General features: G+C 40.4%; 8 protein-coding genes, 1 long non-coding RNA gene, 2 other non-coding genes and 1 pseudogene across 20 annotated transcripts; 5 read left to right on the top strand and 7 right to left on the bottom strand.

Moving 5' to 3' along the window:
• Positions 1-1,113: 1,113 nt before the first annotated feature.
• LOC134864068 (protein jagged-1a-like) lies at positions 1,114-25,897 on the bottom strand. Of its 7 annotated transcripts, none has more exons than XM_063882816.1 (26): positions 25,581-25,897; positions 22,859-23,161; positions 16,187-16,244; positions 12,785-13,042; positions 12,151-12,211; positions 11,880-12,010; positions 11,565-11,684; positions 11,263-11,376; positions 11,057-11,170; positions 10,677-10,790; positions 9,603-9,649; positions 8,867-9,040; positions 8,395-8,545; positions 8,121-8,285; positions 7,668-7,781; positions 7,465-7,578; positions 6,909-7,022; positions 6,707-6,823; positions 6,258-6,285; positions 5,899-5,984; positions 5,648-5,761; positions 5,279-5,406; positions 4,875-5,105; positions 4,110-4,256; positions 3,571-3,763; positions 1,114-2,646 (listed from the first exon to the last, which is right to left on the bottom strand). In XM_063882816.1, the coding sequence occupies exons 1-26, from the start codon at positions 25,641-25,643 to the stop codon at positions 2,105-2,107; spliced, it is 3,801 nt and encodes a 1,266-aa protein (XP_063738886.1). In that variant the 5' UTR covers positions 25,644-25,897; the 3' UTR covers positions 1,114-2,104. The 7 variants fall into 7 exon arrangements, with proteins under 7 accessions (XP_063738886.1, XP_063738887.1, XP_063738889.1 ...); XM_063882817.1 differs by having other exon boundaries at positions 1,114-2,643; XM_063882819.1 differs by having other exon boundaries at positions 3,613-3,763.
• Positions 25,898-46,617: 20,720 nt separating this feature from the next.
• trnap-ugg (transfer RNA proline (anticodon UGG)) lies at positions 46,618-46,689 on the top strand. Its single transcript has one exon. It is a non-coding gene; the product is annotated as a tRNA-Pro (tRNA).
• Positions 46,690-47,064: 375 nt separating this feature from the next.
• trnap-agg (transfer RNA proline (anticodon AGG)) lies at positions 47,065-47,136 on the top strand. The gene has a single exon. It is a non-coding gene; the product is annotated as a tRNA-Pro (tRNA).
• A 6,732-nt stretch (positions 47,137-53,868) lies between these two features.
• On the bottom strand, positions 53,869-58,510 carry rrp36 (ribosomal RNA processing 36). The gene is made up of 8 exons (XM_063882920.1): positions 58,357-58,510; positions 56,978-57,380; positions 56,241-56,373; positions 56,084-56,150; positions 55,892-55,996; positions 55,708-55,788; positions 55,400-55,517; positions 53,869-54,693 (listed from the first exon to the last, which is right to left on the bottom strand). The coding sequence occupies exons 2-8, from the start codon at positions 57,363-57,365 to the stop codon at positions 54,542-54,544; spliced, it is 1,044 nt and encodes a 347-aa protein (XP_063738990.1). The 5' UTR covers positions 57,366-57,380; positions 58,357-58,510; the 3' UTR covers positions 53,869-54,541.
• Positions 58,511-59,964: 1,454 nt separating this feature from the next.
• Positions 59,965-84,759, top strand: LOC134864071 (apoptosis-stimulating of p53 protein 2-like). Its single transcript, XM_063882830.1, has 18 exons — positions 59,965-60,340; positions 71,378-71,525; positions 71,650-71,763; positions 74,061-74,137; positions 74,537-74,638; positions 75,183-75,369; positions 75,489-75,685; positions 76,296-76,460; positions 77,439-77,652; positions 77,809-77,931; positions 78,312-78,418; positions 78,849-79,236; positions 80,086-80,789; positions 81,055-81,192; positions 81,330-81,463; positions 81,574-81,740; positions 82,875-83,074; positions 83,676-84,759. The coding sequence occupies exons 1-18, from the start codon at positions 60,332-60,334 to the stop codon at positions 83,715-83,717; spliced, it is 3,216 nt and encodes a 1,071-aa protein (XP_063738900.1). The 5' UTR covers positions 59,965-60,331; the 3' UTR covers positions 83,718-84,759.
• Positions 84,760-85,519: 760 nt separating this feature from the next.
• Positions 85,520-98,499, bottom strand: gtpbp2b (GTP binding protein 2b). Its single transcript, XM_063882871.1, has 12 exons — positions 97,939-98,499; positions 97,074-97,100; positions 94,611-94,795; positions 94,138-94,249; positions 93,234-93,431; positions 92,302-92,476; positions 91,091-91,310; positions 90,561-90,696; positions 90,280-90,338; positions 89,708-89,879; positions 88,787-88,951; positions 85,520-87,694 (listed from the first exon to the last, which is right to left on the bottom strand). Exons 1-12 carry the CDS (start codon positions 98,122-98,124, stop codon positions 87,497-87,499), a joined length of 1,833 nt encoding a protein of 610 aa, XP_063738941.1. The 5' UTR covers positions 98,125-98,499; the 3' UTR covers positions 85,520-87,496.
• Positions 92,810-96,773, top strand: LOC134864140 (uncharacterized). Of its 2 annotated transcripts, none has more exons than XR_010165788.1 (4): positions 92,810-93,106; positions 93,225-93,526; positions 94,632-94,826; positions 95,018-96,773. It is a non-coding gene; the product is annotated as an uncharacterized LOC134864140 (long non-coding RNA). The 2 variants fall into 2 exon arrangements; XR_010165789.1 differs by having other exon boundaries at positions 94,632-94,835.
• A 528-nt stretch (positions 98,500-99,027) lies between the features above and the next one.
• On the bottom strand, positions 99,028-100,904 carry LOC134864102 (E3 ubiquitin-protein ligase TRIM21-like). The gene is given in 2 exon segments (XM_063882876.1): positions 99,028-100,747; positions 100,750-100,904. Coding segments are annotated over 2 exon segments (1,671 nt in total). The 5' UTR covers position 100,904; the 3' UTR covers positions 99,028-99,230.
• A 2,246-nt stretch (positions 100,905-103,150) lies between these two features.
• LOC134864105 (E3 ubiquitin-protein ligase TRIM39-like) lies at positions 103,151-107,012 on the bottom strand. 2 transcript variants are annotated; one of them, XM_063882879.1, is made up of 3 exons: positions 106,922-107,012; positions 106,567-106,753; positions 103,151-105,968 (listed from the first exon to the last, which is right to left on the bottom strand). In XM_063882879.1, exon 3 carries the CDS (start codon positions 105,957-105,959, stop codon positions 104,313-104,315), a length of 1,647 nt encoding a protein of 548 aa, XP_063738949.1. In that variant the 5' UTR covers positions 105,960-105,968; positions 106,567-106,753; positions 106,922-107,012; the 3' UTR covers positions 103,151-104,312. The 2 variants fall into 2 exon arrangements, with proteins under 2 accessions (XP_063738949.1, XP_063738950.1); XM_063882880.1 differs by lacking the exon at positions 106,922-107,012 and having other exon boundaries at positions 106,567-106,864.
• Positions 107,013-107,143: 131 nt separating this feature from the next.
• LOC134864109 (E3 ubiquitin-protein ligase TRIM39-like) lies at positions 107,144-110,409 on the bottom strand (annotated as a pseudogene).
• Positions 110,410-111,015: 606 nt separating this feature from the next.
• ero1b (endoplasmic reticulum oxidoreductase 1 beta) lies at positions 111,016-131,003 on the top strand. 2 transcript variants are annotated; one of them, XM_063882893.1, is made up of 16 exons: positions 111,016-111,497; positions 115,139-115,258; positions 116,915-116,998; positions 117,247-117,288; positions 118,469-118,551; positions 119,789-119,862; positions 120,270-120,390; positions 120,647-120,693; positions 121,756-121,767; positions 121,865-121,891; positions 122,713-122,805; positions 123,403-123,649; positions 125,080-125,149; positions 125,673-125,759; positions 126,522-126,655; positions 127,889-131,003. In XM_063882893.1, exons 1-16 carry the CDS (start codon positions 111,324-111,326, stop codon positions 127,947-127,949), a joined length of 1,476 nt encoding a protein of 491 aa, XP_063738963.1. In that variant the 5' UTR covers positions 111,016-111,323; the 3' UTR covers positions 127,950-131,003. The 2 variants fall into 2 exon arrangements, with proteins under 2 accessions (XP_063738963.1, XP_063738964.1); XM_063882894.1 differs by lacking the exon at positions 111,016-111,497 and adding an exon at positions 112,713-112,936.
• A 3,105-nt stretch (positions 131,004-134,108) lies between these two features.
• gpr137bb (G protein-coupled receptor 137Bb) lies at positions 134,109-139,515 on the bottom strand. Its single transcript, XM_063882907.1, has 7 exons — positions 138,992-139,515; positions 136,813-136,862; positions 136,138-136,360; positions 135,786-135,935; positions 135,561-135,689; positions 135,281-135,402; positions 134,109-134,764 (listed from the first exon to the last, which is right to left on the bottom strand). Exons 1-7 carry the CDS (start codon positions 139,391-139,393, stop codon positions 134,626-134,628), a joined length of 1,215 nt encoding a protein of 404 aa, XP_063738977.1. The 5' UTR covers positions 139,394-139,515; the 3' UTR covers positions 134,109-134,625.
• Between the last annotated feature and the right edge of the window lie 3,318 nt (positions 139,516-142,833).

Below are 142,833 nucleotides of genomic sequence, written 5' to 3'. Positions count from 1 at the left end.
TCAGGATGAAAGTTTGGGGATCGGGGCAGAAATTACGGCAGGAAAAAAGCATTATTCAAAATGTTCAAATGTTGTTTATCTGTGAGGAACAGTGGGTTCAAAGGTCTTTTATAAACGCTCTCACATGTGTGCAGAGGACAGGGTGGGATGGAGATATAGACCAGAGGGAAGAACAATAGCAATTCTGTTTTCCACCTCCGTTAAACGCCTTCATGAAACAAGATGTCCGTGTGGGTTAAGACAGCAACAAACATCAAACACATGCATGAGATAAAGGAAACCCTTTTCTTTTGTTTAGGAGTAACGATGTGGTAGATAACCTATGAAATCTTAACCCACTATCAAATATTCTATCTGAATCAGAACCTGTTTCAGAACGGATTCTAGTTTCAAAACCTTTCTTTGTGTATTAAAATCAGGGCATTCAGTATTTAATGCTGGCGTAAGATTTGATAAAAGAAAAATGCGGCTGTGGTAAAAAACTGTCTATCGAATCTTTATCCCAGAATCAATCATTTTGAAAAATAAGTATTATTCCAGCACTGCGCATCACTTTTAAATGTCCCCTGGAATCATCTTCTGTCGTTTTGTGTGACGATAACAGTTTTCTGTCCAATTTCTAAAGGGCTTGTTATGCTTTTTGGGATTTTTCCTTTCCTTTAGTCTTTGTTTACTTCCTGAACATAGTGACATACATTTGTAATACTTATTGGCTAGCTCTCCAACACATTATGCATTGAGGGACTTCTCAAAGCTTTTGACCAATCACATCAGAGCCGACCAGCCAACCAATTAGAGCAGACTGGGCTCTGGTTTCAGACAGAGGGTGAAAAGAGGTGCTGCAGCACAGGCAGTATGAGAAAAATAAAGAGCTTTTTGAACATTAGAGCATGGAGACATGTCACAGGAGAGGAACAGAATACAAATATGAACCTGAATGTAATGTAATGTAATTAAGAGTGAACATTAGCTTTAGGAAATAAATAATAGAGTGTTTCAATTGAAGTAGCAGAAGTTCTTTAAGAAGATAAGAGAAAAGTAATGATTCACTGTCACGAGTAACAAACGCAGAGACTTTATTTCTCAAGGTCCAAAAAACACTGAAGCAAAATGTACGAGAAAAACATGTTTTATTTTTTCCTCCATCGTGAACCAAAAGGGGCCGACGACTGCAAACAAACTCTTATTCACAGCCTTACTTTATCCTCCAATCAACAACAGGCAACATGTCTCAAACTTGAACTCTCTCCTTCAGTACTTCCTAAACAGGTTTACAAACATGGAAACAGAATCCAAATCCTGTGCTCAACTCTTTTTTCAACTCCGTAGAAATTGTTTAAAAAAAAAAGTTGCGTCCCTTAAAGAATTTATCTTCAGTAGCAAAAGCAGTTTATGAGCCACCATGTTGGTTAGTATAAAAAGATCCTGGAGCAGCAAAATCTGTCTCTAACCATCAATCATCTAGCCCCCTTCCTCTCCATGCACTTGTAAGATAACACTCGGGCAAACATACCAACAAAACGGCATCTCACAGACAATGTACAAAACATTTAGTTGAGGCACAAAAATGCCCAAATCCAAAAGGCTAAAAATAAACTATTTTTTCCAAGAACACTTTTGGCGTTAAAATTATATAAAAAAAATATTTCCATCAAGAAATCGTGAGCTTACAAAGCTTCAACTCATAAATTAAAAAAAAGGCTCTTGATGATTAAGTTAATAAATCAAAAATATACACATTGATTAATTAAGGAAAATATATTTACACATCTATACAGAAACATTCTACTCGGACGATTCTTCATAATGACTCAAATCTTGCCACTCAAGAACTAAATAAATATTTTCCAAATTTGTCGCAGCACATTCAAAGTACAAAACTCATTCTTGAATCAGAAAAAAGAAGGCTTTTGGGAACGCTCCCGCACGTCCAAATTCACGAAAGCGTCCAAAATATCGGAGATCCAGCAGCGGAGCGTCCAGATCCGCGTCATAAATTAAATCCATCAGTCCTGCACAAACAACTACATAAAAAAATAGACCAAAAAGAATGTTTTTCACCGTTTGGTGGGGTGTGATTATCCAGTCATTTCTGCCCCGTTGGTTATACAATATACTCCGTCCTGTTCACACTCTGTGACTGCAGTTGCCTGTTGTCCTGTTTGCTACTCCAGTGTTTGCCCGTTAAATGATGGTGGGGTCGTTCCTCCCAGTCTACCAGCGAGTACGCCGGCGGTGCTCGGGGAAACCTCGCCTTCTGCACCCTCTTGTCCATCTCCTCCTCGTCTGATTGGCTCCCGCCGTCCGACTTCCTGATCTTGGCGTTGACTGAGTTCTTGTCCTCGCAGATGTGCTGGTGGTGGAGGAGGTGTTGGTGGAGGTTGGGTGTGTTTTTCTCGATGGGGTTCTTGATGTGGTTGAGCTGCTCGCGGGCGGTGCTGACGCTGTTGTGCAGGGCGTTGTTGTCCTCGGTTGTCGGGGCTAAAGGTGATGATGTGGACGCCGCCGCCGCTGCCGCCTGTGTGTTGACCCCGGTGTGAGCGCTCTGCTTCCTCCGCCTCCTCACGCACCACAGCAACATGGAGGTGATGGCCAACGCCCAGATGAAGACCAACGCGGAAATCAGAATAGTCACGATGTGGTCTGCTGGATAGAAGAACAGATGTCAGACAACTCAAAACACGATTAAATTACCTCTTTAAATGTTTTTGGAAATGTTTTGCTTTTAAGGGTCTCCCAATCTCCAAAAAAGGTCAGGACAACACAAGGCACTTTTGAATTTCAACTAAAACTGAACACATTATTTGAAATCGGTATGTCGCTGGACTAAATGTAAAGCAGGTGTACTGTAGGAGCCAAAATGCTTGTTTTGAAATTTCTTATTATTTCTATTATTTAGCTTCATTTCCATTTAATTCTTATTGCTCATCACTTCCGACAATTATCAAATGGGTGTGGTTTATTGGTATTTAGGTCACCTGTTGGATGCTGGCATTGTGCATGACAAAGAGGAGAGGGTGGATTGCTACGACACTTTCTGTTGGGGTCCAGAGTTGGATACTGTTTGTTTATGTAACATTGTGAACTCTATCAACGTTACGGACTCTTGTGTGTTTCAGCCTCTCAGTGGTGCAACTCATATGGAGTGTTGGTGCTAGATTAGGGCTGGGCGACTTGGAGGCAACAACATATCCTTTGCCCTGTAGTCAGCTGGGTTACAGTAGCTGACAGTAGAGAAGTGACAGAACTTGGCAGTATGCAGTACGGTTATCCTTTTAATTTAAGAAAAAACAGGACCTTAAATCCTCCATTCACTCAAAGAACAAAAACATGCAGATGGAGTTTAACAACATTTTTTATCCCTGGTTAAAATATAGGAATCGGACCTTGAGTTATAACCTTGTTCTTAGCAGATTGAGATTGAGAAGTAAATAATGGTCCCCTCTATGGTCCTCAAAGGGCCTACGTGCGGACAAAACTGCTCAAGAACTGTCTTCGGTGTCAAAAAAGAAGGCTTATTCTGCTCCTTATTTTGTTAGAGAACTATTCCCATAATGAAGATGAAGTTACCCGCTAAGAAAGGGTCGATGTTGTTCCCTTCGGGTGTCTCACCGTTGGGGTTATGGATCTGCCGTCTCTGGATCTGGACCTCTTCGATGGCGCTGATGATGCTGCTGTTGGCGCTCCTCTTGCTGACCAGATCCATGATCCTGTCTGTGATTTCCTTGACGAAGGTTAGACCTCTCCTCTGGTCCTCCGTCGACTGGAATAAATCAACAGAAAAGCTCCATTATGGTCTGCTTATCTGTGACACGTGAGTCTAAGTAAATGCTCATGTGGGTTTCCTCTAATCACTGATTCCTGCTGCACGATAGGTCATGAAAGCTTTTCCATCTCTCAGAGAACATTTGCTGCTCTTATCTTTAAATTCCTGCCCCTTTTCCACTTCATAATTCTAGACTTTTGGAAAATCTTAATGTGATATACAGGAAATAAGGGAAAATCTCAACCACAGCTTCTCATCTCCTGACAGCTTGATATTGTTTTTGAGAGGGTCTTTTCTGCACTTTCAACAACTTAAAATGACTTTAAGGCCACATGTTACTCACGATGGCAACGTGGATCTCGTTGTTGGTGATGAGCGACGCCTCGCAGGTCATGGAGAAGGAGGAGAAGGAGGAAGAGGATGAGGAGGATAGGTTCTTCTCGACGTAGAGGCTCCTGAGCTCACGACAAACCTGCTCCACCGTCACACCCTGTACGATATATAAATATACTTTAACGATCACATGTTTGGAAAGTTCAGCACCAGCAGATTATCACTGAATTGCATAGGGGAAGAAAACCATGTAAATATTTACAGAAACACGAGAAAGATATGGAAATGGAGGAATTTAATCGACTTCTCCAACTGAAATATTACCATACAATAAACCATACGGTAAAGCGCAGTAAGAGAAGTAAAAGTACCTCAATTACGTACAAAAGAACACCTAAACAAAGTAGTTGTAAAGCCTCAAATGTCTTTTTAAGTAGAGTAAGTAAAGTACAAGTACCTCAAATGTGTTCTTACGTGGAATAAGAAAAGTTAAAATACTCCATAAGTGTACTTGGGTATGTACAAGTAAATCAAATGTATACTTAAGCAAAGTAGTTAAAGTAGAAGTACCGTAATAAAGAGTACAGTAAACTATTCAGTATCATTCCGCCACTGTTCATCAAATAAAAATACAAGGTAATCAAATTTTAAACAGCCAGATTATAGCCCTTTTGTTCGGTCAGTAAGTAAAAGTTTGAGAGGATTGTGGAGAAGGTGGAAGCAGGAAGCAGGAAGCAGGAAACAGGAAACAGGAAGAAGGAAGCAGGAAACTGACCGTTGCCATGATGTCCTTGTTGAATGTGAAGGAGACGTTGGCGCAGCCGCTCTCTGAGTGACAGCTGGTGGTGGGCGGGGCCTGTTGGGCGGGGCTCCAGCACTCCCCCTGACCCAGGCACGGCTTCACGAAGCAGCGCTCGTCCTGCACCGCCACACAGGTCTGACCCGCCGGACACTCAGAGCCTCGAGGCTTACCGTGCAGACTGCAGGGCTGAGGACCGCACCACAACTGTGGAGGAGAAGGAAGGAGGTTCATCTCACTAAAAATATTATCAGTCGTTTGATAGATAGCCTACTTACTCTCATTTCATTGAAGTTAATTCAAATATAAACGTCTTCAATTCCAAAAGTGGAAAAACAAATACAGGAATTGCATACGTACAAAATAACAAACATGCCCACATCAGGTGTCGGGGGTACCTTGGTGCAGGTGATCCTCCCGTTGTGGCAGCGGCAGGTGTTGCAGTCGTCGTCCCATCGGCTGCCGTCCAGAGCCAGCTGCCCCCCCACCACACAGGGCCGCCCTGACGCTGCAGCACAAAGCAGCAAACACACCATTAGTATGTACTCAGAGTGATCAACAACAACAATGCACAGACATCCTGACACCTCGACCATTAAAGTCCGGTGCATTGGGTGAACAGATGAGAGGTAGATTTTCAGAAATGGACAGTGATTTATAGCTCTTGGTAAATATTGGCTGCTGTAAACTATCAAAGACCCGTTGTAACCGGACACAAACAGTATCTGTTCACTGTCTGCAGGTTTTACCTTCTTGGCAGCGGGGGCCACTTCTTCCTGGAGGACAGATGCAGCGGAAAGCGTTGATTTCATCCACACAGGTGGAGCCGAAGGAGCAGGGCGACGACTGGCACTCATTGATGTCTGAAAGAGACGAGAGACAGTTAGTATCTTTGTCCACAAAACTAGAGCATGAGAGAAATCAGCAACAGAATATGTGTTCAATTATAATATTTTATTTTTGACTAAGCTGAATGGAGAGACGAACGGTCAACACTCACTGATTCTGCAGTCTGGGCCGGCGAAACCCGGAGCACATTCACAGCGATACCAGTTGTCTCCATCCACACAGGTGCCACTGTTGTAACTGCAGGACAGAGAGGAGCGATTAGATAAAGTGTGCGCAGTTTTTATCCTGAATAAAAGTGTGTGTACTGTGTGAAATCCTCATAGTTTTCAGCAAAAAGCAGACACACCTATAAGTCAATAATCCTGACTTGACTGTATTAGGACTGTATTTATTTGGTGTGTGTGTGTGTGTGTGTGTGTGTGTGTGTGTGTGTGTGTGTGTGTGTGTGTGTGTGTGTGTGTGTGTGTGTGTGTGTGTGTGTGTGTGTGTGTGTGTGTGTGTTGAACTCACCAGGGATGAGGACTGCAGTCGTTGGCATCTGGAGAATAAAGACAGAAAACGTTGCGTTAGAGATCTATCATACTGTCACTGAAATATTAGCTCATTATGCGTTGACATACTCATACTCAAAGTTATTTACAGCCTGGCACCAAATATGCATTTAACCAAATATGTTTCTTAGAGTATCTTTGTACACATATTAAATGTTTAAAATAAGCATGTTACCATAGCTACATGCAAAATGTGGCTAGGACGTGCTAAACGTTAGCGCATTAGCTTTGTTTTATTGAAGCCAGGTGTAAGATTTCAATAAAAGATGCTTCACATTTTCACAACTTATGAATGCATGTCTTGGGACAGAACGTGTACCTGCAAAATGTTACATGAATAATGCAAACTTGTTGTAGATGAGGCGATACGTGTGAGCGTGTGGGGTGGAGGAGAGCGCAGTGACTCACTGTGGCTGCAGGTGGCGCCCTCCCAGCCCTCCTTGCAGACGCAGCTGAACGAGTCTCCGTCCACCACGCAGGTTCCTCCGTTCTCACAGGGACTCGGCACACAGCTGCTGTTCTTCGCTGCAGACACACACACCACTGTTAGCCGGTTTTCAGTGAAAGACATTTAAAAACAACACACTGGAGATGTTAGCGTCACGCTCACCGATGCTACAGGTAGCTCCCTCCCAGCCGGCAGCACACTGACACTTGAAGGCGTCTCCTTCGTCGTAGCAGGTCCCGCCGTTGTTACAGGTCTTATCGTCACACTGACTCTCTCCTGGAAATGAAAAAGGACATCACTGAGTCACAGTAAGGGAATTCAACATGATACAATCAAAAAAGTAGCCAAAGCTGTCAGACAAATGTAGTAGTTTGTTTATTTGAGTTGTAGAGGAGTGGAAGTATAAAAGGTGCTTGAAATAAAAAAGAACACTTCTCCAACAATGGCTTAAAACGACTTTGAACGTGAATCACTTGAACTGTAGTACGATGTATTCTGTCTGTTTGACTTGTGTGTTATATATTTGTACTATTTCTTAACTTTTTCCCCCAATGGAACTTGAACCCATAATTGCGCTGGATGATAAGGTCAGCAACTTGTTTGAATTGGAATGAAATTGTAAAGCAGTTTGGATAAATGTGCTATGTAAATGCAGCCTATTACAATTTTGTGGCATAAAAGTCAAACCAGAAGCCAGAGAGTGTAAAATAATACTCACGTGAGTGGCAAGTCTTCCCCTTCCAGCCGTTGTTACACTGGCAGTAGAAATCGTTGACCAGATCTCGACAGACGCCGCGGTTCTGACAGGGAGCCGAGCTGCAGTCGTCGATGTCTGCAGGACAAAAAAACAAAAAGCATGAGAGCAGGTCCACCATGAGGAAGAGGAGGAAGAAGAGGAGGAAGAGGAGGAGGAGGACTCACTGTTCTGGCAGGTGGGTCCGTCCCAGCCGTCTGCACAGATGCATTGATACTGACTGACTTTATCGATGCAGGTTCCTCCGTTCAGACAGGGAGCGTGCTCACAGTCATTTATATCTGACACACAGAGGAGGAAACAACATTACATTTTCACATTTCATTTTTAAAGAGCCCTGAAGTTGTCTTGAATTATTAAAGAGTTTATTATAGGGAAACAAATTAGATTAGATTTAATTAGATACACTTTATTGATCCCAAATTGAGAAATTGTAGTGCAAATGAGTAAAAATGTAAATATATATAAAATAATAAATAAAAAGTTTAAAAAAATACAAATCGTTTCATTTCTATAAATATGAAAATATTAAATAAAAAGGAATAATAATATTAATATATTAAAACAAATAAAAACTACAAAATTACAAAACAATACATCATAAATATTAATGTACTCACTCTCGTGGCAGTATGTCCCGGTGAACCCTTCATCACAGACGCAGCTGAACTGTCCGCCGGCGTGACTCCGACACCGGCCGTGGGGCCCGCACACGTTGGATGAAATCAAACGCACCCCGCCCGGCGTGCTATTGGACGCCACCGCCACAGTGCAGCTGTCAATCACTGAGGGAGAGGAGGAGGGGGAGATATTTGTTATGAAGTGCTGACTTAACCCAAAATAATATCATCATTTATTAGATCATGATAAGGGAACATGGAGTGAAATGGTCACCTTTGCAGGGCGTGGTGCGGCAGTGGTCCTTTAGGCGCGAGCAGTTCTTCCCCTCGAAGTCTTCGGGACATTTACAGACGTACTCGCTCCCCAGGTTGAAACACTCGCCGCTGTTTTGACACGGACTGTGGAGGCAGTAATCGATATCCAACTGTGGAGAGAGAGGACAATTCAGAAAGGGGAAAACGACACTCAGCGTTTTACCGTTTCCAGGACACATGAACAACACACAACATCATAGAGACCTCATTAAATTACATTTATCCATTTATTTTTCAGAGTTATCCCAAACTTTTTAAGATCTTAAAATTCATTTCTTTCCCACTTTAAATTCCCAAACTAAGCAGGTGGATTTTTTTGTGTTCATTAAATGGTTTATGATATGGACGCTAGTGAAAAATCAGAACAACCTTTTGTCTGACAAATATTTATCTGATTGATCTTCTGCTCCCGTATCTTAGCAACAGCTCACCTGACAGCGACTCCCCGAGGAACCGGGTGGACAGAGGCAGTGGAAGCCGTTAACCTCGTCATGGCAACGGCCGCCATTGAGGCACGGCCCGCTGGCGCACTCGTCTACGTCTGTGTCACAGCGTTCACCGCCGAACCCCGGCGCGCACACACACTGATACCCGTTCACCAAGTCCTGACAGAGAGAGGAAATATTCTGTTCATATTTGAAACCTTTTTTTAGCTTTTAGCTATACCCTCTTTTATTCAATTCATCTTTAAAGTCTTTAATCCAGCATACAGACTTTGATGCTGGTTTGTACTTTTGATTTGCCTTCAGCATCTAAAAAATAAACGCTTTCCCTTTGATGTTTGTGCCACTGAACCATAAATCAGAGTGTGTTCGTGCTGTGTGTGTTGAACATGAACACTGACGGATAAAGCCGGCAATGAAATGTAATCTGGCTCCTATCAGTAAACAATAAACCATTGTGAGAAGAAGAATGGCAGGGGAAAAAAAGAGCAATCAGCGTTTCAAAAGAACGAGGACGCCGTGTTTATCTTCCGCTGGGAAATGAGAAAGTTTGGAAAAATCGGATCCGCTGTTGTCATGGACACACACACACACACACACACACCTCTGTCGTACATGCATGAATCAGCATTTAATGTCTACGGCACTGGTGAAGACTGTGTGTGTGTGTGTGTGTGTGTGTGTGTGTGTGTGTGTGTGTGTGTGTGTGTGTGTGTGTGCTCACCTTGCATGTGGCTCCGTTCTGACACTGACCCCGGCAGTCGTTGATATCTGCAGACACAAGTTTTAAGAGCTTTTCTAATAAAAACATAAAGAAAACGAACAAAAAAAGTCTGGGTTTTCCGTCAGATAAGGTGTTTGTTTTGAGGTCTGGTGTTGTTGCGCTTCTACCTGGAGACAAAACTGCCTGCTGTTCACTTCCCCTGTCAAATATTTGTATACATTTTAGAGCTCATCTAGCTTAAGTGGAACAACAACACTTGATGGTCCGAAAAGAGTGAAATCACTAAGAAGCAGGGAAGTTTTGTCTTCTAAAACAGCTCCAGAACTATTTTATTTTCTTGTGTAAAAAAGCTCAGAGTTACTAAACCTCGTCTGTCTCTAGCTAAACTTCAAATGTTGTTTTTATAATCTTTAGTTGAAGTTAAATTGTTGTTTAGCTTGTTAAAGGAACAGTTATTATAGGCTTTAAGCATGTTCACACAGTAAGAAAAGTCAGAAGTAAAGCTGAGGTTGTGTTGAATTTTACTCCTGATCACATCAACCTTATGTGACAGCTGAGCATTGGATAAAGAAAGTGATTCACCGTACGATCAAACTATTAAACATGATCTGACAGATGCACTAGATTACGCAAATCAAACAACGCCAGAACTTGTTTGGAAAGACTAAGACTTAAATACTTAAGTCTTACCTAAAAAGCTCAGATAAAAAAAAAAAAAAAAGGCTGTTAAAAAAATTGATATTATAATAATTGTTTTTGATTTATCTTTTGGGTTTGGAAGTTATTGTTAAAAAGCACAAAAAAATGTAGAAAAGTTAAAAAAAGTTATCCACAAAATCAGTGATAACCCGACAGATGGACCCGATTTAGATCAAACGACTTGAGAGCTGGGAAAAACCAAGAGTTGCATCTGAGAATTTCTTTTTAGAGCAAAAGAACAAACATCTTAAGTTTCAAAACAAAAGCTTTTTTGTTCCCATACAAACAAATTGTTATTGCTTCTGTGGCAGGACGGCTTTGTTCCCATCTCCTCATTACACAGATTATTATTGTGTCGATGCAGCTTGTACTCACTGGTGTCACAGTTCTTTCCCGTCCAACCTGGGAGGCATTCGCAGAAATATCCTCCAATCAGGTTTCTGCAGGAGAGGGCGTTGGCGCAGGGGCTGTCGTCACACTCATTTGCATCTAAAACAATAAAAACCCATAACAGAATAAACAGATTATAGAGCGTAAGGAGAGGTTTATAAAAACCTTAAAGACCGCCTGAACCGAAAGAAAGTCATTTCTCAATTTATTACGAGTGTTCACTTATAATAAAATGTAGGTGTAAATCACATGCACTCCTCAAATTGATCCATCGATGGATATTTATGACATCATATAGATCAAACAGTTACTATTAATGGAGAAAGTGGTCTGCAGATCAATTGATAATGTTAAAAAAGTCTTACCGATGAGGCAGGTCTTCCCGCTCCACTGAGGAGGACAGGTGCACTTGAACCCGTTGACCAGATCCTGACAGGTTCCTCCATGACTGCAGGGGTTCCCCACACACTCGTCCACATCTGAGATGGAAAGAAGAAGAAAGAGTTCATACAGCTTCACTGGAGGGTTGAACAGGATCTGGTAAAAGCTAAAAGGTGTCAGCAGGTCTTACTGATGGAGCAGGAGGGTCCGGTCCAGCCGGGGGAGCAGCGACACTCGAAGCCCTGACTCGTCTCCACACAGCTTCCTCCCCCCAGACAGGGGTTAGACAGACAGGCGTGGTCCGCTGAGACAGAAGAAGAAGAAGTGTAAGTTTTCTAGGATTTTTATCCGGATTCATGGACATTTTCCAACAATGACATCAGGTATCCTTTGAGGGGGGGGCGTGTGATCAGAATATGGAAAGCAAACCGATTTTTAAACTGTTTAAATAAGAAATTAAGCTCTTGAAGGCCTTAGACTGGCTCCTCTCACCTCTCTCACAGCTGACCCCGGAGAAGCCGTCGGGGCAGGAGCAGTGGTATTTGTCCGGTCCCGTGTTGCTGCAGGTTCCCCCGTTTGAACACGGCTGCAGCGTTGCACACGTGTTCAGATCTGCAGCACAAACATATTTATTCCTCTGAATAATGAGCAATAATAATCCGTGTTTGTGTGTGTGTGTGTGTGTGTGTGTGTGTGTGTGTGTGTGTGTGTGTGTGTGTGTGTGTGTGTGTGTGTGTGTGTGTGTGTGTGTGTGTGTGTGTGTGTGTGTGTGTGTGTGTGTGTGTGTGTGTGTGTGTGTGTGTGTACCTTTGTCACACAGCTGTCCTCCATAGTTCGTATCGCAGAGACACTGCCAGGGCTCCATACAGCTGCCATACACACAGCCGGGGTGAGGGATACACTGATCGCAGTAATCCCCCTGCCAGCCGTACAGACACCTGAGAGAGACACGTAACCTCATGATGAATATACCTAATGATAATACCTCTCTGTATCTCATGTTTCCTTTCTTTATTTCCACGGTCACTTCCAAAGAAAAGGTGTGTTGCTTGCGTTGTGTGTGTGTGTTTGTTCTTACTTGCACTCTCCAGGAACTTTGCAGGATCCGTGCTCTGTGCTGCAGCCCTGTCTGCAGATCGCTGCGAAGAGAAAGAGAAGCAAAAGGAAAGTGTAAGCAAACATGAACGCAGTACAAGCATGACATTCTTCGGCCCAGGGTAAACAATTTTTGAAGGAATGAATTGGGATACCACCGTTATTTTTATAAAACCCCCATGACTTCATCAATGCGTTAGAAATCAATTTGAGTTAGAAAAAAAGTTCCCATGCTGTTGCTGATTAAACCTTCATTTGAGTGTAAGATGGGACAACTCCAGTCTTGTTCAAATCAGATGCCTTATTCAAAGAAGAGTTATTTTTGGCAGAGGAACAGAAATATCAAATATCTCAAAGCAAAACTCCCTTTCAAGAGCTCGTTGCTATCTCCTGTTGTCAAAACATCACATTATTCTGTTTTCTTTCTCAACGTGCTGAGGGCTCAAATAGCTTTGAAATCATCTTATTTTGAATTAAATGCAGGAAACAAAGCCTGTCTGACAGGAAAAGTTCAATAATGTATGATATTATTCAGAAAATGTTGTATTTAATGGTCTGAAACAGGCCGAATCCCCTCTCTGGTTCCCATAGATTAATAAAACCCTCTGATATCTCACCAGTGTTGCAGTCGGGTCCGGACCAGCCCTCCAGACACGTCTTGTTCCCGTTGTGGTCGCACTCGTAGTGTCCGAAAAAGTCGTCCCGCGGACGGCAGAACTTGTTGCAGCCGAAGCCGTAGTAGTGCTCGTCGCAGTTGAGGCGGACCTGGAAGTGGAACTGAGCCACGGGGCCGTTGTGCTTCAGATTCTGCCACTGCCGGCTCGGGTTGATCATCCCCGAGTGGACGGCCTTCTCAATCATCGCCCCACCGACACCTGAGGACCACGAAATGTTGAAATGAGACAGATGGAAACAATGAGGGGAAGTGTTGATTGTATTTAGTTGTGTTTATAAGAAAACTGAGTGTAAACACACACAAAAAGAAGATAAATCACTGGGGGGTTTTATTTTGATGGAACCAGAAGCATCACAATGCTATTTCTTGTGAGTTGGATAGACTTCGGATATAAATCGTTCTTAGATCGTAATAACTCGAGCTGCAGATTGTCTTCAGCCTGACAGTCTTGGAGCAGCTGCATAAACACAAACAGTCCTCTGCTGGTTTGTAGGGACGGTGGTAGTTGCAGCTGCAGGAGGATTCGTTCTGCTGTAATAAATGTCCAGAGAGTTTGAAAATGCTGAGCTGCTCTGTGGTATTTCACCAGCGGGCTGGAAAGTGTGGTCGGGCCGAGGTGACGGCGTCTGTTTAACCGACGAGCAGCAGGACTAGAAACGGCCGAAAACAGACGGTAGAAACCTCTGTAAGCAAACTGTGACACTTCACATCACGATGGGGAGTAAAAAATGTGCTAAAATGGCACACAGGTAGCACATTTGAAAAATAGTCAACCTCAAAAAAAGACTGGATCCGTTCCGTTGGGAATATTTGAGCAAATATTCAAACCTGGCACTTTATCGAGGAATACCGGCTGAGCTGTCAAACCAACACCTGCCTGAGATCTGCAGCTCAGTAACAACTGGACCGAAGAAAAAATGTCCTGCAGTCGTTTCTGAAGGGACAATCTGAGGCCTGGAGTTTGGGTTTGCTTCCATGTTTGTTCCTGGAAAAATAAACTGATCTTAACTACGGCTGCTGCACAATTTTATCCAAATCACAATGTGGACAATATTTGTTAAAGGCAAAATATGTGAAAAATCCTTGTTTGCACCAGAAAAAAACCCTTTTAATATATTTTTCAATGATAATATAAGTTATGGTCATTCCCTATAATATCACAGATCATATACAGTTGTAATATCAGTTAAAATAATGGAAATTAGTCATTTTTTCCAAATAGTGAAGCCCTTTTTTCAACCTTTATGACAGAAAGTAGAAGGAGATGACCCTGGAGAATATTCTAAGTTTCACAAATATATTGAGTGCATTGAAAAATAAAATATATATCATCTGCCTCCTTCAATATTAAGGTATCATTCATGTATTTATTGGCCTCTCAATGGCAGCAGAACAAGATGTAAACACAACACTGACCTTATAAGTAGTTGTGGGTAAGTTGTTAGCAAACAGCTGCGTACTTTCACATCCACAAGTTACAGAACATCATGATCATTCATTAGGAGTCTTTGTTTTTGTGAATGTAAATGCAATATTCACTCCCTCTTTGCTTTGTTGAGGGAAATGTCTGTCTCTTTAGTTGCTAAATGCTCCACTATGTTCGCCAGTCTGTCTGCTGTTTGTTTCTGAGCAGGAAACGTTCGGAGGGTTCTTGCTGCTGCTGCTCGTTTACAGAGTGATGCAGGTGTTTGTTTCAGGCCTTGTGTCGAGGCCACTTAGCTTGTTGATGCTAAACTGAGAGGGTCAATATTTGTTTCGTCCTCTTTTGGCACTAAAGCAGTTTCGGTTTCAAATGTTTAGCTCAGTTTGACTGCTGAAGGTTTCTGGATATACTACATCCAATCAAATCAAAGAATCAGCATGTTCAACTTAATAAAAGACAGCTACGAATGGGATGATGTAAAAAAGATCATGTCACGATCGCCGTTGTTGAAATGATTGCGATACATCACATCATTGATCAAAATGCTTTAAAGTATTGACCTAACAAATGACCTGAAGACCTACCGAAATACATATTGATTTGATATATTTGGGACAGTCAACCTATGTTTTACTTTGTGCTTCACAATAAAATCCCATATAAACTAAAACTTGAGTGAACTGGACTCGCCACACACCCCTCCATAACTGCCGGCACTGAAGCCCACCTTTTGCCGAGGTCAGCCGACTTCACACCGGGCCTATAATGGTTCCCTGAGGGACGCCAAATACAGCACTGAGCCAACACTCAATGCTCCAACTGCCTCGCTGCCCGCAGGGCGATAAACACACGCTCCAACTGAAGATGCCAACTTCACCCCCTCCTTACACACTCTTTACAAACAGTTTTCTGAATGGGACTCATGCTAACACCTCTAAAAAGGCAGTTGTTAAAATGTAAGGAGGTTATGCTCTCTGATAAACAACAAAACGCTCCAGGAGTCTGCAAAGTGTTAATCAAATGAGGTGATTATGTTTCTGGATCATTTTCAGACCCAGGTAGCACATTCATATTTATTCAAGGTATTCTGTGCGGTTTAATTACAGACTCTTGTTTAATCAAACATGTTCCGACAAGTTTGATGTGCAGGTTTATAAAAAAATAACATACATCCTTCTGTACCGATATATCATCCGATGTTTTTCTGTCAGTAACTCGGGCGGCAATTCTTGTGAAACACAGCCTTGTTTGTTGGCCTGTTATTGTCACAAATCACCAGAAAAACACCAGAAAAGTTCCTTTTGACTCGTTGATACAGAGAATTAATTCATGTAAGACTCATTCTTTTAATCCCTTTTGGTTTGTTTGGTTGTTTTTTTTAAACTATTATATTTAATCTAATTGACCTACACTGGATTTTGGAACATCTGACTACAAAAACAAAAAGAATTGGAATAAATAAAGTCCCAAAAAGGTGATATAATCAGGTGCACAAAAACATTATTTAACCATTCATTTAGGGGCTTGCAAAAATAAATTCTATGCTTAAATGCCTCATAACATTTTTCTCAATGTACTTCCTGTTTTTTCATAAATGTTTCTGTTATCGCCTGTTCTCAATATTTAATATATTTGCTAAAGTGACGCCCAGAAATATATAATCCTCAACCACTACTGGTCCAAACCACATAAATCAAAGCCCTTTGCCTAGGATTTCATAGGTGATATTATTTTCAACCCTGTATGTGAAATCTTTTCCTTTCAACTTTTCAACAAACACACTGAAGCCGATTTGGAGTCCGTTAGTTTTCACACAGACGTGGCATCTTTATGGATTCGAGCTCTCAGGTTAAAGGTCGTGTTTGTGTAAGAAGCTGAGCAGAGATGGATGATGAAGAGGATAAGGATAAAGATACTCACTGCCGGAGGACGAGTCGTTCTTGTAGTCCAATGCTTCCACGATCAACGTGTAGGATCTCTGCACAAAAAGACAGAAAGAGGGAAAATTCATACATTATGATCGATTTTTTTGAAGATATAAGAACGTATCAATCTCAAACTTCTATTAAGATGTGAAGATGTTGTGTTTTTCTATGTTTATAGAAATGTTGGTTCCTTATTGGAGATAACTAAACATACAGCAAACTGTAAGGCTCAATATTGGAATTGGTCTCACGATTACATTTCATTTAATACAAATGAATTTGATGGAATTTGATGCGATACCTAAAAGACTATTCCTCATGAATACAAATATTTGATAGACATTAAACACACCTTCGAATTTATGGTGGTAAACCTCTTTCTTATAACATATAAAATGCTTTAAGTGCACATGAATTGTTAAAAACATGTCCATTTTATGAAATTGTCGAATCGGAATAGCTGGAAGCATTCACATACTATTTAATTCAGATACAGCGCCAGGGAAAAAATCAAGAGACCACTTCAGCATTATCAGTTTCTCTTGTTTTATTTTTTATAGGTACGTCTTTTGAGTTCAATGTTTTTTGTTTTTTTTATATTATTCTATAAACTCCCGGCAATTTTTCTCTGTTTTGAAATTCAACAGACACTCGAATGGTTGCCAGACATGTAGAGATAAAGATTTAAGAAAAATTGGAGTGTTCTCTTAACTTTCCCCCGGCTGTATGAACATAGTTATCAAGAAAAAGCAGAGATAGGATCAGTCTCTGAATATCTGTAGAGAGTGTGTGTGTGTGTGTGTGTGTGTGTGTGTGTGTGTGTGTGTGTGTGTGTGTGTGTGTGTGTGTGTGTGTGTGTGTGTGTGTGTGTGTGTATGTATGTGTATGTGTGTGTGTGTTTTGGGGTTTTTACATCCCATTATTTCGGCTCCACTTTGAAACTCTTTGTCTCTCTTAAAGCCACTGTCGCTCTCACCACTATCGAATGTCAGACAGAGCTGAGCCAGAGTGTGTGTGAGTGTGAGTGTGAGTGAGTGTGAGTGTGAGTGTGTGTGTGTGTGTGTGTGTGTGTGTGTGTTTTATTGTGGTTTGAGGCTTGCAGGGTTTTCTCTCTCTCGTGCTCTCTCTAGTGACACTTTCCCTTCCCAACATTCACACCATCCAAATTCAGGGCTCAAGACTCCAGAAATACGAGCAAGGAATCACAAAGACGGAAGTGTGTGTTTTGTGGGCTCTTTGAGAAGACTCATTTCAGTTTTAGGGTCTGAGAAGGTTTTAGTCTGGCCATTGCTTCTTCAGTGGGTTGTTTTGGAGGTTACGACTTGGTTTTAAGATGGTTAAGGCAGTGTATTTCCCAGTCAGAGTCCTCACAAGTATTGAAGTACATTCCTTTTTGTGACTGGCAGGTTGCAGACTCCCCATTTATTACATTAAAATTGGATCTGGCTCATAAAACATCAGGATTTTACTAAGCATTGCTGATATTAATGGCTAATAAAGTAGAGATATAGATGATAGATCAGTGAGATGTCATTGAAAGACATTACAGTGCAGAAATGCTAATGCTATGTTTAAAAGTTGGACAAAATATTTCAAACTTGTCAATTACCTTAGTTAAAAATCAATAAAAATAACAGAAAATATATCTTTTACAATTTTGAGAAATTAGATTATGACATCAGCCCTTAAACTCCAATACTGGTGTGGCTCTACTATAGAATTAAAAGTATTAAAAGTGAAAGTATTTATAGAACTCTTGACAACTCACTCCTAAACTGTTGTTCCAGGGTGTTTCATCGCTTCATGAAAAGCTTGAACCAGTCCCAGTCATTTCAAATCAGTGTATCTCCCCTGCTAACATCAGTCCTGTGTGAAGAGAGCTCAGCACTAACACCCAACCACCATCCACAACCGCTGCGGGAAAACAGCCAGGGCAAGAGTGGAAACACCAGGAACCCCGGTGACATGATGAGTGTCTGGTTTGTTGCAGCGTTTATGCTAAACCACCGCTGTTTGATTACATTTAAAAAACGTGCTTTAAATCTGCCTGAACGTCATCCTTGGTGGTCTCGCATCATCCTGTCCACATTTATTAAACCCCGCTGGTGTTGGCGTAGATCCACAGCAGCTAGATAAACTCCGTCGCCCCAACACTCAGCTCTACAGGAAACCACAGTGGTCCATGTAGCCTTCAGATTAGCGGTTAGTTCGGGCTGTGATGTCGGGCTATCGAGCGCTCAGGGCCGCCGACGGGATTATGGGACCATAATGAGCCATCACAAACATCACAAGGGGCATTCACTCGTGTCTGATATGTTTCCTGAGTTTTTCCTCTGAAGATGGAAATATACGGTGCATTTACACACTCACACATACGAGGGAAAGCATTATGGTTGGCTTGTTATCTTTGACGTGTTTGCAGCCATGCGGACTCAACAACATGTTCATATTACGCCCCAAAAAACTGTGTTTTCCATCATGAAATCATCAGTTCCACAAGTTTCACTGTGAGGCTGATATTTTTGCTTGTGTTGAGTTTGCATTTCTTACATTCACTTCAGGTGACTCCAGTTTTTCACAACTTGGGTCTTATTTTGGTAGTGTTTGGTCCATTATTTCTATTATTACTAACAACATTTTACATCTCTGCTTAATATCTGAGATCTGGCCACGAGGTAACATCACTCAAAAGATAAAACGATCAGACAGGTTGGGCTCAAACCAAAAGTTTATCCCGAAAATGATATTGTTTTAAATAGAAATTGAAAGTAAAATCTTACTAATTATCTGTGCATACGACTTCAGTGATTACAGGAAGTCAAAGTTAAAGCAGGAAATGAGATTGTAAATTGTGATTTATTTTTTACAACAGATCATTTGGCTCATAAATGAACAGTTCCCACACTTAAAAAAAAACCAAACAAAGCCTGCCTTTTTTTGTTTCCACCTGTCTCATCATCTGATTGCTTGTGTTTCTTGACCCGTATAACCTCTTTCCAGTGATTCCAGTTAGAGCATAATGTTCCCGCTTACACAACTTTCACTTAGGCCTACATATGGAAATTTTTCTCTTTCAATTCAGCTGAGGCGTTACAGTAAACACTAAGCGGTGAAGTTTGGACCTGTTATCTTTGATGGTTATGAATGCAAGCCGGGCTAGCATCCAAAATGTAATGAGTAATGCATATTAACTGGGAGAAAGGGGGTTTTCTGCAAGTAAGAGAATGCACTGCAGTATAGTATATATATTGATAATCAATGTTCAGAATCATAGATGCAACTTTGTGAAACTCATCCGAAGATATGCATTTTATCCTAAAACTCTCATCCTTTTGATAAGATACTGTTTCCAGCAGCTGAAAAAAAAGCTTGTCAACATATTTGCTTTTCATATCAACAAGATTTTGAACCAGAATCGAATAAAGACATCAGTCGTACAAAACTGTTAAAACCTTCCTGATTGGTTCTAAGCGGCTCCACACAGAGCGTCATGCCTCCAGTGTACCAGCGAGCTGTTTACCTCGACGCCACATAACTGTCACCAAAGCAGAACCGACCTAACGTGCCGGAGCTGTGACTGAAAACCCTCAACAACTTTGCCACATCCTTGCGTCACCACACTGGCTGACACAGGATCTGGGCGTCGGTCTGATGCCTCCTGACCCCGCAGGAAAAATAAATGCGCTGCCCACCAAACATAGTGGGTGGCACCTCAAAAACACTCAGGAAGATAATTTGATTTTAAGATGAAAACAGGAACGGTGATGGGAACCTGACAGCTGCCAACAGGTTCCACTCACTTCTGCCAAAACATCTACCAGCATTCGACTGCAGGCCGTTGGTGATTTCCCATCCCTCCCCGTCCCTTTGATTGTTTGATGGAGGAGGTGGAACTGCTTTCTCTGGCTGCAGGCTTAGTGTGGGAAAATACTTTGAGCATGCAGAGCCAGGCGACATGTGGAGGCAGGTCCAGGCAGGGAGGAGGGAGGAGGAGCGCTCCAGACTCAAAAAACTTCCTCTATTTATGTTGTGTTTGGGGCTTTATCTGATGCCCCGACCAGGCCAGATGACAACATGATGAGAAGAGCATGCATTTTAGACACAGGTTATTATTAAAGCTAGAACATTTAAGACTTTTTGAGGGAGGTGACGTCACTTTATCCGACCAACAATCCCAAAACAAATATTCAGTTTTTGTATACAAGGAAAAAATAAAACAAGACAACCTTCACATTGGAGAAGCAGAAAGACTGTTTTTTTATTATTATGTACCTAAAAGGATGTATGGATTACATTCTTCAGCTTTCTCTGTTACTGAACTAAAGAATATATCAGTTTGGTTGGATTAAATAAGCCTGTTTCTATCACAAATCAGTATAATTTAAATATTTAGCCTCATTCTTTTATCAAATATCAATATATCTCCACACAAACTGGTCAGATTATCCTATTCATTTATCCAAGAGTACGAAACCGGGTCAAATTGGTGAAGTCCTGACCTTTCCTCTTGCACTAACTGGAGGCAAAAGTTCCCCTTGTACAGGAAGGGACTCATATCGATGTCTGGATCTCTTTTCCGCCCCTTAAGAGTACACATTTTGTACATTTTAGGACCTTTTGAAGTCATATAATTAGTCAGTCTTTTCCCATGCTTTGTCTAGGTTTGAAACAAAGAATTGAAGGTGTGTTTGTAGTGAAGTTGCTACGACTCCCGGCAGTGGTGGAGATTTCAGTTTGCTGCATCACTAACTTTGCTCTGGTTGCCGTTTTACTTTTACTAAACCCACCTCCGCTACAGTCTCACTTGCGGTGGATGCATTGTTCCACCGCCCACCCCAAATCCCATCCCTCCGCCCCCAGCATTGTCCCATAAGCCCCGGCTGCAGCCCAGCAATGGTCCTGCCCATTGTTCCCATAGTACTCTGCTGATATAAACCAAAGAAAAAGAGCACAGAAAGAAACAAAAAGGATGAGACTGAAATCAGCATCAGAAAGGATGAGACAAAGAAAAAAGTTTTAAAAAATGCAAAATGACAAGACAGCGGTAGGAAAGGAATTTGAAAACACAAGCGCTTAAAAACATATAAAAACAACTTGGAAGAAAGAGAAAGGAGGATGATTGAGGGAACCGTGGAGTCTCGGATAAAATGCCGCAGATTTGGCACGACTTTGCACATGCTAAGCTGCCTTAAGAGCTTCAATAAACACGACTGACGCAGGCAGAGAGGTGGTTTTGTTTGGTTCTGCCAGGTTAGACAAAACATAAAAGGGAACAACAAAAACAGAAACCTCATTCTGGCCGACGACGGCTTCATTTAACATGTCAGTTGCCAGGGTCAACAGCAGGAATGTCCTACAGCCGGCCGAACAGTGCAGCAAAAAGCGACCCTTTATCCCCGCCACGCTGAGAGGTCAGGGGATAACTACCACAACAACGCAGGGAAGAAAGGAGTAGATGCCCTAGGCTCGCCGGTGTATTACCCTGACGGCAGCGCCTCAACCGGAGCAGTTTGACCTCATTTGTAGTTCCAGGCAGGAAACCACAGAGCCACTGATGAGCACAAGAAACCCCAGCCAGTGTCTGCTGAAGAAGCACCACAGGGATCTGGTCTTAAACCAGAACAACTCTGAAGAGGATCAGAGCGAGAAACACAGTCAGCTACATATTTTGCTTCTAGTTCCCACCGGGAAAATAAACAGGAGAAATAAAACCTCTCTAAAAGAGCTCATAACCACCAGTCAACCCGGCAGATTTATGACAAATTAAACTACAAATGGGATCAAAACGTATAATAATGAAATTCTGTTTTAGTTGTAAAGGTTTATGCATCTAGATGGTATCACTAGAACTTCTTAAGGTCTTCAGCTAACAGTTGGAAGTAAAAGGGAAAAGCAGATGATTCTGAGAAATGTTTAGCCTGCAGACTTGTTGATATTTCAACACGAAAAGTCTTTAAGGCAGAACAAAAACACTTCTTTGCACTATATACCTTTTTCTATTTTGTCTGCTGACCGTTAAAGCCCCAAAAAGGTTTTTTGTCTGAGCGTCTGTTATCACAACTAACCCCAGCTGTGGGACTAGTGAAGGATTATCCTATCTTATCTTGTGAAGGTGAACTATCAGCGAGATCCTGAGGCTTTCCCTGACTCACAGTCTGTCTATGCTGCAGACCAGATAAAAAAATTTGGAAAAAATCTAAAAAGACAAGAAGAACTTGATTGAAAACCCAAGGTAACTTCCTGATTCCTGTTTACCTGGTCTGTCAATAGTTTCCTCAGCTGAAGGTAAACTATCTACGCCATCATTTGTTCCAATACAAACCTCAGTACTAACCTGTATTCAACAACGATTCATCGGACTACTAGGGAATATAAATTGCCTCTATTCAAATGACTTCCCTCAGCTGAAGGCAAAATATCTAAAACCTTCCAAAATGTCCTTTCTGTTTTACTGATGAGCGGAAACGTAATCAGTCAAACAGCAAGAGACTGAATGAACACCGGACACACTACATCTGTCTGAGAACTGACTGTCACATCCTGATGTTGAGTCAGTTCTGATCCAAGTCTCAACATCTGGATGAAGAAGCAACAAAAATGTCCACAGCCTAACCTTTCCAAACACAAAAACAAGAGACATCCGAGCAAAGACCTTCTCTTTACTCACCGGCCATGCGAAGCTAAACGGCAGCACGATCCTGGCTTTGTCGCTCTTGGCGTTGCGTAAAGAAAAGGTATTTCCACCGAGGACTGGCGTGGAGGCGGTGCCGAAGCTGCAGGGCCCGGCCGAGGAAATCTTCAGCTGGTACTCCTTCAGGCACACCCGGAAGTAGGTGTCACATTCGTCCACCGTGCACCGCCGATCCGCCGCGTCCCGGAGTCCGTCGCAGCAGGCGCCGGTCTGCAGCTGACCGTTAACGTTCTGCATCGACAAAATCTGGAGCTCAAAGTGTCCTGAAGCTGAGGAAACCTGCAGAGAGGACGGACAGGTGAGTTCAGAGGTTGGAACAAATGAAGGCAACAAGTCTTTATTGGTCCAATTAGTTGTAAGAAACCATGACCCATCCCAAGATCAACATGGGTCTCATTAAACTCATGAAGGGCCCAGTTCTATAGCTGCTGATCTCAGGTCTATGCGTTAAATAACCTAATACTTCTGTTTGTCTCTTGATCAGATTTGTGGGTCAGATCCAGATTCCCTCGAACTGGATCTGACTGTCCTTGGATTCCTTTTGGATCTGGTCTCTTTTGTTGATAACATTTATCCTCATCAGTTTTTAGGTAGACACCTGGTTCAGTTTAAAATGTTGGACCAGTGAAGCCATCTACTCCTCCCATGTGTTCAACTTTACTCTTATCTTGCAAAGAAAAGCACGGATATCTTGATGCTGATCTTTGATATCAGATGATTTTGACTGAAATAGATGGATAGGGTTTTGGTGACAATGGGCCAACTTGGTATTGGAAAGAGATAACAATTCCTGACATATATATATTGGTTTGGTTGTCATTTTACAAAGCTAGGAGAGCGATATTTGAGTCAAGCCTGCACACAGTGAGTCATACAGGTAACCTAACGCCACTATCTGACACGTATTCAAAACAAAAGTCAGAGCAGTGCATCCATCATTTTGAAATAACAAAAAACAACTTCAACTACCATGCATGAAGGTACATAGCAACACTGTAAGATGGGAACTCTTAAGTTCCTTTTAATGTTCAAACTCAGATTTGTCTCCTCAATCCCCCTGAAGATCCAACCTGATTGGAGGAAATCATACAGGCTGAGCAGTACTCTGCATGACAGGTTAACGTGTAACAATAGCTGATTGGCCCTAAAAGTTTCAAGAAATCCATGAGTCTCATATTTTAAAATCGTTGCAGCTCTTCAATTTAGCTAAATTGGGCCTTATTTTACACCCAATACGCCAAAATACATCCTGAGATATTCAATATCTTTGGAAACTTTGGGGTTTTCCACTGGAAGGACAAAGCAAAACTATCTACTAACTCATTGTTGATCGCAAAAGCATTCATTTCTCAGTTTTGTATTGTTGTTGTTTCAGAGGAGGCCTTGCAGTGGTGGTGAAGTCCTTGGCTTGGGAACAGGAAGGTCACTGGTTCAAGTCCCCAAAAGATCAAGTGCTACGGAGATGTCCCTGAGCAAGGCACCGTTCCCTACACTGCTCCCCGGGCGCCGTACATAATGGCAGCCCACTGCTCCTAACACTAGGATGGGTCAAATGCAGAATGTAAATGTCCCCTCTGTGGGACCAGCAAGGTTTTATTCTTCTTCTTCTTGAAGACGAGAGAATTCAACTCAGACTTTTTTTTCTTGACAAGCTCTAAACAACAGCTACATGTTCTGTACTGGAAGTGTTTCTGTTTAAAAATACCCAATGAGTTTGAATGAGCTTAACTTTGAAAAAAAACAGGTGAAAAGTGAGAGCACATAAAGCCGCTGAATGAGTTGTGGTGTCACAGAGTTCAACTGCTGCAGGAAACACTGCGCTCTGGATACTTTTACTTCACGACTCCCGGGTTCCCTGCTGGATCTCTTTCACTCACAGCAGCCCACATTGAAAACTGATTACCATAAAGAAAAGATTATAAAGAAGGATTATGATTAAGAATAACAGAGTAAATGTTAGTGTTATGATTGATTTTAACAACAGTTTGTGGCCAGTGCAAAGCATGAGCCCAAAAACAGAGTCCATGTGATCCAGAGCTGACCAAAAACAAATGGAATTTATATCCTTGTGGAGCAAGAGTCCCATAAAACATGATTTATCTGTGCACACAACCGTAAATATGAACTAATGGTCCTTTAAATGCTGTAATTACAGCCTAAACGTAAAGTTAAACCCCTGAATCACTGATATAAGAGAAGATTGAAGAAATGCTGTTGTTTTCGTACCCCTTAAAGTCACTTTCTCAGACAATTTAGTTAGTAGAGTAGATCATTTTTATATTAAAGGATTAACTGTTTTGTGATGACTTAAAGAGCTACACCTCAAATGGGAAAAATGTTGATGATTTATCACGATCCTTCTTTTGATTTCATGTAACAGCAAACTTAACAGCATTAAGGATATTTATTTTAAATTAAATTCAGCTCTTTGACTCTTTAAAGGTTAGTTTCTCCAGGCACGTGTCATCAGAATATCAATTTGATAAAGCATTAAAAGTTTGAAAGGTTTCAGCTAATTTTTACTTGACACAACTTTTCTCTAAGGTGGAAAGTAACTGCTGATTTATGAGATGTCAGGAAGATACATCGACATAATTTCCTCCAAAACATGAAGATGTTGTCCATGCATTGGTTGCATTGCCAAAAACCTAGCAGGCTCCTGTTAAAAAGGAAGTTATATAACATAAATATGGTTTACCTGTGTGCAGGCAGAGAGCAGGAGGACCTGCAGGAGGAGGACCGAGCTCCGCGTCACAGTCATGCCGGTGGTGGGTTGCTGCCTGGCGGCTGTCTGTGCTAGTGATAGTCGGTGCGTCCCTCCGCTCCGGGTTTATTCCCCTCCGGATGGGACATGCACAGCTTTACTTCCCAGAAAAAACCTCCACAAATTCCTGACAGAAAATATCCGTCCCTCGTCCTTCTTGCAAGATAACCTTTTGTCTGCTATTGTCCTGTTTTTAATTTTTTTTTTATTACCACTTAACGCAGAGGGAGACGGAGTCTGTGCAGCTGAAGCGCGGACAGCACTTTGATCGGTTCAGAGGAAGGCTGGGTAATATCCACCAACAGGGGGCGGGGCTTACTGTAGACCACGCCCCCTGGTGGAAATGTCTGAGCAGCGGTTTGTTTACAGTCAGTTCACATGGAGGTGCAGAAGTGCCTTCACACATGGAGTCCAAAAACCCCCAAAACTGACATGAGAGGAGTTTAACGTCCGAATGATAATTATAGAAACTGAAGAAGAAGAAAAGAAGAAAGTAAAGATGACTGTTTAAGTTATTTTTCAAATACTGGCCTTACTCTTCACATTTCTGTAACTTTCTAATCATTCTGTTGTCGTGCTGCTACCTGTACGGTGGCTCTGAAATGTCAAAACAACAAGATTTGAACTGAAACCAAGTAAAACACACAACACCCATTACATAAATTACTATTTTAAACTTTAAGATCCTGGAAGATTTGGTTACGACAGCGTGGACAATAAAGAAAACATGTTTTATATAGGCCTATGTCCTATGTTGTGTTGCCAGCAGGTTAGTTTGATGCATTTTTGTTTTGATGATATATGAAGTGTGTGTTTTGTAGGTGGATATAGTTTAAGATTAAACTCCTTTAGACTTTAGGGGCTCCTTCATAATGTCTAAACCAACTCATAATAATAAACTGCACAAAAGCATATTATCTGAAGTGCACACAATAAAACTATAGCTTTGTTTGGGAACTCTAAATATTAGAACAATATGTTTATGAAACAAAGGAATGACAGTCCTTGTTTGAATGCTCTCTCTAAAGTAAATCACTTTTCAAATAAAAGCCCTTAGTGGTGTCACAAGTCATTTACAGATTCCTGCAGTTCCTGTCAAAAATAACCACCTGATGATTTCATTTCACATCTGCCACCTTCATCATCACCACCACCATGACCATCATCATCATCATCATTATTATTATTAATGTAATTTCAATGAACACACTGAAGGTCCAAAAATTATGAAAAATACATGTCCTCTTGGACAAAAATGCACACTGTATACCCTAAAACATGAGATAATGACAAAAGAAGTTATACATCTATCACTTAATGTCTAATGTGGGGAGTGGAGGAATGAAAGGAGGCAGTGGAGGAGGGGGAGGAAGGGTAAGGGGCGGATGGGAGGAGGGGGAGGCGGTAGAGGTGGTTGATGTTTCTTCATGAAATAGAGCCTGAGCGACAGAACAAAGGTGGCCTCCTCTTTATTCTCAAATTAGAGCAGCTGGGCTCTTTTCCCTGGAGGAGCCCCATGAATAGATTATTGGACTGTTGTCACTGAAAGAGAGACAAAACACTCCCCCCCACTCCCCCTCCTCCCTCACCCTAAACACCAGCCCCGCCCCCAATCCTCTCTCACTGCCTCCCCCGATCCCCCATAGCAAATCATAGAAAAAGCTGATCTGGACCAGGTTTGAGGTCGAGACGTTTCCCTGTCTGCCTCTTCTTCTGCAAATCCCTCTGACACGTTGATGTTTTCCATGAAATTATAATTAAAAATGATGTTCAATCTTGTGTCGAATCCTGCAGATGGGTGCATAATGAATTCATTGCGTTAATTCATAAATATCATGAAGCTAAATCCCATAAAATGCATGTTTTGTCTCTGAATAAAAATCGAAATTCTACCTCTTGACACACAAACATGAATGAATCCACAAATTAACCCGTCCCACTTTTTTACTAATAAATCCACCTACTAGAAATGCATTAGGGGATTTAAAGACTATTAATAAACCATGTATATCCTGAAAAACAGCATCTATTTGTTAAATATATCTCAATGTCTCTGTAAGACAAACTCGTGAATCCCCAAAAGAAAATGGTTTACGTGGCACCATTGAATCTTTTCTCAAAGTAGGTGTGATACGCAGAAAAATCAATAAAGGAGAGGTTTGAAAGTTACCTCAAATCGAGTGTGGGTATGTATTAAATTGGAACTATTTATTAAGAACACAAGTTGTATTTGCATAAGATTTGATGACCATTATTGGGCGTTTTAGGGTTTGTAATAACTGGCGCTGAGAATCAGGTGGATGAGTCTTTCATACGAACCATATTTGGGGAGAGGTTTCCTATAATGACTGACTAAGAAGTCTTTGAATGTTTTATCCACCCGTTGGACTACAGGTTACTCCCACTCCAAATTCCTTATATCCACCTACAGTGACATGTGAATCACGCCTTTACTTTATTTGATTCCCATGAGAACTTTTACCTGCCATGTTGATCCTGTGGTGAGTCACAGATGTAGAGCTGGCAATATTTTGTTATTTTAAAAAAAAAGGCTTTACTTTTTTTAATTTGGTTTGTCCATTATGCACAAGCGTCAGAAATATGCCGTGTCTTATGCCTTTCATCCAAGGATTTATTATGATTTCTTTTGTGAATGAAACACTGAAAGGAGAAAAAAGAAACTGCAAAAAATTAAATAAAATAAAAAATAGCAAATTATTTAAACATAAATAAATAATAATAATTATAAAAATGAGCTCCAATAATAATTTGTCTATTAAATTAAAGAAATATATGGATCGTTTTTTGTTATTTTCACTCAGCTGTGCATTTTTTGGACAACGCTGGAGCTTTATGGCACAAAGGAGGAATATGTATCAGGCTTTCATACACACACACTTTTGTTTGTAGATAGAATAGTATGTAATTTGAAATATCTCCGTTAGTTTTGACCCGACAAACTGAAAAGGGAATCTTTCTGTGGTGAAAACGACGAGTCATCCTGGTGAAGCAGCAGAGCAGAGCCGCTGGCTGCTGATGAATCTTTGTGGTTGTTCCGAAGAGTTTGTTTCGAAACACTGGCTTCCTCCCCACGCCGTTGACCCGTAGGTCAGAGACAGAAAAGAGAGTGGGAAGATTTCACACAGAAGGAGGAGCAGAGCTTATTCATTCCTCATAATGTGGGTTTATACTACAACTACTGTCCTACCCAGAAAAACATACAGGGAGGAAAAAGCTCGATGGCATTTACCTCCCAAATTACAATTGGAAAAAGGTCCAAGGTCAAAGGCAGAGTATATCTCATACTTATATCTTATACTCAAGTCAAGTATTAGTATCTTAAAATTGTACTTCAGTAGAGTAATTGAGTATATGTACACCACTGGCCAAAGGTCACAACACATGCTCAGTATGGAATAAAACATACTCTTCCACATAGATAAAATTAGAGTTGATAGACAAAAATAATACAAAAAATGAGCACTTATAAATCAAAGTGTATCTAAATAAAGGGAAATAAGACAATGTAAAACATGTAAAAAATAAAGTATGCTCACAAATTAATGCCCACATGAACTTGATATAATTACCACCAGTGACGTTTCAAGCGTCTTAAGATAAGCTCCAATGTCATGGTGGCAAATTAATATACATTTTTAGGAGAATAACCTAGTGTGCAGTTTATTTTGACACCCTTTCAACATCATTACAACCAAAAACAAGACCCGGGAAAACGAGTTAATGTCCTCTATGTGCAGAAACCATGATGCATCTTAATTATTGCCTCTAATTTATTAATGCTGTGTGTGTGTGTGTGTGTGTGTGTGTGTGTGTGTGTGTGTGTGTGTGTGTGTGTGTGTGTGTGTGTGTGTGTGTGTGTGTGTGTGTGTGTGTGTGTGTGCACAGCATTGCAGATATGTGTTAAAAGGATATCAGGAACTCTGGTGTAAGTAGAGTCTGTGTATGTCTTTGTTGAATAAAAAGGTGTTCATTTTCCTCATTCTGAGACATTATAAAAGGCATCCTTTTGGTTTCAGCACTATTCCTGATATATTCATTGAGAGATGACCCGTCCTGAGCTCTAATCCTGATGTGACAGCAGTAAAAACTAATGCAGACTGCAGTACCTCTTCCCTCTGTTTGCTGATAGATCCCTCTCGGTCCTCCGTTTGTTTGAAGGAAACTTAATTAGAAGAAGCTGCTCTTTGCTTTGTGAAATTAAGCAGCTCCGTAAACAGCAGCAGCCCTCATTTGATTTACTGGGACGTGAGTTTAAACCCAGTATGAGCTTTAAATAAAAGAGTTAATAAGCTGGCTTCAGGGCAATAGATTTTATTGAGAGCAGAGGGAAGATTCCTGTGAATAGAGGCTGTAAATATCTGAATAAAGAGCCTATTATTCTACGGGTCTGATAAATAAACACTGATGTGTCTTTGAGAGACTGCTGGGGAGAAATTCACTTTTAACACAGATTGTTTGTAACATATCATTTGTTCTGGATTGATCTGTTTATAAAATGTATTTCTGTGCTTTGGCAAATGCTACTTTTTCATAACTAAGGGGTGAAATCTCTCAAAGTAAACTTTTTGGAAGTGAACAAAAGGCTTAAAAACTGTTCAAATATTTGGGATTGTTCATTAGACGCGTGACTTAGAGCGTCCGCCAAGGCAAGGCAATTTATTTATATAGCAGCTTTCAACACAAGGCAATTCAAAGTGCTTTAAGAGCGTTAATGTAAGTCCTCATTTATGTGGGAGAATCAAAAGAAGAAATACACAGAATTATGTCTAAAGTTAAAACTCTGTAGATGAATCCACGGGCTAAATTGTGTCTCTAATCCTACCTCAAGTATTTTTGGTGGCCTACTAATTGAACACACTCACACTGACACAGAACTAATACATGTTTTTACAATATCTTTGACGAATGAAGGACAATCTCTTAACACAAGTCGTCTGAACTCCACAGGATGGATGTGAAAGTTAATAAAACCTTTTTGGAATGAATTAACAGACTTCAAATTCATGAATTTCATCCGCCATGATCAAATTAAACGGATTATTTAATACAATCTGAAATACACACTCACATAGAGAAAGTGTAATACTTCTTTGTAGTCGGAGTCTGGTTTCACGTGAAGCATGAAGACGAGCATTTTGAGTAAAAGTGATTTCATTTGTACTCTGTGGTCGTAAAACAGGCTCCGTTTTAGATTTATGATTCTTTTATTCAGGTTTTATGATGTTTTGAGTTGCTCTAGGATAATGAAATTCAAGAGTAATTCTTATAGCATGACAAATCACACTAACATCACCACATTCGTGTGTTTGCAAGTTTCTGTCTTCAGTGGAAACTCGCTGCAGGTCTGAAGACGCACAGGGACGACTAATGGTGGTTTGGGGTTTCGTGCAGTATGGTATGCTTTGGAAGCTGTTCCCTTCATATTGCTAACCTCTTGCATATCTAATCTCATTGATCATTGTATGGTGGCCTGTGAGGGACAGTTTGCTTATTTAGTTTTGTATAGGTCAGCCTGTAAACGTTTTCAAGAACAGACATTTGAGAGTAGCTTAACTTCAGAGCAACTTCTTATGTTTATTATTATTGTTGTTTTTATTTTAATGTATATTTTCTAGACATTTAACATTCATTTCCTATGCTTTAATATCCTATTTTATTTCATCTTTTTATTGCAAATTCTTACTTTTTATGTTTATATAATATTTAATATTTTATTTGTGTTTATTTAATTCTCAAATGGAACAACAAAACACAATTACCCCTCAGGATAATTCAAATATATCCCATTCAGATTTAGATTTAAAATGCTGGGAGAATGTAATCTATTATAGATCTTGATATGATTCAAACACAGAGATGTATTATGTAAACAGCTCAGAGTGTGTGAATGTAAAAAGCTGTTCTCTGCGCACCACCAGCTTCAGGTCAGCTGATGTTGACTCTCGCGGTTTGATGCAGTCGTTTCAGGAATTTACTCAGCGTGAGACGTGGAAAAACTTGGCAAAACTCGCTCACCAGTTTCTTCTGCAGCGTCTTTTTTCTGAGATAAAGAAAACACTGAGACGGCTGCACACATTCAGGCCGACAGCATCTGTGTCAGCACCCAGCAGGAGGCCACGAGTCGGAGCAACTCAAATTATTCTCCTTCTTCTTCTTCTCCTTCTCCTTCTCCTTCTCCTTCTCCTTCTCCTTCTTCTTCTTCTTCTTCTTCTTCTTCTTCTTCTTCTTCTTCTTCTTCTTCTTCTTCTTCTTCTTCTTCTTCTTCTTCTTCTTCTTCTTCTTCTTCTTCTTCTTCTTCTTCTTCTTCTTCTTCTTCTTCTTCTTCTTCTTCTCCTCCTCCTCCTCCTCCTCCTTCTTCTTCTTCTTAATGGTGTAAAAGGATACACCATTAACGCATTTTTTTGGTTTTATCATTATTATCATTTATCTTTTTTTTTTTTGGTCAACTCCGAGTCCCCTAACCCCTCACCACCTAGCTTAGCCCTTTTTTACTTTTGTCGTTATTTTTTTTTACCTTACTAGTAAAGCACTTTGAGCACCAGGAAAAGCGCTATATAAATAACATGTATTATTATTATTATTATTATTATTATTATTATTATTATTATTATTATTATTATTAAACACCTTAAGCATACATATTCACCAATTTCTTAGCAAAAATGTTTGTTAAATTTAGATTTAAATGTTTTAGTGTGTATCATTTTTACACAGATTTTGGGTTAAATCCTAAATATCAGTCTGTCTTGATCTTCATTGCTAGTGAACTGTCAGTGATGACGGGTGGAAAACCAGTGAGTGATCGTGTCCTCTCTTTACATCAATGATCTGACTATTAGGTTCATTCAGGGATAACATTTTTTACCACTAAGTGCATCTGCATGTTTACCGTAACAATATCAAACGCTATGACCTGACTGACTGATTACTATCTCACACAATAAACCAACATGATGGCCAATCTGTACACAATGCACCCAACGATAACACAGGCTCTTTCTTTACGTGGTTCTGCCATTTCCCTGGAAAGACAAGCCCATATTCCTGAAAGAACCTGTGGTTACATTGCATGTGTAACAGCTGCCAAGAGAGAGACAAGCGGGTCTGTCAGCACGATGCACATGAATACACTTCAAACTAAATGGGCTAACCTTGTTTCAGCATGTAGCATCGAATGAGTATTGACTTTCGGAAGATGTATTAATAATATTAAATGCAGGGTTCACACAAGAAGGTGACATGGGAGGAATATTCTCCTACTCTGTCCCTTCAACCTGTGGCTTTTCTTAGTGGGTATATATAACTTTTAACAAGCAAAACCAACTGTCTGGTTATTTGCTTTCAATAACCTAAGCCCTTTTATTTGCTGAATGCAGAAATAAGAGGGATTTTCTTTTGATTTATATTTAAGTGACCAAAGTGAGGTTGAAATGCTGGTTTTCAATTTACGGCTCTATTATGCTTTTTGGGGTTTTCCCTTTCCTGTAGTGTGTTATACAGGTTTTAGTGCATGTCAATGGTCTGCAAAGGCTAAAATCCCTGTGTTCCTCCAGAGGGAGTTTCTCTCTCCCACACACTCTGCCTGAAACGCCTCCATTGGACTCCATAGTGACATCTCTGTGTAACACTCTCACTGTTATTGGCTAGCGCTCCAACACATTGTACATCATAGGCTAAGGGGCAGGACATCTATAAGCAGTTGACCAACCCTTTCAGAGCAGACTGGGCTCTGGTTTCAGACAGAGGGTGAAAAGAGGTGCTGCAGCACAGGCAGCATGAGAAAAATAAAGAGCTCTTTGAACATTAAAGCAAGAGACATGTCCCAGGAGAAACACTACATACAAATATGAATCTGAAGGGACCCTTTAAGTTAAGGGATTTAGATGGTGTGTTGTCTAAAGTGTCCTTATAACAATATTATATATTATAATAAGTCATATTCAAGTGCTGCCCTAGTCTTTCTTCTCTTATGATGAGGAATTCTTAAATGTTGACACATTTCCAACTCGATACTGACTATAGATTATCATCCTAACTGTCTTAGACAGGCGTGAATGAAATGAGCTACATGTCCTGACAGAGTTTCAGGTGTTAACATGAATGACTGGAGAGGATCTTAAACATCAGATAACCACAATTATCCGCCTTCAAACCCGAGGAGAAGACGACAAAATGGGCGAAATGACTGACATGATGAATGAGAGTCATTTGGTTTCATGAATCTGAGTCTTTAAGGCAACACACACACCTCCCTGACTCCTCCAGTATGTTGAGATAAGTGGAGGGATAAAAATGTTAACCTAATAAAAAGGGGAGAATCAACCTTCTGTCCTTCCTAAGGATGCGTATCTTTCCCAGAATGCACTGAGGCCGCAGACACAAGCTCTCTCTGTGTCTCGGCGTTCCCATCGTTAGGAATCACATGATGGATGACTGCGTGGGAACCGAGAGCCGCAGACAGTCTAACACAAGAATAACCTGAACACAACACAGACGGGCTCAGTGTTTAACGTCTGCTGCTGCCGAGGTGCCCTGCAGCAAGGCATCTTACTTAACCACAGGGATGATATATTCTATAATGTGTTTTTTTAGGGATTAAAAAACATTTATTATCTTGTAAATAAACCTTCCTTCACCCTGTCTTGTCTACCTTTACTCCGCTTTCGTACATTTCCCAGAATGCCCTTTGAAAAGACCTTGTTGCAGACTATCATCCATCACGTGTGTGGTTTTCTATAGACATCTGGCAACCGCCTGATTCTCTCCGGTACATCAGGACATGATTTATCCTCTCAAGAGACAGAAAGCAATAACAGAAAGACATAAAAGCTGAGAATACCTGCTTCATAACAACAACAAAAACACAACAGTAATAGAGATTCATCCAAAGAGTTATTGACTCAAAGGTCGAACGGTCAGTTTAGCGTAGGAAGGTTCCTAACGGAGTGAAATGACCCGGAAGTACCCGAGTGTGGCCACCATAATAAGAGCTGTTCAAATTCTCAATGAAAAGGGGCTTTGAAACTTCCTTTATAACCTCCTTTAGCTTAGGAAACATCGGACCTTCCTTTACGAAAGGAAAGGAAAAAATCTATGCATGGTGCAAAGTCTCTAGGTGCGCTTACAGCAGTCCTGTACAGAGAACTGTAGTTCCCCCACAGCAGATGCACATTTATTACGACCGCTGGCGCATCATAATTACGTGGGATAGTGTAAGTGCAGTCGGATTCTCAAAGCACCGCAGTCTCTTTTCTTAAGTACTTTTGGATTCTCCTCTCCACTATTCCTTAACCCTGTGAGTTCAAGGAATAGTGCATAAGAATAGATGAGGAGCTGATTTTTGGACAATTCAACCGTACCCAAAGATTTCAAATATGCAAAATGGCTAGCGAAGGTTTTGGCAATAAAACCAAAAGTCAAAGCAAAAGCTGCTGAACTACACTACATGTTTTTTATTCATTATATCAAAATCTTGTTCTGACTTAAGATATTAAACCATATATTCTGTGTTCTTTTAGTATTTCCTTGCCCTTCAAGTTAGGTTAGTTCACTCCCCTATTGGCAATCTTAAAGCTCCTGATTGTGATTCTGTCCCAGCAAAACAAGGCACAAAACCAAAACACAATCTCTCGCTCTCTCTGAAAATAAACGTCCAACATCAAGACTCTGACACAATCTGAAAGAAAAAACAGAACTTAAATGCACACAAGACTAATCACCAGAACAACACACAGGTGGGGAGGGAGGAGAAACACTGGTGAACACAAACAGGTGATCAAACAGGAGGGAAAAAAACAGAGACAGGAAGTGAACACTGGGGGGCGAACACTTTTCAAAATAAAACAGGAAAACAAAGTCAGATCTTGATATGAGAAAATAAAACTAGGAAAACTAAAACGGATCATAACAGATAAATGTCAAAAAGACAGCTTGATTAAAACGAGTTGAATTAGAATAAAGAGTCTTATTTTCAAAGTCTATTTTAGTTTTTATGGGGTTTATTTTAATTCAACTTTTATCTGGAGTAAATAAGGCATTTAATGTCTGCCTTTCAGAGTTTACAACCTATTTAAACTTCCAGATTCCTTCACACTGCATCACTGCTGATGCTAGGAGAAACATCACCAACTACTTTCACCAGGAAAAAAGAGAGACTCAGAGCCGAGTGAACAGGGTCGTCTGCAGCGAGCTCTGCTAATTAGCTCCAGATGTTTGGCTACTTCATAGCTCACACACACACACACACACACACACACACACACACACACACACACACACACACACACACACACACACACACACACACACACACACACACACACACACACATACACACACACACACACACACACTTCATAATGTGTGTCACAGACAATCACTTAAGAGGCGAGTGTGTTGACATCCAGGGGAAAATAAAACTCAGAGGGGGACATTGGGTTTGAAAATGTCAGAGCTACATAGGAGAGAGAAAGAGGACTGCTCTCTTGTTTGACTGACTTTCTAATTTATGTGGGTCGAGGACTTGGACTAAATATCTACTCTGGATGGAATATTCTGTACACTAGCAGATCCTTGGTTCCAAAGTGGTTTGCATTGTGATCGTTAAAGCGTGTCTCTAATATGTTCAGTATTTGTGTCCCCTCGTCACAGGTTGTGGTCTCAGAAATAAGAGTGATTTTATTTTCCCAGATCCTATTTACAGGATTTGGTCTGAAGAGATGAACCTATCTAGTATTCCATGAGAAAGGAGCACACATCTACATTTTGTAGACCAACATTTGGAGTAGAAGTAGCTGTGCATGCAGCCTGTTGTAACTTTTTTGTTGCTACTATTTAAAACTTTTGCACAAAGTTTTTGTTAAGTTTCCTGTACGTTTATATCCTTATTTTATTATATATATATATATATATATATTTTAATGGAGCACGAACATCAATTCCCCCTTAGATCAACAAAGTATTCTCAATTTAGCATGAAATGAAAATGAGTAAAATATTTCGAGTGTTTTGTAGAAATCTACATTTTTATTATGTGTGCCCTTTTATTTTTGGTTTGCATTTTGCTATGAGTTCCTCATTGATCCGGTTCAAGTTTAACTTTAGTATGAAGTGTCTACAAACGTATTCATTACACTTTTGAATTGATTTTCAAACCAGTTCTTGCATGAACCGGTAGAGACATCGGTAAAGTTGCTATACGTTATAACTTCTTCGATTGTGCAGCTGCATTCTGGATCTTTTTTAAAACTGACTAATATTCGTTCCCATCATTTGTTGACTCGCTTTGTAGCATGTCTACAGAGAGACAAGACAATGCTTAGCGTGCAATCCTTTGTTTTAGTTTATGAGCACATTACATATAAAACAAATATGCTGATTAAATCACTCCCTTTATGAAATGAGATATGCTTAAACACGAAGAATGAGTGTAAATCTTAGTTTTGAGACAACACCCTAAAAGCTGGAGAAACACACACAGCTGTTTCCTGGTTGGCCTGATTCAGACACATTTCTAAAACATTACACACGACACTGTGTGTACATTTACATTTAAACCTCAGACAATGTTTGAGAGCCTTAAACTGAGGAGGGAAAGAAAAGCAGAGGAGAAAAACGATCGCCCGTCTCTTGTCCTGAAACATCCTCAGTCACAAGACCAACGATTAAGAACTCAAGTATTTTGTGGGTATATTTTTCCAATTTTGGAACAAATACTCCAGAGAAAAGTTCATGTGCGATGATTCAGTCGTTTTATGAAAATAATCTTCTCTGGCAGTTTTTTTAAACGCGTGATTAAGTAAAGAGTGGAACAATAAGGGAAAGAAAAACAACAATCTGTGAATCGATAGCGTAACCACACTCTTCAGACATTCCCAAGCTCATAAACTATGTTTCATACAGACTGTGGTGGAAAAAAGCGCCACATAAATCATGTTTTGCATTTTAGAGCTCAGATTTTGAAGCCCACAACTAAACAACATGTCTTCAGAAAGCATTTTCACCTTTAACTGATGAGTCTTCATCACATTTTTCCTTTCTGAGAAGTGACATGGGGCATCCCTCAGTTGTCCCGCAGCCAATCTCTTACTATAATGTGAGGAGATTGTTTGGGGGGGTCCCGTAGCAGCAGCATTCCTGCATGATAGAAATGTATTTCAGGGCTGAGACAAGGCCTGGGAATGGAGCCAATGATATTGGGTGGGGTAAGGGGGGTGCTGGCAACGATCCCAACAAAACAACTCTCGATCATTTTAAATTGTTCAATCTCCTCACATAACTTCATTCAGCTGCATGAGTACAGTCCACAAACAATGACGGAAATCATACTTATTTTCTCATTGACTTTAATGCATTTTTCAAACCGTCATGGCAGTGGGATTTTCGAGACGTTCCAAGGGCCCAATAAGTGTCGTGCAACTCAGTCAGCACATCAGCGATCATGTCAGCTTTTATTCTGAAGGAGGGAAAAAGTGAAACCACAATATTGCAGTTAGGTGGTTTTTTCCACGACAACAGCAAACAGTGTAATGACAGGGGGGTTGGTCCTGGCATCACTACACCGGTCCCCCGAGAGGAGAATAGAGCCGTTATTGTCTGAAGAGACTTTAAATTATTCAGCAGGCCGATCCATGCGGCTGCAAAGACCCCCGCCCCATTCCTCATTGTCTCAATGTTTGTTGCTTTTTTGTTGACTTGGATGCTGCTAAGTTAGACGCTTTGGTCCAGAACAAGATCCTACATTTGGACTTGAACTACTAACTCAAATTCCATCACTTTTAATGAATGGTTCCCAGAGGATGAACCACTTAATTATAAGGATAACAATTTGGGAACTAGATTTGTAATATTTCATATCCTTTCTTGGCAATCCCTGAAGACCACACTGCTGCATTACCAAGAATAAACCTCTATACCAACAAGATTTCCCAAGATTCAATGTGTTCATTTGGTGCTACTAGGTGGATTTTGTTACCTTTAAGCAAACCAATACTGGCAATTTAAAGGCTTGAACTCTGCAGCTTCAGTTTTGATCATTAGTTTATAATCTGTCTCTCATGTTCCCCAGCTTTATAAAAGTGCACTTCATGTCTGCAACAAGTCTCTCACTCTTCATTAGTTGGAAAAATTCAATCATCCTTGATACTTTCATTTTTTCCACCTGTATGAATAGAGAGCGGCAGCCTGTTCTGTTCTGTGGTTTCCTAAACATTTTCTCACAAATCCAAGAGGGAGATAAATGTGTCATAATCAAATTGTGGAATACTTCCTTCGTTCTTTGGATTTGTTTATTTCTTGGAATAATGCAATTATTATATTCCAATTCTATTCAAACCATCCCGTCGAGAGTCTTTGCAGCGGCATAAAGTTGCATTCTGAAAAGGTCAATCATTCTCAAAGGATTTCATATCAACAGACAGGAAGATGACTCACTTTGACCCGTTTAGACCAGAGTTTACCCAAGGGAATTCTGGGATTGGCCATGACACTTGCTCATAAACACACTATTGTAGTCAGTATCTTAGTGCAAAATATACACACAGTCTTGGCAATTGCTTTACGGGTGTGATTATTGCTTCAGGTGCAACTCTCCTTCACACCCCATGAGCAATCCAAGTTTATTTTGCATGATCCAGTACAAAGCTGGGAATTATGAGCTCCAGTTATGGGAGGCTTTGGAGTAAAATCCAGGAAAATCCCTTGAAATAACAACACCTATAAGGATTAATAATGTTGATGAATCCACAGTTTAATCCTTACCTGACACAAAAGAAAAGAAAAACAGCTTACATGATAGATGATAGAAATCAGTCTTCAGTGATGACAGAGAAGCGGCACGAAGGTGATCTTCAAAAGGCCGGATTTTCTGTTTCGTCAATACTCAATAACGATCATCAGGTACCGGTATTATTTTAATACCGTGTGTATCGTCTCTACTCCTGCCCGGATCACTGTGCATTTCAGAGGAAAAGCCCATAAAGCTGTGAAGTTTACAGTCCTCCCATAATGCCCTTGGGGGGGGGCACAACGGACCGTGGGCTTCAAAGAGCTGACAGTGCAAACTGCAACGTAATTACAAAGCTACCCTGTTTTTAAAAGCCGTTTGATCACTGCAGATACCTGGCGGCAAAGTGAATGGAAAGCTCTCCTCCTCCTCGACATGATGCAACGACTGTGCACCGGCAGCTTTGAGCTAAATGCTAATTTAACATTTCAATTAAAAAGGTGTTTAAGTCCTTATAGAGAACGTGTGTCATTTGACTTTTTCTATTAAAGTGATTTTAAGTTTATTTAGATTGTCTTGATCTAATTAACAAACTGATTGTTGGCTAAACTAACAACATGAACTTGTTACTGATTCTAGCCTAGTCTTTCTCACAGGCTGCAGTGACTGTCAATGTCTTAATAACTAGGCTTTTGACTAACTCCAAAATATACTCATCTGCAGTATTATTTGACGCGTAGAGCAACAGACATGGTATTAAAAGCATACAAATCCACAAGAAGTGGGAGGGATTGGTGGTGGATGGGTTGAACAAACACCCTTAACACAGAGGATAGGCGTTTGTGCCTGAGAGAAACCAAAACTATAATTATCTTACGTTATGTTACCCAACGCTACATCACTGAGTCATTTGGCTTTTGTCCACAGCTTTAAATACATAACAAACTACTTTTCTGTAACCCTAAGCCCTGAACTTATTTCTCTCTGGACACTGGGCTCAGGTATTGAAATATCCTCTCGCCTAGCTAATAGCTAGCTGGCTAGTTAGCAAGCTAATAGTAGTTGTTGATGCATGTCAAAATAAACTCAGAAATTGAACACATTTTTCAAACATTTATCTGGTCTTTTGTTGCTTTAATCTAGTGGTTTTAGCTTTTACTGCTAACTCAAGCAGTGTGGCTCCACTTCACCTGAGTCAGATGCTATCATTAAAGGGTGTTTCATCTCTCAACAGCAGCCATGCGGAGCCCTTTGGTTTTTATCTGTCCAGGTTTTCCGATACATCTAAAGCAGGCAGCTGGCATCACTTGATCGTAATGAAAAGCCGTGCTGCTGAACACAGAGCGGCATTCCCAGCGGGGCGGCAATGAAAGGCAGCAGAGGAGCTGGTTATTGATTTCTGAAGGTTAGCATAGAGGTGGCAGCTGTAATGTGATGGAAGTCCATCAGAGGATGCTGTCAATTGTTAATAACCCCCAGGCCCATAACTTGATCACTCCATTCAATTTGTTAAATGAATGGAAATGCGTTTCAACCAAGCTCATAATTTCCTTTAATCTGTCATATATTTTACTCCATTATGTGGGGTAACTGCAGAAGATCCTGTCATGTACACTGCATTGCTTTTGTTGTTGTTTGTTGAGCTGATGCTTTAGTTCCAAGCAACGTCAATTAGTGCATTCAAACATGTGGATACAAAAACTGAAAAAAAACATGCATTGCCTTGGGTCTTTTTTTTGTTAGTGCTGCTGACAGATGTGTTTATGGTTCCCTCAGAGCTTCGACAGGACAGGACACATTGCATTTGTTTCCATACTTCACAACAAAGAGAGCTATATAATAAGTTGTATCAGATATTCATACAGTATAATCAAGAAGACCCATCTGCTTGTTTATATCTAGTTAGCAACATACTCACCAATAGCAGCCTCGCTTACGTTACGATCTGAAGCGAGAAACAACCCGAAGAATCGTCATTTTATCTCAGTGAAAAGGCAGAATAAAGCAGTAATATTATAGATCAGAAGCAGATGTTAATACTTACTGATGTAGTTTAGTACAGAGAAACTTTTATATAACGGCCTCCGCCTTATTTGCCTTTCACGTCAACATGGCTATTTTGTTGAGTTGTCTCTTAGCAAAATGCTCTCTGGTTGGCAGCGATTCTGTGTAAAGGTCAAGGGCTTTTATTTTGAAAAGGAGAAAGTGTCAGACAAGTTTGCATTTTAAAGTAAAGCTTATTGGGAACATCTCACACAGGTTTAAACGGCGGGGTTACCTTTACACAAGTCAATTACACACATTCCCTCTCTCTCTCTCACACACACACACACACACACACACACACACACACACACACACACACACACACACACACACACACACACAGTGTAGTGTAGTGGTGTGGCGCCTGGTGTGTTGTGGTTATCACAGTTCAGATACAGGGGTGTGAATGACTGACAAGTGGAAGTAAGAGGCAGCAGGAAGACAAACTCCTGTGTCAGCTGTCAACATGGTTTCCGCACCAACACACACATTTATACTTTCACTGTTTAATCATGTAGTGCAAAACATGTTTTAATTCTCCACTGCTGAGGAAGTAACTTCAGAGTCTTTCATTTTAATGAAACTGAAATCATTTTCAGGAAGGTTTTGGTCCTTTTTTGCTCCAGGCAAACCTAATCATTTTCAATGATCAATCAAGAGGAAATGACCACAATGTCGTTGTTAATTACTGTCTGAGGTTCACATGTCAATGAATTTCACTGAATAAGAAATGCCATTTGTGCAATTTTTAAAAGCCTCCTCAGTCGCTTCATCCTAGCTCCTGGCCTTTGGATCTTTTTGGTATGTTTCTATGCATAATGAGCTTCACTTAGACTGTTTTTTCACAAGTGACCCCAGCTTGTTCGCAGCCCTTTACACAAACAGTTGTTAAATCTAGTTATCTGAAAAGACATTATATTTTCAGCCAAATTTAGCCAACTTCTAATCTTGTGCAGTGGCTCCCAAACTGAGGCAGGACTATTTGGGAGTTGGGCGAGGCTTTGCAGAGTTATGCACAAGTGGGGAACTGTGAAGTGGAACAAACATTTAATTAATCAGATTAATTTGGGGAAAAAACTGCCATTAATGTGAAGAATGTGTGAAGGGATTGTGTGCAGGCTGCTGATTGTAAACACACATTGCAACATGGAATCCTGAGAGGAAAGCTGCACACTGTATCTCAAACAGTAACGGCGGTGTTAGACGATCCCTGCTGCTCTGACTCAATCTCACCTCGCCTTAGACGGCTGCAGATAAGAAGAAGAAGAGGGTTTTTTTATTTAAAGCATGACATGGGAACGCAGCAGTAGACGCCTGAGTCAGGAGCATGAAAAGCTTCTCCTGGACTCGTAAAGACCCTTAATGAGTCTGCAGACCACAGCCTCCCACCGCTGTCTTATCAGGGCGTTCTGCGGGGCCTTTTACGTCACATTACGTCTGGAATCGTTCTTTTGTTTTCTCCTAGACTGACGAGGATTGCATGCTTTGTGCCGGTCACCCTAAAACTCCTCATCCAGAGACATAAAAAGAAGACTTCTGGGTCCCATGCGTTGTTTCTCAAGTGTTTTTGAAGTAATTGAAAACACTCAGCGCAGGAATCTTCTTTTCATTTGTTCGTATACCAGAGAGTCTTTCTTATTGTTACCCTCAACACCCTCACACCTCTCTTCTTACATTTATTAAGAACCTATATTTGGAACAAACATGTATTTCTAAGTATAGAAAACTCTTCTTACGTGGGTTGGTTGGTTGGTTGGTTGGTTGGTTGGTTGGTTGGTTGGTAGGTAGGTAGGTAGGTAGGTAGGTAGGTAGGTAGGTAGGTAGGTAGGTAGGTAGGTAGGTAGGTAGGTAGGTAGGTAGGTAGGTAGGTAGGTAGGTAGGTAGGTAGGTAGGTAGGTAGGTAGGTAGGTAGGTAGGTAGGTAGGTAGGTAGGTAGGTAGGTAGGTAGGTAGGTAGGTAGGTAGGTAGGTAGGTAGGTAGGTAGGTAGGTAGGTAGGTAGGTAGGTAGGTAGGTAGGTAGGTAGGTAGGTAGGTAGGTAGGTAGGTAGGTAGGTAGGTAGGTAGGTAGGTAGGTAGGTAGGTAGGTAGGTAGGTAGGTAGGTAGGTAGGTAGGTAGGTAGGTAGGTAGGTAGGTAGGTAGGTAGGTAGGTAGGTAGGTAGGTAGGTAGGTAGGTAGGTAGGTAGGTAGGTAGGTAGGTAGGTAGGTAGGTAGGTAGGTAGGTAGGTAGGTAGGTAGGTAGGTAGGTAGGTAGGTAGGTAGGTAGGTAGGTAGGTAGTAGGTAGGTAGGTAGGTAGGTAGGTAGGTAGGTCGGTCGGTCGGTCGGTCGGTCGGTCGGTCGGTCGGTCGGTCGGTCGGTCGGTCGGTCGGTCGGTCGGTCGGTCGGTCGGTCGGTCGGTCGGTCGGTCGGTCGGTCGGTCGGTCGGTCGGTCCGTCGGTTCGTCGGTCCGTCGGTCGGTCGGTCCGTCGGTCGGTCGGTAGGTAGGTAGGTAGGTAGGTAGGTAGGTAGGTAGGTAGGTAGGTAGGTAGGTAGGTAGGTAGGTAGGTAGGTAAGTTCGATGGTTGGTTAGTTGGTTAGTTAGCAGGTAGGGTTAGGGTTGCCAACTGAACCATATTCATACCTTATTTGAAATAGAAACACTAGTCACATTATTTCAATCGATGCAAAGTGAGAGTTTTTAAACTTCTTTAGAAAACATTTTTAGAATATTGACCGAAAATGTAGTGTGTGATCATGAAGGTGACAAACATGACTGGGTTTATAGTTAATTAAATGGACAAAAACACAAATGCAACCTCAAATATTTCACAGGAGATACATTTACAGTTCGAGGTGTGTCTTCAGTCCACTTCACTTTAAAGAAAAAAAAGAAGCTGAGCTCACTGAGACTCTGAGATGGAAAATATTTAGTAAGACTCAAGAGTTTGTGTGACCTTCAACACTGACTGGCTGCTGCATCACAGTTCATCACTTACATCTGTGAGTCACTCTGTAAATGTCAACCGGAAACCTGAGACGGATTAGGAAATAAATTCTTTAAAGTGGGTTTGGAGATTTTGTAAAGAAAAGAAAAGAGCAGGAAAACACTTTGCACAATTACTTGTGACAAGTGTGTAGAAAATGAGTTCCCACATATCAATGACGGGAGATAATTGCAAAGAATAGAAAGGTTGAAGAAGAGGTGGAAAACGTACCAGGATTCTTTATTTAAGTAGACGTAAAATACTGTGATCTTGCAATCCTCCATCAGTAAAAGTCCCGAATTGAAAACAGTACAGAAATACAATAATCAAAAAGCACTCCAAGTGTCTAAAGTTTTCAGAATGAGTCTTTTCACAGTATGACAATATTATAGAATATTTGTTAAATACTAATAATAATAATACATTTGATTTATATAGAGCTTTTTTAAAAACTCTAAGACACTTCACAGAGATAAGGTAGATTAGTAAGTTGATCATGTGTTTATAAAAAGTAGGTAGTATTAATGAGTGTTAAATAAATGTTATGGACCAGAAGGTGCAATACTTGCCCCCGAGTTGTAGTGGAGTATGGTGGTGGCGAAGTCCATAGGGGCTTGGCCTAGGAACTGGAAGGTCACCAGTTCAAGTCCCCGAAAGACCAAGTGCCACCGTGGTGTCCCTGAGCAAGACACTTGTTACCTACACTGCTCCCCGGGCGCCGTACATAATGGCAGCCCACTGCTCCTAACACTAGGATGGGTCAAATGCAGAGACCGCATTTCGTTGTCCTAGTACTTGTACTCTGTGCAATGACAATAAAGTTGAATCTTTTTTTTATATTTAGCAAGGACAATTATGTCAAAATAGTGCTTGTCAAGTGTCAAGAATCATTTCTTCTAATATGGCGATTCGATTGTTTTGATATAGCCTTTGAGACACAGTGGTACCTTTTATTTATGATTTAAGCTTGCAGGCATTGCAGTAAAAAGCCCTCAAACCTGCAGACAGATATCAAAAAGAAACACGTTTGACATGTGCACTGAGCAGCTAATAAACGTTGTGTCAGTCCGCCCTCAGGACGTTTCTCCAGAAATGTTTTTGCTGTCTCAACCGTTTTACCAGCTGAATACCTCAGAGCATGGAAGTCTTCACATTTAGTGGGTAATGTGTCAAAATAAATCATGTCTATTTTGTCAGTGGAGGGAAATAAGCTACAGGACTAAACTTTCTGTTCAGTATCCCTACATTCTTACATGCGTTGAGTCACTTCCTGATTTGTTTCGGATTGTACTGAACTTTCCGCCCTTAAGTCAATCTGCATAGACCTATTATTATGTTGTGCTAGAAAGTGGTGGGCTTTTTTAAGTGTCATTATTTCTGTGGATGTCAGCTATTCTTCTAAGCTACAGGCAGATAAAAATGAGGTCGACTGTCAGGGAGAGAATCAGCTGCCGAGATTTACTCAGAGCTTTCTCCAGATGCATATAAAGAACTCAATTTATGACGACTGCAGGAAGACAAGGGGTTTCCCATGACTCTGTTAAGGTCCAGTAATATCCTTTACACTCAATGCTGCCAAAAACAGAACGATCACTCACATGTAATAGTGACACACCCAGTTTACACTCAGCATACATGGCTGCAGAGCTCTGTTAAAGTTAAGATATGTGTTTTGTTCTGGAGAGGAAATTGTAAAGGCTGATAGGAAGGCAAAAGAGACAAACTGTGTGGATGTCCTGCTGTGGTTACAATCCCACAATAACATGACTGTGGTCTCTAAGTGGTGAGAGCGAGGCACCAACACAGACAGAGTTCAGTTGGTTCATTCCCAGAGTGCTGCAAGACACTTTGGAGGAAACCGTTTGTCTAAATGGCCGACATTAGGGACAGTTTTTCTAGCTGGAAAGCAACTCAAAGTCACTAAAGCCTCCTCTGATGCTGCTACCCGCTGGACTGGACGCATCTGCATCTGAAGGGTTTAGAGTCTGTTTTATGAAGTGGGAAAGGAGTCCAGTCCGTCCAAAAACTTTAAGTTTTCCTTGTTACATTTACCACCATCGTAAACTTTTGTGTCTCTCTTTGGAGTCCAGAGAGGGAGAGTTTATGCAGACCAGATGCAAAACACTTGTAGAAGAAGAAAAAAAGAAACGTTTGACCTGGAGGTGCAATTAAAAACCAAGACTCATTCGTGGTTTGAGACAATAAGTGATACTCCTCATGGCTCGTTGGTCTAGGGGTATGATTCTCGCTTTGGGTGCGAGAGGTCCCGGGTTCAAATCCCGGACGAGCCCTTCAAAACTCTTGGTATTCTAAGGAACCCTCTTCCCTATCAATCTACCAAATCCAACATGAGTAAATACTCTCAGCTCAGCTCTCAGTCTATCTTCAGTCAGGGTTCAATCCCTCCCCTTCAGTCAACACGTTGAAGTGTCCTTGGGCAAGATACTTAACCCCTAAATTGCTCCTGTAGAATCTCACAATTCAATATATCTTTTCTTCAAAGTGTTTTAACTATATAATACAATATAGTATTTAGCATGGGTGTCCACAAACTCGATGTCATCCTTCACATAAATGTAAAACGTATGAACTGTTCCTTTACACATAAAAAAGATACCCTAAGAGCATACAGATTCTTGATCTGTGATAGAGGTGATGTGCGTCATGGCTCGTTGGTCTAGGGGTATGATTCTCGCTTAGGGTGCGAGAGGTCCCGGGTTCAAATCCCGGACGAGCCCTTGTCTTGTGCTCTTTGTCTCGAGATACTCTTCTAAATTTCATGTATCAATAAGATGTCTGTTGAACTGTAGTCAAACTACAATAGCTAATCCTGTGCATCATTTAAGGACCAATGCAGCAAAAAAAGCGGAAGTTGTATTTGGGCGCAAGCCTTTCTAAATCTCTAAAATCGGTACGTTAATAGGAATAAACCAACCTTCTTCCCTGTCGACCCTCAAAGATTACCTTAGCCCCTAACCCTACCCACAGACATGAAGGTGAACTACAGGCTATAAAAAAAGAATGTGACTTTTACTCTTTGACAACACTGCTTCAAACTGCCTCAGCAGAACTCACAGTCCCTGCTCACTGTTTTTTGGTCAGTTATGTGAAACGCAGCGCAAAACAAGTGTCAAAATCTGAGAAAGTCTTTCCTCAAACGAGGTTTCAGCGCTCTAATGAACCATCTGGACTTTTTCTCTCTCGTTTATTGAGTTGTGAACAATTATGGCCACAAGAAGCAATCCATAAAGACAATTATAGAGCTTTAATACGACGTGTTAAAGTGTTTTTCCCAAGGCTGTGAGTGTGTGTGTGTGTGTGTGTGTGTGTGTGTGTGTGTGTGTGTGTGTGTGTGTGTGTGTGTGTGTTTAAAAAACTTTCATTTAAGACAAGAAGATGCCACAACGCCAGAACATCGTCAACATCATTGACTTATTCCTCTGATTCAGCCTGACAGAAATGTGTCCAAACCTCCAGGGAGTGGCATTTAACCAGAAGTGGTTATTTCAGGGGCCCCTCAGCATTCCCGACGGGGGCCCTGGGAGTCCCTGGAGAACAATTTGAGACAATTTCAGGACACCCCACCAAGACTGTGCCTCGGTTTTATGCGTAGCACTTTGTTGTTTACAGTTTGTTTTATTGTGTTGGTTTTGTTTCCAGGGTCAAGAATAAACTCTGAAATGAATCTCAACTTGTTAAGCCAACGTGGAGGAAAGAAATGAAAAGATAAAAGAGTCACAATTTTAGAATAACAAATGGGAATTTCGGGGGGATTTTTCCCAATCCTTTTTCAGCTTTTTTAAAGGAATTGATACTCCTCAACTTGTGAGAATCAAGACAATTTAAGGGATCTTTGCACAGAAAAAATACAACCATTACCTGAGTCCTCATTTGTCTTGGCTCGTTGGTCCAGGGGTATGATTCCTGCTTTAGGTGTGAGAGGTCCAAGGTTCAAGTCCCGAATGAGCCCTTTAAAAGACCATCTAACACAATGAATCAAACTACCTGATTTGGAACCAACTCATTCAACCTACTCCTAATTCAAGATGTATTAGTCTTGCAGCCTTTTAAATTAGAGGAACTGTGTCTAACGTAATACAGTTCAACAAAGGCTAAACTGACTCTTGTGTAGAGGCAGGGGAACAGCTTCTGAGGGCTTGTTTCCAAAAAATACAATTATTCCTTTGATTGCAAAAAGGTCAAGAGTACAGATTCTAAATAAGCCAATGGCAGGGGTTTAAAAGCAGTCTAGTTTAGTCACACCAAAGTATGATTCAAAGGCAGCTAAAACAGAGACATGCCCTATCTCGTTACGTTGCAGAATGTCTCCAAAAATAAAGGGTTTATCTACTTTCTGATTCGAGCAGACATGATTATTAAGCAGTCATGAATGGGGACATATGACCTTTTAAGTTGACATGTTTAACTTGCAAATTGTTGCTTTTTTCTACATCAGGCAGGACCAGTGCAACGTGGTGATTAATTGTGAGACGGTTGTGTCCACCAGATGAAGGTAAATCAAATAGTCACTCGCTTTAGCTCCGTTTCCGGTCCCTACCACCTAAATGTATGTCCATTTAGCTGCTAAAGGTGTGAAAAGTGCGTCTTTTTCCTTTTGCTACAAAGAAATTGAGTTTCCAAGAGTTAACCAAAACATTAAATGAACAACAAAATGAACTCTTTATAAAGATCATTAAAGCGAAAGGGATCTGCAGATACAGTTTATCATTTACTGACAAAGACACCAAATACAGTTTATTATAAAATAAAAGCACAGATTACAGATGATTTCAGTGAACTCAACTTGCAATCATTAGAATTGATATTAAAACGTATAAAAAACTGTTATTGTATTGATATAATTTACAGTGCATCAGTGCTGGGATTAAACCTGTTGGATTCATATGAGTTGCGGCTCACGCGGGACTAATAGGGATTAAACCAGCAGCTTTTCATGAGCAGTGACAGGATCACCACTGTTGGCATTTCCACAGTTCCTCTGCATAGAGACCTCCTCCGGCCTGCATGTGCCTGACTGACTGCCGCTCTATTCAACCCTCCTCTCATTAATTGTATCACCGCAGTGAAAAGGCATGCTCATAATCTGCTGAACAATGGCCGACAAATAGACCAGGGGAGTTGGTTCTTCGGCGGCTTGCTGCCAGCTGCAGCGACACCCAGCTTTTCAACCATCAACTCCTCTTATGAAGTGTTGAAGGACTCTCACTGCCATCATTCTGCATTGTTTCCCCTCCCTCTTCCCAAAGAAAACAGTCACTAAAGTCTCATTTGTTGCCTCTTCTCCATGGCGGGCGTGGCGTTCGATGGAGCCCTTGTGTGTCAGTAAAGGGATTATGAGGGCTTAATTGAGTGTGCTAATTGATGGGACAGTGAATGGTCCTGAATGGAGCAGAGGGGCAGATGTGGTGTGAAACCCCTGGCTCTTTCTAAAGAATACAAATCAGCAGCAGAGGGATCTATTCTCCGCCCTATATAACACTCAATTATCCCTTTCACACGGGGAGCGGAGGGCCGAGCGAACAGATGGTTTCCACGCTGCGAGATGTATGGAGGCCATCACTGGGCACCTTTTCTTCAGGAGCGATGGGCTTTTTATTGGCTATTCATGACGCCAAGGGTCTCAATAAGAACAATGGGCGACTTGAGCGGCCATGAATCGGGAAGTGAGCGAAGGTTTGGGTTCGGCCCCAGCGAGGCGTCCGTTAGAGCCGAAGAGAAAGGGGAATGAAAACCGTGGAGGGCGTGTTCACCTGGGGAGGAGAAGTCTACCGTCTGTCCATGTTGGCCACTTTGAATCAGGAACAATAATGTCCTTCATCTCAAACTCCACCCAACAATAATGTCCATCCTGTGTGAGCAGGAAAAAGGTTTCACCTGAGGGGGAAAACTTCAGGGGGAAGTTTGTGTCCAAAGATGTCTCCAGGAACTTCTTCACCATGAGTTGAACTTGTTTGCCTAGTTCAAGAAGGTCAACGTGATCATGAATTAAGAGTCTGTTTGTGTCAAATAAAACTCCTTTTAGGTCCGTTTTGGGTCTGTACCACCTCCATTCAGCTGCTGAAATGGTCACTGTGACTCAGTTTTATTCTGAAATGAATGCAACGAGGTTCCTGAGATAAAACCTGCACTCCATCATGAGTCTGGGAAAACATTTTTACTGATTTAAAGGTGAATCATTGAACAGCGCCTTCCATTAGACTCCCCTACAGCTCATACTTTCAGCTCCTCTTGAAAACAAAACGTAATTTGTTGGTGAACATAACTTTAAATCTAAACAATGACAATTCTTCGATGGCTCAGGGGAAAACTCAGTCCTGATTTGCTGGAAACAAACAACAGGATTCAGGTTTCACCTTTGAACTATGATGCCTTGCTTTTAGTGATGAGTGCAGAGGTTTCTCAACATGTGTTTCAACTTGTTAGGAAGTTTCATTCTCAGGTATGTTATTGCTTTTCTTTTTTACTTGGTATATGCTGATGCTTGATACATATAAAAGCCATATAAATTGTGTATTTAATTCAACATTTCAGTCTCATCTGTGTCTGCCAATTTGGAAATAAATCAACATTCAACTTCAATGTCAGCATGGTGATATGTTTGAAAGTACGCTCAAGTTTTGTTTAGTTCTTTTGTTCTTGCAGTAAATAAAACAGAAATTAAAAGCCATCTTGTTTAATACATAAGGCACATGCATATCTTTTAAATAAATGTCCTCTGATATACTGTACTGTACTTATTTAAATGTAGGTTACTTTAAATTTACTTTATCATTTCCCTTTTTCGGTGCATTATATTTCTACTCAACTAATGTATGGTGTGATATGACAACATCAGTCACTTTGCAGCTGACACACACACACACACACACACACACACACACACACACACACACACACACACACACACACACACACACACACACACACACACACACACACACACACACACACACACACACACACACACATGCTCAGCAACACTGAAGAGTCTTTTATAACTTTTGTAACAGCAGCAAAACAAAAGAGAAGTTGGAGGGTGATGGAGGGGTTGTGGGGGGGGGTTGGGTTTGAATGGGTTGTATTAGCTCATGAATTTAAGACCCTGTATTATTACCCCCCCATGTGTGGCCCCCACCTTGTCCTGTATTGTTCGTCGGAGGGGATTGTGAAGAGCTGATGGGATAAATGCCACCTGTCAAGGAGCAGAGAGAACAGGATTCGGTCGGTGTGGAGACGAGTTTTAAAAGCTCTGTGCGCTCCTTATACACCGCTAATTGACTTTTAGAGAACGGAGGGGCCCCGGGGGGAGAGAGAAACAAAGCGTGAAACTGAGTGCACATGCAACTAAAAGAGAGCTGATGAAACGTGTTGCAAGGAACGTCTGTGGGTGATTTTGCTTTTGGAGTTTTCTCTTTCTTGTACTGTGTTATATAGGGATTTAGTGCATGTCAATGGTCTGCAAAGGCTAAAATTACAAAGGTTTTCGCGCCTCCATTCGGCTCCTTTGTTTACTCCCGGAACATACTGACATCCCCATGTAACATCCGTTCTTCTATTGGCTAGCGCTCAAACTCATTGTACGTGATAGGCTAAGGGGCCGGACAGCTATAAGCGGTTGACCAATCACATCAGAGACAGCCAGCTAACCAATCAGAGCAGACTGGGCTCTGGTTTCAAACAGAGGGTGAAAAGAGGTGCTGCAGCACAGACAGTATGAGAAAAATAAAGAGCGTTTTGAACATTAAAGCATGGAGACATGTCCCAGGAGAGACACAAAATACACATTTGAACCTGAAAATGAGCAGAATATGTCCTCTTTAACCCAATGTGTGAAGTGAAGGGAGACTCCTTCTGGCCCGGGTTCAAATCCCAGACGAGAAAGATCAATGATTACCTCAGTGTTTAAACAGTAAGATAACAATGGATCAAAAGAGACAATTAGGTCCACAACCTGGATGACACCCTTCACCTAAATGTAATATACATTACACTGGTGAGGAGGTGAGTCTAGTTTCTGTACGTTTAATTGACAACACACCATGTACAGTTTGTCACATGAGCGAAACTGAAGTCACATCTTTCTAATTATTTTTGACTAAGCTGTTTTTGTCACTACCCAGCAGCAGCTCTCACTGAACTCCCAGAAGGAAAAAGCATCACAGCGTCTCTCTCCCTGTGAATATTTAGCATGCTCTAGTACTTAAACCTTTCTATTGTTGTCATTTATAGGCTGGTTGTTTCTGCTCATAAGAGCTGTAACGACAGTCACACCCGTCGACCGCAGCTTCACTCTGTTAACTGCTATTGTTTTAAAGCTCCTTTTCTATTTCTGTCTGTCTGTCGACTTGTTTTACTGTGGAAATGTGGCTTTCCTGATACAAACACACACACACACACACACACACACACACACACACACACACACACACACACACACACACACACACACACACACACACACACACACACACACACACAGTTGGTCTAAAGCAGGATAAGTTAAAGGATTGTGGTCCATTAGATTGTACCCTTCTGCAATATTCTGCAATAACCATTTCCTTTCCTAGCATGTGTGTATGGACCAGACCATCTTTTTTTGGGGGTAATTTAACATTTATTTCAACAGATAATATCGTTAAGAAGCTGAGTTTAATTCTCAGTGAAGGAGCCATTTGTGTAAAGTGTTTGCATGTCATTTTTAAATTATATATATCGTGCAATATTAATTTTGGACACTTCTTGCGGGTGATCAGATGCACTTGTTGTATGTATTAGGGTATTGGTAGCACACAATTATTACTTACAGAACAAACAACACTCAAAGGCGTAACTGGAAAACTGGTAATGTACAATAACTCCAATCAACCTCAAATTAAGCTGAAGACAACGACTTATTTCTTGTGTGTTTCATCTGCGTATGATCACTACTACCACCTACTGTGTTTTAATGGCAACTGGAAAAAGAGGGCATTGGGACACATTAAAAATGCCATAATACTCAGTTAGACCTCCAATGAATGGATGGATAATAAGAGTACCTCTTACATTTGATTGTGTAATAATGTGAGTCAGCTGTTAAGTTAACTACCAGTGAGTTTGGGTGTTCTGTCCTTCAGCGCCTTCTGCTGGTGAACCCACGCGGAACTGAGAGTCCTTTCAGATCTTCCAAAAGTTCACCAGCTGCACAAATCTGCTACATCTCGCTTTGGGTATTAGTATTCTGAGCTGTTTCTTAGTTCTGTTTGACATGTCATTTCAGATTCGATCCGTATTGCATCACAGCTATCAAATCATTTAGGAATTCAAAGTTAAATTTCACTTTAAAATAATTATTGAATTTCTCTGTTTTTTTGTATTTATTCCTCATTTCATTTGTACTACAGTCACACAGTTCCTAAAAAAAACCTTAGTTTTTAAGTGGGTCATTTACAAATGAAGAAAACACAACATACATATAAAGTTTTATTAAAAAACATTAAAACAGTTTAACATAAATCAGAGTTTCTGAGGGGAACAAATGTTTCCAGTGATCACATGACATCTGTACAGCTGTGAACACACCAACAGCTGGGAACCTGGAAATGTAGTTTATTTGAATTACTTTGGAGAGATAATCCGTGTCAGTTGACTTTAAGTTATTTGATCAATGTTACACGTTCTTAAACTACCGCTCATGGAAGACACTGAAAACTCTCATTGAATAAGATCACACTGGTGGTGTATTCATGGAGTCCACAAAGACGGACATTTTGCAACCAAAGCTCCACATCTTACTGTTACCCAATGACAACTGTGCACAGACTTAGAAAAAAACAAACATGAGGCACCGTTGAAAGTCCTAGAAAAAAGGTTTTCAAGGTTGATGTTAAACTTACAATGCTTTAGACGTTTGATAATCAGATGTCCCACAGTCATTGAACACACCAAACACATTTCCCAGTAAAGGAAAACCTTACTTTGACAGTGGAATAAATGTGTGTCTGTGACAAGACATGAAGCCAGTCCTTCATCCGCATGATGAACAAACACCCACAGCGCCACCTGCAGGCCGAGACGCTTCATCACTGTCTTTTTTTATTCCCGTCCAGCCGCTCGTCGATTTCTTCTTCAGGGGTTTTTCTGTCACTGAAAGCTTGTGCTCTGCAGCTGTCTGGGCAGCTTCCTGCGGTCTTTCCCGGCGTTCCTCTTCCTCTTCTTGCTCAGGAAGTTCTCCAGTTTGCCGGTCTTCTTCAGCTCCTGGTATTTCTCGGCCAGCTGCAGCTTCTTCTTCTCAGCTGGAAAAAAATCAACACAGAAGAGTTCAACCATATTCAGCATCCACAAATCTGACAATTGTTATAACTATTATATATTTTTATTTTACAGATTTTCATATTGTTTTCTTTTAACGCTCATGGGGTCATTTATTTTACATGAAATATAATAATAATAGTACTTAAATGAACGGCCGGATATTAAAATGTATTTCGTGGTTTCTCTTCTTCAGTCTGTATATTAAAAAGGCAAAGGCTGCGATCTTCATTAAGCGACCTTGGGTCCCCTGAAAGGCGCCATATAAATTAAAGTTATTATTAAATTATTATTATTAATTAACATTTATAATTCTAGAAAGTGGTATACATTTTTTATAAATAAAACTCTTATTTGTCAGAGCTCAAAGATGTATTTCTTTGTCCGACCAACAGTCTTAAAAACTCTAAATATTAAGTTTGCAATTATATAAAATTAGCTAAACTGCACCTTGATAGGTTTTGAGTTTTTGCATTATAAATAACTCAAAAAATTCATTTTAAAATCTCAAATTCTAATAAAATGATTACCTCTAATCAAATCTAAGAGAAAACAAGTATTCCAAGTACATTCTTCAATAAACAACCACAACAGAAAGATAAACAATCTCAGCTGTTAGTGGTGTAAATAAGGCGGTCAGCTGTGTGTAAACAGAAACAGTTATTATTATTTTTATGAAGTGGCTCTTACAGTTCTTGAGGAAGAACGGCTTGTCGCCCTGACTCGCTCTCTCTCTCTGCAGCCTCTTGAACTGCAGCTCTCTCTCTCTCTGCTCCTCCTGATTCTTCCTCGCTCGCTCCTGGTTATCCTGCAGAGGGAAGACACAGATCAAACGTTTAAAATGGAAACTCTTTATTACAGCGTGCTCGGAGCTTTTATTTTGAAACATCAAGTTATTGAAGTTATTGTTGATTTGTGCAAAATGTCTCACCATAAAAATACCCTACAATAAATTAGAAAGGTTGGCTTCAGAGGTTTAAACCAGCGGTCAGACTCACCATCCTCTTCAGGAGGAACTGCAGCTTCTCCTTCCTCTGGATGTTGGTCGGCTTCGTCTTCTTCAGCTGCTTCTTGACGATCTGCAGAGAAACAGCTTCTACGTCAGTTTGAAGGAGTCGGATGTGCTTTTTTCTAAAAGCAGGCACTAAATCAGAACTCAGAGTGATCATGAAGCTCTCTCACCTCTCTCTCTTTCTGTTTGATGTCATTTATGAATTTATACGTCTGCACAAAGATCTCAGGTTTGTATTCTCCAGACAGGTCGTCAAACCGAGGATCCCTTAACGTCTGAGTAAGAAAAAAAGAACAGAAACAGAATGTTTAAAGTATTTCAAAGACGACAGACTGAGTAATCTGCAGGTGTCATTTACTGACCGGCTTCTTGGCGGCAACGACCTGACGGAGGAACGGAGCGCGTCTCTTGGCTGAAATCTCCATCGGCCTAAAAAACAAACAAACTTACTATAGAAACCCACAACGAGAACATTAAAGCCGGAGCAGCTTTCTGCCGTTACAAACTGAGACTGCTCACCTGTTCTTGTTCAGGCGTTTCTTTTTTCTAGGCCCTTGAGTCTTCTCGCTGCCGTACGCCACCTCGTTGTAAACTTTGGTTCCCACTTTGTTCTGCAGCTTTATGATGTCTTCAAAGGACATGTTGGAGAGTTCTGGGAGGGTAAGAGATCACAGGGAGTGTTGAAGTCATCAGTGTTTACTCTTACTGTACGTCATGGGTCAAACCTAAAGCCAGTGGGACAATTTGGACTTGATTGACCTAGATATCAAGTTAAGTTAACGATGTTTGGTGGCTTCAAAATGGCAGATTTTTAGCAAACTAACCTCAAGGCATCATATTTAGTTCTGTCAAACAGGTTGTTGATAATCATCCAAGTTGTAAATTGCGATCTCCTTATTTGAAGCTGTGATGGCTAAGCAACTTCTTTTTTTAGGGCTTAAGGCGGACATAAGTTAGTCACCTTGAGTTGGACACACCTGCAGTATGTCACTGAAATTTAACACGATGCTTTCACAGGCTTTGCTGCGTTTTCTAAATCCCTAAATATAGTGGATGATACCAAAGATTAAAAGCATGTTTTTCTGCCGTCAAATCGATGTTACATTTTGTTAGAGTCCATGATTGACAGTAACCCAGTGAACCCTCAATGTTTAAGTTAGTTTAATTAACGGTTAAGTGTCTGTCTTCCCTTCACACTGAATACACTTTATTTTGTGTCAGCAGCTTTAAGGATAATATTATAGAGACAAACTCACCTTTCTTAATGTCTTCTCTCGTCTGGATCTCACTGCTACCACCATCTTCCTCTGGATCTTCATCTTCCTCATCATCAGAGGCTTCACTGTCTCCATCCTCCTCCTCCTCTCCCTCAGCTGCCTCCTCTTTTTCTTCACCGCCTTCAGACGCTTCCTCAGCAACGTCTGATCCCTCATCATCATCTTCCTCTTCTTCAGCCCCTCCATCAGATCCTTCCTCCTCATCATCACTTGACTCTTCATCTTCCCCTCCTTGGTGAAAAGACTCTCCCTCCTCAGTTCCTCCTCTCTTAGTGAGCAGAGCGAAGTTCCTCTCCACGTCAGAGTCTTCATCATCACTGATGTTCGCCGCCATATTCTTCTTCTTTTGCTGCTGCTTCCCTTTCATCTCGGTTTCTGGAAGCTGTGGGAAACAAGGGAAGAATTGATGGTGGGTTACTGGGTTTAGGACAGGAAATGTGGCTATATATAAAGTATAGTCACTCATTTACAAATATGAGAAACTCTCACTTTATTTAACTTGCAGCCTTACACTATGATATAGGCTATACTTAAACATCCCACAGGGAAATATTGAATTTCTACACCACTACATTTTCCTGACAGCTTTAGGTTAAGATCAAATTTTTCATCCACTTCCTGTCCAGTGAAATTCATGTATGATGTTTCATTTGAAAAGTCATGTAGCCTACAAGACAACATGGCTTTCAGACATTTCAAACACAAAACCTTAAAGTAACAGGTGCATTAAAAAAACATCAAATCAAATCAAATTCCCTTATAACTTTAAAGCCATATGTTTGTTCTAGTAATTAATCTGATATATTTTCCTTCATTACACTCTTTGATAGAAGCTATTCAAAATAACTGTAGCAAGGCAAGGGCTCCATACAAAAACCATATTTTTATGACTTCCTATCTTATTTTAATATGTAAAAATATGGTTATGTCTCATTTTAGATATTATGGGGTATTAAAAACAGTTACACTTGGATTCGGGCTGATTTAAATTCTATAATGATGCATATTATTTCTGCAAAAATGTTCATGTTTTGACTTATTACCTTGGTCTCAAGCTGGCTAGCGATGTCAATTCTTGCTCAACTTTAACGTTAGAAATGGTCTTTGTCACTAATTCATATGCCGAATTAACACCTAGATTGTAAGGAAACGTATAAGCTCCCCACAAAGTCGTTGTATTAACTAAATGCTTTCACTAAGAAGAAATATTTCTTTAACAAGATTCTCAATTCAGTTTGACATGACGTTTTCTTCAGTAGCGAAAGTCAAGAAAGCTTATCTGACAAAAGTCAAGAAAGCGAAGCCAACTTGTACTCAACAATATAACGCGGAACACTATTAAATAAACGTGTATTTACCTGAATATATAGTTGTAAAATCCCTGTTTAGCTGAGCTCCACTATCCACGTGTGTGTATGTCGGCTGCGAGTACCACTCCGGTGAGATAAACAAAGAAGTTCCGGTTCCAAAATAAATGTTTCACTGGGTTGTTGGATAGTTTTGCCCAAGATTTCTAAATAAATGTGCTTCAGTGATATCCAGATATATTTATTATAGTTGTCTGCTGTGGTTTAGTACTGTCCTGCATCCATTTTGATACGAATTTTACACTGGATATTTTTTTACGGTTTTATTTTGAAGGCAGCAATAATTACTTCCTGCCCGTGCTGCCCTCTGTTGGAAACACACTGCTATTACCAGAATCTGAATTATTATGGAAAATAAATCTGAAGTTTGAAAAGAAAATCAAAAGGAAAGAAAATTGAAAGAGTTAGAATAATAAGAAAATAGTGGCACATTTTTAAAAGTCGAAATTAGAAAGAAAAAAACGAAAAAGTGATCATTTATAAAAGATATTCAAAATTCGACATTTAGAAACAGTTTCAGAAATGTGAAAAACAAGTCTAACAATTGTCAGGCTATTGACAATTGTTAACATATGCAATTGGTGTATAGTGTTGCTTATAGAAGGAAACAAAGTTGTAAAGGACCACAAATATACCTATAATAAAAAGAAAATATTTAAAAAACTATGTAACAAAAGAGAAATATTGTCCTTCCCATTCAGTATAGTTCATTAATAAACAGGTTAATAAGGCTGGTTTAATTTCTATGTAAAAATCACACACACACACACACACACACACACACACACACACACACACACACACACACACACACACACACACACACACACACACACACACACACACACACACACACACACACACACGATGAGAAACGAGGAGGAGTTTGTTTCCGTTGCCAGGAGATCCTAGTGACGAGCTGCGTCAATTCGAACAGATTCAAACCGGAACAGTGATAGCAAGTCCTTCAAAATAAAAGCGGGTAAACTGCAGAGCCCAGAAAACATCTACACAAATGAAATATATTTTCAGACAGAATGTGAATCTGAAAGCCTTTTTTAAATTATTGGAATAAACAATTTGTTATCACACTCTTCGCTCATCTTTAGCGTTTATCTTTGAGTATTTATTTAATTGAGTGTTTATTTGTTTTCATGCCTTTTTTATAACATTGTAGAGACAGTCAATTCCTTTATTACATCTTATTCGACAACAGCATTTCAAAATCCCCAAGTAATGCTATTGTTTATGTTTCATTCAAGGTTCAAACACGTATTGTCACATGCAAAGTAGCTTGTAGTTGCACCAATGACAATCTTAAGTAAAAGGCTTCTCCAACAATGCAACATGAATATATATAAGACATAAAATAATAAAATAACAAAAATAATATAAAAATAGTGCAATAAATAACAGAAAAGAGACTAATGTGCAAGTATTTTGTTTAATGATATACTACGTCTACTACTATTTCATCTTGTAGACGCATGGTGCTTTTATTTTGAAATGTTGTACCGGAAAAGATATTCCCCTCCTTGGTCTGGATTGATTGAATGGTTGTGATCCAAACACTCTTGCACAGTCAGACGGATCGTGGTCGTTGAACAGGATTACTGCTCAGCAGGAGAGCTGCCCTTTGTTTTCCGCCCCCATCAACAAAACTAACACACATTTATTCCTGCGAGGTGTGTCCTGCAACTTCCTGCAGAATCTCCTCCGAAAGCATCCTCTTTTTTTTATTTTTATCCCACCTGTCCTCCAGAGGGATTGGACCTGCAGAAGGAAGGGCCCGCTGGGTCACTGCAACAGGTCGAGGAGGAAATATAAATAATAATAACTATAATAAAAATGAGGATGCATGTACTTTAAATGAAGCGAAAAGAGGAGGAACACAGAATACAGAGGAGGAGGATGGTTTAATGGTTTCTGCTGCAGACTGGGTGCGACAGAGAGGAAAACTGCCAACATGATGCCGGTGAGTGAGAAACACATTTATTATTTATTTATCCACTCATACATGTGGACTCTGTAACGATCTCTATCGGAACTGCCACCAGCCCCATCACTACCATGCAGGAGCAGTTACTTGCAGTGTATATTTAGTGTTATTTCCACAGTGCTTTCCCAACAGAATCCCTTCAATTTTAGCCTACATTAAACCTCATATCCTTACTAGGTAAAATGTTATAGAATGCAATGTCTCTAATGGTTAAAAGAAAATAGATCATACAGATTAAATGATGATTCAGGGGTTTAATCCCTGACTGAGCTTCAGTGATAATTTAATTGAATGATTTTCCTTGTCTTCGTTTAATTGTATTGTGGCAAGACTCTGATGTCAAAGTGTTCAGGTCTGTAGCTGCCCCCCTTTAGATCACTGAGCTCATGTCCTATGATTTTATTTTGAGGATTGTATGAGTCAACTTGAGAATTTGACACTGAAGTGATGGCGTTTGTTTATAGGGTGATTACAGGGTTTATAGAATCAGTAATTAACTGGACTGCTTTTAAGTAAAACAGAAAAGTAGGAATATTTGGTTGTCTCTCTAGCAGGCTTTAAACAGCTATTACACCTTTTTAAAATAAAATGGACACAAAAAAACATAACATTAGAAAACTGAACTTTCTTAAGTCATCAAGCAGCATCCATAACGGTCAACTCTACCTTTACATAATAACCTACAAAATGGACACAGGTTCTGGTTCTTTAAACTAAACCTTATGACTGAAAGCATCACTCGTTCTGGTGGAGTCTCCACAGAGCAACATTGAAAATCGAATCACACCGCCTTGCTGTAATAAACACATCCTCTCGAACTTATCCTATGGTCTGATCCAAAGTGAAGTAACAAGGAGGATAAACATGACTTCCTGGATCAATAACATGAGTTACCGCAGCCCTGGACACAAGATAAAGCTCTGATGAGGGAGACAGCTTGCAGTGACTTCATCTTCATACTGACAAATGTCCCGACCAGCCGCTCTGTGTAAATCAGTACTAAGAATAGAACACCATTGTGCCTTTGTCTTTACTTTGTATGGAGGTCCTTCCCTGGTTTACACTTTTTTTTGACCTTTTCATCCACACTGCAGTGCTGCTAAATCCTCTGATTTACTGCAGCTGAACAGTTTGACATTTCGGTCCTGGTTTGAGTCTTCGTGTCTCTCCTCTCTCTCTCTTTCTCTCTGTCTGTCCTGCCTATCAATGCTGAGAGTCTGTAATGATGCTGGAAAAAGCTGGAGGCATCTTCTCCTTTGTGTTGGACCCACTGCAACAACAAGGTCATTTTTTAAAGTTGTAGGTGATGGTGTGTCTGATGCTCACCTGTCCAGAAACGTCTTGTCTGTTCTGGCTTTTAAATCTTAAATCTGCACTGAAAGCGTGAGGTCTATGTTGATAACTTTTCTTTGAGTATATCGTGTTGTCCCATTAATAATTGTGATATTTGTCACTTTAAGACCATTTTATGCCACAAATAATATTAATAAAGTTGCCTTTATAATGCAAATACACATTTTCAAACACAGCACAAACTTTAACACCTAGCCAGAACTTGAATGACTTGAATTAAAAGACAAGACTGGTGTTATTCAATATTTGTTCTTATGTTTGAACTGAATGGTATATCTTTGAAACACACATCTGTAGTTTTGTTGTATTTTAAAGCTCCTGAAACAGCTGCTCACTGTTGTTCTTATCAAACAAACAGCAGGAAATAGTGCATCGGTTGGGGTCTATTTTCAGTGGCGGATTAATCCACATTTGGTGCTGCAGTGAGTATTTGTGGAAGCAGGATGGTGTGTGTGGGATTGTGGGTTTTTTTAAATAGTTTTTGGGACAACAATGGAGCTCTATAGCAAAGTAAAAGAAGACATGTCTATATATCACTTCTAAGAGTATACACAAACTATTGGTCTGAGTCTGAACATGGGATTAGTTGACGAGAAGAAAAATATATAGAATATCCTCAGATTTATCCTGTAAGCCCTGACCCCAGTCACGGAGTGCAGCACACAGCGAAACCCTTCTGGGGGGTTATTCAAAACGTCTTAAATCGGAGTCCATGCAGTCCAGTTCGTATTCAGCTTATCCAGAGGTCACTAAACGATAATCATACACTGAATGTGCCCAGATCTCCTTGAGCTTTAAAGGATAAAAGTCTGGGTACTAGTTGTTGTCAGAATCATTCTTAAGAGGTACATATGTGGAGATTTGTGTCACCGAAACTGCACATGAGAGAGAAACACAGCTGTTTATTAAACTTTTAAGCAGTTCAACTCTATGTAAGTCAGGACAACCATGTAAGAGTGGTTTGGTAACGCTAACATTTATAAAACGCCACAATTACGCCCCAAATGGGATGTATTTGTGGCAGCAAGTTAAATCTGCAAAGGTGTGAACTGTCCAATTAGTAATTAGTGTCTTACAAATCTAAAACATTTCAATTAAGGTCAGAATAGGATGACATCGGAGGTAACGATCCAGCTATCCAGGTTGATATTGATTCAATCAGAGTGAAAACATCAATATAAGATATGCTTTTATTTTGAAGTTCAATCGTCAGTCGCTGATTTCCATTAGAGCAAACCTGGTTTTTACAGAGCCCCGTAATAAAAGTATCAAATCCTATTTTTGTCCTTTTTGTGAGTTGATATAAATGATGATTGTTTTAGATGTTCATATGATATTGCACCAGATGCAGTAGAGGGGACTTATTGCAGAAGTCTGTCTGTATTTAGTTTTATATGAGTATCGATCGCTCCTGAATTGAATCAAATCCAAACGGTAATTCGGCAGACTTTGTGATTTCAGCAAATGTTGTTTTGTTTTCCAAAGAATCGCTTTCAAATCTTTTGTTTTGGTGGAAGTTGAGGTATACATCCCTACAGATAACTCTGTGTGGTATTCAGCTGCATGTATGATCTTTCCTACGCGTGTTAAATGATAAATGAGGAACATGATGAGATGTAGGAGGAAGGTCTGTTGAGGAAACTCGGAGCACAATGAGGAAGCATTGAGCTTCTCTTTCCAGCATTTACACGGCTTATCGTTATTCAGACTGTAGTGTGTAACATCCAAGCAGCGACTGACATTCACAGTGCTGTGAGAAGCTCTGACTATAGATTAAAAACATATGTGTCTAAAAGGAAGGTGAATAAGGTGCTCCAACAGGAAAGTGATTTCTTAATCTTTCATACATGCTTTTCTTTAAAACGCAACACACCCTGATCACTATACTCATCATCTTGCAGGCAGTGCAGCTCGCCTTGCTGCTTGGTAACTGTTGCCACAGTGACCAGAGACACACACACGCCGCACACACACACACACACACCCTCTCACACGCTGTTCAAGGTCGTGCGGGAACAGCATTGTGTCAGTATTCCTCACGCATAACGGAACTACAGCAGGGAAGTTGTAACCTTGGTGTTCATTCACAATATCAGGCCGGAGCTGACATTTATTTTTCCAATCTGACGGAAAGAAACTGATATTTGTTCCTGTGTTTGTGAGGATGCTCTTCTGGCTACCCAACAGAAAACACAGAACAGATCCTGACCACTAGTGTTGCATCACACATTGCTTTCACACCTGGTTTTCTCCTCTGCTCTGTTTTATTTCAGCTTGTCTAGCATGGAGTGAAAGATGGTAATCAGACTGTGGTTTCATCCCAATTGATATAAAATGTCTCTGTCTTCAACTAAACAAGAAACACCTTTTCTGTCCCGTTTCTTTCTGCGGTTATTCATGATAACACCTGTTCTATATGCAGTCATGACTCATCAAACTCAAGTCGTTTTTACAAAGTGTTACCTGTTCGTCTGTATCTGTCAGTGTGAATAGGAAGTAACTGCATGTACCATTAAAAACCATAAATGACACACATATTTTTAAAGTAAATAACCCAACAGTAATCCAACAACAGTAACTCTTATCCTGGGTCGTGAGAGTTTATTCCTGGTGGTTTTAAATTGAAATCATTGATTGAAGTTGACCTGTTCTTGTGCTGGCACCATATCGACTCAGTGATCTGTAGAGTGGGTCATGTGGTTCACTTCAGCCTCAGAGTTATAATCAGAGAAAATTGGGGACTTCTCACGGCTAAATCATCTATAACTTGATAGAAAAAACATCGACAGACTGGTTCGAATAAGACTTTTGTGAAGCCACCACTTCTGGCAGTTATTTTAAGATAAAATTGAGCGGTGGCGGTCTAATCTCTGGCTGCAACTCTATACGATATATATAGCCTACTTTATATTTCTAGACAAAATGATGCTACCAATCAAGATACATGGACTGTTTCCAGCACACGGAATCAAATCACAACAACTGGATGGCATACGCGGGATATTCCTTACTTGTCTCTGGAGAACACATTGCGTTCTCCTAGTGTTTTGGCTCCTGTAATGCTAACATTTTACATTGTGTATTTACTGCAACAGTATTTTTTAACCATGGACTGTGTATATAAAACCTGCATCTATTTAGCTGGATAGACAACACGGATATATAGCAAACTTTAAATAATAGACCTGACTTACTGTTCATTATGCAACATCAAATTGATTACAAACGATTCATATTGTGTCGGATTTAAATGAACAAGCTAGTGCACAGTAGAGAGAAACAGCAAATGCATGCTTAATTTAATGAATGCTTAATACCATGGTAAAAGAGATTGGATTAATGTGTTGAATCATAAATGATGGGGAGGCTTTTTCATCCCGTTCTGCTGACATGACGGGAGTACAGCTTTAATGTGTTTAGCACAACATTAAGCCTGTCAGTTTAATGCGGTAATGAAAATGCTGCTGTTTGTCTGATAGACTTTGAAGTATCTCGTTAGGAAAGGCAGCAGGGAAGCTGAATGTTAATTGTTTTAATCAGTCACCTCGTGTTGAACCCTGAAGAGTTTGTCCACAAACTCACCGTGACGTGCCAGACTTTGAAAACAGAAGCTAATTAGAGACTAAATGTTTAAATGGTCCCAATGTGCGATTTAAATGCACAGCCAGCGACCAATCAGGAGAGGTTTCAGAGCTCAGTGTCAACAATAGTTCAGTACGAGCTTCCTGTGTTTATGTTGTTGAATGTTGGAGCATCCTGAACAGCCGGCAGTGTTTGGGCTGTGTGTGTGTGTGTGTGTGTGTGTGTGTGTGTGTGTGTGTGTGTGTGTGTGTGTGTATGAGTGTGTGAGCGTCGTTAATCCAATATTGGTGTGTCACGTGATTCTGTCGGCCATATGGCTCCAGCCGTCCACGCCGCCTACAAAACATTTGGGATGTGACCTGCAGCGTGCCAGCTGCTGCCACGATTCCCTGAAGCAGAAGCAAAACCAGACACACCAGAGTGAAAACATTTAGGAGTTACATTAAAAAGGAAAATGCAGTTAATTTATTCATTTTCAGCAAATTAATTTCTGGTGCCACACTGTTGGAAGAGTTTCCTCCTCAGGTTTTGTCTGATAATGGTTGAGGGGTAATTCAGTTATTAAGGACAGAAATAGTTCAAATTAAATGATCAAATAAAAATGTAAATGTTAGTTGATTTTACTCCAGAATGATTTGATTTATTGGAAGTAGCTCTGATGTAACCATTCAAAATTTCACATCAAAAGCATCAAATTATTTCTGACCTGTTCAGGGTTTTTTTTTGGGGAGGCCAAAATAACTTCCTGTTCTGCAGCTGTGTCATTGAAACTCTGCTAAACCTACCCTTCAGATACCCTAACAATATGGCCTGGTATCCTACTTTGAATAATATATTTTAAAAGAAAATTCTGCTTAATGTTTTTTCTAATTTCACAGATTTTTTAGTCTGAATATTTTTATTTAAGTCCCGAACTCTCAGACCAACACTCAGCATATAAACTCACTTCCATCAGTGTGTGAATACTTTTAATAACAGTGCAGCCATATACAATCAACCACACATCAAAGGGTATTGATCACTCTTTTAAACTGAAGCTGAAAGTCTATAATCAATACTAAAAACAGATGCTTATTAAGTTAATGATTTCAAAATATATGCATCGTCATCATCATCGTCATCATCATCATCATGTTGAACTGGTGTATTCTGGTGTGACGTCTGATTGAGGTGACGTCTCGGGTTGTTTTGAAAGAGCTGATGATGTTTTCAGACAGACCAGGCTTCATTAATGTCCCCCCCTTCTCAGCAGAGGGTGTGTGGGCTGCTGGACGTATTAAGCTGCATGATGCTGCGCTAATTCCTGCTGGATTAAGAGCTGCGGCCCCGGCAGTTTAACGACGGACTGCTGACAGACAGACAGGCAGACAGACAGACAGGCAGACAGACAGACATACTGCGGGTGTCTTATATCTTTTGCTGCAGCTTCCTGTCGTTAGATTAAGTGTCACCTGTTCTGGATGTTTATCTGCATCTCTTTATCTCTGTATTGTGCATGAGAGGATCTTTAAGGAAAACTTAAAGGGTCACTGAAGGCTGGATTAGGAGCAGGCACGTCATCTCGCTTTATGGTGACACACGCGCCTACTTTAACCACATCAGTAAAGAGTATAAAAAATGGAAATGAGCAGATTAACGTGGTGGTATTGAGGCTGTGCAAAATATATAGTGATAAGAGTGTATATATACACTTATATTTTGGTTATTGTAATAGCTGTGTCTTTTTTCCTGTTTTTAAAAGTGGAATTAAAGTCAAATAAGGTCATTTTCTGAATATAACCAGACCGTTTGAGCGGTTCTGATATTTGCCTTTCCACACTCAGTCATTATATCCACACTGCTGATGATCATTTAACAAAATCATCATTGTGTAAATGTTATTTTAAAGCACTAATAGTCAACCCTATAGCATTGTTGTTGATTTTCTCCATGTTCCCTGCTCAGCTCTAACATGTAAAAGAAGCTTCAAATAAGCCCCGATCAATACACACACTCCTGAATCAACGTATTGTATTTATCACGAGATAAAATGAAGTCAAAATGTTAATATCATTTCCATATTCACATTTTAATGTTAGCATCACATGTCAACACATCATGCAGTTTTTCTGTTGTTCTCTTATTGCCTCAAAACAATGTTCAAAAATGTCCAAACAAGGAGAAGGTCCCGTGTTTCCTCCGCATACAATCAAGAAAAGCATTATGTTTTGTTGTATATTTATTTGTGATATTGTCCTACATTGTTTTGACATATATCAAACATGCTAAATACACTAATGAAGTAGTGTTTTGCTTTTTCAATTAACTACATCGTAAGAAGAAGCTCTTCAGCAAGATTTTCACCACACAACAATGCATTTACAGCACTCGCCCATCCAACAGTCTTAAAGGTCTGACCTCTTGACCAAATACTGTCCATTAAAATCTACTTATTTGTATTCCTTTCTGAGTCCAAAGAGCTCTCTGAAGGTTATTGCTGCTGGCTTAAGTCCAGTGATGTGTCGCTAAACGGTCGGTTGGGTCGACCTCATGACTCCAGCCGTGACCTTTGACACACTCTCATGGGATTAACGATGTGCATTCAATTAGCATGTTAGCACGTAGCACACTATTTCTGTGAGAGGAAGTCTTAAATTGGTCAATCAGAGGGGTATTTTATGTCCAGATTTGGCAGGTTTCTGAATAATATCACCAGCTGTTCCAGATTAAAGTCCGAAATAAAGAAATGTTCACACTTTAAAAAGCAAACTCAAGACCCCACCTTTTTATTATGGCTTTTAATTTAAATCTAGACACTCCTTAACTAAATCCACACCAGTTTTGACCGATCTCTGAAGTGTTTGTATTGCTCTGTTTATATCTGTGTTTATATTGTTTCAAAAGTGCTATGAATAAAGTTTGATTTGTTGTGTTTTTATCTCAAATTTGTCTTTAAAAAACATTTCAACACGTCACAAAATCAGATATTTCTCTGCCGACATTTTTGCATGGTTCTGTCCTTTCAGTTCTTAACCATGTTTTTAAAAGATCATTTTCGCGGCTTCCTCTGCCTTTATTGACGAGACAGAAGGGATGACACAGTAAATGTTCCCAGGCCGGATAATTCCCCTAAAGTTTTAGTCAGAAACGAGTCCCTGGAGCACATTTGTTTTTGTACACACACACACCTTCAGCCTGTACTCGGGGCATATTGTTTTTCTATAACCAGCCGTACAGATGACAGGAGGTCTCACTCCCCCTCCCCGTTGTCGTCCTGAGGGACAGACCTTCTCTCCTCGCTGCGCTCTGATTGGCTTCCTGTTCGTCCTCAGTTTGGTGACTGACGGCAGTGACCCATTTCATCTGCGTCAACCTGCTCCAGTTTTCCTCCAGAGCTGCATGTAGGACAGCTAATTTATCCACTTAGTATCACTGTTGATTCTAGGGAAGGGACCATAAACTGAGATCAAAACACTGGTTCAGTTACTTCAGCTGACACTTTAGCAAGAGGAATCTCTCATCTGCAGACCAACAAATAATAATGAGAATAATAATATTGCATTTTATTTAAAGAGCACCTTTTAATAGAACTCAAAATGCTTTATTTTAACGTATTATTATGCAGCTTAAAATGATGCTATGAAGTGATGCCCTCTTTTAATGTAGCACTTCCTCAGAGTCCACAGATCTCTCAAAGTTAATATTACCTTAAAAAACCTCTCCCAGATTAGGATTTAAAAAGCCAATCATCTGGCATTTATCTCACTGTTTCTCTGCTCTTTGAGTGTGTCTCTGTGTACGCAATGCCAATTTCTCTCTGCCAGGTTCACACTTCATCTGCCGCCTACACATGAAGAAATACTTTCTCAGAAATGAAACAAATCAGCTCCAATTCATCGTCCTTTCAAACAGTCTACGGTCATTATTCGGAATACTTTTCTAGCCATATTAGAGACTTTGAGTTAAATACTTCAACAAATATTTGATGGATAGTGTTGACATTTTGTATAGATGTTGAGGCTCCCCACAATATGAGATTTACATTTTCATCCTTTGACATTTCTATGGTTTTCAACAAAACTTCTGACCATTTATTGGATGGATTGTGATGAACATGCATGTTTCTCTTTGGATTACTTTAAATAACTTTGTTGATCGTCTGACTTTCAGGAAACTGTTAGACTGTAGTCTCTTGTTTAACTTTAAAAGTGACTTACCTACGTTAACATTAAATCCACCTTTTACTGATTCAATTAAATTAAATATACAGTTACTTCTCAACTGATCGTGCCTCTATACTATTCAGACGGACAAAGGTTTAAACCAAAAATTACCTTTATTAAAGGTGACTGGATACAACCCATACAGACAAGACCTCTCTGTCACTATGAAACACAAAAAGAACCCACAAACACTGACAGAAAAGCAGAACATACATACAAAAAAGACCAATCAAGAAGACAACACACAGCTGGGGAAGGGAGGGAAAACACAAAGGCAGCAGGTGAGCAGAATCAGGTGGATGGAGAGTTTAAGTTGTTGTACTGAACCTTTTCATCCCTTTGTTTGTAGATACGTGGTTTATCTGACAAAATTGACAATGCCTCCCATTGTGGTGGAGGGAAACCAGATTTATTTTAGGCTAGATGGAAGCAGCTCAAAGACGGAACAGAAAGAGCTGAATGCACAAAATAAAAACACAGCGTCTCTTTCACATCTTTACAAAGCCAAATCCACTCGTCCCTGTATGTATTCACCCGTGCATCAGATGTACCTGCTTTTTTTATTTCCCTTCAGTGGTACCCGTATAGAGCTTTTATTCACAAGCGTCAGTTCAACCTGAGCCGACAGCATCTGCATGTAAATGAGGTTGCAGTCAGTTTGAGAAAGGTCAAAGAAGGCTGCTCATTTTTCAAATGAGACCAAGTGGAACGAGGTTAATACTAAGATGAGGGTAGAATTTAGCCCAGGACAGTCCGATTGAAGGTTCAAATCCACACAGAGAGCATTCATGTATATGAAGCTCCTCCAACAAACTTTTGAGCAAATCCTCTCTAAAATACCGCCCTCTTTGGATAAATGAATGCTGGTAAATGTCGGGCGCTGCCTCCTGCAGGTTGGCGGGCTGTGGGAGGCGATGTGGATCTTGGCCTGACAGCAGATACCCTGCTGGAGTAACAGATGGCCCTGTGCATCATGGGAGTAGGATCCACAAATATCTATTATAGTCTTAAATAGCACAGGAAGCCATAAAGGTGAAGAGCGCAGGTGGAGCGAGTTGCATCACAATCTGGTTTACCTATCTGCCAAAGAACATGCATATGTTTTAAAGGCACAGGGTTTTTATTGTTTGCTGTCTTGTATGTCAGCAATTTATTTACTTTGCCTCCTAAATTGTATTCTTCTTATTGTATTCTGTGTTTAAAGACTATATTGTTAATGGAAAACGTGTCCAAATTGTGAACACTGCTCCACCTGGGTGTCTTATTTGAGTGTGATCATCCAGGAGGGACTCAGACTACAACCACTGCTCCTTTGTCTAGAAATAAGTCAGTTGACGTGGTTCTGGCACCTGGTAAGGATGACGGGGAGGAAACCGTGAGGCAGACCCAGGACCAGGTGGAGGGATTATATCTCCACGCTGGCCTGGGAGCGCCCTGGCATCCCCAAGTGGGAGCTGGTTGATGTGGTCAGGGAAACAACAGTGACAGAGAAGGGATTTGTTTGTGCAGTCTGAACTTCAACACAATGTGTGTGTGTAAATAAACACCAAATGTAGTCTCAGCAACATCGGGTGCCAAACATTGTATTTGGCTAAAGAGAAATGCTCACTCTCATAGATTTCAACAATTTTGTGCAGAAAATTAAGAAAAAAATGACCGTTTTACGAATATAGAGAGCCTTAAATATCTCATTACCAATAGGAGCAAAAACACTGTTGTATTTTATATATATTTTGATATATAAATAAAGAGAGAGAGTCTAGAATCCTGTAAACCACAGATCATTTCTCAGCGTTGCGAATGCTCAAACATTTGATGCCGAATTGAATATTACCTCATCTTCATTTTGTGTCATGTGTCTGCTCTGTGTGTGCAGATGTTCCTCACCGTGTACCTCAGCAACAACGACCAGCACTTCAGTGAGGTTCCCATCACGCCGGAGACGCTGTGCAGGGATGTGGTGGAGCTCTGCAAGGAGCCGGGAGAGGCCGACTGCTACCTGGCCGAGATGTGGAGAGGCTCCGGTGAGTTTACCAATTAAAATCCTATAAAGAGCGAGAGCTGTAGACCTTGTATGGAATCCATTAATGCACATGAATTTCCAGGCTTGTGATCAGTCTATGTTGTGTTTTTTTTTTAACCCATCAGAACATGTGGTTGGAGATGGGGAGCAGATGTTGGAGGTGTTGCAGAAATGGGGGCAGCAGAGGGGGGAGGTCCGTTACCTCCTGCGTCACCAGAGAGCTCCAGGACGAGAGTCAGGTGAGGAAACACTTTCAAAACCTCTTCAGACTAACGACTGAGTAGACTGCAGTGGACACAAGGTAACCAACGTAAGACACGCTGTGGGTAAACTGACCAAATAGGGGGTTTTTTAAGAGAAGGGCACAAACTAACTTTGAATACGAATACATCTTTGTTTTCAGGTGTATATGGTTTTATCTTTGTTAATATAACAGCTCATTACTAACTTTGAATAGTATGTGTATATGCAGATCAATGGTGCAGCACACCATAATGCTCCTTTCTTCATATAATGTGGGTGTCAGGAACGTCACAAAAATAAGCTCGAGGGCGGGACTCTTTCTTGTTTTATCCCCTGTCATAGTTAAAGACACCGTATGCAGCATCTGGTCCAGTTCCCAATGTTGTACTACAACATCTGCATCATGTATTGCTTCAACCATGTATAGTTAAAGAGGATTGAGCTTTCGGGGGCTTTGAGGTGGCACAAGGTCTTGGCAGCTTTCCCTGATCGCCACTGTAAATGATGGAGGTTGCGGTTAACGACCAGCTGTGATTGGTCGAGGTCAAACGTGTAATCCGCTATTTCTCTCGGCCAAGTCACAGCAAGACTTCCTGACTCAGTTCAGTATAACTGTAACTACTATACGGAAACAGATGCATTGACATATTAGTGTATAATTGCTGTTTTTTAGTCTGTTTTTTTTATTTTATTACATCCTTATTTTAATACTCAAACTTTTTTATTTATTTACTATTGATTTTATTTACATAAAGTATTGCTCATTTACAACAAAGAAACAAAAAGCCAAACAAAAATGAAATAAAATAATAGAAAAATAATAGAAATTAGAAATGTAAACAGTAGAGTATTTCAGTTATAAATTAAAGCTCATTACTGGGCTCTGGTTTCAGACAGAGGGTGAAAAGAGGTGCTGCAGCACAGGCAGTATGAGAAACATAAAGAGCTTTTTGAACATCAAAGCATGGAGACATGTCCCAGTAAAGGCACAAAATGAAACTGGAAAATGTGCATAATATTTACCCTTTTAAAGTGCTTGTCAGGAATAAAGTGTCAAACATGTGCAGAGAATGTGAGAATCTACCTCCAACCAGACCGTGAAGCTAAAATCAGATCACTGAACGATGAGTATAATCTCCTGCCTTCAGTATTTCAAGTAATCCAGTTGTTTTTTATAATGCATTTCGAGGTACTGTTGCCACATGGTGCAGATCAAGAGCAGGATGTACAGTCGTGTAAAAGGTTCAGTGTGTCATAAAGGACATCGGAATCAGCTTATGATGAGGGAGTCCATTGTGTGTTCATGTGCCGGACAAAAAACCATCCCTTCAAAGTTTTTGGGTGAGCGGACATCAGCTCCTTTTTACTCTTGATCTCCACAAAGTAGTAATTCCTAAAATACTGTAAAACCAAACAGGATAAAGCTGCTACTTTCTATTTGTCTCATGGTGAATAAATCCTGTTGGTCGTTGTGGTTTTGTGTGATGCATTAAATGGGGCTATTTTCAGCTGCGTATTAATCCACCTTTGCTCTCTGGGAAATAATGTAAGCATAAAACCCAGATTACTGACCTGTGTGGTACTTTCCAGAAAGAGAGGCTGAATGTAAAGTAATTTCTAGCAACTGATTTCTTTTTTTAGCACCAATGAAAAGCTTTTAGTTTTATCCTTGTTGAGCTGTTAGACGTTTAGGTCTCCAGGAACGGTTCACAGTAGATGTGTGTCATCAGCCTTGAATTTAAATCAGTCAATTGACCAATCAAGTTTTATTTATATAGCACAATATCACAACTTACACATTTGTCTCAGAGGGCTTTACAGTGTATACAGCATACTGTACAACACCCTCAGTTCTTGGACACTTATTCTACCAGGAAAAAACTAACAAGAAACACCAACATTAATTGGGGAAAAATGGAAGAAACCTCGAAGAGAGCACAGAGAACAGTTTCCAGAACGGAGAGACGTGCAATAGGTGTGTAAATTAAAAAGATAGTATATGTAGAACATAGAAAGGCCAAATGTTTGGTAAGATATTGTTTTGCAGGTATTTGTTCATGAACTAAAGCATTCGACAAGCAAAGATGGATGATGATGGATGTAGATTAAAAGTCAGAGGATTTCTATTCATTCCGAGCAGATAATTGATATCTGTACGTCAAATCACTGCTCTCCATCCAATAGTTTATGAGACATTTCAGTATGGGCTGATCAACACTACCTACCACCCTTAAAGCCACACAGCTAACTTGGCTAATAGTAGCATCAACACTAACTGTGACTTCTCATCCAGGTGGATCCAGAACTGCAGATCAGATGATGAAGAGGAACCAGCTGAAAGCTTCTGTGGAGAGATGTCTGGAGAACGGGGTGAGTCCCTTTTTTATTTAAAGTCAGATGAGACGCTTCGGTTTTGTGCGTCTAGTTAGGGAAGGGTTAGCCTAGCTTAGCACAAACACTGAAAGCAGGGGGAAACTGTTGATCCATCAACAGAGGAGTGAAATCCACCTTCAAACATCTCCAAGTTTGTCAAATGTACACGCTTTATACATGCATTTTATTTGTAAAATGAGTGGACTTATGTTTTTTAATAGATTTTAAATGTGTGGAAAAAGTAAAACAACAAAACTGTGAAATAACCTACAAACTGTGCTGTTATTTGAATGTACTCAAAGTCATGTTTTGGTGTGAAAGCTGCACCGTCTGCATCTCTGAAAGTTTGTTTTTTATAGATTTGAAGGTGAACTCTGACGTGTGTGTGTGTTGCAGGTCTCAGCTCCTCGTCTGGACATGACGCTGAGCGACCTGCAGGATCTGGCAACCCGACAGCAGCTGCAGATTAATGCCCAGCAGCAGCTGCTTGCCTCCAAAGTACGAAACACCCAACGAAACACTACTGCTACACTGCTAATGCTATCACTGTAATTTATAATAATGGAGTGTGCAAGAACAAGTCCTAAAACTTGGAAATTAGTTAGTGTTTGCACTCGTTTCCAAGTCAATGGGTTTTTCAAACTGGTTTTTGGTTAGATGCCTGCAATAAGCTCTGTGGTTAACACAAGCTTAAGAGATTTTCTGTGCTATGTTGAATAAGTCAGTAAATACCCTACTCAGAAAGATATGTCATCACTGCAGCACTTAATATCACCAAATAGACATAACCCATCCATTTCAGATACTGCTGCCTTCTGCAAACACGTGTGCTGCTGCTGCTATGTGGCAGAAAGGACCTTAATAACCCCCTGTTCTCACCATTATTTTAAATATACTTTAACTGAATTCGTCATTAGATCGTCTGACAGCTAATAACTTCCTTCCAGACCGTCCTCTTTCTTTAGTGCTTTCTGCTCTACAGGCTACACCTTGACATGCATTATTTAGAAACTGACCGTGTTTGCTGTGTCTTTTGGAGCAGGAGCAGCGGCTGCGTCACCTGAAGCTGCAGGACCAGCGGCAGCAGCAGCATCCGCAGCAGGAGACATCTGAACAGGATCGCCTGCAGCAGCTCAGAGAGAACGCTCACAACCAGGAGGCCAAACTGAGGCGGGTCCGAGCCATCAGGGGCCAGGTGGAGCAGAAACGCCTCAGCAACAGCAAGCTAGGTCAGTGTGGCGGAGGAACGGGTGACTTCTATGTTAAAGGAACTATTAATATTGAAACCTATGTATCATATCTGCAGCAGTAAGCAGGTATATAAATATGTGCTCTGTGTTTGTTTTAGTGGAGGAGATCGAGCAGATGACGGGGCTCTTCCAGCAGAAGCAGAGGGAGCTGATGGTCGCCGTGTCAAGGGTGGAGGAGCTGAGCGACCAGCTGGATACTCTGAGGAGCAACAGACTGGAGCCTCCTCTTCCTCCTCCTCATCACCACACCACCTCCTCCGCTGCTGAGCTGGAAAGACTTTATAAAGAGCTGCAGGTGAGGCTTCAGCTAATATGCCTCTGCACTAGCACCACTGTTTCACATTACTTCAATAGATCACTTGAAAGTTAACATACTAAGCATTAAGGCAACATTTTTTTCAATTAAAGGACCATTGTGTGTAGGATTTAGTGACGTCTAGCAGTGAGGTTGCAATTTAATTAAACTGAATACCCTGTCTGAGAAACTACGGTGGCCTTGAGGTGCATTTGCTGTGCATTCGTGCAACCAAATTCAATCTGGAACGTAAACATTAAAATGTTAAAGGCCCTCTTTGCCATTGTTTGTTTGTTTGTTTTTCTCGTTATGGGGTTTCCTTTTCTCCTTAAAATAGTCTAAATGATATATTTAAAATATAACTTCACCATGAGACTGACCAGTAGGGAACAATCGTCCCTGAAAACAAAGCTGCACACATTTGACTTGAAGATGGGACCCACTATGATTCAGATTTTAAAAGTAAAGCTTCAAGTTTATGCAACAAGAAGTATAGCTATCTAAGCTAATTTGAATTTAGCAGGAAGGCTAAGCTAACTAGCTAACCTTGAAACATTAGCCTCTTCACTTCACACCTGTTTTTCACTGAGCTCCATCCCTGCCCTCCCAGTTGAGGAACAAGCTGAACCAGGATCAGAGCGGCCGGCTGCAGCAGCAGAGAGACAGCCTGAACAAGAGGAACCTGGAGGTGGCGGCGATGGACCGACGGCTAGCCGAGCTCCGTCAGCGGCTCTGGAAGAAGAAGGCCGCCCTGCAGCAGAAAGAGAACCTGCCCGTGAGTGCATCGAAGAAACTTGACTTTCTAGATGAGATTCTGTTGATCCTTTTTACTGGAGTGACTTGAAATGAGCGGGAAATCAGGATTAGCCTCATTTGCTAAATTAGCTAACTTCAAGTAAGCAATGTTTCAAGCTAACCTTCAACATGGTTTCTGAAAATAGTGAAACAATATCCAAAAAGAGCCCAAAGTAACCAATTTAAATGTAGGTCTTTTTTTACAGTTAACTGTCCAAACCATGACATTATTAAGAATTAAAAATATCTTTACATTAAAAATGACAAAACCACCAAAATAGATGCCATTTTACATGTTTTCAATTAGGCTAATCATTTATTCGACTCATCATTTTAGCTTAACCTTTACATTGTTTATGTTTTATGCAACCGAAATGAATTTGTAATGTTATTAAAGCTGTCTTTTGAATGTAGTGGAGTAAATAATACAACATTTCTCTTTGAAATGTAGTCAAATAAAAGTAGTAAGTGGCAAAACAATTATTTCGGTTAAGTGCAAATACTTCAAATTGGTGCTTAAGTACAGTTTTTGAACTTTACTTTGGTTGCAGCATCAATTTGTGAAAGCAATTTTTGATCTTCTCTCTGCACATGTTAGATAAGATAAGATAAGAATTACTTTATTAATCCCAGACTGGGAAATGTTTATTTTGCAGCAGCATAATACAAAGTACAAAATAATATAAACATCTGAAATGAACAATTCTAAAGTATGAACATAAAGAAGGAATAGAAATAAAAGTAAACCAGTATTATCAATGTATATCTATACAGTTGGACTATGAACATTAATAATCAGTAAACTGTCGGAACACTATTAGAGTTCACAAAATATAAACAGGATATTATATACATGGTAGTGCAGTGAATGGGATATTAAATAAATGTACAATGTAATTAATATTATACTTCACAATGACCAAAATCTGAAGCTTTCAAATATTTCCATTTCCTCCAGGTGGCTTCGGACGGAGGGGCCCCTCAGCAGGGCGTGGGCTCCAGAGTGGCGGCGGTGGGGCCGTACATCCAGTCGTCCTCCGGCTCCCAGGGGCCTCCGGTGCCGGCCCGCCAGGAGGTTCTGGTGAAGCCGGCCTACCCGGACGGCACTGCCACACTACCCATGCCCGACTCGTCGCTGAAGCCGCCTCCCAGACCCGCCAAACCCGCCTCAGGTGACCTGTAGTTACAAGAGACAGAAAAGGAGGATATTTTGTATTTAAGGCGTCATTTCATTATTTTAAACCTACATTTCAATGCAAATTTAAAAGCATCATTTTGAGACAGGTTAATTATATAGAATTAGATACAAGGTTCTCTTCTTTCTCCAGGTTTCGGCTCATCAAAAGTAAACAAACTCTCGGACTGGAGCGGCTCGCTGTCTGAGTCCAGTGGAGGTTACAGCCACTCCTCCACCCTGCCTCGCATGTCCAGCCTCAGCTGCCACAACTCAGGTCAGTACACATCTGGATACTGATACTTTACTTTAGTATTTTATATTTTAAGTGACATTATACTTCTTTATACTGCTTACTGATACTCCATCTCAAAGGGAAAATGTGTACCTCTTACTAGTTACCTTTCTAATTGGAATTGTACATGAAAATGAAACGTATCTCCAGAAGATTTGGAATTTTTATTTGAGCTAAATAAAATCTTTAAAAAAACCTTTTGGATCAACTGTTAAATCTATCGACTTTTAGAGATACCTGGTTCTCACTACTTTTACTTTTCATCATTTCTACAGCATGTTTAGAAATGTGAGACAGTAGAAAGCGTTGGTGTGGATGATGACGATGATGATGATGATGATCCCTTTTTATCCCTCTTCTAGGGGGGAAGACTATCCCAGATCAGAGGAGCCTCTCTGGGTCTGACATCCCGCCCCCTGTCCCCTCACGGACCAATCACATCACTGACAACCTGCTCAGGGACAATCAGGTATCATCAGACTTACATTCATCACTTCTGAAAACTTTATATATTTATTGCTTGAAAAGGTGAAATCAAATCATTATTACCAGTGTGATTGTGCTGGGATAAAGTAACCCCAGAAACTCTCAGTTGGTAATGACTTTAATGATGGGTTCATCAGTCTTTTATTTTGGAATTTTACTTTTTCAAAATAAAGGCTCATTTCATTTGGGATCATCGTCTCATTAAATTTGGAAATCCTGAATAATAACTAAACTCAGGACTTATTATTTTGTATTTCTACCTTTAATGTTGTATCTTTTGCTTATTCTGCTCCTCATTTTAGTTCATTTCTATTAAAATGATGTGATTGACACCTCTTCTGTACCTAACACTAGTCTCAGGTGTCAAACATTTTCTTTATTTTGTCCTCATCCTATCTGTGCTACTCCTCCAGGCTTCTGGTAAAGGTCTTTCCAAGATGACGGCACCTCCTCCAATTCCCAGTAAGCCCAAACTGTTCTCCACGTCAGGCCCCCAGACCTTCTCGAAGCCCCCCTACAGCACCGGGACCTTCCCCGGCAAGGTGCGGCCGGTCGGGGGCCACCTCAGGGCTCCAGGGTCCGTCTCGAGCCACAGCAACACTCTCCCCCTGCCCCACAAGCAGGAGGGTCCGCCGGCCGCCGCCGTGCGACCGTACACCCCCGACCCCTCGGAGGCCCCGGCCGCCCCGTTGCAGAAGCCTCAGACTCTGGCGGCGTCCTACATCTACTCCATGTACACGACGCAGGGGAAGGGCTACCAGCCGGGGGGACAGGGAACGCTGCCCCGGAGCCAGCCCAGAGGTGAGGCATCGACAGAAGCAGTTACTGATAATACTGTTGGTTTTATTATACATTTTACCTGTTCAATCAAAAAAAAATCCACATGACATGGGAGGAAATAACACTTTTTGGTTGAAAAAACTGAAAGTGTTTTCTTCTTGGTGTCAGAACTAGAGTCTGGAGAGGTCCCTTTTAATTGTGGCACAGTACGTTTCATTTACTCATTATCTTAAGAAAACGTTAAGATAAATTCTTCTCTTTTATTCTCGTTAATGCATTATCTCGGGGAAGCCTTGAGGCTAATTCCCGACTGGGATACAAGGAGAAAGTGCTTACATTTGGTGGAGTCAAGCTCACTTTAACCTGAAAAAAACAAACATGTTTTCCTTGAATCCATAATTCATAAGCTAATTATAGCTATTAGAGACAAATGTCTCTTGGGATCAGATGATAAAGCGATGATAATTTGGACTAAAATGAATGTAAACTGTGGTCATTCTAATTGAAGATCTTTTCTGGGTGTGTGTTCTTCAAATATACAAACATTTAGTCTGAAAAGAACATTTTTATTACTAATAGACATTTATTCATAGAATTATGTTTCCTTAAGATTGTGTCAAGTTTACATAAGAGCTACTACAACTCCCTCAAATAATACAATTTAATTATTATTTCCTCCCAACTAACGAGAAGTAAAAATCACGAAGAAGATTTTCAGTTTACAAAATAAAAGTCTTCATGTTGGAAAGGAGATGCAGAGGAAGTGTTTGGTTGATAAATGACACCTAAGGCTCAATAGATGATCAAAATGCTTGCTGACTATTGTGTATGTGTGTGTGTGTGTGTGTGTGTGTGTGTGTGTGTCCACAGTGTATGGCAAACCTGTCCTCCCAGCGAACGGGGGGCAGCAGTTTATCTCCTCAGGCATCATGAACTCGGGGTCCTGTTTTCCCGACGGCGGCGAGACAGACTTCAGTGGCGAAGGCGTCGTTGCAGACACTTCAGACCGAGGCAACCCACGACCTCTGAGCCCCACCAAGCTCCTCCCCTTCCTGTCCAACCCCCACCGTAACCCCTGCGACGCCGACCTGGACGTCCTGCGCCGCCGGCTGCACCACGCCCCCCGGCCCCTGAAGAAACGCAGCTCCATCACGGAGCCCGAGGGCCCGGCCGGTCCCAACATCCAGAAGCTGCTCTACCAGAAAACCACCCTGGCTGCTATGGAAACCATCCCCATGGAGACAGTGGGTCCAGGGGGGGTGCTGGTTCAGCCTCACGAAGACGGGACGGAAGGCGGAGATTTTGTGTCCAGAGTCGACAGCGACCAGGCAGAGAGCCCAGAGGAGAGCCTGACCCCACCTCTTCTGCCCCCCCGCTCACCAATCACCGACCACACCCTGCCCCCCCCTCCAGAGCACAAAGAGGAAGAGGAGGTGTGTCGATCTACCTCGGTCAACCAGGAGTTCCCCCCGTACCCGCCCCCTCCTTACCCAACCTGTGTGGAGGGGGATCAGGGGGACGACGTCGCCAACATGCAGCCGCCGGAGGTCACGGGACAGGTGCCGTCGCCCCCGGTAACAAACCCTTTCTATATTTAATACATCCATCTGATTGGTTCTTCAGTACCAAGAGGTCGCTTCATAGTGACATCACATTGTACGTGATATGCAAAGGGGCGGGACTTCTCTTGTTGACCAATCAAAGCAGAAAAAGAGAGTATGAGAAAAATAAAGACCTTTTTGAACATTAAAGCATGGAGACATGTCACAGTAGAGGAAAATATGACCCTGAAATTGAGCATATTATTTCCTCTTTAAAAACCTCTTCTCTCTCTCTCAGGGTAAGAGGTCGATCCTCCGTAAACCCGGCTCGGAGCGGATCGATCACAGCATGCGGGTTAAGTTCAACCCTCTGGCTCTGCTGCTGGACGCGTCTCTGGAGGGCGAGTACGACCTGGTGCAGAGGGTCATCTACGACGTGAGTCTCACTGCTGTCTGAGTCTAACAGCAAATTACGTGACTGCCAGGAATATTTGGAACCTTTTGTGCTTTAAATAGTTTTGAAACCTATTGAATATTGAGCAAAAATGTATGAATCCAATACGTCATCACCAGGTGGAGGACCCCAGCATGCCGAACGACGAGGGCATCACCGCGCTGCACAACGCCGTTTGTGCCGGACACACAGAGATCGTCAAGTTTCTGGTTCAGTTTGGTGTCAACGCCAACGCTGCCGACAGCGACGGGTGGTGAGCTTGAGTCAGAAACAGAATCACTGTCCGGTCATCTTCAGAGAAAACAGACTCTCTATGGGTTTAAGTTATCTTAAATATTCCTCCCTCTTGTCTCCCCTCTGCAGGACTCCCCTCCACTGCGCTGCCTCGTGTAATAACGTTCAGGTCTGTAAGTTCCTGGTGGAGTCGGGGACGGCAGTGTTCGCCACCACGTACAGCGACATGCAGACAGCTGCAGACAAGTGCGAGGAGATGGAGGACGGATACGCCCAGTGCTCCCAGTTTCTCTACGGTGAGATTCTAAACTATTCACTGTGGGATCTTTAGATTGGTTATTTCAGATGTAACAGCAAATACAATAAGACAGAGGCTGCAGCTTTAACCAAAACAAATAATTAAGGAGGTTTTTGGGGGGGTTCCCTTTCCTGTGTGTTATATAGGTTTCTGTGCACGTAAATGGTCTGCAAAGGCTAACATCCCTGTGTTCCGTCCAGAGGAAAATTCTCTCCCACACACTCCCCCCTTGCTCCATTGACTCCATGACTGTTTGATTTTAGCCACAGCATTTTGATATATATGATTCTGAAATGGGCAATTAACCAGAAAGATGACTAATTATATTTCAATGATAGATAGAATCGGAGGATGAAACCCTCTTTATTTGTCACATGCATGCACACAGCAGAGCACACACAGTGAAATTAGTCCTCTGCATTTAACCCATCCTAGTACTAGGAGCAGTGGGCAGCTATCGTGCAGCGCCCGGGGAGCAATGGGGAGGGGGGATTGGAGGTGTCCGGTGCCTTGCTCAAGGGCACCACAGCAGGGCCTAGGAGGTGAACTGGGACCTCTCCAAGTAGCAGTCCACTTTCCATATTTCAAGTCTGTTCGGGGACTTGAACCGGCGACCCTACGATTCCCAGTCCAAGCCCCTACTTACTGAGCCACTGCTGGACGAAATGCCAATACCTTTGTGCTTTCACTTGAGTACGATTTTGAACGCTGGACTTTCACGTGTCATAAATTATTACAATTTTGTGTCACTTTGACTTTAGTTTACTTGAATAAATATGTTCATACTTCTTATACCACTTCATAAAAGAGGGTCTAATTCCATCACACTGTTTGTTACAATACTCTGAACATCTCAAAATTATGACTTTTTAGGAAAATCAAAAGAATCTGATTATTTTTTTGAAAAACTAAGATTCTACACTTTTTTCAGAACATCTAAAAAGTCTGACTTTTTTACGAAAATCAAAAAATTCTGAATTATTTTCTGAGAATCTCAAATTCAGACTTTTCTCAAAATCTCAGAATTCAGATTTTATCTCCCAAAATCTCACCAAGAACTCATTGACGAGTTGTCTTTCACACTAACTGATGTTGTTGAGATGATTCCGTTTCCTCCTCTGTGCCACTGCAGGTGTTCAGGAGAAGATGGGCGTGATGAACCGCGGCGTGGTTTACGCCCTGTGGGATTACGAGCCGCAGAGCGACGACGAGCTCGGCTTCAGCGAGGGCGACTGCATGACGGTGCTGAGGCGGGACGACGAGGTGGAAACGGACTGGTGGTGGGCCAGATGTGGAGACCATGAGGGCTACATCCCTCGAAACATGCTGGGGGTGAGTAACTGTACTGAGAAGATCTCCTAATAGAAGACATACGTATATATAGATAGTAGACATAAAGCAGCTTATGCAAATGACTTTAAACTGAAGCTACTAGGAGCTTATATTTTTATGTTGTAAACCTTCCATGGCCTCAACATATGGCCTCGTGCACCAACGTTTTTGAAGTCTTAAAACCCACGTATGCAGGTTTGACCAGGTTCATGACATAAATGTATTTTTACGGTTGACCGATCACAACAGAGCCGGCCAGCTAACCAATCAGAGCAGACTGGGCTCTGGTGTCAGACAGAGGGTGAAAAGAGGTGCTGCAGCACAGGCAGTATGAGAACATAAAGAGCTTTTTGAACATTAAAGCATGGAGACATGTCCCAGACTAACCTGAAAATGAGCAGAATAGGATGATTTTTTTGTCTCTCTCCATTCATCTCACAGGGATTCGAAGTTGTCCCAGTTTCCTTGTGTTTAATTTCCATGTGTTTAATCAAGTTTAAAATCATCTTTGAGAATCCTGTTACTCAACAGTCTTATTTCAGTGCTTCAGTGTTATCTTAATGGTTATTTAATGGGAACTCTTTTCCCTTTTATTTCCCAGCTGTATCTGAGGATCAAGCCCCGGCAGAGGAGCCTGGCTTAACCCACAGCTGATGGATCTACAGAAGACCAAAACCTCTGGACTCGAGGTTGTTAGTTAAAAAAAATAAAAGGGACAGATGTTTCCTGAACTGCCATTAAAACCTGTTAGGTTTTTCAACTTCAGCACAAAGAATGTCACAATGAACTGCGAAGATAAAGAAAATGCTTCCTGTGGTTACAGTGAACTTTTTGTATTGTAGTCGCAAAGCCTCAAAATGTGAACATGCTTTCAGGTTCATCTCGTATTTCATTATTTCAGATTTGACTTTATATTATTAAATAGCGACAGTCGACACAGAGAGAAAAAGAGGAGCAACAATCGTCCCAAATGTTGAAATCAAAAACAGGCAGTTGCCCGAAAACCACAAGTCCACCTTTTTGAAGTATTTAAAATTACAATCCCTTAATTTTTGTTAAAGCATCCTCTAGTTTTAACAAATGAAGCACATATTTAAAATATGACACACATTTAAGAGGTGTTATTTGTATTGTATTGAGCCCCAAATTCCCCCAAAACTACAGTATATTAATATTTAAGAGTGTGAAAATGGTGCAGGAGCTACTTGTGCTAACAGGATAATACATAAATAAGATAACCCTTTATTTCTTTGGGGCTCTGTAGTACAAATGAATTATTACCTAGGTCATTTTATTTTTATTTTGTATTGTTTGGTTGTGAATTTAATCAAATCCAGCTTCGACAATTTAATAACTTTAATGTTATTTTGATATTTACGCTGTTGATGCTCCCCGGTCACATGATGTACTTTGTGTTAAAGACAACAACTTGTTTTATTAATTGTATTTATATTGTTTGTTTTTTTTACATGAGTTTGTCACCTAACAGTATTTTGTTTAATTTCATTGATCTATTTTAACTGATATTCTACATCAGAGGATATAAGGTGAAACATTCTGCTCCCATATGATTATTTTTTGTGTCAGAACTGTGGACTTTTCTACAAACGCCTGAAATGTTGATGCTCTGTGTTTTTTTTTTAAATACACCAGTGCATTATTACATTTTTCAAAATAAAAGCCTGATCTGCTCAAATCAAGTCCAAAGCTCTCTCTATCAGCCGATGCAAAGTTTCAATGTTTGATTCAGCCAGGCTAGCCGTTTCCACCTGCTTCCAGTCTCTGTGCTTAGCTAAGCTAAACACACATTGGACCTTTCTCTGTTCTGGACACACAGATATGATTTATTCATGTCTGACTCTGGGAAATATGAAGATGATTTTTCAAAATAATATAATATTTAAAGATTCTCAATGTTCCCTTGGTACACCCAAGAGAATATAAATCAGTTAAAGGGGCTCAATAGGCTTGTTGGATTTCTCCCTTTCCTGTAGTGTGTTGTACAGGTTTTAGTGCATGTAAATGGTCTGCAAAAGCTAAATTCCCAAAGTTCCCTCCAGTGGGAGTTTCTCTCCAACACACTCCCCCCTGCCTGAAACGCCTCCATTAGACTACTTTGTTGACTTCCTTAACATGACATCGCTCTGTAACACTCGCACTTCTATTAGTTAGTGCTCCAACACGTTGTACATGATAGGCTAAGGGGCGGGACATCTCTAAGCTGTTGACCAATCACAACAGACCCGGCCAGCTAACCAATCAGAGCAGACTGGGCTCTGGTTTCAGACAGAGGGTGAAAAGAGGTGCTGCAGCACAGGCAGTATGAGAAAAAAAACAGAGCTGTTTGGAGATAGTAGAGACACAAAATACAAATATGAAGCTGAAAACGAGCAGAATAGGGCCCCTTTAAACAATACCAGAAGGAATGTATTTTAGTCATGATGTTTTAATGGTTTATTTATTAGTTTGAGGGACAGTCAGGAAAAACAAACTGATAAATCCACTCTTTCAATGTTTGAAATGTTCAATCCTCGTCTTCATCGTTCTGCGGAGTCAGCGGACGCCGCCGTCAACACACATGCAGAATCAGAATACAAAGTGCAAAGTCAACAGTATTTCATCAGTAAGCAGTTTCAAATGCTTCTTAGGATCCATGGAAAGTACATTCGATATTTAGTTTTACAATTGCACAAAACCTCAGAAAAAATCAAAATCAACACTGGATAAATGGTTTTGTTTTTTACACTTTCAATGACAGTTTTTTTCAGCCAGTCAGAGAGCATGCTGGTTATGTGTCGCTGCAATAAGCTGCCTGGTACATCAAACCCTACTGAAACATGAACAAATAGTCAGAACAAACCGGAGACCAAGATGCAAATACCTCTGATGCTGAATGTACAACAGCTCAAAAAGCGACGCGAGTTTAAGAGCTGAACGGACGGCAGGAATCTCAACAAAGTGACCATAAGGCTTTAAAGTAGAAAAGCAACTCTTTCTCTCTAAAAACACTTCTCAACTGCATTGTTTTGTTCCAACAAAAATGTAACGGAAGCTTCCTCCACGATTCATCGATATATCAACCTTCAAAATGGTGATTTTTGTGTGGAAATAAGACAGGAAATATCAGACGAGGGCCTTTAAGTGATCCAGAGCCTCGCTAAAGGGACAGAAGGGAAACATCCAAATGATTAGAAGTGAATAAAGTGCAAAACAACGGAGAATAATGTAGGGTTTCTCTTCGATTTTTCCCCAAATCCTGTCGAAGCACATCAGCCTGAAATCTTGTGGTCTGTTGGGAGTCCTGCAGGTGTCAGGAGTCATGAAGTAGCACAGCGCGGTGAACAGCTGTCTACTGTCTGCATGGTTTTGACTTTTAAAGCAGCAGGATGGTGTAATGCAGCTAATTTAAAAAGATCCTCTATTTTGGAGTCTGGATCTCTATCTCTAGAGCTGATAAAATGACAGTTTTGGCTGAATTGAACGCGTTAAAATGTCACCAATGTTACTATTAGTGAGAATACAAAGTGGGGGACTTTAATTAAACATCACTAATGGTGTTTTCTGCTCAAATATAAAATATATTTAGGGTTTGTCAGGTAAAATCTGAAGTACCTGTCTCTCAGAATAAGTCCTAAAATAATAAATTGGTTATTAATTGACAAAACTCTTGATGATCTAACCATGAATCAGTCTCTGGTTTAAGGGTGTGCTGCTTTCCTCCAGTTTAGGTGATTACGAACTGAATATATGAGGTTGTTTTTGGAAAAGCAAGATATTTTCACTCTATTTTCTGCAATTTCTTAGACCAAATAGCTAACTGATGACGCTACAAAGTATTTGACAGATTAACGATAACAGTAGCTTCAACCACTGCTGGTTAAAAAGTTCATAACGTGACCCCTGACCCCCCAGCTTGCTCTGCGGATTACAGTGTTTTGCAGTTTATGGGTTGAAACATGCAAAGCCATTATTAAGATCCTAAATGTTTGATGAGACGACTCATCAGATAAAAGAATCCAACTCCGTGTGGAAAATAATCCCCCTCTTCAGATTTCAAATAAAGTCTTAGGGTACATAGATTTTGAGAGTTCAGTCGTTCCTCCTCCCCCCCAAATAAATAATCCTGCAGTCTTCTCATGATAGCCTCACGAGAAAAAGAGCGTCCTAAACCAAAACCCTGGCACAACATCAGATTAAGCGTCCAGGCTTAAACCAACGGAGGTCAGGCAGCTTTAACTCAAGACACGAACGTCTGCTGGGGAAAGAAGAAGATGATGATGATGATGGCTGACTCTTTGACAGAAGTTTAGATCCGGAGGGGAGGATTAATACGGCGACATGTGGCGGGGGGGTGAAGCCGCTCGGAGAAGCTTCAGTGGCGTCTGAGCGGTCAAAGTTCTCACGAAGCTCAACATCTGGGGCTTAATGCTCCTTCTGCAGGTTCTGGTCGTGGTTCTGGTTCTGGTCGTGGTTCTGGGAGGGGGGCAGCAGGCGGGTGACGTGGCCGATGCCTTTGGTGACTCCCTCCCTGAAGAGGAGCTTGGCGCCCAGTCGCAGGTACTCGGGATGTTTGATGAAGCAGAAGCGAACCACGGCTCTCTCACCGGTACGCAGCTCGTCCTGCAGCGAGAGAGAGAGAGAGAGAGAGAGAGAGAGAGAGAGAGAGAGAGTTGGGATCACCTGGTCTGTGTCAGGTGGGTAAAACTCAATTTTACTTAGGGCCTCACTAGGAGATTGGTATCACATTAAGGGCGGGATGTATCTTTTATTTAATTGAAAAATTGAAAAGATATTATCTGTGGTTAGATTGATGCATGTCCAATAAACGGATAATGAGTCAGCATTTTACCACTTCCTGTTCCCTTGTCTCATATTTGTGATTAGAATTAAGGTCTGTGGTTAACACAAGCTGAAGACATTTTTGTTCTATGACATAAATCAGTAAATACCCCACTGGTGAATTCAAAGTGACCAAATTAGACGACTTACCGTCATCACGCCCAACATTAGCCGCCTTTAGCTTAGCGGTGTTGACACAAGTTCATGTGACCGTGCTGTAGTTCCTTTAGCCTAACGTTAGCTCTGCATTTACTTCCAGAGATTGCATTTAAGCTTCAAAGGAGGCTAAATGTGAAATAAATATCCTAAATGTTTGTCTCCCACACACCCCTTTTTCGGCATTAATCCTAAATCAAACTTTGAGGTCTCATTGATTTATTTTTTACCCTTATAATGCTAAGTTAGCCCAGAAAAATACACCATAACTGCACCACTCTTTGCCTTGTCACATACATTTCGATCCACAAAAAGCCCCCCAAAAAAGTTCCTTAACCATCCCAGCCTTCTAATTACATTTGAATAAATAGGCTAAGATACAGCCGACTCACCACAGACCAGTGACTATAACAAGTCAATGGTTGTGTGACATTCAAAAAGAGAAGTCAAAGATCTTTGAGCCCAGGCTTCTGACATGCAATTGTCCACACTTAAACACGAATAAATATGGAGTGTAACACACTTAAATATCATGCATGTGGGCTATTTTCCAACTTATGTGGGATGGCCTATTAAGTGACATCTCTTTAGTGATGAAAAATGAACAATTTCTCTTTCGGGACAATGTATAGGGCCCAAATTGAATAGACAGGATGGATTAACATTCCCTGGGCCCTTTAGTACGACGCATGTGCTCCATATCATCTCTAGGCCGACCTTCCCGTGAAGGCACTCCACTGTAGCTGTCTGCCGGACATTGCCCACGTGCACCGTGACCTGCGACCCCCGGCGAAAGGTCTTAGCGTGGAAGAGCAGGACGATGGCGGCTTCAAACTGACAGCAGATGGTCGGGTTCATCTTGGGACTGACCATCACCATGCCCTGCAACGGCCAATCACACGTCACTGTCAACACACGCTGTCACTGCTGGACGGAATATTAAAGGAGCTTCATTCATAACGTAGACATTTGAATATAAATCATCATATTTATGCAGCGCAGGTTCTTTATTCTTTACTTCTTTGCATGTCTATTCATTATGTTTACACTCTTTCAGATAAACATGTGTTTTCACTCAGATTATTAGTTCTAAACAATTAGTTTTTCTGGGTGAGAGCAAAGTGATCAGCTTAAATTAAAGGTTCTACTTCTTTAATGTATTTACGTTTTGCTGCACGAACAAAACTAAAGGTCTTAGATCAGTCAGTAGCATTGCTGTGACGTCATTGCGGACAAATAACCCCAGAAAACCTGGAGAAAATACACAAATGATCCTACGAGCTTATAGTATACTATGTCAGATGGAAAGGTTACTATGTAAACGTTGTAATGCTAATTCATTTAGCAGAACATGCTAACGTTATGAATCCCCCGCTTCATCAGATCAACATTTACTATCAAAATAATTTTACTCAAAGCAACACAGAGCCGAGAAAGTCTTTAAAAAAGGCAGTAAATTCAGGAAAACTGTGAATTTGACTTCAATTAAAGAGGCACGGGTTTGTTGGAAGCTGTGCTCGTACATCCTAAAGTGTCATCTTGCTGAGAGGCTTTGATTTGTGCTGATCAGGAAGAAGAAAAATAGCTCTCTATATATCTCTATATACTATAGAGTCTTACGGTCACGTGACCTCTGACCTTGCGCAGAAGCGAGCGGTCGAAGTTCCCCAGAGCCAGCGTGGCGGCCTGTCCGGCCCTCAGCACCCTGCAGGCCGAGCGGTTCCTCTGGATGCTGCCCACCTTCAGACGCAGGAAGCGGCCCTCGTCAGTCGGACCGACCACCAGCCGCTCGCCCTCCCTGCAAACGCCGCTGGAACACACACAGTCAGGGTGAGTCCTGATGTACCCTCAGTACTGTTAAACTGCAGAGAACTATAAAGTCAGCTCAGCGCTCCAGTGCGGCTTTTTTTAAATGAGACACATGATGAGTTTAGGAATTTTTCAGAAATTCTCGGAATTTTGCAGAAATATTCGATACAGAAATGCGCCATATCACAATATATCACATTGCAATGCTTAGCATATCGTAGACTCGCAATACTATCGTATCGTGGGGACCCTGGTGATTCCAACCCCTAGTTTATGGTGTGTTTATCTGCGCAGTCCACACAAACAGCAGCCATAAAAGAACAGTTTATTTTAATCCTTAAAAAGCTAAACTTTTCTGAGCAATTTTTTAAAACCTCAAATGATCTGTGTTTTGTTCTCACCTGTACAAAGTTCCTCCCACCACTGTCCCAACATCAGGAACTGAGTAGATCTCATCCACCTGCAAACACACACACACTTGAGTTTAATATTTAAGGACTTTTCCAAAGATCCCCGTATTTAGTAGGAACCTCCAAAGACTGTTTATGGGGTGCAATGCGGTCACCCAGAGTAAGTTACAGTGTGTGTGTGTGTATGTGTGTGTGTGTGTGTGTGTGTGTGTGTGTGTGTGTGTGTGTGTGTGTGTGTGTGTGTGTGTGTGTGTGTGTGTGTGTGTGTGTACCTGGAACTCAGTGAGCTGCTGCATCAGCTCCTCCTGCTCCTTGCTGTTGCTCAGTGGAGGGAGGATGTTCAAGAAAACCTTCAGCAGCTCCAGACTCTCTCCAGACACACTGGACAGGGTGAAGATGGGCGTGATGCTGCGCACAAACACACACACACACACACACACACACACACACACACACACACACACACACACACACACACACACACACACACACACACACACACACACACACACACACACACACACACACACACACACACACGATGAGGAACTGTTTCTCTTGCTGAATACCTGAGTACCTGCTGTTACCACATCTCCAGCAGAAGGTGGTCTGTATTTTTTTATCTGGACCCTGTTGACATGAATTTGCTTCTAAGTGACTCATAAGGAATGACAGCCTCAGACGTCTTTTATTAGAGTCAGAAAAAGTTTAGAAGCTATTGTTTTTGCAGTCTTAGTAGTGTTTTGTGCGCTATACCACTCAGGCAGTAGTAGCAGTAGTATTTTTAAGTATTTGTACTCACCACTCGGACTGGGTGAACTGCTGCGCGGCCGTCACGGCGTCGTCAGGGCCGGACACCAGCAGCGGCAGCTTGTTGCAGCCCGGCTGCTTCAGGAGCCGCTCCAGCTGCCGGACCGTTCTATCCACGGTGCCGCGGGAGCACAGGTCCACTTTACTGACCACGATGAAGATAGGAACTTTCAGCGCCATGGCCAGGCCCAGGTGCTCCCGGGTGGTGCCGGCTGGACGGAGGAGAGCAGGAACACTGTGAGCATGCTGACATCAAAATAAAGGACTTCATTACCCAGAAACCATCTGGCAGGTACCAGGAGAGAATCGGTTTTAAATGTGGAGTTGTGATTTTTTTGAACAGTTCTATTATTTATTGTATATTTGTTTGCTTGTATTCTATTTAAAATCAGCAACTCATAGTTTATTATGAGGAAAAAAATCTAAATGCAACTAAAAATGCTTTTTATAAAAGTTTTCTCAGAGTTTCTGCAAGGTTGGGTTTTGTTCATTTAAATGTAAGTTTAATGTTTCATGAACATATTTGCAAAGTGTATTTTTGAATACCACAAGGAATGATAGGAAATATGTATTATTAAATCCCTTTTTATCAGTATTTTCATGATATATTTAATAAATTGAATGCATAAAATGGATTGTTTAACTAATTAGAAATGATTTCCTCATTAAAAAATATAGCTAAACTCTAAATGTATATATTAAAACTTGTATTAGCTTTCTGCTTTTCTTTGCCATATTTAATAATAGCCTGAGTTCTAATAATAACCCCGCTCTAGCTCAGCATAATCCCATTTGAACACTGATCACTTCTGACCTCTAGTGGTGACTTTACTGTGCTGTTTGAATCTCTTCAGCAATGATGGTACTACGGTATTGAATGTTTAGGGACAAACAGAGGCACTTCTGACATATTTAGAGTGAAAATATTGAATATAATCACCAGTTCACCTTTGTGAGGTGTGCATGGAGGACAGGGTTATATATTTCTGTGCACGTTGTATTACGCTGAATGTTTTAATGCATTTTAGTTCACAGCAACTGTTTTTTTGACAAAGCGTCAGACAAAGGCAACCAGGCCCGACTTGGCTTCTTAGCGACCTTTGTTTGTTGTTGTACACTAACACACCAGGAAAGAGGAGGACACCACCCTGACCCAGAAAATCGCACAGTTATCAGTGTCTGTAGCGCGTGTCTGCGGCTCACCGATGCCCGTGTTGGCGCTCACCACCAGCATGGCGAAGTCGGGGCAGTAGCTGGTGAGGCCGAAGATCGTGGTCTTCAGGTACTTGTGGTGTCCGGCCAGGTCGATGAAGGTGATCATCTTAGAGGAGCTCTCGCAGATCTCCTCCGCCGTCCGAGACTCGCTGTAGTTCACAACCTGCAACGCGACACAGGTTTGTATCACGGATTAGAGAACAGACGATACTAAACCGCAGACATCAAATAATTAATTAATGAATCAAGCAACTGCACCAAGAAAAAAACATGAGCTTGGTTTTTGTGTTTCCTGTTTTATTTTGTAGTAAACCTTCTCTTTGATTTGTCTTTTTTTTACTTCCTGTCTTTGCATTTGGTGTCTGATTCTTTCCACCTGTGTGTGTAATCACCTGCTGCCCTCTCCGGCTGTGTCTTGTTGATGTGATTGGTCTGTGTGTGTGTGTGTATATGCCTGTCTTTCCCAGTGGTTTCTTTTAGTTTGTCGTCAACGTGGTGTGTTCCTGCTCGTCACTGGTTTATGTTTTGCCACTCTTCCTTTTTATTAGCTTAGCTTGATCCCTAAGTTTCGTGTCGACCAGTTTTTTTGAATCAGCTTTTCTGTTAATAAAGCTATTAAGAGTTGCCTCCATTTTGCTCTGCATGTTGGTCTTGGTGAAAGCAATCCCCCTTCTTCCTCTACAGAACTAATATATATATTGATCTGTATGTTAACATGATAACAACAGTAAACTTCATTGATCACACAGTGAAATCCTCAACCTACCTGGCAGTTTTCAGCTTCAACATTAAGGTGATGAACTTTAACTTTTGGGATCTAAGTATATTTGTATGCCCATGCTTTGGATCTTTTGAAGTGACAATTGACCCAAAATAAATCCAACACCCTCTCTCTCTCTCTCCATCATCAGAGTGCTCACCTCCCCTTTGCTGTTGAAGCCGAGGATCTCGAAGCTGATGCTGGAGGTGCGTCCGGTCTGGATCTCGTGCAGGTGTCTGAAGAGGTTGAGCCGCGCTCGGCCTCGCCCGTTGTCCAGCTCGCCCTGCGTCAGGACGCCCAGCAGCGTCGACTTCCCCGAGTCCACGTTCCCCAGAACCGCCACCCGCAGGTCCAGGAACTGTCCCAGTCCAAAACAACATGACGCAGGAGAGGGGTCACAGTCTACTCTCTACTATAAGCCTGTTTAAAGGGAAGGCCTGCTGCTGCCTGCAGGTGAGGTACATTTCAGGGGAGGTTAGGGATGGGTGATAGGGAGAGAATCAAATGTCAACACTGACACTAATTTATACACACAACAACATCCGTCCTGGAAGAGGGATCCATTTCTCCTCTGTTGCTCTCAAGGTTTATTACATTTTTCCAGGTTAGTTGTGGGGTTTCTTTGGGAAGTTTTCGCTGTGGACAGAAAGTCTCCTATGCTGAACACACTGTAAAGCCCTTTGTGTTATATGTGATATTAGGCTATATAAATCAAACGTGATTAATTGATTGGTCGATTTTGACTACTGGTGCTTTCAAAAATGTACACAATGGGATTTTGATTAACAAATCATTAGTAATGTGGATATAATGACTAAGCAGCTAAAAGGCAAATAATAGAAGCGCTTAAACAAAAAAGCGTTATATAAAAATAAGTGATATAACTCGACTGTAATGCAAATTCAAATATTTGAGCAGATAGGAGTGTTTTTGGACTTTATCTTACTTTCTTGCTTTGGCCCAGAGACATCCAACAAATGAGGAGAGGGCATTCAGGAAACAAACTAACCATTTGAAAGCAATTTTAAAGACTGCAGGAAAACTAAGACCTGGAAGACTCTCACCTGCTGATCATCGGGAACTTTTCGAACCAGGACTTCTGCGATTTTACGAGTATTTCTGTCCAAGTCGTAGTCTACCTCTCTCTCTCGGAGGAGAGTTATGTCAGCACCGACTCTGATGAGACACAGAAGGAAAACCTGATCAGAGAAATTATACATCACAACACTAATTCAGTTTTTACATCATTTTGTGAAACAGGTCATCGGTTTACAGACTCATTTTCTTCTCTACCCATTTTAATTTATTTCAGTGCATATGAAAACTGAACATGAAACCTGCATGAGGTACTTTTGACTTATTTTATTAATCAGATTTGAGACAAGAACAGCCTTCACAAGCAATAAATAAGAACAACTTGAGGATAATAACGTAACAGTTATGAGACTTTTTCTCATGTTTAAAGTTCACATATATATTTTAGAGATGCCTTTCCACCCAGCAGTGGTGATACAGACTCTGAAATCATGTGACCTACTTCTCTGCCATCCTCTTTAAGGTCTTGAGCGAGGCCCTCATGTCGGCCTCGGTCAGGCCCACTAGAAGCCCGTTGTCCTCCACTCCAATCTGATAGACGGCCTCGCCGCGGCCCTCCTGCAGACGCCACTTCAGCTGCGTGGCCAGATGCTCGAAGCGGTACTGGGTGGGATTCACCAGCTTCAACTACAACAACAGCACCGAGAGATGCATTATGGTACGGCAGGTGAATATCCAGAGAGCCCGACCCCAAACTCTAACAACTTTAAATTATAATCTTAATGTAAAAAGTTCACTGTTAATAAGAGCCTGACTGATAAAACAAGTAAAGCTGCAACAAAAATGTAATAATAAATATATTTGATCTGGCCTCACTCACCAACTGTCCCTTTAAATTGTCTCCCACAGGCTTCACCTACCTTGGGATAAAATTCTCACCAGACCTGACAGAGCTATGGAAGCTTAACTTCTCTCCCATAGCAAGTAAAATAAAGAAGGACCTAGATAGATGGCACGATCTACCCTTATCCCTTATGGGGCGCATTAGCCTAATCAAAATGAATGTATTCCCCAGGTTATTATATCCCCTACAAATGCTACCCCTGTGGATCTCCAAGAAGGTTGCTCTTGATATAGAGAGGGCATTCTCTAGGTTCATATGGCATGGCAAGAGGCCCAGACAGAAAATGAAAACATTACAGCTACCCTCAGACAGGGGAGGCCTGGGCCTGCCGAACAGAACTCTCTATAACTGGGCATGTCACGCTCGCTTCTATGGGAATGGTTACATGCTCATCTCGAATCCAAGCCCTGTCTAGATTCGTGGTCCGCTTTGCCGTCCTCACTTTGGAGCTTGGTCATGGGTGATAAGAAAAAGCTACATAGGGATGTCAAGAATAACCCAATTATATACAACACAATTAGAGTGTGGCAAGAAATCTGTAAATGTATGGGCAGAGGAGGTCATACCTCATGCCTGACCCCTCTTACGAGGAACCAGGATTTCCCCCCAGGTCTCCTTCCCAATATTTTTGACATGTGGCATGGCAATGGGGCGCGTGTGATTGGAGACCTATACGACAATAGGATGTTAATGACTTTCCAACAACTGCAGTCCAAATTCAGTATTCCCACAAAACATCATTTTGGCTTTCTCCAGGTCAGGCACTTTGTTGGATCCAGGACCTTACTCTCTCTTGACCCAGTCATGTACAGTGATGTTGAGAGGTTCCTTATTTCCCGTAAAGGTCTCACCTGTTTTATCTCTTCCTTCTATGCACTGCTATACTCTCTTAGTCCAGGTCATATCACAAGCATTGCACAGAAATGGGAGAAAGATCTTGACACAGAGTATATTGAGGATGACTGGCAGGAGGCCATTGTAGTATTTAAATCCACCTTTACATGTAATAGATTGAGAGACACAGTATAAAATATCACACCGTCTACACCTGACTCCTTACATACTAAATAAGATGGACCGTCAGGTTTCACCTCTGTATCAAGTGTCATAGAGGGGTAGGAACATATTACCATTACTTCTGGCAATGCAAATTGATAAAAAGATTTTGGGGAACGATCTCACAGGAACGGCATCTTTCAAGCAAAGGTGAAGAGGGACCCTGGCCTTTTCATCCTCGGCCTCCCCTCAAAGGAGGTGACTCTAACCCGTTTGAAGTTCAAACTATGCGACAAATTACTACTATTGGCCAGAAAATGTATTTTAATTAACTGGATCAATGATAAACCACCTACTGTCACCTTATGGTATAGGGAAATATTCCGAGTCCTCCCCCATGAACGACTTAGTGCAGTTGTGAAGGGTAATGAGGGGTCCTTTAGTGAGGTGTGGGCTCCTCTGCTCAACTATCTACCTGACGAATTGACTCATCTAGTGATGAGGGGCCAGTCTTCCTTACAATGGCCACGCCCACCTGATATAAATCCGTAAGGGTCTTTTCTTACAGTGTGGCACTTACTGCTTGATGTATCACTGTTTACTGTTTACTTGATGTATCACTGTTTATTGTGGGATGCTGATGTGACTGGGACTACATTATTGGGAGATGTGTGTGTATATAGAGCAATATGAGGAGGGTGCCTGCTTGCACTGCGGGGGCAGATGGGGGGCAGTTAACTGGAAGGTTTGCCTGCTAAGGATAGATGGATGGCAACATTTTATTTTATTTTATTTATCTCTGTTACTGATATGATGGCAAAATGTATATTTTGTGTTTCTGTTGAAAACCAATAAAAATCTGTTAAAAAATAAATTAAATAAAAAATAAATATATTTGTCCAAAAAACATCAGATATGTTCGTGTTCCTAACAGTGACATCTATTCGCCTACCAAGCTCCCTTTCTGTGGAATTAGAGAAGTACAATCAGCATGTTCTGCAGTTCATAGTAAAGTGGAAAGCTTGCACTACACTAAATGAGAGCAGTAAATAAAGAGTTAGTTACCTTGTACTCAATGTTTCCTTCTTCAGCCTGGAAAATAGTGGAGAGAAAGAAGACATGAGGACAGACTTGAGCCTTTAGTTAAAATCCAACATGAATACGGCAACAAGTATATTTTTACCCATAACTGATTTATATTTTGACCGCTGCCTCTCATAAATACTAATTCAGTTTCATTAATAAATGTGGTGTAATGTAGTGAAGTACATTTACTCAAGTACTGCTACTTCATACTTCTATACTACTATATATGATTCTAAAAAGGGAAATTACACACAATTATTACTTTTACTTTTGGTACTTTCATTTTTATGCCAGTACTTTTACTAAACATTTTGAATGCATGATTTTTACTTGTAGCAGAGTATTTTTTACAACAATGTATTTCTACTTTAACTCAAGTAAAGCATCTGAATACTTCTCACATTTCTGTGCATCAGTAGTTAGCGTGAAACTATTCAGACTGATGCAATAAACATGTAATGTGCAAAACAAACACTTATTTGCAATTTTGCTGGTGCTATAATCAGTTGTAATCTTTTCATAATTGTTTATTTAAGGTATTAAGGTAGCAATACTTCAATATGCTATTTATGTCACTTAATTGTACTTAAATTGCTGCTACTCAATTTTTTGGCCATGGTTATGTACGTATTTGTCTTTATTTTATTACTTATGTCTGCTTTTCTTTTGCATTAGTGCATGCCTTTCTCTACTGTCTATGCCACTTTTGCTGTAAATGTCCGAACTGTGGGACTAGTACAGGACTTCTGAATCAGTAGTTAGCTTTAGACTAGCAGGGGTTTACTGCAGCACCACTAGCTATGTTGCTACTTTAGCAGGCTTGGATGGCCCGGATGTTAGCTACCTCCGGTGGAAAATAGGGTGGTGGTGTTTTGTTGTTCCTGATGTTCTTTTTATTCCGTCTTTTCCTGCCTCGTTTGCCTCTTTTCGTTCGCGACTTTTTCGACGTTTTCTTCCCGGTGTTCCCGGAGCCCTGTCCGTGTCTGGTGTGTCCGGGCGACACTGCACCATTCCCGGATAAATCCACCATGATGGAGCTCAGGATGTCACCGAGAGCAGTGTGAACTCACGGTGCTAATATAACATGCACAAATACTAATAAATCTACTCTTTCTAACATTGCATCTATGAAAAGACACGGCCTCTCTGCGTGAAGAGCTGCAGTGGTGGATGCTCTCTCCTCAGCATCACAACAAGACACCAGGAAGAGGCGATTTGAAGCAGTTTTCTGTGAATAGGCGTAGTGGCCAAACGGTGGTACTACAACTTCAGTGACGTCATTTTGGCCCAGCATGAACACTTTTACGGTCGTACTTTAAATCATTAGGGTCTAAAAGTTGTCAAACGCGCTAAAAGCCAAATTCAGAGTTATTTCGTCTCTTCCTTCATCTGACTGAGCCGAGAGCAGGAGATCGGAGGCGGGGCTCAACGAAAATTCAACCGCGCATGCTCTGTGGGCCCGCTCATCCGGGTACTTTCTGAATCTACAGTCGCTCACTTTCGGGCTTCATGCGCCACTGTGTAACTCTCATAGGAGTGAACGGAGCCCCGCCTCCGACGCTCATCCAGTTTATGTCTTCTTTTGTTTTTCTTTTCTTTTGTATTTATTTATTCAAGAACATACATGGACAAAAGATTGCACTTTTTCATGGGCATGTCAAATTATTTTACGAGTACTATGTGGAGAATGTTGCTGTTATGTCAGATTTAATGGCATTACATTACATTTCCCTTCAAGTAGTTTTAAAGTCAAATAGTTGGACAACCTGTGAACAGAGCTCTAGTAGATACGTGAGTCCAGCTCTTACAATGAGCTCAGAAATATTTTATTTGGGGTTAAGCAACCAAATAGAAATGAGTTATAGAGACTAGACTCTATTGTCTTAAATCACTCATCAGTTTTAATCAGTGAAAGATGACTCGTAGACCTTACTTTAACATCATTATGTACTTTATTGAATCAATGTAAAAGCAAACAAAAGCAAACTTCCAACATTATTTAGTTATAATATCATAAATGACTCAGGAAACGTGCATATAGTTTCATTTGGGAAGCTGGAACTTGCAAGGCATAGCATTAATGACTACCAGGAAAACTGGTATATGTTTTTACTGTGTTTAATTGATAGCCATGCTTCATTTGCACTGCTCAAATTGCTGATCATAAAAAGAGCAGGCAGTTTGATTGACAGGACATGTGATGATGATCAGAGGGGCAGCATTTTTACCCTCTTCATTCCTACAGGGACCAAAGAATGGGAAGATTCTCTCAGTGAAGGAGCAGCCAGTGAAGGAGTAGATCAGGGCTGCAGCATCTACATCATAAAAGGAGACCAGACCCTCCTCATAATCCACAAACACCCCCACCTTCTGAGGCTGAGACTTCAGAGAGAGAATGACTGGAGTACCAGCAAGAGCTTTGTACTCTTTTCCATCTCTCAACCATATAGTCCAGTAACCCTTCTGAGGCTTCAGTGTGATATTTTCCTTCCTGTTGATCGACTCACTGACCACTCCTAAATTCCAGTAAGTCTTCCCTTTAACCTCAACCTCAAAGTAAAATCTGCCTGAAGAGAAATTCTGCCTTCCTAAGACATAACTGTTTATAGAAAATCTCTCTGGGTTGTCTGGGAGATCCTTCCTCTCATCATCATGACTCACTTGTTTCCCATCATTAGACAGGATGAGTTGAGGATGTGCTGTATCAGGATCAAGAGTCACCTCCACTGCGTACTCCTGGACCCTCTTCAGTCCAGATTCACGGAGCTGCTTCTCTATCTCTTTACTTAGTTTCCTCTGCAGCTGAGTCACAGCTGTCCTGGCATATGATGCTGGGGTGAAGCTGACCTTTTTCCAGTCCTTGGAGGGTGGTGTGTTTAGGATGTTTAGAGACATGACTCTCTGGTGGTCTTCAGATCGCGAGAAGTGCTCCACCACAGCGCTTCTCCCTTTCAGCTCAGAGATTTCCTGCTCTAACTCTTTGATAAAATCCTCAGCCTGTTTTTCATTTGTTTCCTGCTTTTCTTTCATCATTTTGATGAACTCATTCAGGTTTCTCTCAACAAACTCTTTCAGATTAGTGCAGAAATGAACCCCTTCTTCTATCTCTCTGTTTTCTTGTTCTTTACTGAGTCCAACTGATCGTTTGATCTCCTGAATCTTCTTTCTTATTGTCTGGATCATCTGCTGAGTTTCAGCCTGTGTCTTCACCAGCAGCTCTTTCTTTCCTTCATATCCTTCTTTGAGAGGAACCACATCATGCATCTTGTGGTCTGAAACAGTGCAGAGCATGCAGACACATGTCTGGTCGGTCTTACAGAACAGCTCCAGAGGTTTATCGTGCTTCGAACACATCCTGTCTTTCAGGTTTTCCACAGTGTCGATCAGCTGATGTCTTTTCAGGCTTGGAGCGGTCAGATGAGGCTCCAGGTGAGTCTCACAGTAGGAGGTCAGACACACCAGGCAGGACTTCAGGGCCTTCAGTTTGGTTTCAGTGCAGACGTCACAGAGAACTTCTCCTGGTTTGAAGACTTGTTGCTCTGAGCTGCTGCTGCTGGCTTTTTGTTGAGCCGACTGTCTGAACTCAGCGACCATCTCAGAGATGAAAGTGTTAATGTACAGCTCAGGTCTTGCGTTGAACACTTTTTTACACATGGGCACTGACACCTGTCACTTCTATCCCAGTGTTCGGTGATGCAGTTCTTGCAGAAGTTGTGTCCACATGGTATAGTGACTGGATGAGTGAACACATCCAGACAGATGGAGCACAGAAACTGATCTTCAGACATCCTATTGCTGGCAGCAGACATACCTAGAAAGTGAGAAAAGGTGAAACTGTAACAACAGATCACATGAGTCTTAAATACATTCAGAGACTAGTTGAGAAGTATACAATTGATAAACATTAGTGACCTTGTGAGGCAGTAGTGCAGAAAACAAAATGATTTAATTGATGAAAAATGCTTCTTACCAGAAGTGTTATTGTACAATTTTAACCAAAATAAAATCTACAGCCAGAACTCCACGCATCACATTTGATTTCTGACTGAAATTTGAACCAAATTTTTCAACCATCTCATTAAATCCAGCTAACTTTTGAATCCCTATGCTTCATGTCATAAACTCAGATCCTAAATCCTACCCTGTGCTGGTTGTCCTTATAAGACTCCAAGCTCTGAGGCCTTTTCACTAGTCGATTTGTAAAAAGTGTGTTGCCTTCCTGCGCTCCAAAATAGCCCAAATCGTAGTCACAACGTCAGGTTCTTCCCCATTATTATCTTAAGTTATGATTATCTATCTGCTCATTGAAAGATCAGCAGAGACCTTCAGTTCAAACCCACAGTTTGGCAACTTAACCTAACTTTACTTTAAATTCCGTACGAAACCTGAGAGGCAGCAATGTGCGAGATTACTGTCGCACAGGACAACACTTTAGTTTGATTTTGGATTATATAAAGTATGGGAGCTTTTTTTGCCATTTAAAGTACAAGAATCTCAGTAAGACATTTCAGACATTGTCAGGGACGTTGGTGTGATCACGTGTACTCATGAGCCAATCAACAGTCACTATCTGAAGGTCATCAATGTTTGATGCCAATCCTTTCAATCATTTGCAAAATACTTTACCCTTGGGACCATGAAGGCAAAACTACTGATATTGGCATTCCTAGAGCCAGGCTGCTTACACTCAAATATAAAAATATAACAGTGTAGTATCAGTGAAGAACATTTAAAAATATGTCCCACTAATATGACAACTCAATTTGGTAAAAATATTAATGGAACAAGTTCTTTCTATGTCTGTAGAGATGTATAAAGTAAAGAGTTGATATTTACTAAAAACTTAGACGCTCTTCTCACCGGTGTTTGGCAGAGACTCTTCTCTGCTGTCGAGAAAGATCCGATGAACCTCAACTGGAAACGTGGAACAATGGAAACTTGTCTCCCTGTCGCTCTGACATATGTTCATCTGGGACTGAGATGTTGAAGCTCTTGTGTTAATCTGCATTTGTTTAACCTCTATTGCAGCTTGTTTGTTTAGTTTTATTGACTCCCTCAGGTATGAGCAGGATCTGCATGTGACACAAATCGAGTGAGTCTTTTAGTAGCAATAACTTATGACTTTTTACTTCTTTATTGCCAGCCACAACAGCGTTGTTGGAAACATTTTCCCCTTGTGAGTCTGTGAGTGACTGTTGGAAGTTTGTGTGAAGGTGACATTCACAACTTATTGTAATTATCTTATTTTATATAAAATAGGATGAGAATTTATACTGTCTTGTTACTTGAAGATGAACATGTAGGAATTTATTTTTTACCTTATTTTCTTTTCACCCTGGAATGGGTGTATGTACAGTATTTGTGTACACATGTATGTGTATGTATATATCGAATTTGGTTTATTTGTGTGCGTATTTAATTATTGATTTAACTTTTCTTATTTTGCCTGCAGCTGGATGACTAACGGGAGGGCTACCTTCTGTTTAAGCTATGCTTTCTGCCCTCCCGCTTCTACTAATTGTGTTGGTTTGTCGGATTCATAAATTGTCTGTATTAATATTGTAATAGTAGAATAAATAAAATGAAAATAAAAAACTGCACTCACAAATATGTACCTGTGTGTAGATATGATCAAAATTAAGGTAGATTTAAAAAAATGGGTGCCAGATCAAATGTGCCAGAAGTGTTGTGGTAGGAATTGGAAAAGAAACCCCCACATTTTATTTCCCAGGTACCCTTTAGTCGATGTTCTGAGTTAAAGAAGGTCATTTAAATGGTCAGTCAAACATCCAATAGCTCCCTCACAGTTCTCTGCAACAATTAATGTAATGTTTGACCTTTTTATATCATTCTTGTGTTTGATTCTTTCCTATAGTTTTTGCTGAATCAGGCCAGGAAGTTGAGTGTTGTGTGTAGTCTGGGAATTCCAAAAACACACTCTCCGCCCTTGTTCCTGTGCTGTACAGTAATGCTGATATCTAGTTGCCATAGGAATGAATCAAACCTAACCTGTGAATACCGACAAGAGTTTCAAAATAAAACACTCTCACAAAAACTTTCTTCTTATGCACAAAACTTTACTTGAGTAATACTGAACAACAGAGTAGTTTCATTCATCACAAAATATGTTTTCCTTCACCAACATAGACTTAATAAATCAACAATGTTTGTCTTTTAGGAATGAGGAGGAAGACCAAGTATCATGTTAAAACTGTCTGTAGAAAAACTTTAAGGTATTGCAGATTTAAGGTATTTTTTTAAAGCTGCAGTTTCCTTTAAGCCAGTTTCTGATGAGTAAACATGTTTTCATTTACTAAACACTTATATTTTTAGATTGAGATGGCACATGGTTGTTTACAGATGCAGACCCTGCTGTAAAATGGTTGGTTTACAAAGATTGTGCAGTTCTGAAAATACTTTGTCCATATCAATAGATGAACTGGCATCGATTATTCCCACACCCAAATAAAGTGCAACTAAAATAAGTAAGATCTTAAAGGCAAACTGAAATATACAGTAAAAGAAAGAAAGAATGATATACTTTTATTAATCCCCGTGGGGAAATTCGAGAATTCTGCATTTGACCCATCCTAGTGTTAGGAACAGTGGGCTGCCATATGTACAGCGCCCGGGGAGCAGCGTAGGGAACGGTGTCCTTGCTCAGGGACACCACGGTAGCACTTGGTCTTTCGGGGACTTCAAGATTCAAGATTCAAGAAGCTTTATTTATCCCGAGGGAAATTGAGGAACTTGAACTGGTGACAAGCCCCTAACCACTTTGCCACCACCGCCCCAGTACAATTGCATCCCCAGTCCAGCAATAAATCAATGTTACTTATTATTACATCCTTTCTCCATAATAAAAACCACTGAACAAATCAATTCTCTCCTCAAGGATCCTTAAAATTATAGTAAAAAAAAAACACATTTTGTACAATAACCATTTTTTTTACTACAGTCCCCTCGTATGATTTACAGACGATGGTCAATCAAATTCAGATAACATTTCAACTGAATATGTAATTTTATGCTGTCATTTTATAAGAATTAAGCACTTTTTCTTCTATAATACATTGGCATACCAGTATTGATCACTATGCCTATTTTAGTATGAACATTTTGTCTGGCATGTTTATGCACATATTAATATTCACACTGTATGTTAACATATTGTTGGCAATTCCTCATTTGCATTGCTCAAAATGCTGATCCCAAAGATCAGGTGTTTTGATTGACAGGACGGATGATCAGAGGGGCAGCATTATTGCCCCCGTCGTTCCTACAGGGACTGAAGAATGGGAAGAGTTTCTCGGTGAAGGTGCAGCCAGTGAAGGAGTAGATAAGAGCTGCAGCATCTACGTCATAAAAGGAGACAAGACCTTCTGAATAACTCACAAACACCCCCACCTTCTGAGGCTGAGACTTCAGAGAGAGAAGGACTGAAGGATCATCAAGAGCTTTGTACTCATTTCCTCTCAAACATATAGTCCAATAACCCTCCCGAGGCTTCATTTTGACCTCTCCCTTCCTGTTGATCGACTTCCTGACCACTCCGAAATTCCATTTAGGCTTCCCTTGAACCTGAACCTCGTAGTAAAATCTGCCTGGAAACCCTGCCGTGAAACTCTGCTCCCCCAAAACAAAATTATAATGAGAAAATCTCTCTGGGTTGTCTGGGAGATTCTTCCTCACATCACCATGACTCACTTGCTTCCTATCAGGAGTCAGGATGAGTTCAGGATGTGCTGTTTGAGGATCAAGAGTCACATTTACTGCGTACTTCTGGACCCTCTTCAGCTCAGCCTCACCGAGCAGCTTCTTCGTCTCTTTGTTAAGTGTCTCCTCCAGCTGAATCAAGGCCCCCTCCACAGTTTTCTCATATGAAGGTGCATGGACGTTGACCTTCATCCAGTCCTTTGTGGGAGGAACAGCTTTCAGTAACGGGAAGCTTCGGAGAACAAGGAGGTGGTCTTCTGAGCGCGTGACCTGCCCCACGTCAGTGTTTCTCTTCTTCAGATCAGATATTTCCTGCTCCAGCTCTTTGATGAGGCCTTCAGCCTGTTTCTGTGTTGTTGTAACCTTCTCTCCTATTGTTTTGTAGAGCTCATTCAGGCCTCTCTCAAGAAACTTGTTCAGAGAATTGAAGACCTCAACCCCTTCTGATAGCTCCATTTGCGCACTTTCCGTACTACACTTTACTGAGCGTTTGATCACCTCAATCTTTACTCGTCTCTTCTCGATCATATCCTGAATTTTAACCTCCGTCTTCACCAGCTCAACCTTCTTGTCTTCATATTCGTCTTTCAGAGGAACAAACACATGCATCTTGTGGTCTAAAGCAGAGCAGTGCATGCAGACAAATGTCTGGTCGGTCTTACAGAACAGCTCCAGAGGTTTACCGTGCTTTACACACATCCTGTCTTCCAGGTTCTCCACAGGGTCGATCAGCTGATGTCTTTTCAGGCCTGACACAGTGAAATGAGGCTCCAGGTGAGTCTCACAGTAGGAGGCCAGACACACTAGGCAGGACTTTAGGGCCTTCAGTTTAGTTCCAGTGCAAAACTCACAAGAAACATCTACTGGATTGAAGACATGTTGCTGTGACCGTTTGCGGTTGGCTTTTTGTTGAGCCGAGTGTCTGAACTCAGCGACCATCTCAGAGAACAAAGTGTTGACCCTCAAAAAAGGTCTTTTTTTAAAACCCTCATTGCACAAGGGACACCTGTAATTAATATCCCAGTGTTTGGTGATGCAGCTTTTGCAGAAGTTATGTCCACATGGTGTGCTGACTGGATCAGTGAACACATCCAGACAGATGGAGCACCGAAAGTGTTCTTCGGATAGCAGACAGCTGACAGAAGACATGTCTACAAACTGAGAACAAAAGTGAAAGTATTATTAAATTATAAAAAATATAATTGTATTTTGTGGCTCTTTTGGGACATGTCTCTGTGCTTTAATGTTCAAAAAGCTCTTTATTTTTCTCATACTGCCTGTGCTGCAGCACCTCTATTCACCCTCTAGTCTTAAACTAGAGCCCAGTGTGCTCTGTTGTGATTGGTCAACCGCTTGGAGATGTCCCGCCCCTTAGCCTATCAGGTACAATGTACTTAATAATTTAAATGAATTTAAACAAAGGAGTCCAATGGAAGTGTTTCAGTCAGGGAGACACACACACAGGGATTTTAACCTTTGCAGACCATTTACATGCACACAAACCTATATGACACGTTACAGGAAAAGGAAAAGGCCCAAAAAGCATAATCGGGCCCTCTTTCAACTTTTTTTGTTACATGCAGTATCATCTGTATAACGAATAAAGTGTGATTACTGCATTAAAAGGAAGTTTGTAGGTATTTTTCACTCAACGGAAAAGTGATTACAACAGATGCAACTTCCTGTTTGTTTCTAGTTGTATGTTTTGTGTTAATCCTGGCTGTTTAAACACGGCAATATGATCAGCTGCACTCACCAGTATTTCAGTAAATTGTTGAGAGAGGACTGAAAAATTCAGTTTAATCGTCTTTCGGACAGAAAATCCAGAGTTGTGTCTCCACTGCTGCTCTGACAAACGATAAGTTTCATTTCTGGAAAGTGCGTTGCAGCTCTCTCTCCTCCAGTGTTGCTCCTCCTCTTACAGCTGCTCTGTTTGTGTACTCCTTCAGACAGGATTAGAGTTACAGACATTTGGCACAGAAGAGGTTTAATATTATTTGATGGTAGCAACTAAGACATTTGTGTAAAAAAAAAAGTGAATACCACTTCCAAAAATATATCTTAGATTCAGTAAAAACCATCAGTGCTCTTCAGCTCAGTGCACAGCTCACCTTTTTCCCTGAAATGTTGAATGGTTTCTGGTCATTCTTTCGTTTTCATTTTTTTTCTGTAGTTGGTGCTTAATCATACCAGGAAGTAATGTTGTGGGCAGTCTGTGAAATCCTTTAGGTCTTTATCTCTCTATGTGTGATGCAATGCTGATATCTAGTGGCCAAAGCAGGGTAAACACATCCACACTGAGAAAACCTCTGTGGCCTAGAGACCAGTTCAAAGTAAAATACTTCCACAAAGGTTTTTATTTGTAGTGCACCAGAATAGTTTTTATTTTCACTTGATAGCATCTGTTATAGTCACTACCACAGCAGCGTGAAAGAGGTTGAAGACCATGTGACTTCTTAAAAAATATATATCACGGACATGTTAGGAAATCATTTCAAATCAATGTTATTTGGTACATGGGTCATTCAAGCAACGACTGAACAATCATCCATAATGCTTTGTATAAAACATCAATAAAAGACACAAAACTAGAAAAGTAACATCGTATAAATGATCCTTATTAATGGAAACTTGTTTGTTTTAAATAGTAGCTCAAGAATTGTCCTTTTCAGTTGAGTATTATATTCTCCATCATATACAACAAACATATTTTAAAAATAATAATGAATTATTATTTTGTTGTTGTGAAGGCAGATGGTTGTTCACCAAGACCAACTGTTCATGGTTTGGTGGCAAAGCTTTCATGTTATCAAAATGTTTCTATAAGTTGAACAAAGACATGATTTATATTAACATACAAAGAGGTTGACAGAATAATTCCCACAGCTAAGTAACATTCATAGCAATAACTAATATAGAAGTAATACAACCGCTAAAAGTCTTACGCATAAAAGCATTACAATGTTTAACAGTAACAAAATTGTAACTTTAAAATATATATATATATAAATGCAGCTTTATGACACAAAGTAAAAATAGAAAACACATGAAATAAATGATAAAGAATTCCTTATCATATTCGGATGAAAACAAGTTTACACAGTGCATTAATACAAACTATTACACAGCTTAGTTGAATACTCGATTCTGATTGGTCAATTTGAACATTTTTGGGGTCTGTTAATTTTTGCTAATGGACCTCAAAATGACCAATCTTTTTTAGACAGTAAAATAATTTGAAATGAATACTGTGAGTGGAGTGGTAGGTTTATTTAGTATGTAGCCATGGGTGTTCTTTTGTCGTTAATGACCACCTCACTGCACATTACCCCTCACATACTTTAATATTTCTTTAAAAAAATATAAATATACTCTAATTTGAAACTTGATCATGACCTTGTGCTTTTTGTATGTCTCTAACCCATTGGCATCGTATTGTCTGCTGCTATTGCACTATGAACATTTTGTCTGGTACAATTTACGATGTGGAAATGAAAGGTAAAGATGCATTTCATCAGTATGTGTACTGATGCTTTTATTGTTCTATAGAGTAGTCATGACAAGGTCAGGCCTTGACAGGACAGATGATCAGAGGTGCAGAGTTTTTACCACCGCCATTATTACAGGGACTGAAGAACGGTAGCAGTTTCTCAGTGAAGGAGCAGCCAGTGAAGGAGTAGATCAGAGCTGCAGCATCTACATCATAAAAGAGACCAGACCCTCCTCATAATCCACAAACACTCCCACCTTCTGAGGCTGAGACTTTAAAGAGAGAAGGACTGGAGGGTCGGCATGAGCAATGTACCTATTTACATCTCTCAAACATATAGCCCAATAGCCACACTGAGGGCTCAGTGAGATTCCTCCCTTCCGCTTGACCGACTCTCTCACCACTCCTAAATCCCAGTTTAACTTCCTGGTGACTTGAACTTCATAGTAGAATTTGCCTGCAGAGAAACCCTGCTTTCCTAAAACAAAAGTACGAAAAGCAAATCTCTTCGGATTGTCCGGGAGATTCTTCTTTCCACCACAATGATTAACTTCTTTTCTGTCATCGGACAGTCTGAGTTCAGCTTGTGCTGTATCAGGATCAAGAGTCACTTCCACCTCATACTGCTGGACCCTCTTCAGCTCAGTCACAGGAAGCAGCTTCATGATCTCTTTACTGATTGTCTCCTCCAGCTGGCGCACAGTTTTTACTACAGTCCCCTCGTATGATTTACAGACATTGACATCTGTCCAGTCCTTTGTATTTGGAGCAGTTTTAAGTGACTGGAAGCTTCGGAGAAGATGGAGATGGTCTTTGGAGCGTAAGAAGTGCTCCACCTCAGCGCTTCTCTTCTTCAGCTCAGAGATTTCCTGTTCCAGCTCTTTGATTAAACCCTCAGCCTGTTTCTGTGCCATTTGCTGACTCACTTCTATTGTTTGAATGAGCTCGTTTAGTGTTTTCTCAACAGACTCCTTCAGAGCAGTGAAGACCCGAGCACCTTCTGCTACCTCTCTGTCTGCATCTTCCTTACTGAGGTCGACTGACCGTTTGATCTCCTGAATCTTCAGTTGTCTTTTTTGGATCATCTGCTGAATTTCTGCCTCTGTCTTCCACAGTTTGACCTTTTTTTCTTCATATTCTTCTTTGAGAGGAACCACATAATGCATCTTATGGTCAGAAACACCGCAGAGCATGCAGACACATGTCTGGTCGGTCTTACAGAACAGCTCCAGAGGTTTACTGTGCTTCGGACACATCCTGTCTTCCAGGTTCTCCACAGGGTCGATCAGCTGATGTCTTTTCAGGCTTGGAGCGGTCAGATGAGGCTCCAGGTGAATCCCACAGTAGGAGGTCAGACACACCAGGCAGGACTTCAGGGCCTTCAGTTTGGTTTCAGTGCAGACGTCACAGGGAACTTCTCCTGGTTTGAAGACTTGTTGCTCTGAGCTGCTGCTGCTGGCTTTCTGTTGAGCCGACTGTCTGAACTGAGCGACCATCTCAGAGAGCAAAGTATTTACTTTCAAATCAGGTCTTGTGGTAAAAGCCTCTTTACACATGGGACACTGGTACTTGTCATTACTATTCCAGTGTTTAATGATGCAGGGTTTACAGAAGTTGTGTCCACATGGTGTGCTGACTGGATCCCTGAACACATCCAGACAGATGGAGCAGAGAAACTGCTCTTCAGATAGCAGGCAGCTGACAGAAGACATGTCTGAGAACAAAAGTCAAAGTATTGTGAAACACTTATCATTTGTATTAAAAGAAATCACAGTTTCATTATTGCAACATTGTGAAACCTTAATTTAAATTGTACGAAAGTATTTTTCACTTATCATGTCCTTCTGAAACTTATATAACGTTACTTCCTGCTTGTATAGAGCTGTACGTTTTATGTACGGGCGGGTTGAACACAGTGGATTATAAATTACACTCACCAGTATTTTTGTAAGTTGTTGAAAAGACCTGACGAACTTAGTATAACGTTTCTTCAGACAGAAAAACAAGAGACATGTTTTGACTGACTGGAGCTTTGAACAACAACAATTTTACTTAAGGAATGCGAGGCTCTCCTTCTACCTATATTGCTCCACCTCTGGCAACACCTCGATATGGGAGTTTGTTTTTCTTCAGTAAATCTTAGCTCTGGTGGCCACAGGAGGGAAACACATGCGCCTTTACTATAGGACAAGACTCAATTTCAAAATAAAACGCTTTAACAATCACCATGTGCTTAATACCAATCAAATGCCACGGTAAACACGTCGGCATCACAGATAATTATGATGTCCAACCAAATCAGAATCAGAATCAGAAAGACAGATTCTTTATCAGCTTTATTGGCAAATTAATGATACACATACAACATATGACTTCCTAAACCCCTAAATGCACACAGGCGGTTATCAATATCAACAGCTCATCATTGTTTCTATTAATCATTTGGTATATTAAACATAAAACAGTAAACAACATAATTTATAATGTCTCTTAAGTTACATGTTAGTAATGTCTTCTCTTTTAAAAAACATGATTAAATATGAAATAAAATTGAGAAATAAAGCAACTTGTGTTTGCAAAGTACAAAATTTGCCTCCGAATATCTGGTATATTATGGTGTAAAAAAGAGGGATTAATTGACCGAAATATACAGAATTGCAACAACAGTTATTTATGTTATTTTATTTCGAAAAACTGTAACCGGAAGTAAATACACGGTGTTGTTTTGCTAACTTGATACCAAGAGGAAAGCTGGCACACAAACTTCTCCAGTTATGTATCATCTTAAATCAATGTCTCCGGTTCTATCAGGGCCGTTTGACCTTTAAATGTCCGTCCGAGGGTCTTCAAACACCGGGCTGCTCAGTTCACCCAACCGCTCTTATTTCCAAAGCCACTGTTAGCCTGCGGATGCTAACTTCAGCTAGCGACCGTTGGTACTAAAGTCGCCACACAGACAGGACAATCCACGCTGACAGAAGTCATACTTTTTTAAAATTTTCCCACCGCCAGCACAGTGAGCGATGTGGAAAGTAACTTTACTAGCGTGTGGTGGTCTGCTGCTGGCCTGGTTCTTCGGGAACTTTGTTTGTTTGGGTTGGTTTCAACAAGACAGCAGCGTAAAACCCAAAACGCAGCAAAGCAAGCATCCTAGCAAAGCGTCTCCAGACAGCCAAGACCAGAGCTGCTTCTGCCATGTAAGTAGCATTAAATCAGTCTGTGTGTGTGTGTGTGTGTGTGTGTGTGTGTGTGTGTGTGTGTGAGAGAGAGAGAGAGATTAGAGTCAAACGTTGTTATAAAGGTTGTATATTTATTTACTAAAGCTTTAAACGTGGCAATACGACACAGCCTCCATTCAGGAAATCTTCTAGCATTTTCTACTGTCATCTTAATTTGACGTCACAGTGTGATGCTAGCTAGCAGCAACACTCTCCATCTCTTTTCATGTGTGAATGTCACATTTAAAGCTCTCTTTTTTATATATATTTTGGCAATAGTAAATTGCAACTAAGCTTCACAGAACATAGGAAACAGATTGAAGGTAGATGCAGGAAAAGACAACAAAGATAATAAAGCAACAACAACCTCTATCCTGGAATAAAACTGCACAAAAAAAAGGTGTAGGATTTTGGGGGGTGTATTGTTTATCAACGTTACTGGTCTCAGTCCTTTTTATTTTGGATTCATGACAGATCAATTCATTCTTGTTCTGTTGTCAAACGAATGCTAGTTAAACAGTGGGGTCTTCTGCTTTCTGACTGTGGTAGTTAATTCATGCATTTAATAAAAAGAAGCATACATTTTCATCTCTTTTCTCGTGTGAAAGTCACAGTTTTGAAATCTTCTAGCAGTAATCAAATACAAACGTAGTCTTTATGTTTATTCCGGAAACTACAGACAGTGTTGGCAAATAGCAAAGACGTTTATTTCCTTTTGATGTATTTACCGATTTCCTAAATGAGAATTGTGTTTTTCACGTCCTATCGAAACACATTACTTGCAGTCACATTATGTATTCATTTATATTTATTTAATCCTAGTTAACCTAACTTCCGTTTTTTCGAAAAACATATTAAATATATTTCGCGGATTTTTCTTTAGATATAAATCGATTAATTGGCGAAAACAATACAGAGAAATATATGTTTATTCATCCAATATTATGTTTTTGATTTTTGGCCAAACTGATGTTATTGCTTTTAGCAAGTGGAAAAGCGTGGTGTAACTTGATTGGCGGAGGCATAGCTCTCGTCTTTTGTCCTGTCATGGGAGTTGTAGTCTTTAGCACCGTAACCAACAAGCAATTTAAACGGCATTAGACCAGAAAACGGACTACAAAATAGTAGGGCGCCGGCGGAGAGGGCGGGATTTAGTTTTGACAGCCGGTTGTTTGGAGGCGGGGTCCTGGAGGGGGGGATATTGGCACTGAAAGGTTTGTAATGACAGCTCAGTCCACAGGCAGAGCTACTGCTGCTGTGACATATGGGCTGAAGTTTACAGAGAGGAAGTTCTGATTTTGAAGTTAAAACACAGAAAACAGAAGTAGAGATATTACAACAGCATGCTGAGAGGGATTTGCGTCTTCCTGCCTCTCGTGGCTCTCAGTGGACTGCTCGGTGGACTGCTTCACACAGAGGTTTGGTTTATGTAGTTATACTTTATTTAGATTTTCCAGATGTTTCTGTATAATACAATGCTAGATATAATGTTTAAATAAGTAGAGGATAAGATCATAGCAGTAGTATTCGTGTCTTATTAAATACAAGAAAACTTGAAACATATGCTTGCTCATACTCTTATATTTAATTTGGTCTAATAATGACATTTTGCATTAGTTTAATTACAAATATGCTGATTTAAAACCACCAAAAGGAGAGGGCTTTATTTACAGCTCATTCATTTTCGTTGGTAGTTCAAAATAACATTAAAGCAAACGCTGATGAAATGGGTAGCAGTTCAATTTAAAACCAACCTAATTATAATTGATTATTCAAATATTGTTGGAAACTTAATTAATCACATACATGTTCAATTTTATGCCCTTGTTTTTGTGTCAACTTGCACTGCATTTAATTGAAAATGATATGGCAAGTGTACCAGCTCCACCCTGTCTGTTTTCCTTGTAATGAGTACAAAATGAAATTATTCATTTTTCTTTTAAACATCCTTAGAGATGATGACAAAGTTCCAGATGTTAGAAAGTAGTATTTCATTCAGCAGAAAAATATAAAAACATATTGAATTGAACACTTAAAATAGACAATAACCATCCATAGTTATCTTACACAGATCTAGATTTAGGATTTTCCTTCCCTCCAGGTAAAAGTATTTGTCAGTAATAAGTCATTTACACAAATGAGCTGCTGGGTGACCCACACAATGGGAAACTCTAATATGGTCCTTTCAGCAGTGTATTTGTTTATGCAAATAACTAAGACGACATGCAGATTAACAAAGCTCTGAATCGACAAGCTCCATTATCACTATAAAACACTCTATACAGATGTGTAATGCAAAACAAACATTAGTTTCTTAATAAAATGTGAGGTAAAGTGACTCTGGTTTTTTTAAGTGCCTTTTTAAGAATTAAAACTAATTATTTTGGCCTAGATAATAACGATATGACATTTTTTTACTGTCCCATGGCTACTCAAACGTGAATATTCCCTGGTCTTAAATGTTACCGGGCAGAACATGTCACTATTTTTTTACATTTTATGGACGAATCAATTATTCTGTGTTCAAAGGAAATTAATCATCAGCTCAATAGATTATGAAAATGATCCTAAATTGCACAAAATGCACAAAAAAACATGAAAAAATGCCCTCTTAACAGTGTTTGTGTTCAGGGCAGGTTAGCTGGGTTTTTTTTGCCACTTAAACCAGGTGTGTGTGTGCTCTGGTTTAAAGCTACAGGTGGTGGTTGGTCACTACCTTCATTAATTCATAAGCCAGTCCAAAACCTCTTTACTATAACAGGGTGGTGTTAACCCCACCTTTAATTCCTCTGTTCACTGAGCTCTTCTCAGATTTCAAACCCTGGTTGTTAAGTTGCTCCTCGGGGCAAGCGCACGCATCTGGAGATTGAGGAGCTTCTTTTGTGATGATCAGAGGGAGGTCTGAATTTTGTATGAACTGTTTGGGTTCAGGTAACACAGCAGGGGGTGGATGTATTATGTATGGAAGTGCAGGTAGACAACAGCCTGTGTCTGCGGGCCTCCTGCTGTGCAAAGGGGAAAGTGGTTTCTCAGTTGAATTGTTAGCAGATCAACAAGAGCTTATTCAAATTTAAAAAATATCTGTAATGTTGTTTCATCGATTGATTGAATCCCTCAGAGTTTACATTGATGTAATATTTTCTGATTACAATTGTGGCTTATTTTATTGTACTAATTATGTATTTTTTCAGCTAAAAATGCACGTATTATTCACCCTTATCTTCATTAATTGAATAAACCTGAGAAAAAGCATAATTAACTTCAAAGCATACTGGTGATTTAGAGTCCAGTCTGTGTAGAATTTAGTTTCATTTTTTCATATCTAATAATAAAAATGACCATGTTACCGGTTTCCTCTTGGCTTTATCTGCACTTATCTCTAGCCGGAGCACTTTGGGCTAATTGCACTTTTTTGTCATTGGCTTTCGCTCTGACAGCTTTCAGCTATTTTTAATTAATGAACTGAGACACATTAGTGAGTAAGACAGTGAAGCGGTTGCGGAAATGAAAAGTGTAATAGAGGACAAATGTGAAAAAAATGGGTGCTTGCCAAGGATCTATATTATTTTTGGGTCATTGTTTTTTTTGTTTGTTCTAATCCCTGTTCCCCTCTGCTTTAGCTGACGGGAGTCCTGGACGACTGCTTCTGTGACGTTGAAAGCATCGACGTGTTTAACAACTTCAAGGTCTACCCTCGAATCAAGAGGCTGACGGAGAAAGACTACTTCAGATACTACAGAGTAAGAGCCGCAGCTTCACTGTAACAACAAGACAGTCATTGCACTCGGGGAACAAAAGCGTAAAAATGCAGTAGTTCTTAAATGCAACTCAAACTTCTGCCCTTTATATTATAAAAAGGGGTGAAATCAGGTTTAACAAACTCGTAAATATGAACTTTGAAACATTCTTAGTGTACTTATTTGTTTGTTTTTGTTTACTTTAAGAGATACTAGCTCATAATGAGCAACTCATTTGCATTTTCTCGTCCTTTTCTCTTCAATGGAGTATTTACTGTACAGTCCAGTGATCAGTTTCTATGATATTTGGATGTGCAAGGACATAAAATCGGGCTTGAAAATCGGTTCAAATCAATCATCTACTTGTCCAAAACTGTTTATTTTATTTAGATAATCTGTGAGAACAACATCCCTTCACTTTGAAGTTTCTTCTGTCCCTAAAAAATGCAAAAACTTTACATTTAGTTTTATTTTATCTTTTGGATGAAAGCATTTCTCCCCTATAGTGTGAGTGATGCAGAGCAGTAGTCATGGTGACATTGTCTGCCAGTGTACTGTAAACAGCCGGGGACACTCCCTGATATTCAGGTCGTGCAGGTCTATCAAAAAGCTTTGTTCCTCAAAAAAAAAAAATCAGCAGTAACGTTGTTAATTCACATAAAGCTGAGCGCGTCACAAAACAGGAAGGGTGACTGAAATATTGTGAAATACTCATACCATTGCAACAGCAGTCACAGCAAGAGAAAGTGTGTGTGAGTGGATACTTTAACGACCGTTTTAAACTTCTCTTTCAACCTGTGGTGATGTTTATGGCTTTATTTTTATTTTTCTGCTCAGTCTAACACCTCCTGCTCCGATAAAATGCTGCACCACATTTACATATCATCAGAAACAATGCATCAAACCAGAGAAATCCTTTGGAAAGCACATTTAAAATGCTTTATTTGAGCTGTCGAAGTCAATCTGTTGGTGCCACAGGAGGAAAAGAGGGCTGAATCTGAATATCTTCTTTCCTTGTCTGGTTTAAGTCTTATTAAGAAACTTCAACATCTAGGTTATGCACATTTTCACAAAATGACCTTAGATTAAATGAGAGGTAACATGAGCCGTGTACTTAATGCGATTCCCTAATATTTAAGTGTAATCAGGGCAATGAAAAGTAAATGTCTTACAACACTGCTGCTGAGTTATGTTAAGAATCTCACTGCTGGTCGTCATGTCTGATACATGATGCGACATAAAGAGTGTAGCGGCTAACATAACGTTAGCGGCTCGAGCTAACGTTATGTTAGCGTTCGCGGAGGAGGACCGGTGTTGTAGGAGGAGCACAGTCAGAGATGTTACTGTGAGAAGGATACACTGACGGTACGATAAGAAAATAAACCTCTGTAGAGATTCAGGATTTAGTTCCGACTTCTTGACATGTATTTTAATATAAAAAAAGCCATTTCTTGCTAAAGTAAGACATTTTTTATGCATTTTGTGTATGTGTGTGATGTTAAACCTGGCCTTAGAGACTTATCGCTTAGAAAAAAACATGATAAATATGACGTTTGTTTAGTTGAACTTCAATTTTAAATAATAATTCATTTAAATGTGAACTTAGCTGTGTCCCAAAGCACCATGAACTCATGTGGAGGTTTTTCTGTCTTTCTCCAGGTCAACTTGAAGCGACCGTGTCCCTTCTGGCCCAACGACGCACAATGTGCCATCAAAGACTGCCATGTGGAGCCATGTCCAGAGGTCAGAGGGCAAACACACACATATAATCATAATACAAGAATTAACACAACATTTTGAGCTATAGTTTGATTTTATTTTAGGTCGGGTTGTATAAGACACAATCTATCGCTAAAATCCCTAAAACATATGCTGTCTTAAACACTGATTTACTCACTTTTTAATGCTGTTATATTTAGCTGGTCAAATGAAGCTGTACCCTTTTTATTGATTTTGTTTATGTATTTGTTAATCTCTGTTTGGTTTTACAGAGCCAGATCCCAGTGGGCATCAAGTCTGGGAACTACAACAAGGTGAGCCCAGAGTAGATAATCAAATGTGTTCTCTCAGCTTGAAAAAAACCGGGATCCAACCGAAATCAGAAATCCTTATTGTCCAACAGCGGGGAAAAAACAACGCGAAAATACCTCCAATACTACATAGTCACAGAATAAACTTGTTAGTAGTTCCAGTCAGCGTTGGTTGTGAAAATGCAATGTAGAAAGAACAACTTTATACCTATTTTTATCTGTGGACTAAAAACCAAATGGAGTTTAGCACCAGCTGCGTTTTTTTCCACCACTTTCTGTCTCATTAGCTGATTCTGCACACACACACACACACACACACACACACACACACACACACACACACACACACACACACACACACACACACACACACACACACACACACACACACACACACACACACACACATTGCTCTTGTAGCACTCAGCTTATCTGCCCTGCTGGTTTCCACGAAGAGACAGAATGTTCGTTGGCTCGCAGCCTGGTGTTTGTCTTGTAATGACCCAGGAGTGTTCGGACATCTGTAACACTCAAGGTTGAATGTTTTTCTCTGAGCGTCAGCTGGGCAACTGTCGGTCAGCGGGAACAGGTTTAAGAAAACAGGACTGTTCTGCCACCTCAGCAGTATGTGAGGAGCTCTTAAAACCTCAATTACCAATCTGGAACCGGACAGGTTAATCATGCGGCTTGAAGTGATACCTACATTTATATTTGGAGCATCAAACTCGATCTCTGTATGCTTTAAATGTGGCTGTTTGTAAGTTTATTCTTACAGACAGTAACTTCCGTTAGATTAGGTTTACAGTGGATTTCACAGGATTTTGAGATATTTAAAAATATGAAATCGTGCATAGATACAATCTCTCAAGCTCGATCGTCTTTTTACTATTACGGTTTTCTGGTGACCTCGGAAAATGTGGCTATAGAAATACTTCTCCATTAATTTTTTTATAACTATACATTTTCTTTGAGCATGAATGAAATAACTGTATTATTATTATGATGTTTTTTTTTTACACTTATTTCCTTTAACTGCTTGTTTTTTATATACATATTTTAATTCTATTTTGTATTTATTTTATTTCGCTCTATTCTGATTTACAGAAAACCGCTTGTTTTTATGTTTATTTCAGATTCTTTTATTGTAAACATGACATTAACAGCTGGGATGTTTTCCTTCCAGTTCTCCCACGCAGCGACCGCGGTCTCGGAGGTGACGGAGTGTGAACAGGCCAAAGACCTGGGCGCCATCAACAGCACCCTGAGGTGACACACACAGCCGTCCTCCTGACTTCTTTATCTCCCGCTGCACACACTCTTTTTAACCCGTCAGCTGCAGGAGCTCTTTTACCCAGAATGCAAAGCGGCTTCACAGCTGATAGTAACCATGTCCAACATTCACAAACATCTGATGTGCGGCTGCTGGAGGTTTCTCAGCAGGCTGACCTCCACTGCAGCACTGCCGTGGAACATGTGGAAGGGTTATCATACGTTTAGGGAATCTGATGGAGGAATATTCATGGTTAGAGCCGAAACAAGAAAGATAATACAATGGTATTCATAAAAAGCACCTGCTCGACTGTGAAGTCTAAAAATATCATGGTGAGAGTAACAGGAAGAGAGAAAGTACTTTCGCCCTCCCAGCACATCACATAAAGTAACACCAGGGTGTGTTTATATACAAATGGACGTATTTAATGTCCACTGTATACTAAATGACATCTCTCCAGACATTAGCTGGTGGATAATTTAACATGTACTGTATTTCAGAATGTTTGCCTGTAATTGATCTCTTCAGTTAATCACAATTAAAATAATCAGAGGAATGCTGTGAAGACCAGTTAAACAGTTCCCTCTGAAGTGGTTTTTGGGATTGCTCAGGCACAAATCTGTACAACAGAAAAGTCAAAACCGTTCATTGAACCGTGATTTTGTTCCCGTACTATTTTTAGCCTTTGCTCTCATATCAACGCTGTGTGCGGTACTCCCATGTTCCCAGAGACTAATGTAGTATGATTAAAAAGGCCGAGCAAAAGAGCACACTCAAGTCATGGTGTCTAATGTCTCGGACCAAGTTTAGGAAACACATGTAAGGAAGACATTTAATTTACACTTTGCACATTTAACTTAGATACTTAAATGTCTATGTCTACCAGATATCAAATGTTTTGGCATTTTTCCATATCATACTTAGTAAAGTCTACAGGCACAACCGAGTAAGCATGACATTTAAGCAATAGATTAAGTCTCAAACACAGTTTTTGTGATTCAGTTTCTCATTTAGTTTCTGACTTTTACACTTTGATTTATATTCTACAAAGTGTTTGTGTGTTTGTTGTTTACTTTATCATATTGGTGACAGTTGTTTTGTTATGATAATCCATTTAGAGTTTAACATGGTTGTTTACAAAGCTCAGTCACCATTTAAAAAATGGTGTCTGAAAATCTCAAATATTAATGTCAGAAAGTGACTTTAAAATAACTCTCTGACTTCCTGTTTCAGTCACCAGAGTAAAGAGGCGTTCGCTGACTGGGCGAGACACGACGATGCTCAGGATCACTTCTGTGAGCTGGATGGTGAGCATTCACTCAGACGTATCCAAACTACTAAATACTAACTACTGAAATCTTGTGGAGATTCCTGCTTTTTAATCAACCTATCGACCTTTAAATAACACCAACCATCACAAGAAATCATCCACTGGTTCCCAGAAAGATGTAATGGTAGAGAAAAGATAAATCAGGATGCTGTTCAGCTGTGGAGCCAGAGACTCTGAGCATGTTTTAACACTCGTATGTCATGAAACCCTCAGCCTTTAACCTGTGTGTGTGTGTGTGTGTGTGTGTGTGTGTGTGTGTGTGTGTGTGTGTGTGTGTGTGTGTGTGTGTGTGTGTGTGTGTGTGTGTGTGTGTGTGTGTGTGTGTGTGTGTGTGTGTGTGTGTGTGTGTGTGTGTGTGTGTGTGTGTGTGTGTGTGTGTGTTAGATGAAACCTCTCCGGACTCTGAGTACGTGGACCTGCTGTTGAATCCGGAGCGATACACCGGGTACAAAGGTCCTTCAGCCTGGAGAGTGTGGAACAGCATCTATGAGGAAAACTGCTTCAAGTGAGACACACACACACACACACACACACACACACACACACACACACACACACACACACACACACACACACACACACACACACACACACTCTCTACAGTTCGATTGTTTTCATTATTTTATATATCAATCTAGGAAAAAGTTGTTTCTGTTCTCGCTTTTCTTTATTTGTCGATACATTTCCAATCCTCAAGCTGTTGGAAATCCTCCCCTGTGATGGTTTTTGTTCGTTAATAAAAGTCTGTGTTTTGTGTTCAGACCCAGATCAGTGTACCGACCTCTGAACCCTCTGGCTCCGAGCAGAGGTGAGTCAGAGACAAATCAATGCCTGTTTCATCAGCTGCTGTTAAAGAAACCAAAAGTGCTTTAAAACAAAGAATCAGGAAAATGCTGATGTGTCCTGAGTACTGAAAGCTGGTATCAATGGTCTTGTTACATTTAATATTTTGTTGTGTTAATGTTTTGAATTTAAGACCAATTTTGATATAGATGAAGTTCATGCTTATCTGCTTTTTTTAAACTACCATTCACGTGTCAGAACCTCGGCTTTTATTGTTGAATACAACATGTTAATAATCCTCAAAAGGAGGAATTTAAATAATATTGGTTACTCTCTTGAAGGCTATTATTTGTTTTATTCGTTATTATAATAACTATTGTGTGTTTTTCTTTTTTAAGTTCAAGCTTCGAACCTTCGGCTTGTTTACCGAGACGTTAGAGGGAAGTGGTTTATAGATATCTATAATCCACATCTTTACCCATAATGCCTCACAAGACATGCACCAATAGGTCTTTAAATTAAAAAAAACATTTTGGAATCTATTGTTCAGTCGAATCAGGTAATCAGGTCAGGTAATAATCAGGATTATACAAATACAACATAATGACATGTTTATATCATACTTAAATTCAAAGTGGTGCAAAATACTCAATGACTTATAAAATAATGAAAAACTTCCAAGTAAATGCAATTAATTTACCAATAATTTGATCATGCTTCTCTTTTGCAATCAGTTAAGCAGCCATTACATCCAGTATTATTTTATTTAATACATATTTATACCCGTTTAGTCTTAGTGACAAACTGTCCTTTACTATATGGATGATGCTGTATTTAAATCTGCCTCTGTTCAGCATAAACACATCAAATAATCATTGACATTTTTAGATTTGTATCTTTTTATTCCTAAAAGACATTTCTGCAGAAGCAGCACCTGAAACTGCAGCTGACACTTCTCATGCACCCGTTAATGTTTGCATCTTTTCCTGAGATTGCCTGTGTCTCTGTTAGTGATGTAGCAGAGGTGCTTGTGTTTATTATTGGAAGATATCTCACACAGCTTTGTTCTCTCTCCTTCTGTGTTCAGGAGACGACGATGGTGAGTAAAACTGAACTGTCGTCACGTGAATCTATTGTTTTATTTGTTCATAAAAACAACTAATGAGGTGTGTCTTTTTGTCTCGCTCCCATTGCAGGAGAGGGTTTCTACACGTGGCTCGAAGGTGAGAACTTCCTTTGTTTGTTCGCTAATGGAAATGTTCTGTGACATCTCCCTTTATGTTAGACTTCACAAACAAACTTCGTACTTCCTGCAGCTCTTCAGCTAGAAAAAGCAGCCTCTGTGTGACAGCTGCCGCCTCTTATCTCCTCTCTGTTCCTGCATCAGTGTGTTTTTATACAAAGAGGGCAAAAGAAAAGCGTTAACACAGAGCTGTCGATCAGTCGTGGAGCATTCTGATTACCATGACGTCTAAAGCACATTCATCTGCAGATAAATCAGGCACGTGAGAGTGTGTTTGAGTTTAGTTGACAGAATGAGGGTGAGACTCTGAAGCTGCTACAGAAAATGTGATTTTTTGTATCTTATATATTATAACTTCCGTGCTTTTTTCTCTCCTGTTTCATTTTAAAACAAATATATATTGGGTAGAATTTAAAGACACTACATTAGACTTTGCAAATTATTTGATAAACCTGCTGTGGCTCAGTGGATTAGTGCGCTGAGGAGCATGGGAGTACAGGTTCAATCCCACCTTGACCCCCACTGCAGTCAAGCATGCCTGTATTTATGCAAAAAATGAATACTTGAGTTGTTATTATTATTATTAATAATCGATCCTTATAGTGTTTGTTATGAAGACACATTGAAATACAATTCTATTCACCTCCACGGAAATAGTAGTGGAGGAAGAAATGTCAGAATCTAAGACAGACAATAAGGATTGATGGATAGATTTCTCTCGATTCCTTGATTAGGTTGTTGCTGCTTTGACCAACACAAACATGTCCTCCTCACTTCTCTCTCTCTCCCTCTCTTTTTCAGGTTTGTGTTTAGAGAAGAGGGTTTTCTACCGACTGATCTCCGGCCTCCACAGCAGCATCAACATCCACCTGTGTGCTGAGTACCTGCTGGACGGTACGACTGATCTCACCACAGCTTTAATCTTTATTTTCAAATGTCCTTATGGCTAATGTAGTCTCAAGTCTTCAAAACAAACTGTAAGACTAGGTTCAACACTTTAGTACGCAGGGTTTCATAATTACAGGCTACAACAAACTGTGTATCATTTTTCATTCGATATTTAGTTTTAGTGCCACTTATTGATTCCTGAGTTTCCACACAGACACAAAATGATAGCTTACTTTTAGAAATGTAAACATTTTCTTTCTTTAAAAGAACAAAAGAAGACAAACCTCTCAAATGTTGAAGTTTATCCAAACAGCTGCAGGGCTTGACTCAGTTTGGTTTTCTTTTCAGCAAGTGTACGTTGTAAAAGGACTAAACAGCCTTTAAAAAGCAATAATAAGGTACATGTTGAACAAGAGATCCAAGTAAATAAACAGTGCTGACATAAAGATAATAATTGACATAGAAGAACTGATTATAACTGTGGAGTAGGGGACGTATACATTGCAAGGACGTGTTAAACATATCCCTTACTCTTGTCTCCAGCATTACTGAAAGAGTATTAATCTCTCCAACAAAAAGTAAAAGTTGTGTTTGGCTCCTTAGAGGGCTGGGGCCGCTCGGTGTGGGGTCCGAACGTTCAGGAGTTCCGTCAGCGCTTCGACACGGCGGAGACGAAGGGCGAGGGCACTAGGCGGCTGAAGAACCTCTATTTCCTGTACCTCATCGAGCTGCGTGCGCTCTACAAGGTTTCCCCGTACTTCGAGCGAGCGTTCGTCAACCTGTACACCGGGAACCAGCAGGAGGACGGGGCCACCAAGGAGCTGCTGCTGCAGTTCTTCAACGAGATCAGGTAAGAGGGGGTCGTCGGGCTTACTGAAATCCACTTTCAGCGACCGACACCTGCAAACAAACCTAGATCCTGCCGGCCGTCAGTTTGATGTTTATTTGTTAGACAAACCTACACTTTAGCTTTTGCTTTTTCAAACTTAACTTAAGCCTGGTTTCACTTTCATGCAACATCCTCCTGCAGGGCTGGCTCTCTGCGCTGTCCAATTAAATACTTCCAAGTGCACATTAGTGGTCAAATAGTATTGATTTTGAAGGAAGTAATCCAAGTGTTCACTTGTTGATTTCCCTGGAAACATCACGCCCTTTCAGAACCTTTTTTATTGTGTGAGTTCCTGTCAGCCTGAGCTCTGCAGCTTCAATGATCAGTGAGTTGATTCACAGAAAATGGAATAGCAGCCATTTGAATGAGCAAGTATTCAATTAAAATACATTTCTAAAGCAAACGTTCTTCCTAAATGTAAATATTCCCAGTTTTTTTCAGTTTTGAATCATATTTGAAATAACAAATGAATTGAAAATAATCATTTGAGTAGTGAAGATGAGATAGGAGGTACTTTATTGATCTGAAACAGGGAAATGTTTTTGTTGCAGCAGCATAAAAAAACATTGCACAGAATTAGAAATGAAAAGAGTAGGAGTAAACAATTCTAAAATAGAAACATCTCAAAATAGAAATAGAACCGGCATTAGAGAGTAGGAAATATACAGAAGAGTGGGTAACATGACACCTGTCCTAAACATTAATGAATACTTATGACAGTTGTCGCTAAGTGTCATTCGGTAAGTTATGTCACTTTTGATGCAAAGGTGACATTGTTTGAGATGTCCTTGTTATGACAACTTGACATAAACCAAGACAACAACACCTGTCACAAACATGTCATAGCAGACCGAACTGTCAAACTTAAGGAAAACGTTTAGCTTGATATCTTAGCGCGACATTAAACCGTCATATATGGAGGTCTGCTATGTCTTTGGTTTATGTCATAACAAGGACATCTCAAACAATGTCCCCTTTGCATCAAAAGTGACATAACTTACCGAAGGACACTTAACGACAACTGTCATAAGTATTCGTTAATGTTTAACACAGGTGTCGTGTCATGGTTATGACAATGTTATGTCAGTCTTATGAACACCCATTCAAGTAAGTGTTACCGAATAGGGTGTAGTTATAGCCCTATGAACATGCTAACTGCTAGCCTGTAGCAATGTGTCTGTCCTACGATCCCTTACAGAGGATAACAACCTGTCTGTTTCTTCTGTTGAACTTCATTATAATGAAATTAGCTGAACTCTTGCTTGAATAAAGAAATCGACGCCTGTTTCTTTTCTTTAAACACAGAACTGTGCTACAGTCATGTTTTCGTATGCAGGTTACTTCTAATCTGAGTCGTCGTTTTAAGACTAGCGGCTTGTTTTGTTTTCCAGATCTTTCCCGATGCACTTTGATGAGAAGTCCATGTTCGCCGGACAAAAAATTGAAGCCAAAATATTAAAGGTGAGTGAAACCAAACTCTGCACCAGTATGTCGTCACCCAACACACACACAGACAGACGAGTCTCTCTCTTTGTGTGTGTGTGTGTGTGTGTGTGTGTGTGTGTGTGTGTGTGTGTGTGTGTGTGTGTGTGTGTGTGTGTGTGTGTGTGTGTGTGTGTGTGTGTGTGTGTGTGTGTGTGTGTGTGTGTGTGTGTGTGTGTGTGTGTGTGTGTGTGTGTGTTTAGATGTCCAACATTGTTTGTCTTTGTGGTTTCAAACAGAGCAGGTGCCTTATTGTTGTGATGTGTGTTTGCTCTCTTTATAATCAGCAGAGAAACCAAACAGCTGTGTGTGTGTGTGTGTGTGTGTGTGTGTGTGTGTGTGTGTGTGTATTCCTTTGTTCTAAATATCTTTAATATAATTCAGCTCATCAGTAACACCAGGTTCAACTCAAATGTTCTGAATGTTCTTTACCATTTCTTCATAATCTTAAATATAAGCCGCTTTAATAACCTCTGAACATCTCCTCTCTTTCGACCTTCAGGAGGAGTTTCGCCTCCACTTCAAAAACATCTCCAGGATCATGGACTGCGTCGGCTGCAGTAAATGCCGCCTGTGGGGGAAACTGCAGGTGAGCTTTCAGTCTGCTTTTAGATCCCGATGTGGGTTTACCCTCACAGATTTACACTGATAACAAATGTTGAAATGCTATTTTTTTTAATTCCTAAATCTCACTTACAGAAGAGACTAGACTCAAACAGACACTACACTTAGATCAGATGGAGAAGTTCACATAAACTTGACGCCAGATCTCTCAATTAAATCACACTTCTTAATTAGGTTTTGTAAGTTCATGATACTTACTACAAAGAATTACAGCAATATGCTTGTTCAAAATAACAAAAAAAGCTACAAAATAAAATCATCATCATCGTCATCATCATCATCATTTGTTGACCAAAATATATTCAATCTATTTTTAAAAGAGGTAACTGAAGAAGCATCTGCTCAAATTGGCGTATGCCATACTTTTACTGCATAAGTGATGAAAAAGTAAACACACTTCAGTCAGAATCATTTTAAATGATACCCTTTATTCCAAGATGTGACACTATAGATGCATATTACGTACAAGAGCTCACAGCTTATCACGTCACCTCCAGGTCTCCTTTAAACTACAGGAGGTCATTGTCATTTTCGTAACCTCTCCTCATAAAAGATCTCTCTCAGATCTGTTAGAAGTTCAAAGCTTCTCTATTTATTTAACTTTGTAAGAACTAGCCAATAAAATGTTAAGTTCAGACGCATTAGAGCCAAATATTCCTGCTCTATTCAGTGATTTTACCGAAGAAGTACCAGAGCTTTCTCACAGTTTTCCCTCCTCTGTGTGCAGACGCAGGGTCTGGGTACAGCTCTGAAGATCCTCTTCTCTGAGAAGGAGATCCAGAACCTTCCGGAGCACAGCCCGTCTAAAGGCTTCCAGCTGACCCGACAGGAGATCGTGGCCTTACTCAACGGATTCGGCAGGTAAAGATCTCTCTCTGAGGGGAAACAGAATGACTCTCAGACCAAAGGAGCCACGCAGATACGAATTTTGATGGATGGAAGATTATATTTTATTCCAGGAACCATTCAAGTAAAAAATGAATATATAAATATCAACAGTACAAACATATATATGGAGGAAGTATCAGCAGAATGCACAATAGATGAGAGTAACACCTACGTCACTTTCTGGCAAAATTACGGTCCCGCCCACTTTTGGGGGAAAACATTTGCTTACATTTGAATGGCGGTCAATATAGATTATGAGTTTCTCGGCAATGACATCAAAAAATCAAGATAACCGCGCCGTTTTTAATCTCCAAAAAGCCAGATTATGATAAACAGACAGGCAAACTATTAAAAAGTGTCATTGGAGATCGATGATCTGCGTCCATTTATAGTTTAATTTAAATCGATAGGGAAATATGCGACCCTCTCTGGCGAAAGGATGGCCCCGCCCACTTTCAGGGGGGAAAAATGCATCAGAGCGAAGCCGAAAATAATAGTTCCTTCATGTCTTAAAGCTGCTGAGTCACATATTGCACCTTAAACAACAAATAAATCCAGAGTTCTGGTTCCTTTTCTTCCTCTACAGAAAAAAAGACGGTAAAAAAAACTGATTCAGAAATCCCAGTTTCAGTGTAAGCCTGATACTCATCCTCCAGCAGACTGACCAGACATCATCTCCCTATGGATTTAAATTAAACTATAAATCGACTCAGATCAGTTTTAATAGTTTGCCTGTCTGACCATCATAATTGGCCTTCTTGTAGATTAATAAAAGCGCGGTTATCTTGATTTTTTGATGTGATTGCTGAGAAATTCAGAATCTGCATTGACCGCCATTTAAATGGAAGCGAATGTTTTTCCCCCAAAAGTGGGCGGGACCATAATTTTGCCAGGAAGGTGATGTAGGTGTGACTCATCTATACAAATATTAAGAAATAAGTTAAAATACAACAACTAAAATACGTTCAGACATGCACACAATATACATAAGAAACGTCTGCACTGTAGGTAAGACATGAATACATCTCAAAATTTGAATAATGGACTTGAGTAAATGCTAGAAAACATGCTGGCTTGGAAGTTTGCGATTGCGCGAGCACTACTGCAGCGCCATCTAGAGGCAGCTGTCTAAAAAGCACCAACAGTTTTGTGTCTTTCTTTCAGCACTCCTCTCTGACCACCTCCCCCTCTCCCTCTCTCTGTCAGGTTGTCCACCAGCATACAGCAGCTGCACAGTTTCCGCCTGCTGTTGAAGGACCACAGGTAACAGCAGGAGGGTCTCACCTGGCCAGTCATGCGGCGCCAACCCACCCCACCCCCAGAGATCTGCAGGAGTCTAATCCAGCCAAGAAAAAAAGCCTTTTTCATGGACATCAGGATCAGCAGTGAACCATTAACCCTTTCTTCTTCCCCCTTTCTATACCTCCTCCTCCTCCTCCTCCTCCTCCTCCTCCTCCTCCTCCTCCTCTCGGTGTGGCAGGTCTTGAATGTTAACTGTCTACATCTTTTTTTCTTCTTCTTATATCTGTAAATCTTGTCGGCCATTGACAAACCTTTTCATTTGTTGTTCTCCTTTTGAGAGATTGACTTGTAAAATCAGCAGGTAGTTTGTAGTGTTGGACAAACCCAGAGGAAGTGACCTAACAGACCAAACTTGGCACGCCAGGACCTGGAAGCGTCCAACAGGAAGTGACTGACTTAAAGCCGTGATTTACTTCTGTTTCCTGCTGACCCCGCCCTCTGCTGACATCACATCCTGTTGGATTTTGTCAGTGTTGTGAACCACACCTTTACTGTAAGGATGTAGAAATGCTTTCTCCTGAGAGAGGGACTCAAAAACGGTTTTCTAGAGAAGAGTCTGAGGATTGTGCTGCCTGTTTTTTATCCTTTGTTTTTTCCTCTCCTCCCGTTTTAAGAGACGTTCGTTGCTCAAAGCCTGAAGATTTGGACCAATCTGCTTGAGTTTACCATCTCAGGCTTTACACATGTCAGCTCGCTAAAACATTGTGTGTGTGTGTGTGTGTGTGTGTGTGTGTGTGTGTGTGTGTGTGTGTGTGTGTGTGTGTGTGTGTGTGTGGGTGTGGGTGTGGATCAACAGTTGCAGCTATAAGATAATGGACTATGACTTGATTCCATCGCTTGATATTGTAGCAGATGTTTGCTCTCTTTGGATAATAGCTAATAATTCTAAGATTAGTTTTTGACGAGTCATGTTCCTGTCTGGTCGCTGCCTGGCGCCTATAGTTTTCATTTTGCTTAAGCCATGTTGTCTTAAAACACACCTTTTAATCAAGACAGATTTATTTAAATAGCTAAAATAGAGTTATTAGGCGTTGTTGAGAGGCTCCGGTATTTCATTTCATGCTGGTTATTTCCACACAGGAGGTGTGATTGCACCTGGGGGCGGAGGATTGGTTTTAAAGGGAGCGTGCTGCACATCAGCAGGAGGCTGGAGGTGACTCAGTTTCAGGAGCCTCTGGGGCTGAGAGAAAAACAACTTTAGTGTCCAGCTCTCTGCGAAAAACCTTCTCCTTACAGGATGAGTCTGGTGTTATTCTTTATTTTTCATATTTACTTAATTCTCTTACGGTTAGTCTCTTAAAATGTTTGGACTTCCTGTCTTTGGCGTCTTTACTGAAGCTGAAATCTTGTTTAAAAAACCACAAAATAGCCTGAGACAACAGGAGGAAGTGGGGCATTTGTTAGGGACTATGTTATAGTTTTGGACGTGAATGGAACTATATAGCACGCAGGAAGAAGATATATCAGGATTTGATTCACACACAATACATGTTAGTAGATACATGCATTCTAATTTGGTGTTTTTTTGGGAGATTTGTTGGAAAAATATAGAATATCACCAGACGTTTACTTCAACTAGGTGTGCAAACTTGAGAGAGTTTTATCTTTGAAAGAAAATAGGATAACTTCACACAGAAAACACGGTGAACGAGCCGATTAAAGAGTATCAGTTAGTAAGCAACGTCTAACAAGCAAAGGACTATTTGGTGACGTACGCCATGTTTGTGGGGTCAGCTGTAGGTTTCTGAAAGATAGGTAAAGCTGCAACAACAACGACAGCTGAATGCGATTGGCTGAGACACCTGTCAATCAAACAAAAGAGCTCTCACTCTTGAGTTTGTATTTGAGGAAAGGTTGAAGCTTTATAAATTGAGTTCAACAGAAATATATAAAGTAATAGACTTCATTTAGTGGCTGTTTTCTTTGGCGTCTCCCTTCAGCTGTGGTCTGGTAAAAGAAGTTGTGTAAAGAAACGTAAAAATGGATTCATGAGGCGATTTTACAGATGAAAAGTCTGATTCCTGTCTATTTAACTTTTGTTTTGCTCAGCAGTGAAAGCATAAAGTGGACCAAAGAGTTTGAAGTTGCCTACTTTGTTTATGTATTTTTGTTTATTTGTGATGCCCAGAAAGTGTTGATGTTTTACTTTATTATTATAGAGATAAAAAGGAGAGGTATCAGATATATAAGATTGTTTTCCTTCTGATTATATAGTTTAAGAGGATACGGCTAAAGTATCAGGCTATATATTAAGTTGTTTAAAATGTAAAATAGGATAAGAAACATTATTATTGAGAAGTATTACAATATAAAGATTAATATTAACGTCCCATTTCTGCTTAAATGCAATGTATCACAGGCTTTCTTATTGACTTATTTTGGGGTACATATATTCAGATGAATGCCTGGATGGAAGAGATCATTTGTATCTTATTTTTTGTCGTAGAATCCAAGATTTTGGAAATAAATAAAACATTTTTTTGAAATAATGTACCGTAATAACGCAAGTCACAACTCATAGATTCAGATAGATGTTTCAATTTAAAGAACCTTTTTTATTTCATTAATATTATTGCATTTCACAAGTAGGCATTCAGTTTTTGTTCAAATAAAAAACGTTTTTTTGATAAAATACTCTCATAATTAAGCCTGTTTTCTTTGTGTGTGTGTGTGTGAGAGAGAGTGTGAGAGTGTGTGTGTGAGTGTGAGTGTGTGAGAGAGAGACGTGTGCATGTCTTCCTCTAAGCCTTGCATGCCCTCCAGCAGCCGGACGTCCCGTGCAGCCGTCAGCCTTAAAACTAAATCATGATTTAGGAAAAAAGAGAAACATCAACCCGCTTCAGATCGTCACGCTCTTCATGTTGGGATCCAAATCTGTGCAGTTGTTTCCGTGAAAGGCAGCAGTTTTTCTTTTGTTTTGCTTAAAGGTCTTTAAGAATATATATAGTTGCACCATGTTGATGTGTGTACCTGTTGAGTATATTTATTTGAAAAGAGGAATAAATATTTCTGGACATCACTGCACTCTTTGGTTTTGAATCATTGTTCCCTTTAAGCTTTGTTTGTGCCATGGTTTTGTTTTGTTTTGTTGTTGAAATGCCAGGGGGCGTATGAATAAAACAACTTGTAGGGAAACAAGTGTTTCCACTCCTTAATTATGCATAACTTTGGGCCTTATCATAACTTAAACTAATGAGCAATATAAATTCATTTTAAAGTCCTGTTTATTTGTCAGGAACATAAAGTAGCTATGGATTTATTTTTTGTTGCTGTACCAATGCCGAAGTGCCTTAAACCTGCATTACCTCTTGTAACCACCAGGGGGAGACACATCTGGTTACAGTAAGAATAACTGTTAACTGTATAGAAGTCTACAAGGAAATGACCTCAAATAATTAATACATTATCTTTGATAAGTTTAAGGTTTCAAATTCTAGTCTCAATTCTTCAAAACAGGATATTTTTCTAAGTGTAGTGTTGCATGAATCCTAAACCAACAAATTAGCTTGTTCTTCAATGTGTTTTTGGTTCATGCTTGAAATTAATAGAATCGGAGGATGAAACCCTCTTTATTTATCACATACATGCACACAGCAGAGCACACACAGTGAAATTGGTCCTCTGCATTTAACCGATCCTAGTACTAGGAGCAGTGGGCAGCTATTGCCTTGCTCAAGGGCACCACAGCAGGGCCTAGGAGGTGAACTGGGTCCACTTTCCATATTTTTTCAAGACTGTTCGGGGACTTGAACCGGCAACCCTACGATTCCCAGTCCAAGCCCCTACTTACTGAGCCACTGCTGGACTAATGAATGTAATGTGCATCACTCTCTTTGTCCCTCTTTAGCGTAAAATAGACGATAAACCAGGTTAATAATCGGGTTTAAGGGTTGCGCTACTTTTTACTGACATGATGCTAACGCTGTGTTTTCTGGTTTCTTTTCACAGTGTGTTTCAGGAAATGAAATGCAATTGTATTATTTTATTCCCCTAAAAATGTGTTTTTTCAGCATCTGGTTGTACTTCAATCCATCCTCCTAAACTAAAACTCATAGGTTAAAAACCAGTAGTATCTTAGTGAGGAAATTCAGACATAAGAGAGAAATGGATGCATGTTTGTTGTAATGGCAATTATTTATTTCAGTGTTACTTTTTGTGCTGACACGTCACAAACACGATAACAACTATCACACAAATAAAGAGCTCAACAACAAAATGCACAATCTCTTTACAAATAACTTAGAAAAATTGCGTCTTTTAGAAATATAGACTTTTTTTCTGAACATTGTTACAGAAATGTGGACACCGCAAAACACAACTCATATTAACAAAAACTGTAATGATGGGTTAAGATTTAAAATTATTTCACACTCTTTGTTTTATTATATTAATGATTTATTAGTATTTTTAATTATTTGTTATTATATTAATAATTGTTTGTTTCTTTTATTTAGTGCTCAATATTTATTATATTAATCATTTACTATTTATTTATTTTATTATTCAAAGTAAAACCCAACATTACATCATTTGTTAGTATTTGGATAATTTGAGGTGACCATCAAAACAACACCGGTGTTCAGCTGTCTGGTTTATTATATTTACAGGATACTGATTATGCTGAATCATTGAACAATGGATGTGTGTGTGTGTGTGTGTGTGTGTGTGTGTGTGTGTGTGTGTGTGTGTGTGTGTGTGTGTGTGTGTGTGTGTGTGTGTGTGTGTGTGTGTGTGTGTGTGTGTGTGTGTGTGTGTGTGTGTGTGTGTGTGTGTGTGTGTGTTATAATATATATCTTTTAACTTTGATCGATCTTTTTACAGTGAAGAACCTCAAGAAATGACTCGGGGAGATTTAAGGGATTTTTTAGATACGGAAATGGAATTATTTGTCTGTCATCCTCCATGTTTGATAAATATTCAAACCTAAAGGACGAGTTTAATATTAAAAAACTAGACTTAATTAACTTTTATCACCCTGTCAGATTGTCTCAGATAATTGTGCAATTGCTAATTTACAAAGTGCCTTGAGTACATGATCGAAAAACTGCAAGAAATCGAACATTTGGAGAATTGGTTTGAGTTTGAAGTCAGGATAATTATTAATTAAACTAAATAAAGGAAGATTTATTTAGCTAACTCATTGAAAAAGTCCCCAAAAGATCAAGAAACATTCTCTAAAACATTCATCACAACACTACTGAAGCAGGGCTCCTACACAGAGGTCAGGCTGTTACACACCTTAGTTTTATATGCAACTCAGTAGCATGAAACATATCCCTTATAACTGTTTTATGTCTAATGAATTCCTTATTCTTTAGATCAATGATTTCACAAAGAAAGCAAATGAGTGGAAAAAATACAGAGGATTTTTGTTGCTTCTGTAAAAAGGTAGATTTTTCTGACCTCTTGGACGACGAGTAAAGCCATCAACCAATCAGATGTGTGGAAAAGAGAGGGCCTGTATTTATGAGGATAATAAAATCCATCTTTGTGTTGTTTATACAAGACGCCCATGGTGTGTAAAGGCCTTGACTCTGGACCACTTTTGATCAAACCTGATGAACCGATTTTGAATTAATAATGACAACGTGATGCTGCAATATTTGAAGAACAGAGGTGGGAAGTAACCAAGTATATTTATATCAAGTAAGGTACTTGTACTGTACTTGAGTATTTCCGTTTCATGTTAATTTGTAATTCTACCCAACAACAACTGACAGATTGAGTTGCTAGGCAGATTAGGATTAATGATGGTAAATATAATCAACCCTTAAATCAGGCTTTAGTTCACCTGGAGTAAATCCAGCAGCTACCCTGCAGTATACAAAGCCATTCAAACTAGCTGCACCTTTACCAGCTCTGAGAACACTTTAATGATCAATCATTATAAAACATATCAGAGATATTATTCTGAAATGGACCAATCAAACAATGACTACTTTTACTGTCGCTACTTTAAGTACATTTAGAGGAGATTACTTTCTACTTTCACTGGAGGAACATTTAGAATACTTTTACTGTGACAGAGTATTCCTACACTCTGGTACTTCTACTTTACTCAAGTACAAGATCTGAGTACTTCTACTTTACTCATGGTACTTCTACTTTTACTCAAGTACAAGATCTGAGTACTTCTACTTTTACTCAAGTACAAGATCTGAGTACTTCTACTTTACTCAAGTACAAGATCTGAGTACTTCTTCCACCTCTGATGACGAAATCTGACCTTTAGGATGCACTAAACTAGATATATCACTAGGTATGGTCGACATTAAGGTCACATTTTGTACGATTTATCTTTCCCATGTTTTAATCAGCAGCATTTGGGTTTTCTTTAAACCACAAGGCCTCATGCTGTCACTGAAAATATCTAAACAACTTATCATAACTTGATTTATAGGTTGAGTTTAGTGTAACGAAACACTTATTTATAAATAGAGTGGTTCTGTGTGTTATTGTATTGTAATTAAATGAGTTAAATGATGAAGCAACAACCTGAATTCGTCTCTGTGGAGGAACCCTGCTGAACATTCAGGTATTTTCTCTAAACTCTCTACAAACTCCTACATCAGTGATTTAAGAAACACAATAACTGATCGGTGTCAAAGTGCAGAGTGGTGCTGTACAGCGAAGAGGAGGGATTATGGGTAAGGGTGCAGCTCCCCCCCTCCGGCGGAGGCGGCGGCGGTGGCGGTGGTGGTCAGGCGCTGCTCGTCGCTGTTGGTGTGAACCGTGAAGCTGCTGTGGCGACTGCCCCAGTCGTAGCAGTCAGAGGACAGACTGTCAGAGAGACGAGGGCAGGTCAGTCAGCGGGTTCATTCAGTCATTTACATTTTCAATACTATTAATACAATTTGTTATCGAGATTTAAATTGATTTAGTTTTTTTGTTTAAGTGTCAAAGTCCAAATAGGAATTATTGTTATTATTTTTATTATTATTAAATTATTATTATTCAATGTTTAATTTGATATTTTATTGTTATAATATTATTTATTTCTATTATTTTCTATATTATTATTTATTCTATATATTATTATTATTCAATGTTTAATTTGATATTTTATTTTATATAATATTATTTATTTTATATTATTTTCTATATTATTATTTATTTTCTATATTATTTATTCTATATATTATTATTTATTTTATCTTATTCTATATATTATTATTTATTTTATCTAATTTTATATATTATTATTATAAGTATTATTTATCCATGCATAATGGATGATGGACCTAATTTAAATTGAGAAATATTATAACAGCATGGTGTCAGTGATGGTGCTCGTACCTTGCTGATGCATTCTGGGGAGGAATGCTCCACGCCAGGTCATCGTCACTGTCGTACCGTCGAGGGTTGTCAAAGAAATATCCTCGAGAGGAGAGAACGTGGTTTGGGATCCCAGCGGTGCTCTGAAGGGAGACAAAGAGTCATCGAAATTACGAAATAAAAAAGGTAAAGGCTCTGCTGAGGAAACCTGTTGCTTCCTTTTGAGTCATCCAGCTAAACAACAACCAGGTCATACTATTGCAGAGGTCAGAGGTCACATGACCCCGCCAGGAAGACTGACCCTTTCCTGAGGCGGCCGTCGGACCCTGAAGAAGAAGACGACCAGCGAGGTGGGCAGCAGCTCCCAGACGAACAGAATCACCCCGAACACGATGTACCCGGCATCTCCCAGAGACGAGCGCAAGTCCGCCTGGAGACACACCGACAGGAAGCGTTTAACCTCTTTAATCAGCTTGAACATCAAAAGATCGACTGTTTAAAAGCGTTAAAATAAAGAAAGTCTCACCTGGTCTGAGACGTTGTACCAGTCGTAGTCGAAGGAGTTGATGGTCTCGATGTTTGTGAGGGCCAGCACCACCAGGTTGTAGCAGGCCCGCGACGCATACAGCAGCACCACCATGATGCCGATCAGAGTCACCTGGCACACCGACGTCCCCTGCACACACAGGAAGGATCATAGTTATTAACTCTAATTCACTTTTTAATGTCATGTATGTGATGCGTGATGGAATGAATGATATTTCCTCGCAGTCATGAAAACCTGGAACACTCTGGAAGCAAATCCGGGTCAGGGAAGCTGAAATGGATCATGACCTGAGGATGAAAGCTATTGAGTGGATTATTTTTAGAGACTTTACCTTAGACTCCAGGTAGATGTTGGCCAGCGACATCTTGGCGACCTTGTAGAGGCAGACGGACAGCGAGACGGCACAGAGGACGAACAGGCTGTCGTTGATGGTGACCCTCACCAGGACGATGGTCTTCACGTCAGCCGCCGTCATTTTGACCAGCAGGGCACAGACCAGATTAACCACGAGGAAGAGAAGACTGACACCGAAGAAGACGAGGTACAGAGGAAGTCTGAGGGAGAAACGAGAGATTGTTAACTTTAAAGGGGCAGCACCCCTTTCCACCCTCTGTCTGAAACCAGAGCCCAGTCTACTCTAATTTGTTAGCTGGCCGGTTCTGTTGTGATTGGTCAACCGCTTAGAGATGTCCCGCCGCTAGCCAATAGAAGCGTGAGTGTTACAAAGTGATGTCACTATTTCAGGGGATTTTAGCCTTTTGCAGACCATTTACATGCACACAAACATATACAACACACTGTACGAAAGGGAACCCCCCCCCCCCCCCCCCCCCCAAAAAAAAGCATAATAGGGCCTCTTTAAGTGCATTTTAAACACAGAGGCAGATCAAAAAACACAGTTGCATACTCCATGTGATTTATGGATACATGTTGGAGGTTTGTGAGACTCATAGTGGAAACAGATCCTCTTAATTCAATCAGAATACATTGGTTGAAGAAAAGTTACCTGTACTTGAGCAGTGAAGGTGTGTACTTGGACTTTGCCTTGAAGTAAACCTGTAGAAGGGAAAAATAACAACGTTTTAGTCAGCGTGTTTTGGAGATCTGTGTCGTACCGTAGGCGTTTCGGCAAGTTCTGTGTTAGCAGTGTTAATCTGTTTCTGCTTTTTTGGACTTAGATAAGAAAGGAACCTCTGTAGTATTGTGATTACTGACTTTGTTAACATTTCAGGTTTTGCACTAGCAGCAGTAGGCGTGAGAAGCCATTTTTGTTTGTGTTGCTGTTTCCCGGTTTCCCAGAGCTTAGGTAAGAAGCTTGTCTTTTGTTTGGCTTTTCGGGTTTGGTTAGTTTAGGGTACTGTTTGTTTACAAGCTTTGTTTCTTAGTGAACGTCCTTGAAATCAGGATGCTTTTCTTCAGCCTGCCTGCAGACGTCTGAATCTCATCCTCAGTGTGTATTATACTCAAAGTGATGTGCAACTCGACTGATATTTTGCCCTGATGGAGGCCATTGAAGATCCTGCGTGTTTCTGTTACTTGTTATCCGAGGGACTCAGACCGATGCTGTTCACATTTGCTGTTTTACCTTTCTAAGTGATCTGAGTACTTCCCTCCAGCACTTAACTCAAAGCCAGTCTAGAAGTCTCTTCATCGATTACTCCCTCCTCTCTGAATGCAGGGGCACCTTCATTACAGAAATAAGACACCGTGGTGTTTAGTTGGAAAAATAAACCTGCGTCATCTCAGCTCGCAGGAACGAGTGCAGCTAAAGAGGCTTCTATTAAGTCTTTATCTTCTGGTCTATTTCTGAAGCGCCAGCAGCTGGATTAATGGATGGAAGAGGAGAAGCAGCTGCTCATCATCCCTCCAAAAACCTGTAGTATAATTCATCAAACCGTAGGCTGGTTGACATTGCATTTTCTCCTGTTAAGTTGTCTGCAGGTTGTAGAAGTCAGCCATTTTTTTCAGCCAAGGATGCTCATTGTATTCTCAACTCAGCAACTCACTGATCCCCACATGTGATTCAAATCTGCTTGTCTCACAAACTTAAACAGGGTCGAAGTTTCACGCCGTCAGCACAGAGATTAGCCCTGAATTTTGTGTCTCAGAAACCGTGCATACTACTGATGTGTTCACTTTGAACAGAATGAGCAGCTGGTGCACACCGAAGTGAAGCCTATTTTGTAATTTCCAAACTTGTTTATTACCTGAACTTTGAATTTTACTTTGAAAAGAAGAAGCATTTCGGCTAGCAACAAACACGTTCTGTATCAGCAACTCAGACTTCAGACTGTTTCATGGCAGGATAAGAGTCTATGAGTTAATCTGTACAACTGCCTCCTCCATCATCTCAGTCTTTTGTGGCCTTTCTCATGTTGCCATGGCCGTAGCTACATCAAAGTCGTCTCCTTCTTGGTTTCACCTACCAAGATCTTAGAATAGAAATAACCATAACTAAACACAACACAGGTGTATAAAAGTCTTTGGAAGATGGCAGTAGTTCAATCTGTTGGGGCTTTGCTTGGGAACCTGAGGGTTTAGTAGGAAATTTAGGAAGTGAAGACTCCTAATACTAAATGAGGTGGCTGAATTTCACTGTGTGCTGTGTGGATGTGTGAAGATGAAAAAGATGATCAGTCCATTTCAAATCCTCCATATCCATCGGACTCCTTGTTAGTTTTTCAAGGCAGCAGTGTGGGCCTTGAGACAAGAGCAACTGACCCAGTAGCATGCAGCCGGTCTGAGCGTGGATTCACTAAAACCCAGACGTTTGACATGTTCAAACTAGAAAGATTTGTTGCCATGACTAGCACTGGTTTAATGCAGTTTTAAGAAACATTTCCGTCAGTGTCAGCCTGATTCATTGGAGACTTTAAGATCTCAACTAGAAACAACACTCAGCTTTTTGCTGCAGAACTTGAGTTCATTTTTCTGGACACACTGATCGATCCAGGGTTAAAGAGGTTAAAGAGAAAGTTCACACCAGCCTGAAAAACTGAGTTTCACTGCCCTCTCTGGTGGGAAGTTTGAAGCCTCCTGCAGCACTGATGGGTGTGGTCAGAGGAATACCTGTAACCACACCCAACTGTGATGTCAGGGTGTACAGACACACCCTGCAGTACACCTCAACATCACTAGAAGACAAGTTAAAGCACACTGTGGACCGGAATTCCTGTGCCCCTCACCTGTGCGCAGTAGAGGTTCATGAGGCTGAGCGTGAAGAACTGCAGGCAGACGGGGAAGCAGTAGAGCAGCCAGAAGGCGAACGGTCCGAGAGCATTGGCGGTCACACAGTCTCTGAAGTAGAAGGAGAATAGGAGGGCTCGCAGGGCGGCCCAGAGCAGACACAGGAACAGGAAGGCCGTCTGGTAGCTGAAGCGCTTGTGTCGGTATCTCAGAACCAACCATAGCTGGGCGTAGACGAAGGCGAAGAGCAGTGAGTAGAAGATGGTGTAGGCGATGGTCAGACCCAGCTTCACGTAGGGGGGAATAGCCGGCGTGATGGTGGGAGGGGGAGGGAGGTGGGAGTCGTTACCGGCATGCTGCTGCTCCTGCACCAGGTTCCCCTCCATCGCCTCCCCATTCATCCCTCTGGTTCCCCACAGAGGAGGGATTAAGCTGGAGGGGGTTGAAGACAGCGCTGATCTCTGGGTGGAGCAGAAGAAGAAGAAGAACGAACGTGTCTCGGCTCGTTAGACAGATCCTCCAAATCCATCGACTCTCCTCCAGACACACGATCTGACTCACAGAGAGCAAGAGGAGGAGGAGGAGAGACACCACCCTCTTTTTTGCCGGTGCCTGGTGCAGAGCTATTGGTCTCTGGGGGTCATGTGATCACACTCCCATGCAGGCGATTGGCTGAGCAGGAGGAGGATGCTGCAGAGAGGAGAGGAAGGTGGAGGGATGGATCTGGAAAGGAGAGAGAAGTAGGAGCTGTGGTCCAACCCACCATACACACACACACACACACACACACACACACACACACACACACACACACACACACACACACACACACACAGAAACTGCGTCACAGCAGCATCATACAGGCAGATTTGACGGATACCGGTTTTTTTCAGACAGATACGGATGGAGACAGAAACGTGGTTTGTGGCAGCAGTTGAAATACACGTGGGATTATTTAATTATAAATAGATTTAGAAATATAAATATATATGCTTTTATATTGATTTGTTCTTTTCTTTGCATGAATGATTAGATAAACAAATGCACAACAATGCTTTATAATTAATTGTTCAACATTTACATAAAGATAGTAAGAAAGAGGAGAGTTATTACTGACTGAATGAATTAAATAAATTCCCTAACTGAATAATAGAAAATAATTATAAAAGAAACAATGATAAAATAACCACATATTAGGAGTTTTAATGTTTTTTTTTACTACATCTATTGAAATAAAATGACTATAATTAAGTCCTCTGATTACATAACCGTAATCAAATGATTTCATCTAGTGCAATATGTCTCTAAAATACAGTATGTGTCAGAAATTCAAATGGCCACTGTCAAATATTCTACATTTCCATGATAACAAATGCCTAAAATAAAAATGCAAAATGTCCCTGTCAAAAAATCCTAAAGATGCTGATATATCCGTGCAAAAGATAAATCAGTACGTGACTCAAGTAATAAATGATTAAACTAATTATAAACACTTTCATATTGTGAGGTGTAATTACCAGTGCATTTTATTTTCTAAAGCTCAGAAGTGTGTTTTACCTTAAAATCATCCCCAATGTCTTTTAATTTGAAAAATAATTATTAGAGCCTAAAACAAGATTTTGATTTCCGGATCATTTCTTAAATTGAACCAATTGATGGAATTTCGATTGGTTCTGTAGTGAGTAGTATATCACCCTGTCTGACTGGAGTATGAATGGTTAGCCAGCAATAAAGCTAATACCAGTCCAACACTCATTTAACCCTCCTCCTCCGTCTCCTCGTCCTCCTCCCTCTGCAGTTCTTCTTCTCTGCTTTTACATAACAGGTTAGATAATACAGGAGGCAGCTCTTCTCCACTCGCTGACGACAGACACACACACTCCATTTTTTATCCACTGAACTCATTCAGTTTTCTGTACTCTCACGTTGAAAGATGACGTGGAAATATTAAATACTGTAGATATTTGGATCAAAAACGTTGTCATTTGAAACACGATGTTTAAGGTTTTGATATGCACTGCACTTATGCTTTATTCAACATGTTAACTGCTGAGCCCAAAGATAATATAGTGTGTGTGTGTGTTTGTGTGTGTGTGTGTGTGTGTGTGTGTGTGTGTGTGTGTGTGTGTGTGTGTGTGTGTGTGTGTGTGTGTGTGTGTGTGTGTGTGTGTGTGTGTGTGTTGGAAAGTTACTAAGTACATTGACTCGTTTACTTCCTTTATAAAACATTTCGAGAAGCCTTTACCTTTGCTCCGTTTCTCCACGCTCTATTTTTATTGATTATTGTTATTTGTCTTGTATAAGTATGTACAGTATATAGTTATCGTGCATAGTTGGAGGGAGGAGCATATAAAGCCTTGAATCTGAATGTATATTTCTATCTTTTAATGTGACTTTATGTTTCCATCAGAGGGAAATATTGTACTTTTTTCCAAACTTAATTTGCTTAATTTACATGTTGTGTTAAGATCATACAAAAACATATATTAGCTTATAAAATAAAACATATCGTTAAGTATTTTGGTTGTTTTTAACCATTGACTCCATGTATGCTCTAAGAAAAAGCGTTACAAATTGACCATGTATTTATTTCTTGAATATAATTAACCCTGTTATAATTAGGAAATGTAGTGAGTGACTGATCTTAACAGGTCATACATTAAGAGGCATTACATAGAGATACTAGTAAGTACTGATAATGAGAAGCAATGTATTTTTACCTCAGTAGTGAGATGAAATGTTCCAGAGAGGTTTGTTGCTCCGCTGCCAGGACTCAATGAGCCCTGACAGAACATAATTGTAAACCTCAGCAAGGAACTTTTTTCTACGCCGCCTGCAAACCCAATGACCTCCTCAGGTTATTATTGAGCCGACTCCAAGTTTATACAGCAAGATAAAGATATAAAAGTTACTCATGTTTCTGCACAGCAAATGTTCATATTCTGTCATTTAAATGCAGTTACACAGCATTAGGATAAGGATTTTATCCAAAGCAATCTGTGGTCCAATATCTTTCCCAAGGACATCCAACCAAGGGCCATTTGATTTATAACCAATCTACCCCCTGAGCCACAGCTGCCCATCTTACTGTTTAACCACCATTAAACACAAAAACGTGGCTTAGTTAAGGGGATCATTCTGAACATTCATGACACAACTAAAGATGAGAAAAGGTTGGATAAGAAATCAAAAGGAAATGGAAAGAGGATTTGATTCAAAAGAACTTGGATGTAAGGATTTAAATGGAGGGTAAAAACTTTAAAGAGCTCCTGTTGTACTTTTTTAGGGTTTTCCATTAGACTCTTTTGTTTACTTCTGTGACAGATATTGGACCACGCTTCTATTGGCTAGCGCTCCAACACGTTGTACGAGATAGGCTAAGGGGCGGGACATCTGTAAGCGGTTGACCAATCACAACAGAGCTAACCAACCAGAGCAGACTGGACTCTGGTTTCAGACAGAGGGTGAAAGAGGTGCTGCAGCACAGGCAGTATGAGAAAAATAAAGAGCTTTCTGAACATTAAAGCATGGACACGTGTCACAGTAAAGGCACAAAATACAAATATGAACCTGGAAATGAGCAGAATAGTTCCCCTTTAAGGAGGATGGTAAGGAGAAGAAAGGGTAAAAAGGTTTAATCCTGCAGTTAGACTCTGTGTCCACAAGATGGCGACCTTGTCCATCTCTAGAATATCTTCAAAAGTGTTGAGCTTTGAGTTTAAATTAAGACAACCTCACTCTCTCCAATATATCAGTGACCGTTTATGCAAAGACTTGGGATTTTAAACTGTTATAAATGAAGTTATACAAACAGTATTTCACTGTCCTGCTACTTAAATAC

This window comes from Eleginops maclovinus, chromosome 5, assembly GCF_036324505.1.
Source record: "Eleginops maclovinus isolate JMC-PN-2008 ecotype Puerto Natales chromosome 5, JC_Emac_rtc_rv5, whole genome shotgun sequence".
Classification (NCBI taxonomy): domain Eukaryota; kingdom Metazoa; phylum Chordata; class Actinopteri; order Perciformes; family Eleginopidae; genus Eleginops; species Eleginops maclovinus.
The sequence above is the reverse complement of the archived record's forward strand: the minus strand, read 5'-3'. Positions and strand labels throughout refer to the sequence as shown.

Bases quoted from the DNA above. Each gene is read 5' to 3' on its own strand.
- LOC134864068 (XM_063882816.1), bottom strand. From the start codon at position 25,643: ATGACTGTGACGCGGAGCTCGGTCCTCCTCCTGCAGGTCCTCCTGCTC. The intron at 12,011-12,150 runs GTAAGAACAAAC...TGTCTCTCTCAG, and splicing joins AAAGTTCCTGGAGAGTGCAA to GTGTCTGTACGGCTGGCAGG. The intron at 5,407-5,647 runs GTAAAACCTGCA...TTTGTGCTGCAG, and splicing joins TGGCCCCCGCTGCCAAGAAG to CGTCAGGGCGGCCCTGTGTG.
- rrp36 (XM_063882920.1), bottom strand. From the start codon at position 57,365: ATGAAAGGGAAGCAGCAGCAAAAGAAGAAGAATATGGCGGCGAACATC. The intron at 55,997-56,083 runs GTCAGTAAATGA...TTTCTTACTCAG, and splicing joins TCGTTGCCGCCAAGAAGCCG to ACGTTAAGGGATCCTCGGTT. The intron at 55,518-55,707 runs GTGAGTCTGACC...TTCCCTCTGCAG, and splicing joins AGTTCCTCCTGAAGAGGATG to GATAACCAGGAGCGAGCGAG.
- LOC134864071 (XM_063882830.1), top strand. The intron at 75,686-76,295 runs GTGAGGCTTCAG...CTGCCCTCCCAG, and splicing joins GACTTTATAAAGAGCTGCAG to TTGAGGAACAAGCTGAACCA. The intron at 76,461-77,438 runs GTGAGTGCATCG...CATTTCCTCCAG, and splicing joins AGCAGAAAGAGAACCTGCCC to GTGGCTTCGGACGGAGGGGC.
- gtpbp2b (XM_063882871.1), bottom strand. From the start codon at position 98,124: ATGGTGGATTTATCCGGGAATGGTGCAGTGTCGCCCGGACACACCAGA. The intron at 92,477-93,233 runs GTGAGCACTCTG...GTCGCGTTGCAG, and splicing joins GCTTCAACAGCAAAGGGGAG to GTTGTGAACTACAGCGAGTC. The intron at 90,339-90,560 runs GTACACACACAC...GTGTGTTTGCAG, and splicing joins AGCAGCTCACTGAGTTCCAG to GTGGATGAGATCTACTCAGT.
- LOC134864105 (XM_063882879.1), bottom strand. From the start codon at position 105,959: ATGTCTTCTGTCAGCTGTCTGCTATCCGAAGAACACTTTCGGTGCTCC.
- ero1b (XM_063882893.1), top strand. From the start codon at position 111,324: ATGTGGAAAGTAACTTTACTAGCGTGTGGTGGTCTGCTGCTGGCCTGG. The intron at 115,259-116,914 runs GTAAGAGCCGCA...GTCTTTCTCCAG, and splicing joins ACTACTTCAGATACTACAGA to GTCAACTTGAAGCGACCGTG. The intron at 123,650-125,079 runs GTAAGAGGGGGT...TTTGTTTTCCAG, and splicing joins CAGTTCTTCAACGAGATCAG to ATCTTTCCCGATGCACTTTG.
- gpr137bb (XM_063882907.1), bottom strand. From the start codon at position 139,393: ATGAATGGGGAGGCGATGGAGGGGAACCTGGTGCAGGAGCAGCAGCAT. The intron at 136,361-136,812 runs GTAACTTTTCTT...TTTCTCCCTCAG, and splicing joins CCTTCACTGCTCAAGTACAG to ACTTCCTCTGTACCTCGTCT. The intron at 135,403-135,560 runs GTCAGTCTTCCT...GTCTCCCTTCAG, and splicing joins GACGGCCGCCTCAGGAAAGG to AGCACCGCTGGGATCCCAAA.